General features: G+C 48.7%; 2 non-coding genes across 2 annotated transcripts; both read right to left on the bottom strand.

Annotated features, from left to right (window-relative positions):
- Positions 1 to 142,439: 142,439 nt before the first annotated feature.
- TRNAE-UUC lies at positions 142,440 to 142,511 on the bottom strand. Its single transcript has one exon. It is a non-coding gene; the product is annotated as a tRNA-Glu (tRNA).
- A 1,384-nt stretch (positions 142,512 to 143,895) lies between these two features.
- On the bottom strand, positions 143,896 to 143,967 carry TRNAQ-CUG. Its single transcript has one exon. It is a non-coding gene; the product is annotated as a tRNA-Gln (tRNA).
- Between the last annotated feature and the right edge of the window lie 212 nt (positions 143,968 to 144,179).

Here is a 144,179-nt window from a genome sequence, read left to right on the forward strand (position 1 = left end):
AGTCTCATTAACTTTTAATGGGACTGGCATTTCTAAGTCATGCAGTTTTCAATGTCTCACCCATCATGTAAAATAGGGCTTGAATTTTCTATGATTTAGTTGACCACTGGCATGTACTTTCAGTATTTTCAAAAAGCATATAACAAATGGTAAATTAGAACATGCTGTAGCATGGCTAGTGCTGAATTATCAGAGAAGTAGTTTCAAAACTTCCAATTTTTTATGCAGTATGTAGCTATTTATTTGTTCTAAAATCCATACTCTTACTGGCAGACTATTCTCAGACCTTGTAACCTTGTATGGCTCTTACATAAACAAAGTTGTAGCTTCTAGTAGAGACTTAACTGATTTGCTCCGCTCTTTGTGTTATAGAGGAAAATCTTGTTCTCAGATGCCGATTCTTGAAATGATGAGGGTTTGTCGATCCCATAAATCACCTTCTTTCAAGGCCGGATCAGATATTCAAACAAGGTTATGAACCTCCTTACTTGTACAGTCATAATTCCAAAACAGGTCGATCAAGAGGAGTTAAGTCCCTGCCCTGTATAATTTATAAACATGAAGCTGAGTAACCTTGGATGACTAAATTAAACTCTAAAATAATAATGAAAAGCTTAGCTTTATTTTAGCAAACTGGTATTACAAGTTTCATGACATAAATGTTAATTATCAATATCTTTGGCACTAGAAAATGGATTTTTCTCTGCACAAAGTCCATTTCTTGGCAGAGGATACATTGGGAACTATCAATATAAAAAGGATTAATGTGGAGACATGAAGAATAATAAAACATTAAGGATGTTATCTAACTATTTCAAATAGAGAGAAAGAGGTACATGTCTACCTATAATATGAGTTTTAGGATCAGCGGGCTCAGTTGTTTACAGATTCTGAATGATGCTTTGTTTTGATTCTTGTGAAAGCTTCCTTATTTATTTTCGTGGCCCAGGTTGTCTCCTGGTTTCCTGTTTATATATTATATAATAAGCATGTTAATCAAGGGTGATCATGTTAGGTTCTTTTCATCCGTGGTTTAAAACAATTAGAGAAACTCTTTCTTTTCCCCCCCTTAGCTTAGTCTGCAGAAAAATTCACAAGATGAAATAAGCTCTGTGTGGGTTTTTCCCATGTAGAGCAGTGAAATTGTCCTATTTGTTTTTCTATTTCATATTTCTGTACATGTTAATTTATTTTTATTCCTAAACCATTCCATAAGTTCCTATGTTTAAATATAATTTGAAAGTCAGAGTCACTCTAGGCAAAAAATAGAATTAAATTCTTTATTAGAAGTACATCATTAAGCATAAAGAATGAGGAGTACTTGTGGCACCTTAGAGACTAACAAATTTAATAGCTCTGTAAAGGCAAAAAGGGAAAGGGCATGGGTGGAAATGAAAAAGTGCAGGCATTTGAAGAGGGATTTCACTGGAGAGAGGATGAGGCTTGGAGATGGTAGCACACATTTAAAAAAAATTTCATATTGCTTGTGTTTCAGGCAAAGATTAGGCATTTATTTACCTTTAAAATACATTTTAACTGGATTTTCAAAACAGTTGCTCTCAGAAACCACTGTGTAACTTAACCCTTAATTTAATTGTCTAGTAATTGATAGAATTAGAAACCACAGATATTAAGAAAGATTACACCAGAGGTTATCAAGGTAATTCACTGACTGCATTTCTGGCATCTTTTGCATGATGCTGCAGAATATTTGGGGCACGGGACCATTGTTTTGTTAGACAGTGCCTAGAACAATGAGGCCCCGAACCCTGAATGGTACAAATCATAATAGAAAGAACTGGGTGGAAATTGCTGAAGGGCCCGATCTTGCTCTAATTGAAGTCAATGGAAAAATTCCATTGATTTCAATGGTGTAGAACTGAACCACAAAGGAGGCAGTTGGGGGAGGGATACCGCTGGGATAGGTTTACAGAAGGACAAGTGGCATTTGGGACTTCAGACACCTTTCAGAGCCACAATGAAGTGACATACACAGAAGCAAAGACAGAGGGGTGGTTGGTGAAGCTGTTAACAGCTGGGAGGTCCAGATATGTGAGCCACACTCAACAAAGTGAACATGTACAAGCACTGGGGCCAGAGTTTATTGTTTCCTGGATACTTTAAACAGGATCATTACATGCTGAAATAGATGAGTATTGCTAGAGTTATGAAGGCAAAATTGTCCTGTTACATTGCACCTGGGGAAATCTGGGTTTTGTTTTATCTGTTGGTTTTATGGTTACTGTATATTTTGTTCCTGTCCTCTTTATAAAGTGCTGCTGATTTTTTTATATTGTTCCTTATTCATTTGATGCCAGGGCCTTATTATATCCCGCTGTTGTTTTTAGGCTACTCTTGTGGAGTATGAAATATAATTAAAAGGCCACATTTTCAAAGGATCCTCCTCTATTCAGGCGTGTAGAAGTTTTCATGCAAATAGCAGCATGTGCATGTTTCAGGTAACAGCAGATGCATGCACAGGTGATAGATTCAGACTTGCAGTGCTCAGAAAGTGTGCATACAGATATTTGCATGGATTTAAATAGAGGCCACTTTTGAAAACGTGTCAAAAATATCAGTAAGTTAGGCCACCTTATAACTAGGTTACATTTAAATAGCTACATAAGTGGGATCAGGGAGATCTACTTTGTCCTGAGCTGTTACAATTGAAAAGTGCTGGGTCACTTTAATAATTTCAAACCCCTATAAAGAACCCCTTGTTATGGCAGGAGTCTTGTAGGTGATGTATGTGATGATGAATATGCCAGAAAATTCCAAGATATCGTGTGTAATTGAGCAAAACCCCAGGTTTAATGGAATTGAAAAGTACTTGTGTCACAGATGTAGGCAATTACTGTTCATAAAGGCACCCACAACTTGAAAATCATTTCAATCAGAAAATGCTGCATCTACTATTGTTACAATTAGCCACGGAGGTTGCTGTCACTGAAAGGGATTAATGAAAAAATAACATTTTCATCTCTTGTTTTCATTTGTTTGCTGTGTTCATTTGGCAGGTCTCTGTGTAATAGTCCTTGTGTGATGGTGCCTGCCCTTCCCTATGCTACTGAAGAATGTGCTGATCAGTACTGTGGTAGCAGAACTGAAACTGAAAAGGAGCAGGCAGGACTATGCACAAAGAGAAAAGGGATGTAGACCTGCCCTTTGTACTCCTGCAGGACCTGTGGTCACAGGCCCTTCCTAATTTGGGGGGAACCAAGGAATATAAAAAGTAATCTCTTGTAAATTGAACCAATGTTGTCTGACTGCTAGAGTTGGAATCTTGATACTAATTTTTCCTAATGATTGTAAGTTATTTACAGTCACCTGGCTGGCCTTTGAGGACTGACAAATCACAGCCAGAAGCCCTCGAGGTTTGAAACCTGTTCAGTCTCAGTCATCTGGTGAGAGTTGAATTCTAGGCATGGAAAAACGAGCTTAAGGAGGCAGAATTTTATTGTGTACCTGGGATTTTGTCCATTAGATTCACTGGGGACATTGGGGTTTGTCCTTTGTTTCACCTTTTCATCCATCCCTCCTCCCTCCTTTCTCTTCGTCTCTTGCTTCTTTTATCCTTTCTTCTGTTCCCTCCCAAAACCAGGAGAGGGTTGTGTGTGTGTGTGTGTGTTGCGGGGCAGTGATCCCCACCAGTGACCTGGGCCATCCTTTGGGCTCTCTGGTGAGAACTCTCAGCCTCCCATCCTCAGTTTCTACCCTGATTGGCAGAGCAGGGGGTTATTGCCAGAGAGGAGACTCAGGTCTTGTTGTTCTTTTTTAAGACCAAGTAAATAAGTCATAAGCAGTTGTATGTTTGATGAATTTTGCTGCTTCTCTGCACTAATTGTCTCTGAGCAGTTCATGATTCTCTCTAACATTGCAGTTCTCCTAAAATACCAGCTGAATACTTACTGTGCACTGTTGCTGGTCTGGAGCTCACCTGAGAGCACTTTACTCAGATCATTCAATGTCGGAAATTTAAGATCCGATGCTTAGTTTGAAAATCAGAGCTCTTGGGTCTTATTCCCAACTCTGCCACTGATTATGCGACCTGAGACAAGTTAATTATCCTTTCTCAGCCTTATCTTCTCCCTCTTTCAAGTAGGGATAATAATGATCCGCTCCTACCTATCTCACGGTGGGTGGAGATAGGGCCAACTCTAGGTGTTTTGCTGTCCCAAGCAAAAAAAAAATTGCCTGCCCCCACCCCAGCCCTGGGCTCCTCCCTGAATCTCCCTGCTGCCCCAGTCCTGGGCTCTGCCCCCTCCACCCACACCCCCTGCTGCCCCAGTTCTGGGCCTCCCCAACCTGTACCCCTGCTGCCAGCCCTGGGCTCTCCCCACACACCCGCACCCCATGCCATCCCAGCCCTGGGCTCTCCCCACACACCAGCACCTCTGCCACCCCAGCCTTGGGATCTTCCCACACAGGCACCCCATGCTGCCCCAGCTCTGGGCTCCCCCCACCCACTTGCACCCTCCTTCCACCCCAGCCCTGGGTCACTGGTAACTTGCTCCCAGAGTGGGTCATTCAGCAGGAATTTTGGATGTGCACAGAACACAGACAGGATTGTTTCCCATATGCTTACAGAACTGCAGTAACATGGAACAATTTCCAGCTTGTCTGATTAAAGGATATCTGGATGCATATTTTAAGACTGTCCTACAGAAATGAGGAAACGTTGAGGTGCCTTTATTATTCTTATGTTCCATTCTTTGTTTCTATGGGCAATTTGCCAATGCAATATCACTGTCTTCCTTTTAAACAAATAAAACTATAAAACAAACAAACAAAGGCAATGGCTGTTGAAAATAGCAATTCCAGTCCTAAAAACCACTGGGAAGCATTTCTAGCTCAAGTTTATCCTACTTTTTCTACAGCAAATTACAGTGAATCAGTACATTTGATTTGGGAGAAATGAAGTAACAGCTGCCCAAATTGAGCTTCAGCACTCCTGAATTTTGAGGGTGTTCAAATCTGGAAGGCAGGTGCTAGATTCCCTTTCTGAATATTAGCTAAATCTGGAAAGGAAAAGTGAATTTCTGCTTCGATGGCTCAGAAGTGGAAATCCTCTACGTGCCTGGTACTGTATCTAAAGCTGCCCAGGTCCAGTAGAGCCTCTCCTCCCTTACTCTTAAATTCTAGTGGGATCCACGTACCTCCCTTGCTAGGATTCAGATAAAGAGGGGAACTGTCCATTTAGTCCACCCAATTCCTTCCTTGGGGGCTGCAAGGTGAGGTCACACCACTATCTCTAATCCAGTCTGGGGATGTCTTCTGAAGGGGATATCTAGGGCAAAGCCTTCTACAACTTGGGCACACTCGTTCCCCATTCACAGTGCCACCCCGCTCTAGCAGTGAGCTCTCCATTGACAGCAAGCTGCGGCTTGAGGTTTCAGCTACCGTACTCCCTCCCCCTGCCTTTCCTGTTGATAGCGGCCAAGGGAATGCTGAGAAATGTAGTTTTTTTCCTGCTCCAGAGCTGGCTCTATAGGCAGGGAGCTAACCAAGGAACTACAGCCCCAGGGCCCCCTGTTGGTTCTCAGCTCCCAGGCTGGATCCCTGCTGGCTGCCACCCCTGCAAATGGGCTGCTCCAAGCACCTGCTTGCTTTGCTGGTGCCTAGAGTCGACCCTGCCTCCAACCATCCTGCACCCCCACCCTGTGCCCCAGCCTGGAGCCTGCACCCAGCACCCAAACTCCATTCCAGAGCCCAACCTCTCAACCATCCCACACCCCAAACCCCTGCCCCAACCCAGGGCCTACACCCCAGACCTCCTCGCCCAACCCAAACTCCTTGCAGAGCCTGAGGCAGGTGAGGGGCAGAGTTCGTCGGGGGGGGAGGGCTCTGTGCAGTAATATAGTGACTCCTTGGGTCTTTGAATGAGGCTTTATACTTGGGGTGGGGGGGGGGGTGAGGAGGCAAGCAGCGAGTCGGTGGATGGAGAGGGGCAAATTTCCCAGATTCAAAATCTGTGACTGTGTCTGTTGGTCCTTCTAGCTGCTTTTCTCTGGGCTGGGGGTTGTTCCCACAGGAAGGTGTTTGCTTCTTATCCCCAAGGCCATCAGTATGTCTGCTCTTCTCTAGTCAGCCCACTTGCCAAGCTTGATTGTCCTTGGTTGGGCTGCCAGCCCCTCTCCAAGGATTGCAGCTGTCTGGAGGTACTGCCCTCCACGCCTTCCTCAGTCACACCTCATTCATGCAACAGGACAGTTGATTACCGAGTAGGGGGGAGATCTTATTCTACTTCTAGCAAAAAGACACTTTTCTTTTACCTTAATTACACTACCTTAGGGGCCCGCTATAACATATTACCAAGGTTCAATACAAAGTCATATACAAGTTATACAAAAATGCATAATGCAGAGATTTATCTACAACTGCATTGATTGACTGTGGAGTAATATAGTGACTCCTGGTCTTTGAATGAGGCTTAATACTTGCCTCATTAATGCAGAGAAGCAGCAAAATCCATCAAACATATAAGTGGTTATGACTTATTTACTTGGTCTTAAAAGAGAACAAAAGGCCTTGAGTCTCCTCCTGTCATTAACCCCCTGCACTGTACAAAGACTGAATGGCCCATCCCAGTTGTGGATGTACTCCAGAGACTTGATTTGAACCTGCAGTTTATTCCATCACTGCTACAAGCCTGAACCAAGAATTTGCCAAAGTATAAGTTTTGCCAAGGGCACCATTTCCCCTAACACTGATTTTCATATTAACCATCAGATCTTGAATTTCATACATTGAATGACCTCAATAAAGTGCTCTCAGATGAGCTCCAGACCAACAAGTATGCACAGTAATTATTCAGCCAGTGTTTTAGGAGAACTGCAATGTTAGAGAGAATCATGAACTGCTCAGAGACAATTAATGCAGAGAGGCAGCAAAATCCATCAAACATATAAGTGGTTATGACTTATTTACTTGGACTTAAAAGAGAACAAAAAGGCCTTGAGTCTCCTCCCTGTCATTAACCCCCTGCTCAGACAATCAGGATATAAACTGAGGATGGGAGGCTGAGGGGTCTCACCAGAGAGCTCAAAGGATGGCCCAGGTCACTGGCAGGGATCAATGCCCCAGCACTACTGCAGCTCCACAGTTTGGGGTGGACCTCCCACAGTGAGAGCTGCCGAGCACTCCCACGAAACACACACACACACACACACACACACACACACACACACATCCTCTCCTGGTGTTAGGAGGGGAACTGGAGAAAGGACAAAAGAAGCAAGAGAGGAAGAGAAAGGAGGGATGGATGGATGGAGGAAAAGGTGAAACAAAAAGGACAAACCCTAATGTCCTCAGTGATTCCAAGGGACAAGATGCCAGGTTTGGAATAAAATTCTGCCTCCTTAAGATCATGTTTTCCATGAATTCAACTGTCACCAGATGGATCGGACTGAACAGTTTCAAACCTCGAGGAGGCTCTTACCTTCTAAACAGGGTCGGCTGTTTTCAAGTAAAATCACTAAAAGGGAAGGAGAAAACTCGAAAGAGGTTCCTCCTGGCGCTCAGGTACGTGAACCCCAATACTCCCCCAGTCCTCAAAGAGAGACCTGGAGAAGGAGACTTGCTGAAGCAAATCCACAGGGTCTCTGAGGTTTCCCTGGCCCCTCGCCCCTGTCCTGCCTGGCTGATGTCAGCATCTCTCTGTGAGGTCACCACCTCCCCACCACCTTTGGCCAATAGTCTGAGGTCCTGCAAAAGGCCTTTGTGATGTCACTGCCACACCCCTCCCTTGCTGGGCTAATGTCCTGCCCCTGGCCAGGCACTTTGGAGGTTTGAGCTACTCCCTGTGGATCACCCCACTCAAGGAGCATTCGTTCTAGGAAGCAAGCCAGCTAGACAGGAAAACATCAGACGCTGCTGCTCCCAATGCTACATTCAGTTCTAAAGAAATTAGTCGACTTTATTGCCAGAAGAGACCATTAGAGCATCTAATCTGACACCTGCATATCACAGGCCTCCTGTATGACACACTAGCTACTTTCGGGTAAACACATTCAAGAAAGGCCTCTAGTCTTCATGAAATGACGTCACGAGACGGAGAATCCACCACTTTCCTTGGTAGCTTGTTCCTGTGGTGAATCATCCTCGCTGTTGAATATTTGTGCCTTAATTGTAATATGAATTTGTCTCTTTTCACCTTCCAGCCATTGGGGTTTTTTAATGTCTTTCTCTGCTACATTAAAGAGCCCTTTAATAGTCAATCTTTTCTCTCCAGTAAGGCACTTCAACATTTCAGTTAAGTCACCTTTCAATCTTCTTTGGATAAGCGAAACAGATTGAGCTCTTTCAATAGCTCACTAGAAGGCATTTTTCTCCAGCCCTCAGAATATTTGGTGAATCTTTTATGCCTCAACTCCAGTTTCACACCAGCTTTTCCAAATGAGGACACCAAAACTGGAGGCAGTATTCCAGTATCAGTCTCACTGATACCATGTCACCTCCTGTGACGTTCTTGACATAATCTGTAACTGTATAGATCACCGTTGCGACCACTGTTCTATATTTGCAGCCAATATTGCATAAAGGTGGTCACATAAAGGGTCTAGGGAGAGGTTATGATTGGCTGATTATAATTATGCTATCTCTAGATATGTATCATTTTTGTAGTTGACATTATGAATATTGGCTCTATTCTGCCTGTATTTCCAACTTGTGCTATGCTTCTGGGGAACACCCCAGCCAGACAAATTGGTGTCAGTTCTGCCTTGCCAGCTTGATGGCCCATTAAGGACCATCAGCTATACAACTGACCCATTGAGAGAAGGCAGATATGCCTTGTGGCTCAGCAAGGTGTGCAGGGACCTGCCTATGGACAGAACTCTAAGGTTTTTCGATGTCACGTGCTGGATAGAGTGTCCTTGGGACAAAGAAAGCAAAGACCACATGGCAAGAGACTATAAAAGACTGACGCCTCATCTCCATCTTGTCTTCAGTCCTGCTTCCTACCTCTGGAGGGACTTTGCTACAAACTGAAGCTCTGTACAAAGGACTGAATGGCCCATCCCAGTTGTGGATGTACTCCAGAGACTTGATTTGAACCTGCAGTTTATTCCATCACTGCTACAAGCCTGAACCAAGAACAAATTACAGCATGGTTTTACGAAAGGTAGATCGTGCCAAACCAACCTGATCTCCTTCTTTGAGAAAGTAACAGATTTTTTAGACAAGGAAAATGCGGTTGTATCTAATATATCTTGATTTCAGTAAGGCGTTTGATACGGTACCGCATGGGGAATTACTGGTTAAATTGGAAAAGATGGGTATCGAAATGAAAATCCAGAGGTGGATAAGGAGCTGGTTAAAGGGGAGACTTCAGAGGGTCGTATTGAAGGGTGAACTGTCGGGTTGGAGGGGGGTTACCAGTGGAGTTCCTCAAGGTTCGGTTTTGGGTCCGATTTTATTCAATCTATTTATCGCTGACCTCGGAACCAAAAGTAGGAGTGGGCTGATAAAGTTTGCGGATGACACAAAGTTGGGAGGTATTGCCAATTCGGAAAAGGATCGGGATATCCTCCAGGGAGATTTGGATCACCTTGTAAACTGGAGTATTAGTAACAGGATGAAATTCAATAGTGAGAAGTGTAAGGTTATGCATTTAGGGATGACTAACAAGAACTTTAGTTATAAGCTGGGGACGCATCAGTTGGAAGTAACGGAGGAGGAGAAGGACCTAGGAGTCCTGGTTGATCGTAGGATGACTATGAGTAGGCAATGTGATGTGGTCTAAAAAGCTAATGCGGTCTTGGGATGCATTAGGCGAGGTATTTCTAGTAGAGATAAGGAGGTGCTAGTCCCATTATATAAGGCGTTGGTGAGACCTCATTTGGAGTATTGTGTGCAGTTTTGGTCTCCCATGTTTAAGAAGGATGAATTCAAACTGGAACGGGTACAAAGAAGGGCCACTAGAATGATCCGAGGAATGGAAAGCCTGTCGTACAAAAGGAGACTTGAGGAGCTCGGTTGATTTTCCTTAACCAAAAGAAGGATAAGAGGAGATATGATTGCACTCTTTAAATATATCAGAGGGATAAATACCAGGGAAGGAGAGGAATTAATTCAACTCAGTGCTAATGTGGACATGAGGACAAACGGATATAAATTGTCAGTCAGGAAATTTAGGCTTGAAATTAGATGAAGGTTTCTAACCATCAGAGGAGTGCAATTCTGGAACAGGCTGCCGAAGGAAACAGTGGGGGCGAAGGACCTCCATGACTTTAAGATTAAGCTAGATAAGTTTATGGAGGAGATGGTATGATAGGATAACGGGCTTAGTCAATAGGTCAATTAAGTGACACACTGGTAATTAGTACAATGGGTCAATGATAGGATATTGTTAGCCTTTTTCCAGAGGGTATGGCTGGAGAGTCTTGCCCGCATGATCGGGGTTGAGCTGACCGCCATTTTGGGGTTGGGAAGGAATTTTCCTCCAGGGTAGATTGGCAGTGGCCCTGGAGGTTTTTCGCCTTCCTCCAAGCATGGGGCAAGCGCTCCTTTGTATTTTGATCGTCAAGGCCCCACTGGTTGTTTAGCAGGCTTCCTGCTTCTGATGTACTTAAAAAACATTTTGTTATTACCTTTGGAGTTTTTGGCTAGCAGTTCTTCAATCTCCTCTTTGGCTTTTCTTATTACACTCTTGCACTTAAGTTGGCAGTGTTTATGCTCCTTTCTATTTGCCTCACTAGGATTTGACGTCCACTTTTAAAGGAAGTCTTTTTATCTCTCACTGCTTCTTTTACATGGTTGTTAAGCCACGATGGCTCTTTTTTAGTTCTTTTACTGTGTTTCTTCATTTGGGGTATACATTGAAGTTGGGCCTCTATTATGGTGTCTTTAAAAAGGGCCCATACAACTTGCAGGGATTTCATTTTAGTCACTCTACCTTTTAACTTTTGTTTAACTTTTGTTTAACAAACCATCTGCTTCCTCACCATGGGGAATAGGCAGAAAATGCTTTTAAAAGCCTTTGAAAAGTAAAAGTAAAACAAGCCAAGCAACCCCTCCCTTGCTTTGTGCTGGGTGCCCAGCTGTGGGCTTGTGGGGAGGCTGGCGGGAGAGGTGTTCTGAGCACACCCGGTCAGGAAGGGGCAGAGTTGGCCAAAGGGGCAAGTTGAATCTTTAGCAGAGAATTCCTTTCTCCATTGTGTTAGCTAAGCGTTGCTGTTAAATGTCAGCCGACAAATGCAACTTTTGAAACAATCCGACTCTAAATCCCCACCCTCTCAGTTGCTGTAGTTCTCACATCCTCTGCTCTTGTGATGTCACTACATGACATAGTGTCTTATTCCCATAGTGTCCTGTAGGTTAGACAGGAATAAGTTTATGAGGTAAATACTGAAGCATAACTATATCCCTTCCTCCTTTGACTTCGGAAAATAAATCCTGTCGCCTCCTCAGTCCCAAGCCAGCACCACCGGCGCTGCTGCGGCTTGGAGACAGGTGCCCTCTCAGCTGGCCCTGAGCTGCTGTGGGAGAGAGGGCTGGAGGGGCAGTTCTTTCTCCTGGGGCAACCTGCTCCCCAATCTCCTCATTCCCAGCCCCACCCCAGAGCCCTCACCCCTGCCCCTACCCTCTGCTCCAATGCTGAGACCTCATCGCTAGCCCCACTCCAGAGCCTGCACCCCAGCCGGAGCCCTCACATCACTGCGCCCCAACCCCGAGCCTCCCACACTCCAAACCTTTCAGCCTCACCCCTGCCACACACCATCCATGTGCAGAATGAATTTTGTAAGGAGAGCAATATGCAGGTGTTGTGTCACACCTCACCTCCATATTTGTGCCCAAAACAAAATTCATTCCACACATGGACATAACAAATTAGAGGAAACACTGCTCCTGACTTTCAGCCTCTCTCTCACATCTTGAATTTCACACATTGAGTGATCAGAATAAAGTGCCCTCAAGTGAGCTAGAGACCAACAGTGGTTCATAGTAATTATTCAGCAAGTATTTTAGAAGACCTAGGACATTATTGAAAATCAAGACCTGCCAAGAGACAATTAATGGAGAGAAGCAGCAAGATTAATTCCATACATTGGATTGGTTGTGACTTATTTGCCTGATTTGAAAAGAGACCAAACTGACCTGAGTCTCCTTGGTGTCGATAGCCCCTGCTCAGCCAATCAGCACTGAGACTCTGAGGGGCAGGAGGCTGAGGGGTCTCACCAGATGTCCCAAAGGATGGCCCAGGACACCATCAGAGGGGATCACTCAAACCCAGACACACCTTTTGGTGAGGACCTCCCGCAATCCATGGTAGGAAAGGAGAAAACTCCACAGAGGTTCCTCCTCATGCTCACATGCTCACAACTCTGAATCCTAATTCTCTCTCAGCCCTCGAGGAGAGACCTCGCGAAGGTGACTTGCGGCAGCAAAGCCGGTAGGTCTCAGAGACTGGCCTGGCCCTGCACCTCTGTCCTGCCCGGCTGATGTCGGGATCTCTTTGTGAGGTCACCCCCTCCCCACCACCTTTGCCCAATAGGCCGAGTTCCTGCAAAAGGCCTTTGTGATGTCACTGCCACACCCACCCCTCCTCAAAGCTGATGTCCTGCCCTGGCCAGACTCCTTGGGTGTTTGAGTTGTTTCCTGGATCTGGGGTTGCCAACTTTCTGACCCCACAAAACCGAACACCCTCATCCTGCCCCTTCACCGAGGTCCCGGCCCACTCAATCCATCTCCTCCGTCGCTCGCTCCCCACGCTCACTCACTCGCTGTTTTCACCGGGCTGAGGAGGGCTGGGAGGGTCCTTTTCAACTGGGTGTTGTCGGTTCAGACCTGGGAAGGAGGCTGCCTGCCAAACACCTTTGAGAGGCGCCGTCCCTCCTGTCAGAATATCATCTCCTCCTTCAGTTCAATTACGGCCTGAATTGTTCTCATCCTGGCAGAGCTGGAGGATTGAAAGCAGCAACGTCAAACCCCTGTGCAGCTAACAGGAATGGACACAGACACTCCCTTGTATCTGAACAGATATTTAGTTTTACTCTTGGTAAACTACAAGGCTAAAGGGACAGGCAGTGGCACCAGATCTAAGGAATGAAACACAACACAATCATCATCATTATGCCCATCGCTGCCCCTTTATTCTTCCACTGTCTCTCTCCCACCACCGTCGCCCTCTCCCAGTTCAGTGACAGTGCCACACTCATGCTTCCGACACACAAAGACTCACACACACACCTTGCACGCAAAACCTCACCAAGGAGTCAGATGCACCTGTTGGTTCCCTGCACCCTGCTGTACAGAATCCAATCACAAGGAGAGCTGGCGGGAGCCTGGGGCTGGAGTATTTAACCTACAGTGACGGCACTCACAGGAAAGATGCTGAACGAGTGCAAGTTAAACATTGGTAGCTCTGGTTCCAGCCCCTCACAGGTCAGTCCATCCCTCCAGGAAAGGGGCACATCTGAATTCCCAGCTGGCTCAGTCTAGCTGCGTAGTTCTTCTTTACACCCAGTCAGGTCTGAGGCCTGTTCCGCACCCTGTGTTTGAGGAGACCGTCAGAACCGACTCTCTGCAATAGCAAAAGCAGGAGGCCGTGTTATTGCTCCTGCCCCAGCACAGACAGACAACAAGGGAAATGGTCTGTGTTGGAGGGTGGGGCTCCCTGCCCTTGGCCAAAGACCAGCACCTCCCTTTGCCTTTTGTCACTCATGAAGCTTTTCTTTCAGCAGCGAGCCCTAGAGCTCAGTTGCTGGAGCGCTGTTTGTGTCACTGACGGTCGGGGAGCTGCAACATCACTGGGCTCTTCTACCAGAAAGTCCAACGAAAGGATTGATTTCCTCATGTGACACTCCTGGGCTTATCTGAAGGAGTGTCCACACTGCACACTGAGCCTGTCTTTGCATGGCCTGGGCTTGGTGACTTGTGTTGCCAAGCTGGTGTTTGAGCATCCAGACTGCAGTGGAAACTCAGGCCTCAGGCTGTGTCCATCCTTCTGCAGTAAGTCGTCCTAAGTGACGCTGCTCCAGCTACGGACTAACACAGCTGGATTCGACATAGCTTAGGTCGACTTACTGCTGTGTCTACACTGTGCTGGGCCGACGGGAGACTTACCTTACTCCTGTCATTCCCGGTGTAGTCCCAGAGTCGCCCGGAGAGCACTCTGCTGTCAATTTAGTGGGTCTTCACTAGACCCCACTAAACCGACTTGGGTGCATCGATCGCATCAAACAGCCTCACAGCTGTGCTGTGCATCCACCCTGCACTGCTCAGCCCTGAGTCAGAAATTCAGCTCCTGTGGGGTGTGTCACCCTCCACAGCTGAAGATGCTCCCGAGTCCCCAGTGATTTCTGCGATAACTTGTCTCCAGCCTGTTTGGGTCCATACGCCCGCGGGAGGCTGGGAGTGGTCTAGGGACAAGCTCTGGTTGCTCAGGCCTGTCAGGGAAGGCGAGCCCGGGAACATTGACACTCTGGAGATCCTCAGTGGAAGCACAGGCGGTTGGTAACAGGTGGGGCCCCTGGCACAGCTGCCGCCAACCAGGCCCTGGATGCCTGGGCCCTGGTGCCCAGCCTGTGCTCCATCTCCTCCTGTATCTGCTTCCCCTTCTCCCATCCCCATCGCCCACTGCTGCCTGGCTGAGTCCCCTCTCCTCCACTGCACCCCTCTCTGGGGTCCTCACCACTCACCGTGGCCTCCTCCTCCACCCTCCCCCACGGACTCATGGGTCAGCCCTGGGGCTGGTCAACGAGAGCTGAGGATTACAGTGGGCGAGAAGCCGGCTATGAGTCAGCAGTGTGCCCTTCTTGCCAAGAAGCCTAGCGGCATATTGGGCTGCGTTAGTAGGAGCATTGCCAGCAGATCGAGGGAGGTGATTATTCCGCTCTATTGGGCACTGGTGAGGCCATATCTGGACATCTGGAGTATTGTGTCCGGTTTGGGGCCAACCCACTACAGAAAGGGTGTGGACAAATTGGAGAGGGTCCAGCTGACGACAAGGAAAATGACCAGGGGGCTGGAGCTTATTTAGTCTGCAGAAGAGGACAGCGAGGGGGGATTTAATAGCAGCCTTCAATAGGGTGACCAGACAGCAAATGTGAAAAATCGGGACGGGGTGGGGGGTAATAGGAGCCTATACAAGAAAAGGACCCAAAATCGGGACTATCCCTATAAAATCGGGATATCTGGTAACCCTAGCCTTCAGCTACCTGAAAGGGGGCGGGGTCCGAAGAGGATGGAGCTCAGCTGTTCTCAGTGGCGGCAGATGACAGAACAAGGATCAATGATATCAAGTTGCAGTGTGGGAAGTCTAGGTTGGATATTAGGAAACACTATTTCACTAGGAGGGTGGTGAAGCACTGGGATGGGTTCCTAGGGAGGTGGTGGAATCTCCTTCCTTAGAGGTTTTGAAGGCCCGGATTGACAAAACCCTGGCCGGGATGATTTAGTTGGTGTTGGTCCTGCCATGGGCAGGGGTTGGACTGATGACCTCCTGAGGCCCCTTCCAACCCTCATCTTCTATGAGTCTATCAGTCCTTTGTCCATCCCCTCAGTAGGCACCAACTTCCCTCTGGCCAGTGGGTGCTCAACTCCTGCTCTGCCTCAGGCCCTCCCCACTCCACCTCTTCACCAAAGCACCACCCCACCTTTTCCCTGGTCTGCCCCGCCGCACTCCCAAATCAACCGCTTCAGGAAGAAATAGTAGAGGAAGCAATAGTGGATGGGAACCTGAAGGCAGTGACCATGAGATGGTCGAGTTCAGGATCCTGACACAAGGAAGAAAGGAGAGCAGTAGAACAGAGATCCTGGACTTCAGAAAAGCAGACTTTGACTCCTCGGGAAGCTGATGGGCAGGATCCCTGGGAGAATAACATGACGGGGAAAGGAGTCGAGGAAATACTTTAAAAAGTATTTTAAAGAATCCTTATTGAGGTTGCAGGAACAAACCATCCTGATGTGTAGGAAGAAAAGTAAATATGGCAGGCGACCAGCTTGGCTTAACAGTGAAAACACAAAAACAGCTTACAAGAAGTGGAAGATTGGACACATACAAATACCCTACAAAGACCTTGTGAGCTCTCCAAGTTCAGGATTGTTCTCTGCAGATGTGGAACCATTATGGCAGATGTCACTCAAGGCTTCCCATCTATTCTGACTGACAACTGGAAACAGGTCCCTCCCCAATCTCACTTTCTCCTGAATGATCTACAGACCAAAACTGATCCCTTCCTCTCTCCTCTGGGGAAGGATTTGGGAAAATCAGATCCTGATAGGTTTGATCTCTCCTGCACATATTTTGGTTTGTTCATCCCTTTTCCATTCCTCTCTCTGAGATTCCTTTCTCTCCAGCATAGGGAGTGACCTATGTCTGGATTGTTCTATCTGCCATCAGGTGATGGGATGGTGAGTGAGAATGAGGAGGAGAAACCCCAGCAGGAAGATGCTGAACAAGTAGAACCACGTGGAACATTATCAGGAAGATCCAAAGGAATGTTTACGGAGTTGTGCACTCCCAGAAAAAGCAAAAGACTGTGAGACTCAGCACAGGCCAGAGGAAAACTTCAGTAGCCACTCAGACCTTATTACATGCAAGAGAATCAACCTGGAAGAGACACGCTACAGATGCCATAAGTGTGGGAAAAGCTTCAATCGGAGCTCAACTCTTCTCACACATTGGAGAACCCACACTGGAGAGAAACCCTACATGTGCTCTGAGTGCGGGAAAAGCTTCATTCGGAGCTCTGCCCTGATCACACATCGGAGAATCCACACAGGTGAGAAACCTTATGGATGCTCTGAGTGTGGGAAACACTTCAGTCAGAGGCCACACCTTACCACACATCAGACAATCCACACGGGCAAGAAACCTTATGAATGCTCTGAGTGTGGGAAACGCTTCATTGATAGTTCAACCTCATCTCACATCATAGAATCCACACAGGAGAGACGCCTTACACATGCGCTGAATGCGGGAAAAGCTTCAATCAGAGCTCAAACCTTATCAAACATAGGAGAATCCACACAGGTGAGAAACCTCATGGATGCTCTGAGTGTGGGAAACACTTCATTCATCGTTCAGCCCTCATCTCACATAAGAGAATCCACACAGGAGAGAAGCCCCACATATGCTCAGAGTGCGGGAAAGCTTCAATCAGAACTCTACCCTGATTGCACATCAGAAAATCCACACAGGAGAGAGACCCTACACATGCTCTGAGTGTGGGAAAAGTTTCAATCAGAGCTCAAACCTTATTAAACATCAGAAAATCCACATGGGGTATGTCTACACTACTGGATTATTCCGATTTTACAGAGACCGATTTTTGGAAACATTGTATAAAGTCGAGTGCACGTGGCCACACTAAGCACATTAATTCAGCGGTGTGCATCCATGTACCGAAGCTAGCGTCGAATTCTGGAGCGTTGCAATGTGCGTAGCTATCCCATAGTTCCCATAGTCTCCTCTGCCCATTGGAATTCTGGGTTGAGATACCAATGAATGATGGGGCAAAAACAGTGTCGCAGGTGATTCTGGGTAAATGTCATCAGACAATCCTCCTCCGTGAAAGCAATGGCAGACAATTATTTCACACCCTTTTCCCTGGATTGCCCAGGCAGATGCCATAGCACGGCAACCATGGAGCCCATTCAGCCTTTTTTCACTGTCACCGTATGTCTACTGGATGTTGCTAACAGATGCGGTACTGCAGCGCTACACAGCATCATCCCCTTGCCTTTTGCAAATTAGCCAAGAGGGTGACCAGCTCTACTGTACCGTCTGCTGCATTGCAAGTTGACAATGACTGTTACCAGTCATACTGTACCGTCTGCTGCTGTCATGGTGCTCCTGGCCGGCCTCGGTGAGGTCAGCCGGGGTGCATGGACAAAAATGGGAATGACTCCTGAGGTCATTCTCTTCTTCAAGTTTTGTCTAAAGGGAGTCAGTCCTGCCTAGAATATCAGGCAAGCCTACTAAAAAACCAGAGAGGCAAATGGCCGCTCCAGATCAGAGCCCCAGATATCCCACAGAAATGATGAGCTGCATGCCATTCTAGGGGGTGCCCCTGCAACAACGCCACCCAATGCTTCCATCCTCCCCACCCTCCTGGGCTACCGTGGTAGTTATCCCCATTTGTGTGATGAAGTAATAAAGAATGCATGAATTTGAAACAACACTGACTTTATTGCCTCTGCAAGCAGAGATCAAAGGAGGGAGGAGGGCAGCCTCCAGCTGCTATGATATTCCAGGCAGGAGTGAATCTCCAGGAGACAAAACTTAAAGAAGAGAATGACCTGGGGAATCATTCTCATTTTCGCCCAGGCGCCCCCGGCCGACCTCACCGAGGCCGGCCAGGAGCAATCAGGGGACGACGATGACGGAGATCAGTCATGCTGCACCATCTGCAAGGGAAGGGAAGGAAGGGAAGGGGATGCTGCTGTGTAGCGCTGCAGCACCGCATCTGCCAGCAAGTTGAGGAACCAGGTACTGGCATAGCTGGCCCAGCACTTCGGGCTAGCAGGCTTTTCAGGTACAGGAGACTAGTGCAGGCTGCACAGCCTGTCACTGTTGTGCTTCATTCCCCAGAGGGGATCAGTCCTGGGATCCTGGAAGTCAGTCTCCTTAGATGACTTACATAAGAACACAAGACAGGTCATACTAGGTCAAACCAATGGGCCATCTAGCCCAGTGTGCTGCCTGAGAGTGACCAGTGCCAGATGCTTCAGAGAGAATGAACAGAACACGCTTGTTGAGCTGAAAGCTGAAGGACTCCCACCCTTACCTTTTACTTTATCGTTGTAGATTCCAGCTTACCCCATCTTACCACACCTCCTGCGAGGTGTCTGGGCAAATCAGGTGTGAACCAATCCTTCGATACAGACATGTCCCACTCTAGATGAAGTGAGGCAGAGTTTGGGCCAACGTCAGTTTGGAACAGCCCGACTGAGCCCGGCAGTTTTCAAAGTATCTGCTGCCGTAAACCGCATGCAGAGTGGACGTGTGAACCCCAAAGGTATCAAACGTGAAAGAAACAAAGGCCAGTTACGGGGAGTTTCCATGGCCAGGCCTGAGGGGTAAGCAGCTGGGCTCTAACAGCTGCCTCCTCAAAAGGAAAACGGTCTCAGCACCCATAAAAATAACTGGTTGCAAAAATCAATCATCCTGCATCCATCACCATTTTAAATTCTGACCTCTTCCGCCCGATGTCTCTTTGTTTAGCAAACAAGCAAATTGGGGACTCTGTGGCTGTTACCCTCTAACTCGGTAGAAGGTTACACATCTTGACTCAAGCAATTTTCCTCTTCACAGAATATTTATTTTAAAGTTTATCAAAATAAATTCCATTTGAAAGAGAAATAATTACAGTCTACACTGGGGCTCTATTTTCATACATGCTATTTCTCCCACATGTTCCCCCGCTCTAATTCCTTTGGAGTGAGGTTTTACTTTTCAGGATTAGCCACCATTTCCAATATAGTAGGAGGGGCGGGGAGAGAACTAGAAGAAAACCTGAATTATATAGTAACACTGAAAGTTATCACATAATCAGCCTCTTACTTTACACTAATTAACTTCATGTTTAATTTCATTGTCACTGGTAACAACTTATTCAAAGATTACAAAATATAAACCTATAGGGCAGTTTTCTCTTAATTCCCATTTCCACCATTGAGTTTTGTGTGAAGTCACATTCTACAATAACCTAGGAGCCTTCCATTTATGTGAGTTCATTTCGCCCTGGGTCTTCTTCCTTAAGTGTAGGTGGAAGGGCTCTCACGCTACGTGGGAAGGCTGCATCATGAGAAAAAACACCTGTGTTCTATTATCACATTTTCTAATCTTTCAGAGTAGCAACAGGTGGAGAAGTGATACAAATGCATAAGACTTAATAGCAAAACTAAGAGACCAAACCACAGAGTCAGGACTCAGCATTCATGTATCCTGCAGTCTGAACTTGGAATCTGATACATTCCTCATTAACTACCATAATTTGCCCAGCATGGAACTGCTTCTTGTCCAAAAAGGCAGCCAGATTGGGACCCATAGGCATGGATTGGCTCTGAAGCAATCAGATGTTTCTCTCTGTGCTTCATGAAACTTTGGATCCAAATGGTAAAAGACAGTTGTTCCCAATTTAATAATGGCATCCTTTAGGAGTGAGACCAATGCCACTTAACTAGGGAGCAGCATTCTCAAAATAGTTTACCTGGGCCACAGGTCACCATAGCTTCCATCACTGGGGCAAAAAATCAACCACTAGTACATGCGATTTCTACCTGAGTCCTTGTCAAATCTTTGACTTTTCTTGGAGTAATTTTATACTTCTCTGGTGTAGAATTCTTCACCAAGCACATAAAAGATCAGTAGCAATAGTGAAGTATAACTCCTCCTCCCCATATATGCCCTTTATTTCTTTAATCTGGTGGCACAGATTTAAATTAGGGACTAAATTCAGGTGTGGCTTAGAATCCTTGTAAAACACCAAATGTCAGGTATCTATGGAAAATAGGTCTCTTTCTGCAGCTATATCACATTCAACACGGATTTCATTTTCTACATATTTGCAGCATCCCCCAGGGGTGACTGAACAGAAACATCACTTCCATTTTCCTCTTCCCTACCTAGATGGGAATTGCATTTCCCAAATAACAGGCAACCCGCACCTGATTAGGAAGGAGATCTCTTCACGAGCAACCTCCTGCAGAGCCTGGGCCACAACTGCTTTGGGGCCAAATGCATGGGTATCTTATAGTCTCATAGAGTTTAAGGTCAGAAGGGACCATTATGATCATCTAGTCTGACCTCCTGCACAATGCAGGCCACAGAATCTCACCCACCCACTCCTGTAACAACCCCTAACCTTAGTTCCAAGTCATTTACCAGGAATCTTCTTCACAGCCCTTTAGAAAATATATTGACCTTCCCAACTGAATGGTTTGATGGTGATAGGAAGCCCTCTGACTTACCCTAGCTTCTTCTGTTGTTAGAGAGGGTGAAGTGACATTTTCCCTATCCCTGCCCTGTTCATAGAATATCAGGGTTAGAAGGACCTCAAGAGGTCATTGAATTCAACCCCCCTGCTCAAAGCAGGACCAATCCCCAGATTTTTGCCCCAAATCGTCCCTTCAAAGGCTGAACTCGCAACCCTAGGTTTAGCAGGCCAATGCTCAAACCACTGAGCTCTCTCTCCCAGTTCCATCTCTTTGTTATAGTTCAATATATTTTAAGTGAGAAAAGTGGTAGTAACAATTTGTTCTCCAGCACAACCTGAAGCAACATCAGAGCAACTGGGAACGAAACAATTTGTTGATGACTAACAATTGCTTTGAAATGGGGAACAGTATAACCGTGATGCTCAGGGTTTGTTTAGACTAGGAAAAGTGATGGAGTTTAGGTCAGGTCAAAGGGAAAGCTAATGCCAACCACTGCACCTGGGCTGCAGCTGCACTACAACTATAACTGTCTTTTTACACCAAGGTCACTAACTTGAGCAGCCAATGCCATGTGCAGCCCTAGTGGATGGAAGGCCCAGGTAGTTTTTGCCTCAGTGTAGCTTGTTGGGATCAAACCTCTCTCTCCCCCCACCTGGAGCTGATGAACATTCCTAGCTGGAGGGACACACACTCCTACGACTCAAAAGGAAAAAAGTTGATAGAAAAGAATGCAGGATTGACCCCAAAGAAGGGTCAGCTGCAAAAGGCAGAAGCAGGCAACCCATCTGCAGGAGCTGAGAGACCACGGTGAAGATGATGTGAAGATCACTTTGTGGGGAATTAACAAATGTGATTTTAAAAAAAAAATCTTTGGCCAACCCTAGTCAAGGCATTTATTACAGTTCTCTCTCATGTGAATTTTCTGATGTCTAATAAGGCTTGAGCTCTGATTGAAGGTTTTCCTTCCTTCCTGGTCTACACTACGAGTTTATTTCGAATATAGCAGCGTTTTAAACCAAATTAACGCTGCACCCGTCCACACAATGAAATCCTTTATTTTGATATAAAGGGCTCTTAATATCGATAGCTGCACTCCTCCCTGATGAGGGGAGTAGCGCTGAAATCGGTTTTGCCATTTCGAATTAGAGTTAGTGAGGCTGCAATCTAACGGTATTGGCCTCCGGGAGCTATCCCACAGTGCACCATTGTGACCGCTCTGGACAGCAATCTGAACTCGGATGCACTGGCCAAGTAGATAGGAAAAGCCCCAGGAACTTTTGAATTTAATTTCCTATTTGCCCAGCGTGGAGCACTGATCAGCACAGGTGACCATTCAGTCCCAGAATCAAAAAAGAGCTCCATCATGGACCGTACGGGAGATACTGAATCTGATCTCTGTATGGGGAGATGAATCTATTCTACGAGAACTCCGTTCCAAAAGACAAAATGCCAAAACATTTGAAAAAATCTCCAAGGCCATGATGGACAGAGGCCACAACAGGAACTCGGCCCAGTGCTGCGTGAAACTTAAGGAGCTGAGACAAGCGTAACAGAAAGCCAAAGAATGAAATGGACGCTCACGGAGGGAGGAGCGACTGACGACTGTAGCTATCCCACAGTTCCCGCACTGTCCGAAAACCATTTGAATTCTTGGCTGAGCTTCCAAAGCCTGAAGGGTCAAACACATTGTTGCAGGTGGTTCAGGGTATATGTCATCAGCCCCCCAACTCTCCCTCTGTGAAACCAAGGGAAAAAAATTATTTCCCGCCTTTTTTCAATGTCACCGTATGTCTACTGGATGCTGCTGGCAGATGCGGTGCTGCAGCGCTACACAGCAGCATCCCCTTCCCTTCCCTTCCCTTCCCTTGCAGATGGTGCAGCATGACTGATCTCCGTCATCGTCGTCCCCTGATTGCTCCTGGCCGGCCTCGTGAGGTCGGCCGGGGGCCCCTGGGCGAAAATGAGAATGATTCCCCAGGTCATTCTCTTCTTTAAGTTTTGTCTCCTGGAGATTCACTCCTGCCTGGAATATCATAGCAGCTGGAGGCTGCCCTCCCCTCCCTCCTTTGATCTCTGCTTGCAGAGGCAATAAAGTCAGTGTTGTTTCAAATTCATGCATTCTTTATTACTTCATCACACAAATGGGGGATAACTACCACGGTAGCCCAGGAGGGTGGGGAGGAGGGAAGCAATGGGTGGCGTTGTTGCAGGGGCACCCCCTAGAATGGCATGCAGCTCATCATTTCTGTGGGATATCTGGGGCTCTGATCTGGAGCGGCCATTTGCCTCTCTGGTTTTTTAGTAGGCTTGCCTGATATTCTAGGCAGGACTGACTCTCCCTTTAGACAAAACTTGAAGAAGAGAATGACCTCGGGAGTCATTCCCATTTTTGTCCATGCACCCCCGGCTGACCTCACCGAGGCCGGCCAGGAGCACCCATGACAGCAGCAGACGGTACAGTATGACTGGTAACAGTCATTGTCAACTTGCAATGCAGCAGACGGTACAGTAGAGCTGGTCACCCTCTTGGCTAATTTGCAAAGGCAAGGGATGATGCTGTGTAGCGCTGCAGTACCGCATCTGTTAGCAACATCCAGTAGACATACGGTGACAGTGAAAAAGGCTGAATGGGCTCCATGGTTGCCGTGCTATGGCATCTGCCTGGGCAATCCAGGGAAAAGGGTGTGAAATAATTGTCTGCCATTGCTTTCACGGAGGGAGGATTGTCTGATGACATTTACCCAGAATCACCTGCGACACTGTTTTTGCCCCATCATTCATTGGTATCTCAACCCAGAATTCCAATGGGCAGAGGAGACTATGGGAACTATGGGATAGCTACGCACATTGCAACGCTCCAGAATTCGACGCTAGCTTCGGTACATGGATGCACACCGCTGAATTAATGTGCTTAGTGTGGCCACGTGCACTGACTTTATACAATGTTTCCAAAAATCGGTCTCTGTAAAATCGGAATAATCCAGTAGTGTAGACATACCCCATGTGGATTTTCTGATGTTTAATAAGGTTTGAGCTCTGATTGAAACTTTTCCCACACTCAGAGCATGTGTAGGGTCTCTCTCCTGTGTGGATTTTCTGATGTGCAATCAGGGTAGAGTTCTGATTGAAGCTTTCCCCGCACTCTGAGCATATGTGGGGCTTCTCTCCTGTGTGGATTCTCTTATGTGAGATGAGGGCTGAACGATGAATGAAGTGTTTCCCACACTCAGAGCATCCATGAGGTTTCTCACCTGTGTGGATTCTCCTATGTTTGATAAGGTTTGAGCTCTGATTGAAGCTTTTCCCGCATTCAGCGCATGTGTAAGGCGTCTCTCCTGTGTGGATTCTATGATGTGAGATGAGGGTTGAACTATCAATGAAGCGTTTCCCACACTCAGAGCATTCATAAGGTTTCTTGCCCGTGTGGATTGTCTGATGTGTGGTAAGGTGTGGCCTCTGACTGAAGTGTTTCCCACACTCAGAGCATCCATAAGGTTTCTCACCTGTGTGGATTCTCCGATGTGTGATCAGGCAGAGCTCCGAATGAAGCTTTTCCCGCACTCAGAGCACATGTAGGGTTTCTCTCCAGTGTGGGTTCTCCAATGTGTGAGAAGAGTTGAGCTCCGATTGAAGCTTTTCCCACACTTATGGCATCTGTAGCGTGTCTCTTCCAGGTTGATTCTCTTGCATGTAATAAGGTCTGAGTGGCTACTGAAGTTTTCCTCTGGCCTGTGCTGAGTCTCACAGTCTTTTGCTTTTTCTGGGAGTGCACAACTCCTGCAAACATTCCCTTTGGATCTTCCTGATAATGTTCCACGTGGTTCTACTTGTTCAGCATCTTCCTGCTGGGGTTTCTCCTCCTCATTCTCACTCACCATCCCATCACCTGATGGCAGATAGAGACAATCCAGACATAGGTCACTCCCTATGCTGGAGAGAAAGGAATCTCAGAGAGAGGAATGGAAAAGGGATGAACAAACCAAAATATGTGCAGGAGAGATCAAACCTATCAGGATCTGATTTTTCCCAAATCCTTCCCCAGAGGAGAGAGGAAGGGATCAGTTTTGGTCTGTAGATCATTCAGGAGAAAGTGAGATTGGGGAGGGACCTGTTTCCAGTTGTCAGTCAGAATAGATGGGAAGCCTTGAGTGACATCTGCCATAATGGTTCCACATCTGCAGAGAACAATCCTGAACTTGGAGAGCTCACAAGGTCTTTGTAGGGTATTTGTATTTGTCCAATCTTCCACTTCTTGTAAGCTGTTTTTTTGTGTTTTCACTGTTAAGCCAAGCTGGTCGCCTGCCATATTTACTTTTCTTCCTACACATCGGGATGGTTTGTTCCTGCAACCTCAATAAGGATTCTTTAAAATACTTTTTAAAGTATTTCCTCGACTCCTTTCCCCGTCATGTTATTCTCCCAGGGGATCCTGCCCATCAGCTTCCCGAGGGAGTCAAAGTCTGCTTTTCTGAAGTCCAGGATCTCTGTTCTACTGCTCTCCTTTCTTCCTTGTGTCAGGATCCTGAACTCGACCATCTCATGGTCACTGCCTTCCAGGTTCCCATCCACTATTGCTTCCTCTACTATTTCTTCCTGAAGCGGTTGATTGGGGGGTGCGGCGGGGCAGACCAGGGAAAAGGTGGGGTGGTGCTTTGGTGAAGAGGTGGAGTGGGGGAGGGGCCTGAGGCAGAGCAGGAGTTGAGCACCCACTGGCCAGAGGGGAAGTTGGTGCCTACTGAGGGGATGGACAAAGGACTGATAGACTCATAGAAGATGAGGGTTGGAAGGGGCCTCAGGAGGTCATCCAGTCCAACCCCCTGCCCATGGCAGGACCAACACCAACTAAATCATCCCGGCCAGGGTTTTGTCAATCCGGGCCTTCAAAACCTCTAAGGAAGGAGATTCCACCACCTCCTAGGGAACCCATCCCAGTGCTTCACCACCCTCCTAGTGAAATAGTGTTTCCTAATATCCAACCTAGACTTCCCACACTGCAACTTGATATCATTGCTCCTTGTTCTGTCATCTGCCGCCACTGAGAACAGCTGAGCTCCATCCTCTTCGGACCCCCGCCCCCCTTTCAGGTAGCTGAAGGCTAGGGTTACCAGATATCCTGATTTTATAGGGATAGTCCTGATTTTTGGGTCCTTTTCTTGTATAGGCTCCTATTACCCCCACCCCGTCCCGATTTTTCACATTTGCTGTCTGGTCACCCTATTGAAGGCTGCTATTAAATCCCCTCGCTGTCCTCTTCTGCAGACTAAATAAGCTCCAGCCCCTGGTCATTTTCCTTGTCGTCAGCTGGACCTCTCCAATTTGTCCACACCCTTTCTGTAGTGGGTTGGCCCCAAACCGGACGCAATACTCCAGATGTCCAGATATGGCCTCACCAGTGCCCAATAGAGCGGAATAATCACCTCCTCGATCTGCTGGCAATGCTCCTACTAACGCAGCCCAATATGCCGCTAGGCTTCTTGGCAAGAAGGGCACACTGCTGACTCATAGCCGGCTTCGCCCACTGTAATCCTCAGCTCGCTGACCAGCCCCAGGGCTGACCCATGAGTCCGTGGGGGAGGGGTGGAGGAGAGGAGGCCACGGTGAGTGGTGAGGACCCCAGAGAGGGGGGTGCAGTGGAGGAGAGGGGGGACTCAGCCAGGCAGCAGTGGGCGATGGGGGATGGGAGAAGGGGGGAAGCAGATACAGGAGGAGATGGAGCACAGGCTGGGCACCAGGGCCCAGGCATCCAGGGCCTGGTTGGCGGCAGCTGTGCCAGGGGCCCCACCTATTTACCAACCGCCTGTGCTTCCACTGAGGGATCTCCAGAGTGTCAATGTTCCCCGGAGCTCGCCTTCCCTGACAGGCCTGAGCAACCAGAGCTTGTCCCTAGACCACTCCCAGCCTCGCTGGGAGCGTATGGACCCAAACAGGCTGGAGACAAGTTATCGCAGAAATCACTGGGGACTCGGGGAGCATCTTCAGCTGTGGAGGGTGACACACCCCACAGGAGCTGAATTTCTGACTCAGGGCTGAGCAGTGCAGGGTGGATGCACAGCACAGCTGTGAGGCTGTTTGATGCGATCGATGCACCCAAGTCGGTTTAGTGGGGGTCTAGTGAAGACCCACTAAATTGACAGCAGAGTGCTCTCCGGGCGACTCTGGGACTACACCGGGAATGACAGGAGTAAGGTAAGTCTCCCGTCGGCCCAGCACAGTGTAGACACAGCAGTAAGTCGACCTAAGCTATGTCGAATCCAGCTGTGTTAGTCCCGTAGCTGGAGCAGCGTCACTTAGGACGACTTACTGCAGAAGGATGGACACAGCCTGAGGCCTGAGTTTCCACTGCAGTCTGGATGCTCAAACACCAGCTTGGCAACACAAGTCACCAAGCCCAGGCCATGCAAAGACAGGCTCAGTGTGCAGTGTGGACACTCCTTCAGATAAGCCCAGGAGTGTCACATGAGGAAATCAACTTTCGTTGGACTTTCTGGTAGAAGAGCCCAGTGATGTTGCAGCTCCCCGACCGTCAGTGACACAACAGCGCTCCAGCAACTGAGCTCTAGGGCTCGCTGCTGAAAGAAAAGCTTCATGAGTGACAAAAGGCAAAGGGAGGTGCTGGTCTTTGGCCAAGGGCAGGAGCTCCCACCCTCCAACACAGACCATTTCCTCGTTGTCTGTCTGTGCTGGGGCAGGAGCAATAACACGGCCTCCTGCTTTTGCTATTGCAGAGAGTCGGTTCTGACGGTCTCCTCAAACACAGGGTGCGGAACAGGCCTCAGACCTGACTGGGTGTAAAGAAGAACTACGCAGCTAGACTGAGCCAGCTGGGAATTCAGATGTGCCCCTTTCCTGGAGGGATGGACTGACCTGTGAGGGGCTGGAACCAGAGCTACCAATGTTTAACTTGCACTCGTTCGCATCTTTCCTGTGAGTGCCGTCACTGTAGGTTAAATACTCCAGCCCCAGGCTCCCGCCAGCTCTCCTTGTGATTGGATTCTGTACAGCAGGGGTGCAGGGAACCAACAGGTGCATCTGACTCCTTGGTGAGGTTTTGCGTGCAAGGTGTGTGTGTGAGTCTTTGTGTGTCGGAAGCATGAGTGTGGCACTGTCACTGAACTGGGAGAGGGCGACGGTGGTGGGAGAGAGACAGTGGAAGAATAAAGGGGCAGCGATGGGCATAATGATGATGATTGTGTTGTGTTTCATTCCTTAGATCTGGTGCCACTGCCTGTCCCTTTAGCCTTGTAGTTTACCAAGAGTAAAACTAAATATCTGTTCAGATACAAGGGAGTGTCTGTGTCCATTCCTGTTAGCTGCACAGGGGTTTGACGTTGCTGCTTTCAATCCTCCGGCTCTGCCAGGATAAGGAACAATTCAGGCCGTAATTGAACTGAAGGAGGGAGATGATATTCTGACAGGAGGGACGGCGCCTCTCAAAGGTGTTTGGCAGGCAGCCTCCTTCCCAGGTCTGAACCGACAACACCCAGTTGAAAAGGGACCCTCCCCAGCCCTCCTCAGCCCGGTGAAAACGAGCGAGTGAGTGAGCGTGGGGGAGAGCGAGCGACGGAGGGAGATGGATTGAGTGGGCCGGGACCTCGGTGAAGGGGCAGGATGAGGGTGTCTGGTTTTGTGGGGTCAGAAAGTTGGCAACCCCAGATCCAGGGGAAACAACTCAAACACCCAAGGAGTCTGGCCAGGGCAGGACATCAGCTTTGAGGGGAGGGGTGGGTGTGGCAGTGAAATCACAAAGGCCTTTTGCAGGAACTCGGCCTATTGGGCAAAGGTGGTGGGGAGGGGGTGACCTCACAAAGAGATCCCGACATCAGCCGGGCAGGACAGAGGTGCAGGGCCAGGCCAGTCTCTGAGACCTACCGGCTTTGCTGCCGCAAGTCACCTTCGCGAGGTCTCTCCTCGAGGGCTGAGAGAGAATTAGGATTCAGAGTTGTGAGCATGTGAGCATGAGGAGGAACCTCTGTGGAGTTTTCTCCTTTCCTACCATGGATTGCGGGAGGTCCTCACCAAAAGGTGTGTCTGGGTTTGAGAGTGATCCTCTGATGGTGTCCTGGGCCATCCTTTGGGACATCTGGTGAGACCCTCAGCCTCCTGCCCTCAGAGTCTCAGTGCTGATTGGCTGAGCAGGAGCTATCGACACCAAGGAGACTCAGGTCAGTTTGGTCTCTTTTCAAATCAGGCAATAAGTCACAACCAATCCAATGTATGGAATTAATCTTGCTGCTTCTCCAGTAATTGTCTGTTGGCAGGTCTTGATTTTCAATAATGTCCTAGGTCTTCTAAAATACTTGCTGAATAATTACTATGAACCACTGTTGGTCTCTAGCTCACTTGAGGGCACTTTATTCTGATCACTCAATGTGTGAAATTCAAGATGTGAGAGAGAGGCTGAAAGTCAGGAGCAGTGTTTCCTCTAATTTGTTATGTCCATGTGTGGAATGAATTTTGTTTTGGGCACAAATATGGAGGTGAGGTGTGACACAACACCTGCATATTGCTCTCCTTACAAAATTCATTCTGCACATGGATGGTGTGTGGCAGGGGTGAGGCTGAAAGGTTTGGAGTGTGGGAGAGGCTCGGGGGGGGGGTTGGGGCGCAGTGATGTGAGGGCTCCGGCTGGGGGTGCAGGCTCTGGAGTGGGGCTAGCGATGAGGGTCTCAGCATTGGCGCAGAGGGTCGGGGCGCCGGGGGGGCGGGCTCGGGGGTGGGGCTGGGAATGAGGAGATTGGGGAGCAGGTTGCCCCAGGGAGAAAGAACTGCCCCCTCCAGCCCTCTCTCCCCACAGCAGCTCAGGGCCAGCTGAGAGGGCACCTGTCTCCATGCAGCAGCGCCGGTGGTGCTGGCTTGGGACTGAGGGAGGCGACAGGATTTATTTTTCCGAAGTCAAAAGGAGGAAGGGATATAGTTATGCTTCAGTATTTACCTCATAAACTTATTCCTGTCTAACCTACAGGACACTATGGGAATAAGACACTATGTCATGTAGTGACATCACAAGAGCAGAGGATGTGAGAACTACAGCAACTGAGAGGGTGGGGGATTTAGAGTCGGATTGTTTCAAAAGTTGCATTTGTCGGCTGACATTTAACAGCAACGCTTAGCTAACACAATGGAGAAAGGAATTCTCTGCTAAAGATTCAACTTGCCCCTTTGGCCAACTCTGCCCCTTCCCTGACCGGAGTGTGCTCAGAACACCTCTCCCGCCAGCCTCCCCCCCCCCCCACAAGCCCACAGCTGGGCACCCAGCACAAAGCAAGGGAGGGGGTTGCTTGGCTTGTTTTACTTTTTACTTTTCAAAAGGCTTTTTAAAAAGCATTTTCTGCCCCTGTTCCCCATGGTGAGGAAGCAGATGGTTTGTTAAACAAAAGTTAAACAAAAGTTAAAAGGTAGAGTGACTAAAATGAAATCCCTGCAAGTTGTATGGGCCCTTTTTAAAGACACCATAATAGAGGCCCAACTTCAATGTATACCCCAAATGAAGAAACACAGTAAAAGAACTAAAAAAGAGCCATCGTGGCTTAACAACCATGTAAAAGAAGCAGTGAGAGATAAAAAGACTTCCTTTAAAAAGTGGACGTCAAATCCTAGTGAGGCAAATAGAAAGGAGCATAAACACTGCCAACTTAAGTGCAAGAGTGTAATAAGAAAAGCCAAAGAGGAGATTGAAGAACGGCTAGCCAAAAACTCCAAAGGTAATAACAAAATGTTTTTTAAGTACATCAGAAGCAGGAAGCCTGCTAAACAACCAGTGGGGCCCCTTGACGATCAAAATACAAAAGGAGCGCTTGCCCCATGCTTCGGAGGAAGGCGAAAAACCTCCAGGGCCACTGCCAATCTACCCTGGAGGAAAATTCCTTCCCAACCCCAAAATGGCGGTCAGCTCAACCCCGATCATGCGGGCAAGACTCTCCAGCCATACCCTCTGGAAAAAGGCTAACAATATCCTATCATTGACCCATTGTACTAATTACCAGTGTGTCACTTAATTGACCTATTGACTAAGCCCGTTATCCTATCATACCATCTCCTCCATAAACTTATCTAGCTTAATCTTAAAGTCATGGAGGTCCTTCGCCCCCACTGTTTCCTTCGGCAGCCTGTTCCAGAATTGCACTCCTCTGATGGTTAGAAACCTTCATCTAATTTCAAGCCTAAATTTCCTGACTGACAATTTATATCCGTTTGTCCTCATGTCCACATTAGCACTGAGTTGAATTAATTCCTCTCCTTCCCTGGTATTTATCCCTCTGATATATTTAAAGAGTGCAATCATATCTCCTCTTATCCTTCTTTTGGTTAAGGAAAATCAACCGAGCTCCTCAAGTCTCCTTTGTACGACAGGCTTTCCATTCCTCGGATCATTCTAGTGGCCCTTCTTTGTACCAGTTCCAGTTTGAATTCATCCTTCTTAAACATGGGAGACCAAAACTGCACACAATACTCCAAATGAGGTCTCACCAACGCCTTATATAATGGGACTAGCACCTCCTTATCTCTACTAGAAATACCTCGCCTAATGCATCCCAAGACCGCATTAGCTTTTTAACGGCCACATCACATTGCCTACTCATAGTCATCCTACGATCAACCAGGACTCCTAGGTCCTTCTCCTCCTCCGTTACTTCCAACTGATGCGTCCCCAGCTTATAACTAAAGTTCTTGTTAGTCATCCCTAAATGCATAACCTTACACTTCTCACTATTGAATTTCATCCTGTTACTAATACTCCAGTTTACAAGGTCATCCAAATCTCCCTGGAGGATATCCTGATCCTTTTCCGAATTGGCAATACCTCCCAACTTTGTGTCATCCGCAAACTTTATCAGCCCACTCCTACTTTTGGTTCCGAGGTCAGCGATAAATAGATTGAATAAAATCGGACCCAAAACCGAACCTTGAGGAACTCCACTGGTAACCCTCCAACCCGACAGTTCACCCTTCAATACGACCCTCTGAAGTCTCCCTTTAACCAGCTCCTTATCCACCTCTGGATTTTCATTTCGATACCCATCTTTTCCAATTTAACCAGTAATTCCCATGCGGTACCGTATCAAACGCCTTACTGAAATCAAGATATATTAGATACAACCGCATTTTCCTTGTCTAAAAAATCTGTTACTTTCTCAAAGAAGGAGATCAGGTTGGTTTGGCACGATCTACCTTTCGTAAAACCATGCTGTAATTTGTTCTTGGTTCAGGCTTGTAGCAGTGATGGAATAAACTGCAGGTTCAAATCAAGTCTCTGGAGTACATCCACAACTGGGATGGGCCATTCAGTCCTTTGTACAGAGCTTCAGTTTGTAGCAAAGTCCCTCCAGAGGTAGGAAGCAGGACTGAAGACAAGATGGAGATGAGGCGTCAGTCAATTATAGTCTCTTGCCATGTGGTCTTTGCTTTCTTTGTCCCAAGGACACTCTATCCAGCACGTGACATCGAAAACCTTAGAGTTCTGTCCATAGGCAGGTCCCTTCACATCTTGATGAGCCACAAGGCATATCTGCCTTCTCTCAATGGGTCAGTTGTATAGCTGATGGTCCTTAATGGGCCATCAAGCCGGCTAGGCAGAGCTGACACCAATTTGTCTGGCTGGGGTGTTCCCCAGAAGCATAGCACAAGTTGGAAATACAGGCAGCATAGAGCCAATATTCATAATGTCAACTACAAAAATGATACATATCTAGAGATAGCATAATTATAATCAGCCAATCATAACCTCTCCATAGACCCTTTATGTGACCACCTTTATACAATATTGGCTGCAAATATAGAACAGTGGTTGGAACGGTGATCTATACAGTTACAGATTATGTCAAGAACGTCACAGGAGGTGACATGGTATCAGTGAGACTGATACTGGAATACTGCCTCCAGTTTTGGTGTCCTCATTTGAAAACGATGGTGGGAAATTGGAGTTGAGGCAGCAAAGAGCCACCAAATGTTCTGAGGGCTGGAGAAAATGCCTTCTAGTGAGCTATTGAAAGAGCTCAACCTGTTTAGCTTCTCAAAAGAAGATTGAAAGGTGACTTCATTGAAATGTTGAAGTGCCTTACTGGAGAGAAAAGATTGGCTATTAAAGGGCTCTTTAATGTAGCAGAGAAAGACATAAAAAAACCAAATGGCTGGAAGGTGAAAAGAGACAAATTCATATTACAATTAATGCACAAATATTCAACAGCGAGGATGATTCTCCACAGGAACAAGCTACCAAGGAAAGTGGTGGATTCTCCGTCTCGTGACGTCATTTCATGAAGACTAGAGGCCTTTCTTGAATGTGTTTACCCCGAAAGTAGCTAGTGTGTCATACAGGAAGCCTGTGATATGCAGGTGTCAGATTAGATGCTCTAATGGTCTCTTCTGGCCATAAAGTCGACTTATTTCTTTAGAACTGAATGTAGCATTGGGAGCAGCAGCGTCTGATGTTTTCCTGTCTAGCCGTCTTGCTTCCTAGAACGAATGCTCCTTGAGTGGGGTGATCCACAGGGAGTAGCTCAAACCTCCAAAGTGCCTGGCCGGGGCAGGACATTAGCCCAGCAAGGGAGGGGTGTGGCAGTGACATCACAAAGGCCTTTGCAGGACCTCAGACTATTGGCCAAAGGTGGTTGGGAGGTGGTGACCTCACAGAGAGATGCTGACATCAGCCAGGCAGGACAGGGGCGAGGGGCCAGGGAAACCTCAGAGACCCTGTGGCTTTGCTTCAGCAAGTCTCCTTCTCCAGGTCTCTCTTGAGGTCTGGGGAATATTGGGGTTCACTTACCTGAGCGCCAGGAGGAACCTCTTTCGAGTTTTCTCCTTCCCTTTTAGTGATTTTACTTGAAAACAGCCGACCCTGTTTAGAAGGTAAGAGCCTCCTCGAGGTTTGAAACTGTTCAGTCTGATCCATCTGGTGACAGTTGAATTCATGGGAAACATGATCTTAAGGAGGCAGAATTTTATTCCAAACCTGGGATCTTGTCCCTTAGAATCACTGAGGACATTAGGGTTTGTCCTTTTGTTTCACCTTTCCTCCATCCATCCATCCCTCCTTTCTCTTCCTCTCTTGCTTCTTTTGTCCTTTCTCCTGTTCCTCCTAACACCAGGAGAGGTGTGTGTGTGTGTGTGTGTGTGTGTGTGTGTGTGTGTGTTATGGGGAGTGATCGGCAGCTCTCACTGTGGGAGGTCCACCCCAAACTGTGGAGCTGCAGTAGTGCTGGGGCAGTGATCCCCGCCAGTGACCTGGGCCATCCTTTGAGCTCTCTGGTGAGACCTCAGCCGCCCATCCTCAGTCTCTACCCTGATTGGCTGAGCAGGGGGTTAATGACAGGGAGGAGACTCAAGGCCTTTTTGTTCTCTTTTAAGACCAAGTAAATAAGTCATAACCACTTATATGTTTGATGGATTTTGCTGCTTCTCTGCATTAATTTTCTCTGAGCAGTTCATGATTCTCTCTAACATTGCAGTTCTCCTAAAATACTGGCTGAATAATTACTGTGCATACTTGTTCCTCTGGAGCTCATCTGAGAGCACTTTATTGAGGTCATTCAATGTATGTAATTCAAAATCCGATGGTTAATTTGACAATCAGGGCTCTGGGTCCTATTCCCAATTCAGACATTGACTGGCTGTGTGACCTAAGACAAGTCAATTTTCCTTTCTCAGCCTGAGCGTCTCCCTCTTTCAAGTAGGGGTAATAATGATCCGCTCCTACCTACCTCAACACACTCACTCTTCCCCAGCACACACACACACTGTCTCTCCCCACACACAAACAGTTCCACACTGCAGCTGAAAAGCAGCTGGCAATGTAGTAGGATGACCCTGGAACAATGGGATAGAGAAACCTGCATCACTGAAAGTGCAGCCACTATGGTATTATAGGCCAGCTTCCTAAAGCTTCAGCCTCAACCACTTAACACTGGGGCCTGTCTACACTCTGGTTCTGTTCTCACTGAAGGATCATTACCAATTATTCGCTCAGACCAGCTTACCCAGCACCCTCACTGCTGTGCAGCTCTGGATGTGTGGCCATGGCTGAACAGCAAGAATTCCTGCCCATTTCTCTTCTGGCTGGAGCATGGTTTGTGGTTAATGATGTTGCTGTAGATTGTTTGCTTCCTGCCTTGGCAATGCAGACAGTCCCTTTTCCCAACATATCTCCAGAACATCAGTCCCTGGCTGGGTCTCCTGGGCAGAGGAAAACATTCCTTGTTTGGTGTTGCAAAGGGGATCGTGCATAGCTGAGATGTCTCTCGGTTTGGATCAAAGGGGAATGTTGGATGGAATATATCACACAACCCTCCCTGCTCCCCAGAGCCCCATGGGGAGAATGTAGAGAAGGGGGAGTCATTCCTCCCTGCACTCCCAGAAGAGTTGCTAGGACTCCTTCCTGCCAGCTACTCACCCCTGGATTCATGCTTAGCTCCTAGGATCTTTCTGCTCCAAAGGCTCCATAGTCCTGGGGTGGGAGGGTGTCACTGCACAGTCTGAAAAACAAGGGAGGTTTCTGGAATTGAAGGAAGGAGCAGAAAACGGAGAGGAAAGAAACAGAGAGAAAACGCCTGTCTCTCGCCCTCCCCTGCCTCCCCATCAAGAAATGTTACCAAGGACCAGCGTTAGGGAAATAGTGTCCTGGGCAAAACTTGTACTTTGGCAAAGTTCTTGGTTCAGGCTTGTAGCAGTGATGGAATAAACTGCAGGTTCAAATCAAGTCTCTGGAGTACATCCACAACTGGGATGGGCCATCCAGTCCTTTGTACAGAGCTTCAGTTTGTAGCAAAGTCCCTCCAGAGGTAGGAAGCAGGACTGAAGACAAGATGGAGATGAGGCATCAGTCTTTTATAGTCTCTGCCATGTGGTCTTTACTTTCTTTGTCCCAAGGACACTCTATCCAGCACGTGACATCGAAAACCTTAGAGTTCTGTCCATAGGCAGGTCCCTGCACACCTTGTTGAGCCACAAGGCATATCTGCCTTCTCTCAATGGGTCAGTTGTGTAGCTGATGGTCCTTAATGGGCCATCAAGCTGGCAAGGCAGAACTGACACCAATTTGTCTGGCTGGGGTGTTCCCAGAAGCATAGCACAAGTTGGAAATACAGGCAGCATAGAGCCAATATTCATAATGTCAACTACAAAATGATACATATCTAGAGATAGCATAATTATAATCAGCCAATCATAACCTCTCCTATACCCTTGATGTGACCACCTTTATGCAATATTGGCTGCAAATATAGAACAGTGGTCGCAACGGTGATCTATACAGTTACAGATTATGTCAAGAAGGTCACAGGAGGTGACATGGTATCAGTGAGACTGATACTGGAATACTGCCTCCAGTTTTGGTGTCCTCATTTGGAAAAGCTGGTGTGAAACTGGAGTTGAGGCATAAAAGAGTCACCAAATATTCTGAGGGCTGGAGAAAATGCCTTCTAGTGAGCTATTGAAAGAGCTCAATCTGTTTCGCTTATCCAAAGAAGATTGAAAGGTGACTTAACTGAAATGTTGAAGTGCCTTACTGGAGAGAAAAGATTGACTATTAAAGGGCTCTTTAATGTAGCAGAGAAAGACATAAAAAACCCCAATGGCTGGAAGGTGAAAAGAGACAAATTCATATTACAATTAAGGCACAAATATTCAACAGCGAGGATGATTCACCACAGGAACAAGCTACCAAGGAAAGTGGTGGATTCTCCGTCTCGTGACGTCATTTCATGAAGACTAGAGGCCTTTCTTGAATGTGTTTACCCGAAAGTAGCTAGTGTGTCATACAGGAGGCCTGTGATATGCAGGTGTCAGATTAGATGCTCTAATGGTCTCTTCTGGCAATAAAGTCGACTAATTTCTTTAGAACTGAATGTAGCATTGGGAGCAGCAGCGTCTGATGTTTTCCTGTCTAGCTGGCTTGCTTCCTAGAACGAATGCTCCTTGAGTGGGGTGATCCACAGGGAGTAGCTCAAACCTCCAAAGTGCCTGGCCAGGGGCAGGACATTAGCCCAGCAAGGGAGGGGTGTGGCAGTGACATCACAAAGGCCTTTTGCAGGACCTCAGGCTATTGGTCAAAGGTGGTGGGGAGGTGGTGACCTCACAGAGAGATGCTGACATCAGCCAGGCAGGACAGGGGCGAGGGGCCAGGGAAACCTCAGAGACCCTGTGGCTTTGCTTCAGCAAGTCTCCTTCTCCAGGTCTCTCTTTGAGGACGGGGGAGTATTGGGGTTCCCGTACCTGAGCGCCAGGAGGAACCTCTTTCGAGTTTTCTCCTTCCCTTTTAGTGATTTTACTTGAAAACAGCCGACCCTGTTTAGAAGGTAAGAGCCTCCTCGAGGTTTGAAACTGTTCAGTCTGATCCATCTGGTGACAGTTGAATTCATGGAAAACATGATCTTAAGGAGGCAGAATTTTATTCCAAACCTGGGATCTTGTCCCTTAGAATCACTGAGGACATTAGGGTTTGTCCTTTTTGTTTCACCTTTTCCTCCATCCATCCATCCCTCCTTTCTCTTCCTCTCTTGCTTCTTTTGTCCTTTCTCCAGTTCCCCTCCTAACACCAGGAGAGGGTGTGTGTGTGTGTGTGTGTGTGTGTGTGTGTGTTGCGGGGGAGTGCTCGGCAGTTCTCACTGTGGGAGGTCCACCCCAAACTGTGGAGCTGCAGTAGTGCTGGGGCAGTGATCCCCGCCAGTGACCTGGGCCATCCTTTGAGCTCTCTGGTGAGACCCCTCAGCCTCCCATCCTCAGTTTATATCCTGATTGTCTGAGCAGGGGGTTAATGACAGGGAGGAGACTCAAGGCCTTTTTGTTCTCTTTTAAGTCCAAGTAAATAAGTCATAACCACTTATATGTTTGATGGATTTTGCTGCCTCTCTGCATTAATTGTCTCTGAGCAGTTCATGATTCTCTCTAACATTGCAGTTCTCCTAAAACACTGGCTGAATAATTACTGTGCATACTTGTTGGTCTGGAGCTCATCTGAGAGCACTTTATTGAGGTCATTCAATGTATGAAATTCAAGATCTGATGGTTAATATGAAAATCAGTGTTAGGGGAAATGGTGCCCTTGGCAAAACTTGTACTTTGGCAAAGTTCTTGGTTCAGGCTTGTAGCAGTGATGGAATAAACTGCAGGTTCAAATCAAGTCTCTGGAGTACATCCACAACTGGGATGGGCCATTCAGTCTTTGTACAGTGCAGGGGGTTAATGACAGGGAGGAGACTCAAGGCCTTTTTGTTCTTTTAAGACCAAGTAAATAAGTCATAACCACTTATATGTTTGATGGATTTTGCTGCTTCTCTGCATTAATGAGGCAAGTATTAAGCCTCATTCAAAGACCAGGGGTCACTATATTACTCCACAGTCAATCAATGCAGTTGTAGATAAATCTCTGCATTATGCATTTTTGTATAACTTGTATATGACTTTGTATTGAACCTTGGTAATATGTTATAGCGGGCCCCTAAGGTAGTGTAATTAAGGTAAAAGAAAAGTGTCTTTTTGCTAGAAGTAGAATAAGATCTCCCCCCTACTCGGTAATCAACTGTCCTGTTGCATGAATGAGGTGTGACTGAGGAAGGCGTGGAGGGCAGTACCTCCAGACAGCTGCAATCCTTGGAGAGGGGCTGGCAGCCCAACCAAGGACAATCAAGCTTGGCAAGTGGGCTGACTAGAGAAGAGCAGACATACTGATGGCCTCGGGGATAAGAAGCAAACACCTTCCTGTGGGAACAACCCCCAGCCCAGAGAAAAGCAGCTAGAAGGACCAACAGACACAGTCACAGATTTTGAATCTGGGAAATTTGCCCTCTCCATCCACCGACTCGCTGCTTGCCTCCTCACCCCCACCCCAAGTATAAAGCCTCATTCAAAGACCCAAGGAGTCACTATATTACTGCACAGAGCCCTCCCCGACGAACTCTGCCCCTCACCTGCCTCAGGCTCTGCAAGGGAGTTTGGGTTGGGCGAGGAGGTCTGGGGTGTAGGCCCTGGGTTGGGGCAGGGGTTTGGGGTGTGGGATGGTTGAGAGGTTGGGCTCTGGAATGGAGTTTGGGTGCTGGGTGCAGGCTCCAGGCTGGGGCACAGGGTGGGGGTGCAGGATGGGTGGAGGCAGGGGCGACTCTAGGCACCAGCAAAGCAAGCAGGTGCTTGGAGCAGCCCATTTGCAGGGGTGGCAGCCAGCAGGGATCCAGCCTGGGAGCTGAGAACCAACAGGGGGCCCTGGGAGCTGTAGTTCCTTGGTTAGCTCCCTGCCTATAGAGCCAGCTCTGGAGCAGGAAAAAAACTACATTTCTCAGCATTCCCTTGGCCGCTATCAACAGGAAAGGCAGGGGGAGGGAGTACGGTAGCTGAAACCTCAAGCCGCAGCTTGCTGTCAATGGAGAGCTCACTGCTAGAGCGGGGTGGCACTGTGAATGGGGAACGAGTGTGCCCAAGTTGTAGAAGGCTTTGCCCTAGATATCCCCTTCAGAAGACATCCCCAGACTGGATTAGAGATAGTGGTGTGACCTCACCTTGCAGCCCCCAAGGAAGGAATTGGGTGGACTAAATGGACAGTTTCCCTCTTTATCTGAATCCTAGCAAGGGAGGTACGTGGATCCCACTAGAATTTAAGAGTAAGGGAGGAGAGGCTCTACTGGACCTGGGCAGCTTTAGATACAGTACCAGGCACGTAGAGGATTTCCACTTCTGAGCCATCGAAGCAGAAATTCACTTTTCCTTTCCAGATTTAGCTAATATTCAGAAAGGGAATCTAGCACCTGCCTTCCAGATTTGAACACCCTCAAAATTCAGGAGTGCTGAAGCTCAATTTGGGCAGCTGTTACTTCATTTCTCCCAAATCAAATGTACTGATTCACTGTAATTTGCTGTAGAAAAAGTAGGATAAACTTGAGCAAGAAATGCTTCCCAGTGGTTTTTAGGACTGGAATTGCTATTTTCAACAGCCATTGCCTTTGTTTGTTTGTTTTATAGTTTTATTTGTTTAAAAGGAAGACAGTGATATTGCATTGGCAAATTGCCCATAGAAACAAAGAATGGAACATAAGAATAATAAAGGCACCTCAACGTTTCCTCATTTCTGTAGGACAGTCTTAAAATATGCATCCAGATATCCTTTAATCAGACAAGCTGGAAATTGTTCCATGTTACTGCAGTTCTGTAAGCATATGGGAACCAATCCTGTCTGTGTTCTGTGCACATCCAAAATTCCTGCTGAATGACCCACTCTGGGAGCAAGTTACCAGTGACCCAGGGCTGGGGTGGAAGGAGGGTGCAAGTGGGTGGGGGGAGCCCAGAGCTGGGGCAGCACGGGGTGCCTGTGTGGGGAAGATCCCAAGGCTGGGGTGGCAGAGGGTGCTGGTGTGTGTGGGGGAGAGCCCAGGGCTGGCAGCAGGGGGGTACAGGTTGGGGGGGGGGAGGCCCAGAACTGGGGCAGCAGGGGGTGTGGGTGGAGGGGGCAGAGCCCAGGACTGGGGCAGCAGGGAGATTCAGGAGGAGCCCAGGGCTGGGGTGGGGCAGTCAATTTTTTTTTGCTTGGGACAGCAAACACCTAGAGTTGGCCCTATCTCCACCCACCGTGAGATAGGTAGGAGCGGATCATTATTATCCCTACTTGAAATAGGGAGAAGATAAGGCTGAGAAAGGATAATTAACTTGTCTTAGGTCGCATAATCAGTGGCAGAGTTGGGAATAAGACCCAAGAGCCCTGATTTTCAAACTAAGCATCGGATCTTAAATTTCCTACATTGAATGATCTGAGTAAAGTGCTCTCAGATGAGCTCCAGACCAGCAACAGTGCACAGTAAGTATTCAGCTGGTATTTTAGGAGAACTGCAATGTTAGAGAGAATCATGAACTGCTCAGAGACAATTAGTGCAGAGAAGCAGCAAAATTCATCAAACATACAACTGCTTATGACTTATTTACTTGGTCTTAAAAAAGAACAACAAGACCTGAGTCTCCTCTCTGGCAATAACCCCCTGCTCAGCCAATCAGGGTAGAAACTGAGGATGGGAGGCTGAGAGTTCTCACCAGAGAGCCCAAAGGATGGCCCAGGTCACTGGTGGGGATCACTGCCCCGCAACACACACACACACACACAACCCTCTCCTGGTTTTGGGAGGGGAACAGAAGAAAGGATAAAAGAAGCAAGAGACGAAGAGAAAGGAGGGAGGGATGGATGAAAAGGTGAAACAAAGGACAAACCCCAATGTCCCCAGTGAATCTAATGGACAAAATCCCAGGTACACAATAAAATTCTGCCTCCTTAAGCTCGTTTTTTTCCATGCCTAGAATTCAACTCTCACCAGATGACTGAGACTGAACAGGTTTCAAACCTCGAGGGGGCTTCTGGCTGTGATTTGTCAGTCCTCAAAGGCCAGCCAGGTGACTGTAAATAACTTACAATCATTAGGAAAAATTAGTATCAAGATTCCAACTCTAGCAGTCAGACAACATTGGTTCAATTTACAAGAGATTACTTTTTATATTCCTTGGTTCTCCCAAAATTAGGAAGGGCCTGTGACCACAGGTCCTGCAGGGTACAAAGGGTAGGTCTACATCCCTTTTCTCTTTGTGCATAGTCCTGCCTGCTCCCTTTTCAGTTTCAGTTCTGCTACCAGAGTACTGATCAGCACATTCTTCAGTAGCATAGGGAAGGGCAGGCACCATCACACAAGGACTATTACACAGAGACCTGCCAAATGCACACAGCAAACAAATGAAAACAAGAGATGAAAATGTTATTTTTTCATTAATCCCTTTCAGTGACAGCAACCTCCGTGGCTAATTGTAACAATAGTAGATGCAGCATTTTCTGATTGAAATGATTTTCAAGTTGTGGGTGCCCCTTTATGAACAGTAATTGCCTACATCTGTGACACAAGTACTTTTCAATTCCATTAAACCTGGGGTTTTGCTCAATTACACACGATATCTTGGAATTTTTCTGGCATATTCATCATCACATACATCACCTACAAGACTCCTGCCAAAACAAGGGGTTCTTTATAGGGGTTTGAAATTATTAAAGTGACCCAGCACTTTTCAATTGTAACAGCTCAGGACAAAGTAGATCTCCCTGATCCCACTTATGTAGCTATTTAAATGTAACCTAATTATAAGGTGGCCTAACTTACTGATATTTTTTGACACATTTTCAAAAAGTGGCCTCTATTTAAATCCATGCAAATATCTGTATGCACACTTTCTGAGCACTGCAAGTCTGAATCTATCACCTGTGCATGCATCTGCTGTTACCTGAAACATGCACATGCTGCTATTTGCATGAAAACTTCTACACGCCTGAATAGAGGAGGATCCTTTGAAAATGTGGCCTTTTAATTATATTTCATACTCCACAAGAGTAGCCTAAAAACAACAACGGGATATAATAAGGCCCTGGCATCAAATGAATAAGGAACAATATAAAAAAATCAGCAGCACTTTATAAAGAGGACAGGAACAAAATATACAGTAACCATAAAACCAACAGATAAAACAAAACCCAGATTTCCCAGGTGCAATCTAACAGGACAATTTTGCCTTCATAACTCTAGCAATACTCATCTATTTCAGCATGTAATGATCCTGTTTAAAGTATCCAGGAAACAATAAACTCTGGCCCCAGTGCTTGCACATGTTCACTTTGTTGAGTGTGGCTCACATATCTGGACCTCCCAGCTGTTAATAGCTTCACCAACCACCCCTCTGTCTTTGCTTCTGTGTATGTCACTTCATTCTGGCTCTGCAAGGTGTCTGAAGTCCCAAATGCCACTTGTCCTTCTGTAAACCTATCCCAGCGGTATCCTCCCCAACTGCCTCCTTTGTGGTTCAATTCTACACCATTGAAATCAATGGAATTTTTCCATTGACTTCAATTAGAGCAAGATCGGGCCCTTCAGCAATTTCCACCCAGTTCTTTCTATTATGATTTGTACCAAGCAGGGTTCGGGGCCTCATTGTTCTAGGCACTGTCTAACAAAACAATGGTCCTGTGCCCCAAATATTCTGCAGCATCATGCAAAAGATGCCAGAAATGCAGTCCAGCGAATTTCCTTGATAACCTCTGGTGTAATCTTTCTTAATATCTGTGGTTTCTAATTCTATCAATTACTAGACAATTAAATTAAGGGGGTTAAGTTACACAGTGGTTTCTGAGAGCAACTGTTTTGAAAATCCAGTTAAAAATGTATTTTAAAGGTAAATAAATGCCTAATCTTTGCCTGAAACACAAGCAATATGAATTTTTTTTAAATGTGTGCTACCATCTCCAAGCCTCATCCTCCCTCCAGTGAAATACCTCTTCAAATGCCTGCACTTTTTCATTTCCACCCATGCCCTTTCCTTTTGCCTTTACAGAGCTATTAAATTTGTTAGTCTCTAAGGTGCCACAAGTACTCCTCATTCTTTATGCTTAATGCTGTTCTTCGAATAAAGAATTTAATTCTTATTTTTGCCTAGAGTGACTCTGACTTTCAAATTATATTTAAACATAGGAACTTATGGAATGGTTTAGGAATAAAAATAAATTAACATGTACAGAAATATGAAATAGAAAAACAAATAGGACAATTTCACTGCTCTACATGGGAAATCCCACACAGAGCTTATTTCATCTTGTGAATTTTTCTGCAGACTAAGCTAAGGGGGGGAAAAGAAAGAGTTTCTCTAATTGTTTTAAACCACGGATGAAAAGAACCTAACATGATCACCCTTGATTAACATGCTTATTATATAATATATAAACAGGGAAACCAGGGAGACAACCCTGGGCCACGAAAATAAATAAGGAAGCTTTCACAAGAATCAAAACAAAGCATCATTCAGAATCTGTAAACAACTGAGCCCGCTGATCCTAAAACTCATAGTATAGGTAGACATGTACCTCTTTCTCTCTATTTGAAATATTTAGATAACATCCTTAATGTTTTATTATTCTTCATGTCTCCACATTAATCCTTTTATATTGATAGTTCCCAATGTATCCTCTGCCAAGAAATGGACTTTGTGCAGAGAAAAATCCATTTTCTAGTGCCAAAGATATTGATAATTAACATTTATGTCATGAAACTTGTAATACCAGTTTGCTAAAATAAAGCTAAGCTTTTCATTATTATTTTAGAGTTTAATTTAGTCATCCAAGGTTACTCAGCTTCATGTTTATAAATTATACAGGGCAGGGACTTAACTCCTCTTGATCGACCTGTTTTGGAATTATGACTGTACAAGTAAGGAGGTTCACAACCTTGTTTGAATATCTGATCCGGCCTTGAAAGAAGGTGATTTATGGGATCGACAAACCCTCGTCATTTCAAGAATCGGCATCTGAAAACAAGATTTTCCTCTATAACACAAAGAGCGGAGCAAATCAGTTAAGTCTCTACTAGAAGCTACAACTTTGTTTATGTAAGAGTCATACAAGGTTACAAGGTCTGAGAATAGTCTGCCAGTAAGAGTATGGATTTTAGAACAAATAAATAGCTACATACTGCATAAAAATTGGAAGTTTTGAAACTACTTGTCTGATAATTCAGCACTAGCCATGCTACAGCATGTTCTAATTTACCATTTGGTATATGCTTTTTGAAAATACTGAAAGTACATGCCAGTGGTCAACTAAATCATAGAAAATTCAAGCCCTATTTTACATGATGGGTGAGACATTGAAAACTGCATGACTTAGAAATGCCAGTCCCATTAAAAGTTAATGAGACTTATGTTCCTAAATCACTTACTCTCTTTTGAAAATCTCACCCATTTTCGTTTCCAGGGCTACTGCTGCCAATCACCAGTATTTTTAAGATAGTACATTTTTTGTAATTATCTGGCATAATAAAAGCACCAAAATTGTTTCCTGGAGAAAAACAAATCCAGAAACCCTAAAATACTGCAGCACTTCTGTTTCACTTTCTGTACCAATGATGAGAGGATTCTGCGAAGACAGACTTTTTTTTACAGGATCTGAAAAATTTCTATAGTAATCAAACATATATGCCCATATTAAGCACCATAGACTGCCAAATTCCAGAGAAACAGAAAACACTCTAGACTTGTGCATGGAATTGCTTTTATGTGTTATTTCAAATGCCCTTCCTGAAGTTCTTATGGTGATCTGCGGAGGGAGGGGGGAAGAATTCTGAAGATAAAAGTAAATTCCAGTGCCATTTCTATGATTGTGGAACCATGGGAATAGGGCACTGAATTTATCACAGTATTTACATTACTGTTACAAATCCAAATGTTTCAACTATTTTCTAGGAATACTTCACCTTGGTTAAAAGAACCAAGCAAAATCAAGGTGCAACGGTAATACAATTAGGGCATTACCGATGCACCCAAACTTGTAGATTGTGCAAGGAATATCAGGTTGCAACCTGTATAAGTGCAGGTAACTGTGCAAAAAGGGGCTAAAACTGTTTTTCTTTAATAATTGTATTCTCTGCCATGCATTGTCAGGGATTGAAGAAAGCACATGCCCAGCTTTCATTATCTGAAGATAACCTTCCAAATGTAAACCAGTGCAGACCTGTCTTCCTGCGTCTGCAAACTGGCAGTTCCAGAGCTTCTATTCCGCCTCACAATGCTGCCAAGCACTAGCAGCTTTGGTCAGTTTCACTGCTGTTATTCAGAACCCAGGGCGGCTCTAGAAATCGGGCTGCCCCAAGCAGCGGGTGCGCTGCGCCGCCTTCCCGGTCCCGCGCGGGTCCCCTTCCCGCTGCCCGGTTGAGCTCCTGCCGGCATGCCGGCGGCAGGTCCACCGGAGCCCGGGACGAGCGGACCTGCCGCAGGCATGCCGGCGGGAGCTCCACCGGAGCCAAATGCCACCCCCCCGGGAAACGGCCACCCCAAGCGCCTGCTTGGCGCGCTGGTGTCTAGAGCCGCCCCTGTCAGAACCCCAGGGGTGACGGTAAAACTGAGAAAAATGGAGCCTCTTACAGGAAAAGTAAGTTCAAGCAGAATCAGGCACTGGAGCTAGTCATAGAGAAGCTCAATCTCGCTTCCCTCCTCCCATGGAGTAGGAGGAGGGAGGGGATTTCTCCCTTTGGGTCTTGAAAAAACAAGAGTGAAAAACAGGGTGCTGGGCTATGGGGGAGATCTGTGTGTGTCAGGGCACTGCGGGTCTGTGTGGGGCATTGTGCAGTTATGGTGTGGGGCTGTGGGGAAGGGCACTGGGAGGGAGGAAGGAAGGGAGGGGAAATCTGTGTGCATTGGGAAACTAGAGAGTGGGGGTTTCTGTGTGGGGTGCTGGGCAGCTGTGGTGGGGCTGTGGGCAGGGGTGTGCTGGGCGAGGTGTGTGTGCACAGCACTGTGCATTTGTGGTGGAAGAGTTGTAGGGGGGTGCTGGGCAGGGGAGCTCTGTGGCACAGCATGGGCGCACCCCAATAGGAAAGGGCACGCTGGTAACACACGGCCAGGCGGACCAGTGTGCCTCTGGCTCCCAACGGGGCTGCGCACCTGTGTCTGTCTGTCTCCCAGCTCCACCAACGTGGCCTGATAGTTCACGCTATGATCTGGTCACCTCCCGTCTCCATCCTTCACTCCTTCGTGCCCTCAGTCCTGTCCCTCGTCCCCCAGCCCTGTCCTCTGTCCCGTCCTGTCTCCATCAGTCCCTGCCCCCTTCGTCCCCTCCGTCACATCCCTGCGTCCCCCAGCCCTGTCCTCCGTCCCGTCCCCTGTCTCCATCCGTCCCCTCCCGTTCATTTGCAGCCCAGCTCAGCCCCGGTCACTCTCGCCAGCTGGGGCCGGGCAGCTCCCCTGCGCTGCGATCCAGCACCGGGCACCGCGGAGCACCGGGCAGGCTGTGCAGGGTGGGGAGGGATACTCGCATTGCTGACACCTGCCTGCCTCAGGGCTTTCTCCCTGCCCGCCGCGAGGATCGCGAGGGAGGGCAGCAGCGTGCCGCTGAGAGCCGTGTCCAATTGGCCGGGTGGCTGCCTGCAGACAGCACGGGGGAGAGAACCAGACAGCCCTGTAACGCAGCCGCTGCTCGGGACCCGGATCCACGCTGCTGTGCCACCGAGACCCATCAAGTGCCACGGGAGCGGGGGACACCCCCCCCACCCCATGGAAGTGTCAGGGGCTGCTCGGGCTGGGAGCCCGGCGGAGAGTCCAGCTGGGGAGAGGCTCAAAGGGGGGGGGGGGTAAAAACGTTGCACCAAAAATATGAAAAAGTTGCCAGACAAAAACCCTTTAATTACAGCTCGGACGGGCCCCTCCGGAGCAGGGGGGCGGGGCCAGCCGCGGTCCCGCCGCCGGGCAGCAGCAGCAGCAGCAGCAGGAGGGGGCGGCGCGAGACGGCTCCCGGGATTCCTGCTCGCGCCGCTGCCGGGGAGCCGCCGCTGCTGCGAGCTGGTGCGCGGGGGTGGAGGGGGTGTCCGCGCGGGCGGGGCTCGCGCCCAGAGCGCTGACACGGTCCATTGGGAACTGTCACGCCGCGCGACCGGGCCGCCTCATTTGTGACGTCACCGCCCTCTGCCCCCGCCCACCCAGCGTGGTCACCCGGGCTCCGCCCACTGTCGCCGCGGCAACCACCAAAACAGACGTTCTCGGAACACGTGGGGCAGGGAGGGGGGAAAAATGGGCGGTGACACAAACAAAGCAGCTGGCTGGTAGCGCGCGGCAATGACGTCACCGAGGAGGAGTCCGCCCCCCCGCTCAGCGGCGGATGCAGGGACGGGACGGGACAGAGGACAGGGCTGGGGGGATGCAGGGACGGGACGGAGGGGACGAAGGGGGCAGGGACGGATGCAGACAGGGGACGGGACGGAGGACAGGGCTGGGGGGATGCAGGGACGGGACGGAGGGGACGATGGGGGCTGGGACGGATGGAGACTCGGGGCCGGGACGGAGGACAGGACTGGGGGGATGCAGGGACGGGACGGAGGGGACGAAGGGGGCAGGGACGGATGGAGACAGGGGACGGGACAGAGGACAGGGCTGGGGGATGCAGGGACGGACGGAGGGGACGAAGGGGCAGGGACGGATGGAGACAGGGACGGACGGAGGACAGGACTGGGGGATGCAGGGACGGACGGAGGGGACGGAGGGGGCAGGGACGGATGGGACGGAGGACAGGACTGGGGGATGCAGGACGGCAGGGACGGATGGAGACGGACGGGACGGAGGACAGGACTGGGGGATGCAGGGACGGACGGAGGGGACGAAGGGGCAGGGACGGATGGGACGGAGGACAGGGCTGGGGGATGCAGGGACGGACGGAGGGGACGGAGGGGCAGGGACGGATGGAGACGGACGGGACGGAGGACAGGGCTGGGGTATGCAGGGACGGGACGGAGGGGACGAAGGGGCAGGGACGGATGCAGACAGGGGACGGGACAGAGGACAGGGCTGGGGGTGCAGGGACGGGACTGAGGGGACGGAGAGGGCAGGGACGGATCGGGACGGGACGGAGGACAGGGCTGGGGGATGCAGGGACGGACCGAGGGGACGTAGGGGGCAGGGACGGATGGAGACGGGACGGGACGGAGGACAGGGCTGGGCGGATGCAGGGACGGATGCAGACAGGACGGGACAGAGGACAGGGCTGGGGGGCTGCAGGGACGGGACGGAGGGGACGAAGGGGCAGGGACGGATGCAGACAGGGGACGGGACAGAGGACAGGGCTGGGGGGTGCAGGGACGGGACGGAGGGGACGAAGGTGGCAGGGACGGATGGACAGAGGGGACGGGACGGAGGACAAGGATGGAGAGACGCAGGGAAGGGAGTGAAGGATGGACGGAGCGGGAGGGTGACCAGATCGCAAGCGTGAACTATCAGGCCACGTTGGTGGAGCTGGGGGGGAGACAGACAGACACAGGTGCGCAGCCCGTTGGGAGGCAGAGGCACACTGGTCCGCCTGGCCGTGTGCTACCAGCGTGCCCTTTCCTATGTGCCCTAAGGCATTCCTATGTTATTCCATAACATTCCTATGTGCCATAACATTCTTATGTGCTGAATAAGAGCACATAACATTCCTGTGTTCCTCCCAACACCAGGAGGGGAGTGTGTGTGTGCCCTTTCCTATAACTTATGTGCTGATCAGTACTGTGGTAGCAGAACTGAAACTGAAAAGGTAGCAGGCAGGACTATGCACAAAGAGAAAAGGGATGTAGACCTGCCCTTTGTACCCTGCAGGACCTGTGGTCACAGGCCCTTCCTAATTTGTGGGGAACCAAGGAATATAAAAAGTAATCTCTTGTAAATTGAACCAATGTTGTCTGACTGCTAGAGTTGGAATCTTGATACTAATTTTTCCTAATGATTGTAAGTTATTTACAGTCACCTGGCTGGCCTTTGAGGACTGACAAATCACAGCCAGAAGCTCTTTGATTTTTGGGAAGGCCCCAGATCATTTTGCAGCTGGAGTGAGCAGCACCACTCAGGCTACCGTTGATACATTAGGACCATCACAAGTTCTTCTGCTGAGCATCCAGCATGACGTTTGACCACAAAAAGGGGCAGACAAATAGAAGAGGCAATATAGTATGTAGTGGGCTCAGGGATGAGAACAAAGGACTAATCCTAGCGTTGACACTGGCTCCCACTGTGTCCCTGGTCAAGTCACATAGGCCAAAATTTCCATACTTGAGTGCCTATAGTTATGTAACTAAATCATTGACTTTAATAGGGTATTAGAGCAGTGGAAGCTACTCCAGCCATTGATCTTTTCCCATTTTGCATACTGAGGAGGGGGAGTGCTTCCTTGTGTCCCCCCTTGCAAGGATTCCCAGCACCCACGAGTTACTCATGTGGGTATTGAACATAAAATTTTCCCCATGCAAAAATACATTTTGTTTTCAAACAATCCAAGGACTTAGTTGACACGGAGAATTTTTTTAGAAAAAGGGCAAAATAGCTTGACATTTCAAAAGAAATCACTGTTTAATTTTCTTTATAGTTCAAACATTATTTTAAAGGAGTTGAACTCAGATGTTCCTGAGGTTTAACAATGAATTGTATACATAGCTCCCAGAATGGAACCTGTGCAAACATAAAAATAAACAATAATAGTGTCTTTTAAATTCACTGTATTTTTAAAGACACACAGGAGAATCAGCCAGGCTGATTCATTGTATTTTCCTGTGCTGATGAAGGAATTAGAGACAATAACAGAGCTTGACAAAACCAGCTAAAGCCACCAAACCAACTGGAGGGTTAAATCTATCAATCAGCAGTAAATATGAAATATAGGGGTGGGATCAGGCGATGCCCTGGGAGAAGCCCAGAGAACTTCTCTTCCTCAAATGTCAGAAGAGGGAAGGTGCTGGGATTTTTATCCGAATGCCCTCCTGAGTCCTGTTTAGAGATTCAGGTTCTTTAACATTATAGCTGTCCCAAGTTTGCATAGTGCAATGCTTGAATTTACATGAAGAGAAAGTAGAGAGTAAGTAGTAAAGTTCTTCCAATTTTAAACTAGATGTATATTAAATTAAATCTGTGCTAATTAATCAGATGCATAAAGAGTATTTAAGACAACAGCTCAGCCCCTCTCACCCACCCTCTCCATCTCCATTTTACACTTTCTCTGGATGTGTTTTTATGGATAAACTGAACTGATCTGACTGGCTGAATCAAACAATAAGTTGTTCTAAACGAATCACGATGCTTCAGGTCAATAACTGTTTGGGAAACATCTGTTACGTTACTGCTTCAACATTCAGCTGAGAAAATTATTAGATATATATTCTGATAATTTGAACAGAAACAAAGTCATCGTAACAGAACATTGAGAGAGGATCAAAGCCTTAGGTTTTGAAAATAAATATCACACGTCAACATTTTTTCCATAAATGCTTCGCAGCGGAGACCATTATCCTAAGATAACATTCTCCAGCAGAGAGATGATCTCTTAATTAGAGCAATATGTAAACTACTTTAGGATGCTTGATATAAATCCTGCAAACTGATTTATTGATACTTTTACTAAGATGAATTTTGATATCATGGGATGAAATCCTGGCCCTATTGTAGTTTATAGAACGAGGAGTACTCGTGTCACCTTAGAGACTAACACATTTATTTGGGCATAAGCTTTCATGGGCTAAAACCCACTTCATCAGATGCATGCAGTGGAAAATACAGTAAGAAGATACATATACAGAGAACATGAAAAAATGGGGGTTGCCATACCAACTCTAACAAGATTAATCAATTAAGGTGGGATATTATCAGCAGGAGAAAAAAAAACTTTTTGTAGTGATAATCAGGATAGCAAACAGTTGACAAGAAGGTGTGAGTAACACTAGGGGAAAAATTAGCATGGGGAAATTTTTTGGAAAAGTTATTTTGTTGAAGAATTGCGACTTTTGGGTCTGTAATCAAGCGTCTAGGGAGGTTGAAGTGTTCTCCGACTGGTTTTTGAATGTTATAATTCTTGACGTCTGATTTGTGTCCTTTTATTCTTTTATGTAGAGACTGTCTGGGTTGGCCAATGTATATGGCAGAGTGGCATTGCTGGCACATGATGGCATATATCACGTTGGTAGATGTGCAGGTGAAGGAGCTCCTGATGGTGGGGCTGATGTGATTAGGTCCTATGATGGTGTCCCCTGAATAGATATGTGGACTGAGTTGGCAACTGGCTTTGTTGCAAGGATAGGTTCCTTGGTTATTATTGTTGTTGTGTGGTGTGTGCTTGCTTCAGGTTGGGGGGCTGTCTGTAAGCGAGGACTGTCCTGTCTCCCAAGGTCTGCGAGAGTGAGGGATCATCCTTCAGGATAGGTTGTAGATCCTTGATGATGCGCTGGAGAGGTTTTAGTTGGGGGCTGAAGGTGACGGCTAGTGGCGTTCTGTTATTTTCTTTGTTGGGCCTGTCCTGTGGTAGGTCACTTCAGGGTACTCTTCTGGCTCTGGAACACCTGGCATTGGCCACTGTCGGTAGACAGATACTGGGCTAGATGGACCTTTGGTCTGAGCCGCACGGCCGTTCTTATGTTCTTATACTTGGGGAAAATGACTAGCAACCTGGCTACCATGGCATGAGCTACCTTTGACAACTGATTGCCTCCTTATTACCAGAACATCATTACAGAAAGGAAGCTTGTAATGAAACAGGGCCAGATGTGGATAGCCGGGATAGCCTCCTGCTGTGCTCATTTGTGTTTGTACTGTAGTATGGTGCAGTGTTTCTTTACAAAGGGCAATTGTTTGCTACTTTCCTTAGTAGGGACTAGGTGAAAATAAGATGAAAAATTCCAGCTTTTTGTTGGATATTGTTTATCTGCTCCTTGCACATTCAGGGTAATAGCTTAGAACTTTCACTGAAACTGAAGTTGCATAAAATGAGTTTTGTTTTAATACAGTTTAATTTAATTACTTTCAATGCTCTGATAAACACAGCATTGAGTGGTGAAAAAGGGACTGTCACAAAGATAAGAATGGCAATAAAATATATACTGAAAACAACAGATGAGTAAGAGCTTCATTGTTTAAATAGTACATAGAAAGAAAAAAGTATTATATATTAAGAAAAAAATAGAGAAATTAACAAACCAAAAAAACCTTCATTTAACGTTACTTACATTTGCTTTCATCAATAAAATAAACCATAAAATAATTAGGAAATACAAAGTCAAAATTTTCAAAAACGATTAAAAGGTTACGAAATTTTACGTTCTCTTGTTAGCAAATGTCCAAATAAGTGTTGCCCTGGGCACCCTTAATTCAGTCCTCTTGTGCATTTCCATGATGATGCAGACTTTCATTACCTGATCCCAGGAAGAAGATCAGCAGGAAGAAATGGAATAAGAGGAAAGAGAAGATGAGAAAAGAGGAAAGGAGGAAGAGGGAAGCCCAAAAGGACAAATTTCAAACACCCGCAGCGAGTCACAGATTCATAAATTCCAAGGCCAAAAGGAACCACTCTGGTCTGACTTTCTATTTAACATCGGCCATTGAATTTCCTGAAAATAATTCCCACAGAAATTAAAGCAGATTGTTTAGAAAATCACACAATCTTGATTTTTTTTAAAAAAGGCCAGTTGTGGAGGATCCAGCACAACCCTCGGTGAATGGCTCCAAACCCTGAGGTTAAAAATGCGCGCTTTCTCTCTAGTGTGAATTGGTCTAGGCTTCAACTTTCAGCCATTGTCTGCTCTTAACCTTTATCTGCTAAAGTGAAGAGCTCATTAGTAAATATTTCTTCCCTTAGGCTCACCGCTTAACCTTCTCTTTGAATGAGCTCCTGTACTCTGTCAGCACAAGGAGTGTTTGCTAATCCTTTCATCATTCATGTGGCTCTTCTGTGAACCCTGTCCAATGTGAGAGCATCTGTCTCAAACTGTGGACACCAGAAGTGGACACAATTTTCCAGGAGTGGTTGCACCAGTGCTCAGTACACAAATATGGAACCTCTCTATTTCTACTTGAGATTCTGCTCTTTGTATGGCTCCAAGAGTCACATTTGCCCTTTGGCCACTGGGAACTCATGGGGAGCTGATTATCCCCATGACCCCAAGTCTTTTTCAGAGCTGGTGGTTCCCAGGTTTGAATCCTCTATCTTGTACACAGAGCCTATATTTTGTCTTACTTTCTACACAGGTGATGACTTCTTTCGACAAAATCTAAACACAGAAATGAAAAAAACTCACAAAGTATCTCCTCCCCACCAATCCCCTTGGTCCTCACAGAGAGACAGCAAAGATAGAGGCTTGCTGCAACCAGGCTACAGGGGTCTCCGAGCTTCCCCCTGCCCCATCCCTGTCCTGCCTGGCTGTTGTCAAGGGAGCTCTGTGAGGTCACATCCGCCTCATCGTCTTTGCCCAATAGGCTGAATTCCTGCCAAAGGCCTTTGTGAAGTCACTGCCACACTCACCTTTCCCTTGCAGGCCTGATGTCTGCCCCTGGCCAGCCCGGTTCGATGTTTGAGTTGCACCCCAAGATCTCCCCACTTGGTCATTATTGATTCTGGGGAGCAAGCAGGCTACCCAGTAAAACAGCAGAGTCTGTTCCTCACCCCACAATGAGTTTTTCACAGAGGTGTCAGTTGAGAAACAATGTGATGGCCTAATCCGGCCTCTATTTCTCAGGCTATGAAATTTCACACACTTAGCACCATATTAAGCCCAATAGCTTGTAGGAATTCACTAAAAGGCACCTTCCAGAATGATAACAAGTTGTGATGTGAGGATAGCTGGAAACAGAGAATCCACCTTTCCCCTAGGTAATTTGTTCCAGTGGCTAGTGTCTCTCACTGTCAAAAATGTGTGCCTTACATTTCATTTGAATTTCTCAGGCTTCAGCTGACAGCCATTGGTTCTTGTTGTGCCTTTCTTGGCTAGATTGAATTAGCCTTGCCCCATGAAATCCAATCTCCCTGTCCTGCTGGGAGCCCTCAGGCAGGAGCACCCCAGTAGGTGCCTCCTAGCTGTTTGTCTTCTGGATTTGGGACAGGACTTCCCTGTATGGATGCTCTCCGTAGGGATATCAGATGCACCTCCAGAGGCAGTGCAGAAGCAAGTGCACTGCATCAGCCTGTCATTGGGATCAGGGCTTTGGCCTTGGCAGCTTCTGCTTCAGCCACATCTCTGGGTGCCCAGGCTCAGGGCTTCTGACCCCTGTGGCCACCTCCACATTTGGGAATGTCTTGTAGTTTCAGAACGGTTGGTGGCTCCTTCCCTCCAAGCCCAGGTCTGAAGGCAGGACGGCAGTGAGGGTGGCAAGGCTGTGACTCTCCTACAACAACCTTTGAACTCTTCCACTCTTCCATTTTGGTGGGGAAGCCCACCAAACAACATCTCATTGAGATGGACGTGTTCCCAGGGAATGTCTCAATTACAAGGAATCAACATTTCCCAGCTGAAATAAATGTTGTGCTGGAAAACTTTCTTTTTTTTTTTCTTTCGAAAGGACTTTTGGCTTCAGATTTTTTTTTTTTTTTTTTTAGACTGTGGCTTTTCTGTTTTGTGGCACACAAGCAGACAAGTTAGAGAAAACATAAAATATTCTTGCTGAAAGTTTGCAATATCTTGTCAATTTGTTTATTAAGACCAGAACAATAGCACATAAGAACCCCAAAATCAGAGGGAGAGAACATAGGCTACTGCCTATAACAGAGAGGCACAACTCACTGGGTACCTGCTGACTGACTGGTGCTAAGTCCCAAGTTTGTTCTGCCTTACTGAGCTGCCTAGCATGCAATCACGTACAGAAACGCTGCCCAACATGTAACGTCACAGTATTCAATTTTAACACAACTGCAAATACATCAGAGCATCAACATTTTCTGTTTTACAAGGTCTCTCCTTTTTTGGAACCCTTGTTTCTAAAAAAGCCATGCGAGACTTGAATCAAATTTCAGAGACTAATTATCATGTGTGTGGCATCATCATTAATGCGTTTTCTATGTAGTTAGGTTATTGTCTTCTTTAGTCTTCTTCCACTCTTCCATTTTGTCTTCCCCACCAAAATGGAAGAGTGGAAGAGTTCAAAGGTTGTTGTAGGAGAGTCACAGCCTTGCCACCCTCACTGCCGTCCTGCCTTCAGACCTGGGCTTGGAGGGAAGGAGCCACCAACCGTTCTGAAATTACAAGACATTCCCAAATGTGGAGGTGGCCACAGGGTCAGAAGCCCTGAGCCTGGGCACCCAGAGATGTGGCTGAAGCAGAAGCTGCCAAGGCCAAAGCCCTGATCCCAATGACAGGCTGATGCAGTGCACTTGCTTCTGCACTGCCTCTGGAGGTGCACCTGATATCCCTACGGAGAGCATCCATACAGGAAGTCCTGTCCCAAATCCAGAAGACAAACAGCTAGGAGGCACCTACTGGGGTGCTCCTGCCTGAGGGGCTCCCAGCAGGACGGGGAGATCGGATTTCATGGGGCAGGGCTAATTCAATCTAGCCAAGAAAGGCACAACAAGAACCAATGGCTGTCAGCTGAAGCCTGAGAAATTCAAATGAAATGTAAGGCACACATTTTTGACAGTGAGAGACACTAGCCACTGGAACAAATTACCTAGGGGAAAGGTGGATTCTCTGTTTCCAGCTATCCTCACATCACAACTTGTTGTCATTCTGGAAGGTGCCTTTTAGTGAATTCCTACAAGCGATTGGGCTTAATATGGTGCTAAGTGTGTGAAATTTCATAGCCTGAGAAATAGAGGCCGGATTAGGCCATCAAATTGTTTCTCAACTGACACCTCTGTGAAAAACTCATTGTGGGGTGAGGAACAGACTCTGCTGTTTTACTGGGTAGCCTGCTTGCTCCCCAGAATCAATAATGACCAAGTGGGGAGATCTTGGGGTGCAACTCAAACATCGAAGCGGGCTCATTTGTGTTTGTACTGTAGTATGGTGCAGTGTTTCTTTACAAAGGGCAATTGTTTGCTACTTTCCTTAGTAGGGACTAGGTGAAAATAAGATGAAAAATTCCAGCTTTTTGTTGGATATTGTTTATCTGCTCCTTGCACATTCAGGGTAATAGCTTAGAACTTTCACTGAAACTGAAGTTGCATAAAATGAGTTTTGTTTTAATACAGTTTAATTTAATTACTTTCAATGCTCTGATAAACACAGCATTGAGTGGTGAAAAAGGGACTGTCACAAAGATAAGAATGGCAATAAAATATATACTGAAAACAACAGATGAGTAAGAGCTTCATTGTTTAAATAGTACATAGAAAGAAAAAAGTATTATATATTAAGAAAAAAATAGAGAAATTAACAAACCAAAAAAACCTTCATTTAACGTTACTTACATTTGCTTTCATCAATAAAATAAACCATAAAATAATTAGGAAATACAAAGTCAAAATTTTCAAAAACGATTAAAAGGTTACGAAATTTTACGTTCTCTTGTTAGCAAATGTCCAAATAAGTGTTGCCCTGGGCACCCTTAATTCAGTCCTCTTGTGCATTTCCATGATGATGCAGACTTTCATTACCTGATCCCAGGAAGAAGATCAGCAGGAAGAAATGGAATAAGAGGAAAGAGAAGATGAGAAAAGAGGAAAGGAGGAAGAGGGAAGCCCAAAAGGACAAATTTCAAACACCCGCAGCGAGTCACAGATTCATAAATTCCAAGGCCAAAAGGAACCACTCTGGTCTGACTTTCTATTTAACATCGGCCATTGAATTTCCTGAAAATAATTCCACAGAAATTAAAGCAGATTGTTTAGAAAATCACACAATCTTGATTTTTTTTAAAAAAGGCCAGTTGTGGAGGATCCAGCACAACCCTCGGTGAATGGCTCCAAACCCTGAGGTTAAAAATGCGCGCTTTCTCTCTAGTGTGAATTGGTCTAGGCTTCAACTTTCAGCCATTGTCTGCTCTTAACCTTTATCTGCTAAAGTGAAGAGCTCATTAGTAAATATTTCTTCCCTTAGGCTCACCGCTTAACCTTCTCTTTGAATGAGCTCCTGTACTCTGTCAGCACAAGGAGTGTTTGCTAATCCTTTCATCATTCATGTGGCTCTTCTGTGAACCCTGTCCAATGTGAGAGCATCTGTCTCAAACTGTGGACACCAGAAGTGGACACAATTTTCCAGGAGTGGTTGCACCAGTGCTCAGTACACAAATATGGAACCTCTCTATTTCTACTTGAGATTCTGCTCTTTGTATGGCTCCAAGAGTCACATTTGCCCTTTGGCCACTGGGAACTCATGGGGAGCTGATTATCCCCCATGACCCCAAGTCTTTTTCAGAGCTGGTGGTTCCCAGGTTTGAATCCTCTATCTTGTACACAGAGCCTATATTTTGTCTTACTTTCTACACAGGTGATGACTTCTTTCGACAAAATCTAAACACAGAAATGAAAAAACTCACAAAGTATCTCCTCCCACCAATCCCTTGGTCCTCACAGAGAGACAGCAAAGATAGAGGCTTGCTGCAACCAGGCTACAGGGGTCTCCGAGCTTCCCCCTGCCCCATCCCTGTCCTGCCTGGCTGTTGTCAAGGGAGCTCTGTGAGGTCACATCCGCCTCATCGTCTTTGCCCAATAGGCTGAATTCCTGCCAAAGGCCTTTGTGAAGTCACTGCCACACTCACCTTTCCCTTGCAGGCCTGATGTCTGCCCCTGGCCAGCCCGGTTCGATGTTTGAGTTGCACCCCAAGATCTCCCCACTTGGTCATTATTGATTCTGGGGAGCAAGCAGGCTACCCAGTAAAACAGCAGAGTCTGTTCCTCACCCCACAATGAGTTTTTCACAGAGGTGTCAGTTGAGAAACAATGTGATGGCCTAATCCGGCCTCTATTTCTCAGGCTATGAAATTTCACACACTTAGCACCATATTAAGCCCAATAGCTTGTAGGAATTCACTAAAAGGCACCTTCCAGAATGATAACAAGTTGTGATGTGAGGATAGCTGGAAACAGAGAATCCACCTTTCCCCTAGGTAATTTGTTCCAGTGGCTAGTGTCTCTCACTGTCAAAAATGTGTGCCTTACATTTCATTTGAATTTCTCAGGCTTCAGCTGACAGCCATTGGTTCTTGTTGTGCCTTTCTTGGCTAGATTGAATTAGCCTTGCCCCATGAAATCCAATCTCCCTGTCCTGCTGGGAGCCCCTCAGGCAGGAGCACCCCAGTAGGTGCCTCCTAGCTGTTTGTCTTCTGGATTTGGGACAGGACTTCCCCTGTATGGATGCTCTCCGTAGGGATATCAGATGCACCTCCAGAGGCAGTGCAGAAGCAAGTGCACTGCATCAGCCTGTCATTGGGATCAGGGCTTTGGCCTTGGCAGCTTCTGCTTCAGCCACATCTCTGGGTGCCCAGGCTCAGGGCTTCTGACCCTGTGGCCACCTCCACATTTGGGAATGTCTTGTAGTTTCAGAACGGTTGGTGGCTCCTTCCCTCCAAGCCCAGGTCTGAAGGCAGGACGGCAGTGAGGGTGGCAAGGCTGTGACTCTCCTACAACAACCTTTGAACTCTTCCACTCTTCCATTTTGGTGGGGAAGCCCACCAAACAACATCTCATTGAGATGGACGTGTTCCCAGGGAATGTCTCAATTACCAGGCATCCACATTGCCCACCTCAAACAAATGTTGTGCTGGAAAACTTTCTTTTTTTTTTCTTTCGAAAGGACTTTTGGCTTCAGATTTTTTTTTTTTTTTTTTTTAGACTGTGGCTTTTCTGTTTTGTGGCACACAAGCAGACAAGTTAGAGAAAACATAAAATATTCTTGCTGAAAGTTTGCAATATCTTGTCAATTTGTTTATTAAGACCAGAACAATAGCACATAAGAACCCCAAAATCAGAGGGAGAGAACATAGGCTACTGCCTATAACAGAGAGGCACAACTCACTGGGTACCTGCTGACTGACTGGTGCTAAGTCCCAAGTTTGTTCTGCCTTACTGAGCTGCCTAGCATGCAATCACGTACAGAAACGCTGCCCAACATGTAACGTCACAGTATTCAATTTTAACACAACTGCAAATACATCAGAGCATCAACATTTTCTGTTTTACAAGGTCTCTCCTTTTTTGGAACCCTTGTTTCTAAAAAAGCCATGCGAGACTTGAATCAAATTTCAGAGACTAATTATCATGTGTGTGGCATCATCATTAATGCGTTTTCTATGTAGTTAGGTTATTGTCTTCTTTAGTCTTCTTCCACTCTTCCATTTTGTCTTCCCCACCACAATGGAAGAGTGGAAGAGTTCAAAGGTTGTTGTAGGAGAGTCACAGCCTTGCCACCCTCACTGCCGTCCTGCCTTCAGACCTGGGCTTGGAGGAAGGAGCCACCAACCGTTCTGAAATTACAAGACATTCCCAAATGTGGAGGTGGCCACAGGGTCAGAAGCCCTGAGCCTGGGCACCCAGAGATGTGGCTGAAGCAGAAGCTGCCAAGGCCAAAGCCCTGATCCCAATGACAGGCTGATGCAGTGCACTTGCTTCTGCACTGCCTCTGGAGGTGCACCTGATATCCCTACGGAGAGCATCCATACAGGGAAGTCCTGTCCCAAATCCAGAAGACAAACAGCTAGGAGGCACCTACTGGGGTGCTCCTGCCTGAGGGGCTCCCAGCAGGACGGGGAGATCGGATTTCATGGGGCAGGGCTAATTCAATCTAGCCAAGAAAGGCACAACAAGAACCAATGGCTGTCAGCTGAAGCCTGAGAAATTCAAATGAAATGTAAGGCACACATTTTTGACAGTGAGAGACACTAGCCACTGGAACAAATTACCTAGGGGAAAGGTGGATTCTCTGTTTCCAGCTATCCTCACATCACAACTTGTTGTCATTCTGGAAGGTGCCTTTTAGTGAATTCCTACAAGCGATTGGGCTTAATATGGTGCTAAGTGTGTGAAATTTCATAGCCTGAGAAATAGAGGCCGGATTAGGCCATCAAATTGTTTCTCAACTGACACCTCTGTGAAAAACTCATTGTGGGGTGAGGAACAGACTCTGCTGTTTTACTGGGTAGCCTGCTTGCTCCCCGGAATCAATAATGACCAAGTGGGGAGATCTTGGGGTGCAACTCAAACATCGAAGCGGGCTGGCCAGGGGCAGACATCAGGCCTGCAAGGGAAAGGTGAGTGTGGCAGTGACTTCACAAAGGCCTTTGGCAGGAATTCAGCCTATTGGGCAAAGACGATGAGGCGGATGTGACCTCACAGAGCTCCCTTGACAACAGCCAGGCAGGACAGGGATGGGGCAGGGGGAAGCTCGGAGACCCCTGTAGCCTGGTTGCAGCAAGCCTCCATCTTTACTGTCTCTCTGTGGGGACCAAGGGGATTGGTGGGGAGGAGATTCTTTGTGAGTTTTTTTCATTTCTGTGTTTAGATTTTGTCGAAAGAAGTCATCACCTGTGTAGAAAGTAAGACAAAATATAGGCTCTGTGTACAAGATAGAGGATTCAAACCTGGGAACCACCAACTCTGAAAAAGACTTGGGGTCATGGGGGATAACCAGCTCCCCATGAGTTCCCAGTGGCCAAAGGGGCAAATGTGACTCTTGGAGCCATACAAAGAGCAGAATCTCAAGTAGAAATAGAGAGGTTCCATATTTGTGTACTGAGCACTGGTGCAACCACTCCTGGAAAATTGTGTCCACTTCTGGTGTCCACAGTTTGAGACAGATGCTCTCACATTGGACAGGGTTCACAGAAGAGCCACATGAATGATGTTCTATGTAGTTAGGTTATTGTCTTCTTTAGGAAATTTGGGGAAACAGGAGCCCTGGGAAACCCTGTTCCCCTCCTCATACACACTGCACATTAGCTGCTACCTGGTGCTGGCTGAGCAGTAGCATTGTGACATCAGAGAGGATCCACCACTCAGCACCCGTCCCTCCAGTTCATTTGCATACTTGCGGAGAATGAATAACAACCTGGCTACCATGGCAAGAGCTACCTTTGATGACTGATTGCCCCCTTATTACCAGAGCATCATTACAGAAAGGAAGTTTGTAAAGAAACAGGGCCAGATGTGGATAGCCGCGATAGCCTCCTGCTGTGCTCATTTGAGTTTGTACTGTAGTAGGGTGCAGTGTTTCTTTACAAAGGGCAATTGTTTGCTACTTTCCTTAGTAAGGACTAGGTGAAAATAAGATGAAAAATTCCAGCTCTTTTTCTTGGATATTGTTTATCTGCTCCTTGCACATTCAGGGTTATAGCTTAGAACTTTAGCGGAAACTGAAGTTGCATAAAATGAGTTTTGTTTTAATACAGTTTAATTTAATTACTTTCAATTCTCTGATAAACACAGGATTGAGTGGTGAAAAAGGGACCTTCACAAAGATAAGAATGGCAATAAAATATATATTGAAAAGAACAGATGAGTAAGAGCTTCATTGTTTAAACAGTACATAGAAAGAAAAACTATTATATATTAAGAAAAAATAAGGAAAGTAACAAACCAAAACCCCTTCATTTAACATTACTTAAGTTTGCTTTCATTAATAAAATAAACCAAAAAATAATTAGGAAAAGAAAGTCAGGATTTTCAAAAATGATTAAAAGGTTACGAAATTTTTACTCTTCAGCTGACAGCCATTGGTTCTTGTTGTGCCATTTTTGGCTAGATCGAATTAGCCCTGCCCCGTGAAATCCGATCTCCTGTCCTGTTGGACCCAGCCAGGAGAACCCAGTAGGGGCCTCCTAGCTGTTTCTCTGCCCGGCTGGGGACAGGACTTCCTCTCCGTGGGGATATCAGACGCACTTGCAGAGGCAATGCAGAAGTGAGTGTGCTGCATCAGCCCGGTGTTGGGCTCAGGGCTTTGGCCTTGGCAGCTTCTGCTCCAGTCACATCTCTGGGTGCCCGGACTCAGAGCTTCTGGCCCCCTGTGGCTGCAGCCAGGGCTGGGGCACTGGGCTCAGGACTTTCATGCCCTTCCCAACTCCTGACGGCACTCTGGGTACCTGGGCTCAGGGCTTCTGCCTGGCATCTGAAGTGAGAGCTCCGGGCTTCCCTTGCAGTTCCTTCTGGGGCTCAGGGGTCCATTTCTCTGAATGCCCTGAAAATGGTAGGAGCCGAGCTGTTCCCAAGTAATAGGTAGGAGCTGAGGTGCTACAACATGAAACCTCTCTGAGGCTCTTATCTGCTCCACAGGGACGTCTGTCTTCTCACCAATTAGCCGTGGGAAAGGGAAAACCCCAAGGAGGCTCCTCCTCGCGCTCACAGGCTGTCGGGGGCAGAGAATTCACCCCAAGGCCACGCTTATGAGTCTGTATCATAACACGCATGCACAACAGCACTGCACAAAGTTTATAAACGTCACCTTAACTCTGATGGTTCCTAACGTTTAAAGGCCCCCCGGGGTGCAACTTGGAGCTGGGGTACCGCTGAGCTCTCTGTCTCCCAGCCTGGGCTCCTCTCACACTGCTGCTGGGAGAAGATGCAGCTCGCTCCCGTCCCTGCACTCACACAAACCTTTGCACAGGCAGGGACACACCCAGCTGCAGGGACCAGGAAGCTTCTCCCCAGCTCCCCAGCCTAGGTCCCCAGTGCTGCAGCGTCTTGCCCTGGCCAAAAGCCTGACGGGATCACTTTATTACCCAGTCTGCTCCTCCCTCCAAGTGGAGAGGATCATGCACCAGTCTCTGGTCCTGAGCAGGTGCCCCAACCACATCTAGCAAAACGAAGAGTTTTAGGGGGAAATAGAACACACATTGATTAACTATGCAAAGATAGGCTTGAAGGGATTGTAAGCAATGAGCGCACAGCTCAATGCAGGTTACCCAAGACCTGAACCAAAAGAACCTCTGCTTTGGCCTCAGCGGCAGATCTGGGGCGGTGAGAGCTGAATTCCAGACTCACTTTCCTGCTCAGCCGCAGCTCTTTCCCCCAGGTCTCTCCCCTTGCCGGCAGGCTCCGGCTCAGCGGCTGGCTCCAGCCACCGCAAAGAGTCCGAACCCTCCCTGCCCCCCAGAGCTGGGCACAAAGGGGGCTAATGCAGATCTCTCCCCCATACAGACCCGGCTGGGGCAGCAGAAGCATCCCAGGCACCCACCGGCCCCCCAGCAGCCCCCACACTCCAAATGCCCTGCACCGCACACACCCGCCGGCCTCACAGCTCCTCCCCACCCTCCCATGGTCTCATGGGCTCATAGACTCGAAGGTCAGAAGGGACCATAATGATCATCTAGTCCCACCTCCTTCACAACGCAGGCCACACAATCTCACCCATCCACTTCTATAGCAAACCCCTAACCTATGTCTGACTTACTGAACTCCTCAAATTGTGCTTTGAAGACCTCAAGCTGCAGAGAATCCTCTAGCAAGTGACCAGTGCCCCATGCTGCAGAGGAAGGCGAGAAACCTCCAGGGCCTCTGCCAATCTGCCCTGGAGGAAAATTCCTTCCCGACCCCAAAGATGCTGATCACTTAAACCCTTAGCATGTGGGCAAGACTCACCAGCCAGCACCCACGAGAGAATTCTCTGCAGTAACTCACATCCCAACCCATCTAACATCCCATCCAGACCACTGGGCATACTTACCTGCTGAGAATCAAAGATCAATTGCCAAATTCATTGCCAAAATTAGGCTAGCCCATCATACCATCCCCTCCATAAACGTATTAAGCGTAGTCTTGAAGCCAGATATGTCTTTTGCCCCCAATACTCCCCTTGGAAGGCAAGTCTAAACTCCCTAGTGTCCACTTGATAGCCACTGGTTCTTCTTCTTCTGCACAGCATCGCTCGTGGAGAACAAGGACCTGCACATCTACAGTCGTACTCTATCTTTGTTTCAAGAATGAAAACAAACTACCACCTCAGAGGACCGGAATGGATTTCAGCTGATGGACAGCTTTGCTCAGTGTTTGTACATTTTAACAGGAATATACTGAATGATTAAATTCATTTCACGTCCCCGTTCAGCAGAACTCCTGAACATACAGGAGATGGATATGAAAATATAGATCACTTAAAAAAGAGGACATGTAAGAGAGCAGCTGGACTTGAACCAGAAACCTCTCGATCCACCCTCAAATGCACCACCACTGAGTTCCCTGAGGCAGCTGAGTGTTGGAGCCAGTGATCTTGAAGAGTATGAAGGGGACACTTATTTCAAAGAGCTTCTCTTCCATTCCCAGACATGAGTGGTTTTAAAATGGAGTTTCATTACATTTTCTATGTGCATGTAAACACCACAGCTTGCACAATCCCCACAACTGCTCAGTCTCACCAGAGCACAATAACTTTGGAGGCCCCACACCCAGCTACCCAGCTCTGCGGCCTTTAACCTCTTCAGCAGTTCTCCAATGCCTTAAAGCCACAGGGCACAGCATGGAATTTGACCCCATTAATCCTAAATCAATTTGGATGAAAAATCTTTGCAAAAATATTTTGTTTTCCAAACCAAAAGCATCTCCTGTTTGTGGCGTCCTTAAACTGTCTCTTCGCACACAAAGAGGAGACACTTCAATTTGGAAACGAGATAAGATGCTTCAGTCAGGGTAAGCAGTTGCTCCCTTCATGATTGAAAGATCATAAAATGCCAGTAAAATTGACTTTCAGCCCTTACACAGCAGACCCCACTGACGGCATCTCCCCGGGGCCGGGTGGAGCCAGCTCACCTTCTCAAACCTTCCCATACCCGGGGGAACGGGAAAGTGCGAGGCTGCAGCGCCACCTAGCGGCCACAGGACAAATCGCCGGCTGCTGCACCTGTGGGCACTGGGAGTTCGCTTAACATGGAAAGCTGCCTAATGCACGGTTGGCAAAACGGGGGTCTGCTGCACTACATCATCATCTGCAATGACTCAACCCGATAGGACACCTCCTGTGCTACGCTGCTACTAGTGACCCTCTCAAACAGGTCCCCATAGCTCCCCAGCCTCCCCCCACCAGGAGGCAGCTAGGAGAGGCTTGTTACACTGCTCTACAGCCAAAATGCTTCTGAAATAAATGGAGTCCAACTTTACTAATTCTGGGTCACTGAGAACGAAAATGATGCTTAAAATTCTTGATTGGCTCTAGTTTTCAAGATATGCTATTGAGTCAGTATTTATGACCCTTGACTTGTGAATGGGGGAGGATAAGTGAGTTATAAAGGGACGGGATCTCAATTTAAACCAGTAATGACTATAATACATCTTTGACTGGATCTATGAATAAATCTATGAATGGCTCTGGACAGTACTTGCTTTTTAGGCAAAACAATGAAGGATACAATCTGAAGCTGGTATTGCCTCATACATGATATGAATTGCATCATGTTATTCCTAGAAGTCATGGATGATGCAATCATAATGAAGCTGAACCAATTGCCCTATATCAGCTCTAGAAATCATACAGTGTCTTGCTCTCTTATTTGTCAGTGTTTGATTTTGCAAAGGGACCCATTTCTCTTTAGCCAAAGTGAGCAGAGATGCCTCATACTTGTGTGAACAGTGCAGATAACTTGTGCTATGTTTGTGGTGAGGTGACTTTTACATCACAAAAGTGCAGTATAAACACTATGGTTAAGAAAGCCTATCACTTTTCTTTTGGCTGCAAAATTGGAGATCAGGTGTGTGTTGGAAGCAATGAGTGTGGCAATCTCAGTGAGCTGACGGAGGGTGACGGTGGTCAGAGAGAGACAACGGAAGGTTAAAGCGGCAATGATGGGCATAACGATGATGATTGTGTTGTATTTCATTCCTTAGATCTGGTGCCACGGCCGGCCCTTTAGCCTTGTAGTTTACCAAGAGTAAAACTAAATATCTGTTGAGATACAAGGGAGAGTCTGTGTCCATTCCTGCTAGCTGCACAGGGGTTTGACGTTGCTGCTTTCAATCCTCCGGCTCTGCCGAGACAAGGAACAATTCAGGCGGTCACTGAACTGAAGGAGGGAGACGATCTTCTGACAGGGAGGGACGGCTCCTCTTAAAGGTGTTTGGCAGGCAGCCTCCTTCCCAGGTCTGTCCCGACAACACCCAGTTGAAAGGGGACTCTCCTCAGCCCTCCTCAGCCCGGTGAAAAGGAGTGAGTGAGCGTGGGGGAGAGCGAGCGACGGAGGGAGATGGATTGAGCGGGCCGGGACCTCTGTGAAGGGGCAGGATGAGGGTGTTCAGTTTTGTTGGGTCAGAAAGTTGGCAACCTCAGATCCAGGGGAAACAACTCAAACACTCAACGAGTCTGGCCAGGGGCAGGACATCAGCTTTGAGGGGAGGGGTGGGTGTGGCAGTGACATCACAAAGGGCTTTTGCAGGAACTCGGCCTATTGGGCAAAGGTGTTGGGAGGGGGTGACCTCACAGAGAGACCCCGACATCAGCCGGGCAGGACAGAGGTGCAGGGCCAGGCCAGTCTCTGAGACCTCCCAGGTTTGCTGCCGCAAGTCTCCTTCGCGAGGTCTCTCCTCGAGGGCTGAGAGAGAATTAGGATTCAGAGTTGTGAGCATGAGGAGGAACCTCTGTGGAGTTTTCTCCTTTCCTACCACTGATTGTGCCGAAAACAAACTTCCCTTTGAGAAGGTAAGAGGCTCAGAGAGGTTTGGAACCTGTTCCGTCTGATCCACCTGGCACAGGCAGCATTCTAGGCACAGACAGCGCTGGCTTCAGGTGGCAGAATTTGATTTCCTCCCTAGGTTTTGATGATTGGAATCCCTGGGGACATTGGGGTGTATCCTTTTTGGTTTTTCTTTTCCTCTTTCCTCCTTCCTTTCTCCTCTTCTCTTGCTTCTTTTTTCCCTTTTCCAGCTTCCCTCCCTCTACCTAGGAGGGACGGGTCTGGAGTGCGGGCAGGGGAGGGGTATTGCTCTCATTGCGGGAGGTCCTCACCAAGAGGTGGGTCTGGGTCTGAGAGTGATCCTCTGATGGTGTCCTGGGCCGTCCTTTGGGACATCTGGTGAGACCCTCAGCCTCCTGCCACTCAGAGTCTCAGTGCTGATTGGCTGAGCAGGGGCTATCGACACCAAGGAGACTCAGGTCAATTTGGTCTCTTTTCAAATCAGGCAAATAAGTCACAACCAATCCAATGTATGGAATTAATCTTGCTGCTTCTCTCCATTAATTGTCTCTTGGCAGGTCATGATTTTCAGTAATGTCCTAGGTCTTCTAAAATACTTGCTGAATAATTACTATGAACCACTGTTGGTCTCTAGCTCACTTGAGGGCACTTTATTCTGATCACTCAATGTGTGAAATTCAAGATGTGAGAGAGAGGCTGAAAGTCAGGAGCAGTGTTTCCTCTAATTTGTTATGTCCATGTGTGGAATGAATTTTGTTTTGGGCACAAATATGGAGGTGAGGTGTGACACATCACCTGCATATTGCGCTCTTACAAAATTCATTTTGCACATGGATGGTGTGTGGCAGGGGTGAGGCTGAAAGTTTTGGAGTGTGGGAGAGGCTCGGGGGGGGGGGGGGTTGGGGCGCAGTGATGTGAGTTCTCCGGCTGGGGGTGCAGGCTCTGGAGTGGGGCTGGGAATGAGGGTCTCAGCATTGGAGCAGAGGGTAGGGGCGCAGGGGGTGAGGGCTCTGGGGTGGGGCTGGGAATGAGGAGATTGGGGAGCAGGTTGCCCCAGGGAGAAAGAACTGCCCCCTCCAGCCCTCTCTCCCACAGCAGCTCAGGGCCAGATGAGAGGGCACCTGTCTCCAAGCCGCAGCAGCGCCGGTGGGGCTGGGTTGGGACTGAGGGAGGCGACAGGATTTATTTTTCCGAAGTCAAAAGGAGGAAGGGATGGAGTTATGCTTCAGTTTTTACCTCATAAACTTATTCCTGTCTAACCTACAGGACACTATGGGAATAAGACACTATGTCATGTGGTGACATCACAAGAGCAGAGGATGTGAGAACTACAGCAACTGAGAGGGTGGGGGATTTAGAGTCGGATTGTTTCAAATGCCGCATTTGTGGGCTGACATTTAACAGCAACGCTTAGCTAACACAATGGAGAAAGGAATTCTCTGCTAAAGATTCAACCTGCCCTTTGGCCAACTCCACCCCTTCCCTGACCGGAGTGTGCTCAGAACACCTCTCCCGCCAGCCTCCCACACACACACACACACAAGCCCACAGCTGGGCACCCAGCACAAAGCAAGGGAGGGGGTTGCTTGGCTTGTTTTACTTTTTACTTTTCAAAAGGCTTTTTAAAAAGCATTTTCTGCCCCTGTTCCCCATGGTGAGGAAGCAGATGGTTAGTTAAACAAAAGTTAAACAAAAGTTAAAAGGTAGAGTGACTAAAATGAAATCCCTGCAAGTTGCATGGGCCCTTTTAAAGACACCATAATAGAGGCCCAACTTCAATGTATACCCCAAATTAAGAAACACAGTAAAAGAACTAAAAAAGAGCCATCGTGGCTTAACAACCATGTAAAAGAAGCAGTGAGAGATAAAAAGACTTCCTTTAAAGTGGAAGTCAAATCCTAGTGAGGCAAATAGAAAGGAGCATAAACACTGCCAACTTAAGTGCAAGAGTGTAATAAGAAAAGCCAAAGAGGAGTTTGAAGAACGGCTAGCCAAAAACTCCACAGGTAATAACAAAATGTTTTTTAAGTACATCAGAAGCAGGAAGCCTGCTAAACAACCAGTGGGGCCCCTTGACGATCAAAATACAAAAGGAGCGCTTAAAGACGATAAAGTCATTGCGGAGAAACTAAATGAATTCTTTGCTTCAGTCTTCACGGCTGAGGATGTCAGGGAGATTCCCAAACCTGAGCTGGCTTTTGTAGGTGACAAATCTGAGGAACTGTCACAGATTGAAGTGTCACTAGAGGAGGTTTTGGAATTAATTGATAAACTCAACATTAACAAGTCACCGGGACCAGATGGCATTCACCCAAGAGTTCTGAAAGAACTCAAATGTGAAGTTATGAACTATTAACTAAGGTTTGTAACCTGTCCTTTAAATCGGCTTCGTACCCAATGATTGGAAGTTAGCTAATGTAACGCCAATATTTAAAAAGGGCTCTAGAGGTGATCCTGGCAATTACAGACCGGTAAGTCTAACGTCGGTACGGGCAAATTAGTTGAAACAATAGTTAAGAATAAAATTGTCAGACACATAGAAAAACATAAATTATTGAGCAGTAGTCAACATGGTTTCTGTAAAGGGAAATCGTGTCTTACTAATCTATTAGAGTTCTTTGAAGGGGTCAACAAACATGTGGACAAGGGGGATCCGTGGACATAATGTACTTGATTTCCTGAAAGCCTTTGACAAGGTCCTCACCAAAGGCTCTTACGTAAATTGTTGTCATGGGATAAAAGGGAAGGTCCTTTCATGGATTGAGAACTGGTTAAAAGACAGGGAACAAAGGGTAGGAATTAATGGTAAATTATCAGAATGGAGAGGGGTAACTAGTGGTGTTCCCAAAGGTCAGTCCTAGGACCAATCCTATTCAATTTATTCATAAATGATCTGGAGAAAGGGGTAAACAGTGAGGTGGCAAAGTTTACAGATGATACTAAACTACTCAAGATAGTTAAGGAGATTGTGAAGAACTTCAAAAGCTTTCACAAAACTAAGTGATTGGGCAACAAAATGGCAAATGAAATTTAATGTGGATAAATAATGCACATTGGGAAAAATAACCCCAAATGTACATACAATATGATGGGGGCTAATTTAGCTACAACGCGTCAGGAAAAAGATCTTGGAGTCATTGTGGATAGTTCTCTGAAGATGTCCACGCAGTGTGCAAAGGCGATCAAAAAGGCAAACAGGATGTTAGGAATCGTTAAAAAGGGGATAGAGAACAAGACAGAGAATATAGTATTGCCCTTATATAAATCCATGGTACGCCCACATCTCGAATACTGTGTACAGATGTGGTCTCCTCACCTCAAAAAAGGTATTCTAGCACTAGAAAAAGTTAAAAAAAGGGCAACTAATATGATTAGGGGTTTGGAGAGGGTCCCATACGAGAAAAGATTAAAGAGGCTAGGACTCTTCAGCTTGGAAAAGAGGAGACTAGGGGGGGATATGACAGAGGTATATAAAGTCATGAGTGACATTGAGAAAGTGGATAAGGAAAAGTTATTTACTTATTCCCATAATACAAGAACTAGAGGTCACCAAATGAAATTAATAGGCAGCAGGTTTAAAACAAATAAAAGGAAGTTCTTCTTCATGCAGCGCACAGTCAACTTGTGGAACTTCTAACCTGAGGAGGTTGTGAAGGCTAGGACTATAACAATGTTTAAAAGGGAACTGGATAAATTCATGGTGGCTAAGTCCATAAATGGCTATTAGCGAGGATGGGTAAGAATGGTGTCCCTAGCCTCTGTTTGTCAGAGGATGGAGATGGATGGCAGGAGGAAGATCACTTGATCATTGCCTGTTAGGTTCACTCCTCTGGGGCACCTGGCATTGGCCACTGTCGGTAGACAGATACTGGGCTAGATGGACCTTTGGTCTGACCTGCACGGCCTTTCTTATGTTCTTATGTTTTCCATTGCCCAGGAGACCCAGCCAGGGACTGCTGTACTGGAGATATGTTGGGAAAAGGAACTGTCTGAATTGCCAAGGCAGGAAGCCAACAATCTACAGCAACATCATTAACCACAAACTCACTCTAAGCATGCTCCAGCCAGAAGGGAAATGGGCAGGAATTCTTGCTGTTCAGCCATGGCCACACATACAGAGATGCACAGCAGTGAGGGTGCTGGGCAAGCTGGTCTGAGCGAACAATTGGAAATGATCCTTCCGTTAGAACAGAACCAGAGTGTAGAAAGGCCCAGTGTTATGGTTGAGGCTGAAGCCTTAGGAAGCTGGCCTACGATACCATAGGGATCTTTCTGTGGAGGTTTGATTCTTGCCAGCTAGGGGAAGCTGGTGTGTGGTGTCTTTGTGGCTGCACTTTCAGTGATGCAGGTTTCTCTATCCCATTGTTCCTGGGTCATCCTACTAGATTGCCAGCTGCTTTTCAGCTGCAGTATGGAGACTGTTTTTGTGTGTGGAGAGACAGTGTGTGTGTGTGTTGGGGAAGAGTGAGTGTGTTGAGGTAGGTAGGAGCGGATCATTATTATCCCTACTTGAAAGAGGGAGACGCTCAGGCTGAGAAAGGAGAATTGACTTGTCTTAGGTCACAAAGCCAGTCAATGGCTGAATTGGGAATAGGACCCCCAGAGCCCTGATTTTCAAATTAACCGTCGGATCTTGAATTTCATACATTGAATGACCTCAATAAAGTGCTCTTAGATGAGCTCCAGTCCAACAAGTGTGCACAGTAATTATTCAGCCAGTATTTGAGGAGAACTGAAATGTTAGAGAGAATCATGAACTGCTCAGAGACCACTAATGCAGAGAAGCAGCAAAATTTGTCAAACATATAACTGGTTATGACTTATTTACTTGGTCTTAAAAGAGAACAACAAGGACCTGAGTCTCCTCCCTGTCAATAACCCCCTGTTCAGGCAATCAGGGTAGAGACTGAGGAGGGGAGGCTGAGGGGTCTCACCAGAGAGCTAAAAGGATGGCCCAGGTCACTGGCGGGAATCACTGCCCCAGCACTACTGCAGCTCCACAGTTTTGGGTGGACCTCCCACAGTGAGAGCTGCCGAGCACTCTCCGCAACACACACACACACACACAGACACACACACACACCCTCCTGGTATTGGGAGGGGAACAGGAGAAAGGACAAAAGAAGCAAGAGAGGAAGAGAAAGGGGGAATGGAGGAAAAGTTGAAACAAAAGGACAAACCCTAATGTCCCCAGTGATTCTAAGGACAAAATCCCTGGTGTGGAATAAAATTCTGCATCCTTAAGATCATGTTTTCCATGAATTCAACTGTCACCAGAATGATCAGACCGAACAGTTTCAAACCTCGAGGAGGCTCTAACCTCTAAACAGGGACATCTGTTTTCTAGTAAAATCACTAAAAGGAAGGAGAAAACTCAAAAGAGGTTCCTCCTGGCGCTCACGTCCATGAACCCGAATACTCTCAGTCCTCAAAGAGAGACCTGGAGAAGGAGACTTGCTGAAGCAAAGCCACAGGGTCTCTGAGGTTTCCCTGGCCCTCGCCCCTGTCCTGCTTGGCTGATGTCAGCATCTCTCTGTGAGGTCACCACCTCCCCACCACCTTGGCCAATAGTCTGAGGTCCTGCAAAGGACTTTGTGATGTCACTGCCACACCCTCCCTTGCTGAGCTAATGTCCTGCCTCTGGCCAGGCACTTTGGAGGTTTGAGCTACTCCCTGTGGATCACCCCACTCAAGGAGCATTCGTTCTAGGAAGCAAGCCGGCTAGACAGGAAAACATCAGACGCTGCTCCCAATGCTACACTTAGTTTTTCAAAAATTAGTTGACTTTATGGCCAGAAGAGACCATTAGAGCATCTAATCTGACCCCTGCATATCACAGGCCTCCTGTATGACACACTAGCTACTTTGGGGGTAAACACATTCCAGAAAGGCATCTAGTCTTCATGAAATGACGTCACGAGATGGAGAATGCACCAATTTCCTTGGTAGCCTGTTCCTGTGGTGAATCATCCTCACTGTTGAATATTTGTGCCTTAATTGTAATATGAATTTGTCTCTTTCACCTTCCCACCATTGGGTTTTTAATGCCTTTCTCTGCTACATTAAAGAGCCCTTTAATAGCCAATCTTTCCTCTCCAGTAAGGCACTTCAACATTTCAATGAAGTCACCTTTCAATCTTCTTTTGATAAGCTAAACTGGTTGAGCTCTTTCAATAGCTCACTAGAAGGCATTTTTCTCCAGCCCTCAGAACATTTGGTGGCTCTTTGCTGCCTCAACTCCAATTTCACACCATCTTTTTCAAATGAGGACACCAAAACTGGAGGCAGTATTCCAGTATCAGTCTCACTGATACCATGTCACCTCCTGTGACGTTCTTGACATAATCTGTAACTGTATAGATCACCGTTGCCACCACTGTTCTATATTTGCAGCCAATATTGTATAAAGGTGGTCACATAAAGGGTCTATGGAGAGGTGATGATTGGCTGATTATAATTATGCTATCTCTAGATATGTATCATTTTTTAGTTGACATTATGAATATTGGCTCTATGCTGCCTGTATTTCCAACTTGTGCTATGCTTCTGGGGAACACCCCAGCCAGACAAATTGGTGTCAGCTCTGCCTAGCCTGCTTGATGGCCCATTAAGGACCATCAGCTATACAATTGACCCATTGAGAGAAGGCAGATATGCCTTGTGGCTCAGCAAGGTGTGCAGGGACCTGCCTATGGACAGAACTCTAAGGTTTTTCTATGTGACGTGCTGGATAGAGTGTCCTTGGGACAAAGAAAGCAAAGACCACATGGCAAGAGACTATAAAAGACTGATGCCTCATTTCTTGTTGGGTGGGGGGGTGAGTAGCTGGCAGGAAGGAGTCCTAGCAACTCTTCTGGGAGTGCAGGGAAGAATGACTCCCCTGCTCTACATTCTCCCTCCTGCCAGCTACTCACCCCTGGATTCATCCTTAGCTCCTAGGATCTTTCTGCTCCAAAGGCTCCATAGTCCTGGGGTGGGGAGGGTGTCACTGCACAGTCTGAAACACAAGGGAGGTTTCTGGAATTGAAGGAAGGAGCAGAAAATGGAGAGGAAAGAAACAGAGAGAAAACGCCTCATCTCTCTCCCCTTCCCCCCCCCCATCAAGAAATGTTACCAAGGACCAGCGTTAGGGACACGGTGCCCTGGGCAAAACTTGTACTTTGGCAAAGTTCTTGGTTCAGGCTTGTAGCAGTGATGGAATAAACTGCAGGTTCAAATCAAGTCTCTGGAGTACATCCACAACTGGGATGGGCCATTCAGTCCTTTGTACAGAGCTTCAGTATGTAGCCAAGTCCCTCCAGAGGTATGAAGCAGGACTGAAGACCAGATGGAGATGAGGCATCAGTCTTTATAGTCTCTGCCATGTGGTCTTTGCTTTCTTTGTCCCAAGGACACTCTATCCAGCACACGACATAGAAAACCTTAGAGTTCTGTCCATAGGCAGGTCCCTGCACACCTTGTTGAGCCACAAGGCATATCTGCCTTCTCTCAATGGGTCAGTTGTATAGCTGATGGTCCTTAATGGGCCATCAAGCAGGCTAGGCAGAGCTGACACCAATTTGTCTGGCTGGGGTGTTCCCCAGAAGCATAGCACAAGTTTGAAATACAGGCAGCATAGAGCCAATATTCATAATGTCAACTACAAAAATGATACTAATCTAGAGATAGCATAATTATAATCAGCCAATCATCACCTCTCCATAGACCCTTTATGTGACCACCTTTATACAATATTGGCTGCAAATATAGAACAGTGGTGGCAACGGTGATCTATACAGTTACAGATTATGTCAAGAACGTCACAGGAGGTGACATGGTATCAGTGAGACTGATACTGGAATACTGCCTCCAGTTTTGGTGTCCTCATTTGAAAAAGATGGTGTGAAATTGGAGTTGAGGCAGCAAAGAGCCACCAAATGTTCTGAGGGCTGGAGAAATGTGCCTTCTAGTGAGCTATTGAAAGAGCTCAACCTGTTTAGCTTCTCAAAAGAAGATTGAAAGGTGACTTCATTGAAACGTTGAAGTGCCTTAATGGAGAGAAAAGATTGGCTATTAAAGGGCTCTTTAATGTAGCAGAGAAAGGCATTAAAAAACCCAATGGCTGGAAGGTGAAAAGAGACAAATTCATATTACAATTAAGGCACAAATATTCAACAGTGAGGATCATTCACCACAGGAACAAGCTACCAAGGAAATTGGTGCATTCTCCATGTCGTGACGTCATTTCATGAAGACTAGATGCCTTTCTGGAATGTGTTTACCCCTAAGTAGCTCTTGTGTCATACAGGAGGCCTGTGATATGCAGGGTCAGATTAGATGCTCTAATGGTCTCTTCTGGCCATAAAGTCAACTAATTTCTGAAAAACTACGTGTAGCATTGGGAGCAGCGTCTGATGTTTTCCTGTCTAGCCGGCTTGCTTCCTAGAACGAATGCTCCTTGAGTGGGGTGATCCACAGGGAGTAGCTCAAACCTCCAAAGTGCCTGGCCAGGGGCAGGACATTAGCACAGCAAGGGAGGGGTGTGGCAGTGACATCACAAAGGCCTTTGCAGGACCTCAGACTATTGGCCAAAGGTGGTGGGGAGGTGGTGACCTCACAGAGAGATGCTGACATCAGCCAGGCAGGACAGGGGCGAGGGGCCAGGGAAACCTCAGAGACCCTGTGGCTTTGCTTCAGCAAGTCTCCTTCTCCAGGTCTCTCTTGAGGACTGAGAGTATTCAGGTTCACGGACGTGAGCGCCAGGAGGAACCTCTTTGAGTTTTCTCCTTCCTTTTAGTGATTTTACTAGAAAACAGATGTCCCTGTTTAGAGGGTTAGAGCCTCCTCGAGGTTTGAAACTGTTCGGTCTGATCATTCTGGTGACAGTTGAATTCATGGAAAACATGATCTTAAGGAGGCAGAATTTTATTCCACACCTGGGATTTTGTCCCTTAGAATCACTGGGGACATTAGGGTTTGTCCTTTTAGTTTCAACTTTTCCTCCATCCATCCCTTCCTCCTTTCTCTTCCTCTCTTGCTTCTTTTGTCCTTTCTCCTGTTCCCCTCCCAACACCAGGAGAGGTGTGTGTGTGTGTGTGTGTGGGTGTGTGTGTGTGTTATGGGGAGTGCTCGGCAGCTCTCACTGTGGGAGGTCCACCCAAAACTGTGGAGCTGCAGTAGTGCTGGGGCAGTGATCCCCGCCAGTGACCTGGGCCATCCTTTTAGCTCTCTGGTGAGACCCTCAGCCTCCCATCCTCAGTCTCTATCCTGATTGTCTGAGCAGGGGTTATTGACAGGAGGAGACTCAGGTCCTTGTTGTTCTTTTTTAAGACCAAGTAAATAAGTCATAACCAGTTATATGTTTGACAAATTTTGCTGATTCTCTGCATTAGTGGTCTCTGAGCAGTTCATGATTCTCTCTAACATTGCAGTTCTCCTCAAATACTGGCTGAATAATTACTGTGCACACTTCTTGGACTGGAGCTCATCTAAGAGCACTTTATTGATGTCATTCAATGTATGACATTCAAGATCCGATGGTTAATTTGAAAATCAGGGCTCTGGGGGTCCTATTCCCAATTCAGCCATTGACTGGCTTTGTGACCTAAGACAAGTCTGTGGAAGCAAGGAAAGAATTAATAAGGATTTGAAGGGGATTTTAATGCATGTTAGTCAGTTAGCAAGAGTCAGGCCATACTGTGACCCTTATGACGTGAGATTTGTAGAAGCAAGACAAGGTAAGACAGAGTGAACTGTGTGAAAGTATTACGACCTTGCAATGTGCAGTCTTGCTTTTTCTAGTAAGATAGCAGAAAAGCTTATGTATAAACAAAATGTATTTGTTGCTTTTTACTGTCTCCATGATTGTCTAAGCTTGTCTGTAACAAATGTATAAAGGCTTGATGTAATTGTTTACCAGTTGAGAGACCTGTCCAGGACCCTGTGTCCTATGGCACTCTCTCCCTCCATTGTAATTACTGGAGAAATAATATAGTATTTGATTTTGCTGCATCCAAACAAAAAGCGAGAATTGAGTTTTTCTTCGACAATTCAATTCTCCTTTCTCAGCCTGAGCGTCTCCCTCTTTCAAGTAGGGATAATAATGATCCGCTCCTACCTACCTCAACACACTCACTCTTCCCCAACACACACACACACACTGTCTCTCCACACACACAAACAGTCTCCACACTGCAGCTGAAAAGCAGCTGGCAATCTAGTAGGATGACCCTGGAACAACGGGATAGAGAAACCTGCATCACTGAAAGTGCAGCCACAAAGACACCACACACCAGCTTCCCCTAGCTGGCAAGAATCAAACCTCCACAGAAAGATCCCTATGGTATCGTAGGCCAGCTTCCTAAGGCCTCAGCCTCAACCACTTAACACAGGGGCCTTTCTACACTCTGGTTCTGTTCTAACGGAAGGATCATTTCCAATTGTTCGCTCAGACCAGCTTGCCCAGCACCCTCACTGCTGTGCATCTCTGTATGTGTGGCCATGGCTGAACAGCAAGAATTCCTGCCCATTTCCCTTCTGGCTGGAGCATGCTCAGAGTGAGTTTGTGGTTAATGATGTTGCTGTAGATTGTTGGCTTCCTGCCTTGGCAATTCAGACAGTTCCTTTCCCAACATATCTCCAGCACATCAGTCCCTGGCTGGGTCTCCTGGGCAGTGGAAAACATAAGAACATAAGAAAGGCCGTACCGGGTCAGACCAAAGGTCCATCTAGCCCAGTATCTGTCTACCGATAGTGGCCAATGCCAGGTGCCCCAGAGGGAGTGAACCTAACAGGCAATGATCAAGTGATCTTCCTCCTGCCATCCATCTCCATCCTCTGACAAACAGAGGCTAGGGACACCATTCTTACCCATCCTGGCTAATAGCCATTTTTGGACTTAGCCACCATGAATTTATCCAGTTCCCTGTTAAACATTGTTATAGTCCTCGCCTTCACAACCTCCTCAGGCAAGGAGTTCCACAAGTTGACTGTGCGCTGCATGAAGAAGAACTTCCTTTTATTTGTTTTAAACCTACTAATTTCATTTGGTGAACCCTAGTTCTTGTATTATGGGAACAAGTAAATAACTTTTCCTTATCCACTTTCTCAACATCACTCATGATTTTATAGACCTCTATCATATCCCCCCTTAGTCTCCTCTTTTCCACCTAGAGGAGAAGGTGCCATTGTTAGAGGGCTTTCCCTTCCCCTGCCCACTTCCCTGGTTCTTGTCACGCAGGCAGCAAAAGACCAGAAGTCGGAAGCACAGGCAAAGTGAAGTTTACTGGGGTTAATTTCCAAGCAAGCAGATTCCGAAGCCCTTCACACCAGTCAGGCTTATCTCTATACACTGATAGAGTCTGTTCCACATTGTTCCTTCCCAGCTCTGACACTGCAGAGCGTTTCCCCACATCCCTACAGACAATTCGTCCCTGGGTGCTGGCTGGTGAGTCTTGCCCACATGCTCAGGGTTTAGCTGATCACCACATTTGGGGTCAGGAAGGAATTTTCCTCCAGGGCAGATTGGCAGAGACCCTGGGGGGGTTTCGCCTTCCTCTGCAGCGTGGGGCACGGGTCACTTGCTCGAGGATTTTCTGCACCCTGAAGTCTTTAAACGTCGAGTTGAGGACTTCAGTAGCTCAGACATAGGTCAGGGGTTTGTTACAGGAGTGGGTGGGTGACAGTCTGTGGCCTGCGTTGTATAGGAGGTCAGACTAGACGATTATAATGGTCCCTTCTGACCTTAAAGTCTATGAGTCTATGAACTCTGACACTGCAGAGTGTTCACCCCACGTCCCACTTCCCAGCTCTGACACCACAGAGCCTTGCCTGTGTCCCTGTTCCCTGTTCCTAGTCCCATCCCCCCCGTTAGCACCCCCGTCCCCCAGCCCGAGCTGACAGAGTGGAGCAGGCTGGGGCCAGGTCACTCCACTTCCCGCCGCCCGGGAATTGCAGGGCAGGCCCGACCCCACACTCACAGGGCGGCGGGACGTGGAGTGATCCGGCCCCAGCCCGCTGCACTCTGCTCCCAGCCTTGGAACTTGGGGGGTGGGGTGGGGAAACACCCCCCAACAATCACCAGCGGTGCAGCTGGGAGCTGGTGGAGCAGAGCGGGCTGGGGCCAGGTCGTTCCACTTCCCACCGCCCGGTGAGTGCAGGGTGCACCTGATCCCTCCTGCAGTCCACCGGGATGTAGCTCAGGGGAAGGGGCGGAGTGGGGGGGGAGATGGGATGGAGCAGGGGTGGGAAGAGGCAGGGTAGGGGCTTTGGGGAAGAGGCAGAGCAGGGGCAGCTTTCCTGGCCGGCTCAGCCAGTCGGGGGATCGGGCTGGCCGCTGGAGCAGTACGGAGCTGCATAGGGCACCAGGAAAAATTTGGTGCCTCCACATCCCTTCACCAGGCAGTGTCCCTGTTGTGTGGGCTGTCTTCATAGGTCCTTTCTCGATCTTTCTCACCCTCTTGTCTTGAGTCTCCTGTGTCTCTCTGTTCAAGCACAGACTAACTCTGGTTGTTCAGAGGAGGGGAGGACCATGCCTATGCATGGCCAGCAGACAGCGACAAAGACCCCTGGCCAGCCTGCTCCCTGCCATGCCAAACCCCCACTGAAGGCCACCCACAGATCAGCATGCGCAGCGGCTGCTGATGGTCTGTGGCCAACATCAGAAGACGGTAGGAAAGCAGGGCCAGCCACCCCCGGTGGGGCCTCTAACTGCTCCCACTCTCCATGCTCACTTTTGCAGTGGGGCAGGAGATTTTATCCAAAGAGGCTTTTCCCAGCTGGCGAGAAGCAGAGAAACCCCAAGCTCCCACGGTGCTATTTAGCAAACCCTCAAGCACAGGGACAGATGCACATTTGGAAGAGGGAAACTGCTCTACATGCTAGCCTGGGCAGATGCCCATTTTCTTTGGCAAGTCAGGAATGGCAAAGGCGAGACTGGAAGCACCTGGGGCTCATGCCCCAGCCTTTGTGACGCCCACCCCCCAACTCCTTCCCGGGCTCTTGCTTGCCAGAGCATTGGCCTGAGTGGCCAAGAAGAGGTTCCAGCCCTGAAGGGAGCAGGACTTTCAGCATGAAGGTAAAACTGCACAAGCACAACGGGACTTGACCCTCAATCACCTGATCCAAAGTCAGCTACTTTATCCATTAGGCCACATGGTCACATAAGAAAATCCTCTCCAAGTACTTCTTTGGAGAAGACAGACACTATGTTTCTCAGACTAAGATCATCTACTGAGGGGCTGAGACTCTCTGGGCACAAGAAGTTGAGATCCCAAAGACATATGAGACTTAATTCTATGGGGTCAGGTGCAGGACTTTGGCAGGGAGGCTTAGGTAAGGGGGACTGGGGTGCAGCGGATGGACCGGCTGTCTAGGTGCGGAGATTTAGTCGCACTGAAGCACAGGAGGGAGGAGGAGGAGGAGGAATCCTGCTGATGGTCAGTGGCTGTGCAGAAAAAAGGGTGTTGATTTCCATCCTAAATGGGCTGGTTGGCTTGACCCTTCTCGGCTATGCGGACCGTGGTGGGGACTGTAGCTTGCCAGGCGTGGGGCAGGAGGGCACAGGTGCAGGGCACTGGGCGCCGATGCCCCTGGACGGCAGCTCCGGTGGGGTCGGGCAGGGCAGCGTCTGTGGTTTACATTCTGCATTGCCTGGTGCTGAGCCATTGCACAATCCCCAGTCACGCCGCACAGCACACCTCAAGAGGCGGTGGGGGGCCAAGCAGATGATCCAGCACGAGGGGGGAGAGGAAATGTGGCTGGGGGGAGGAAAGGTCTTGGGCTGCACTGGGGGAGTGCAGAGCAGGGGTGACCCCAGAAACCTGCAGCAAAGGGATGGACAGGTGGGCTGGGTGGATAGACGAGGCAGTGAGCCTAAAAGGGGAGTGGGGTCTAATGGTCAGAGCAGGGTGGGGGTTGTGTTCTATCCCTAGCTCTGGGAGCTGAGTGGGGTCTAGAGGTGAGAGCGGGGGACTGGGAGCCAGGACTCCTGGGTTCCATAGTGGCAACTGTTTTTTCCTGTGTCTCCCTCCCTAGAGATCCCTGCCCAGCCCCCTAGCAGAATCTGACTGGGGGAGGGGGTTGCCCTGCCACTCCAGACTCGTGATTAGAACCCCTCCTCCCACGGGCTCTGCCATCACGGAATCTCCCTCCCACGTCAGAAAGTAGGAGCCCTTCCCCACATGAGGAGGAAGCTAGTGAGTTTCTTGGGGGTCTCTGGCAGAGGTGACAGCACCCACCAGACACCCACTGAGGGCTGCAAGGAGACCCCCCTACACAGCCCCCTGCTACGAGGGGCTGCGGGGTGCCCAGCCAGGGTCAGGAGGTGAGATGGGGTCGCAGTGGCAGGAAGGGGGCAGAGCTGGGGGTGGTGCCAGGTCGTTGCTGGCTACACAAGGAAAAACCACACCGCTCCATTACGTATTTCCCAAGGTTATAGCTGAATACAGGATTTGGAATGACTTCAGGGAAATATTTTGTTTCCAAACAGACTCCATATACCAAATGATGGTGCTAATATGCTCCCCCTGAACCCTCCCCCATGACTCCAGGATCCCAGCATCTTCCTAATTTGTAGGGTAGTTCTCCTCCCAGGCTCGTGCGAAGGCGGGAAGCACCACCAGCCCCATTTCCCGCACGGGAGAACTGAGGCCCAGAGAGGCTGAGTGATGTGCCCAAGGACACTCAGAGGTCTGTGGCAGAGCAAAGCATGTTTATGCCTCCCTGTCCTGGTCTGGCGTGCTCGTGGGTCAGGGGGTGGTGCTGGGGGGGGTGTTGGGGGTATGGGGAATTGTGTGGGCTGTGGTGGGGTGTTTTGGGGTGGGGCTGTGGGGGTGTGGGGATTCGGGGGAAGGGGCAGAGTGAGGGTGGGGCATTGGAGGAAGGGACAGGTGATGTGAGGCAGGGACCTCGGGGGCAGGGGCAGCGTGAGGGCAGGACCTCAGGGGCAGGGGCAGGGCTTTGGGGGAACGGGCGGAGCGAGGGGGGGCGCGGGGAGGAGGCGGGTGCGTTCAGTTCGGAGGCTGCTTTGTCTGTGGTTGACACTGTTACTGCAGGGGTGTTCAAAGCCGGGCTCGCCTGAGGGAGGAGGAAGGGGGTGGCTGGGGAGGGACAGCGGGAGTGAGGGGCGCTGACCAGTAGCCGGGTACAAGGCTCCTCAGACACGCACAGAAACCAGCTCACCCCGGGGGGGGGGTTAAAGCCCCAGCAAACAAGGGGCGCTGGGACCATCCCCGCGGTGCAGACACAGGTGTAAAGTCACCGGACGGAGACAGACCCGCACTCACCTGCCTCAAGACAGACCTGCCCCCGCCAGGTTTGGGGGCGGAGCTTCGCCGCCTCGTCCGCTCCCCCGCCCCGCTCAGCTGCTCTGTGCAGGGGCGAAGCAGCGCGGCACGCTCCTACGGGGCAGGTCAATACACTGCACGGGGTGGGGGAGAGGTGTCAGGTGGACCCAGGGACCCGCCCCTTCCTGGGCTCGAGGACGGGGCGCCCGGGCAGGCTGGGAGTTGTAGTTCCTGGCTCTTCTCAGAGCGGCAGGGACGGCCTGGTTGCTCAGACAACGCGCCTCCCAGTGCACACTGGGTAGTGTAGTTCTCCTCTGGCAGGCGGCCTCTAGTGGAGGAGGGGCCCTATCCCGTCACTTCGCCGCACCCTCCCCGCCTCCCTGATTGGCGGAGAGAGCGGGACAGAGACTCGGCGCGAGGGGTAATGCCCCGCCTCGCCCCGAGGCTTCGCCGCCCCGCCCCGCCCGGCGCGCGCTGCGGCCGCTGGGATTCGGAATCCCGCCGCGCCAGGGGCGGCCCCAGCCCTGGGGAGCCGCGGGGTTGCGCGGCTCAGTCTCGCGGGCGGCACCAGTGGGACTCCGCCCGGCGCTGCTGGGGGCTCGGCGGGGCGCGGGCAGCCGGCGGCCGGGCGGGCCGGTCCGAGGAGCGCTGAGGCGGGACGGTGAGTGGCGGCTCGCACGGGCTGGGGGCTCAGACCCCAGTGCCAGGCGCCAGGCCCAGCCTGCCGCGCCCTGCCCCGGGAGCCGGGCTGGGGCGGGGGCATAGGGCAGAGGCAGCGCGGAGTGAAAGGGCTTCACCTCCGCGGGGCCTGGGGGCAGCAGCAGGTGGGGCAGGGGCTGAGCTGCCGGGAGCAGCCCCACGAGCGGCGGCCTGGGGCCGCGGGCCGGGCGAGGTCCCGCCCCGCAGCGCAGGGACCGAGGGGCAGAGTCAAGCTGTGCGTTGTCCGGCAGTTCCGGGCTGCAGCCTCTTCGCGCCCACGGGCACTTTGTGACCTCAGAGCAGCCCCAGATCTGCCGTGGCCCTCCCCGAGGCCCTGCCCTGCTCACGCCGGCCTCTCCTCCCCACCCTCACCACTGTCACCAGGCGGGGGCAGGCTCTGGGCTGGGTTAACATGGGGGCAAATAAAATCAGGACATGTCCCTATGGGGAGGGGGTTTCAGTTGTTGCTAAAGGTGGGGAAGCCTCAGTCTCTGTCTGATTGTGTGTGTCTCTCTCTCCTCAGGAGATTGGCGTTGAGTTTCCTGGGTGAGACGCTGCTGATTCAGAAAAGGATTAGACATTTATATGGACCATATCATCCAAACTTCGCTGGTATACAAAATGTAGAAGGGATATAAATATAAATATTAATCCATAATTGTTTGATATTGTGTTTCTCAGACTTTCCTCTGAGGCAGCTGGGCCTGTGACTTGCCCTGAAAACTAGATCATTGGTGGGCCTTTATTTTATGGGGCTGATCATTTTTGTTTTATGGTAGTGTTTAGATGTGCCAACCAAAATTCAGGTTCCCATTACAAAAACATAGTAATAGATTGTCAAGTGCCTCAAATACAATCTAAACAAATAGACAAATAGGCAAACAGTAGGATAAAGTATTATTAACCTCCATTTATAGATGGGGAACTGAGGCAGAGATGAAGGACCAGTGTTTCAAAGATATTTAGGTGCTTAAGATGCAAACAGATGCTTAAAGGTGCTTTTGAAAATTGCACCAGCAGATTAGGTGCATAACACCCACTGATTTCAATAGGAGTTAGGCGCCAAACCTAACTTAAGCACGACTGGTCTATTTCCCATTCCAATTTTCACCAAAACCAATACGGTTCTGCTCACTGATGCCTAGAATATTCCTGGAATTTTGGAATTGCTTGGATGTGGTGTTCACAAGTTCATGTTACAAGCAGAGAAATGCTATCAAGTAGAGTGAAGAACTCACATTACCCAGTAAACAAGTTTTCAAATGTTTTCCTCATACAGATCACTTCTTCAGATAAAGACTATTTCTTCTCCCAACCTGCCCTGCCTCACACCTACAGTACCCCACAGCAACAAGAGAGCTTAGTGACATGAAAAGGTAATTTTAGGACAGGATTAAGGGCATGGGTGCAAACCAAGTGGTTTAAAAGTGGTGGGTGCAGTCAGTCATTACATGATGATGTACACAGTCTGTGACATCACACTCCATTGCCAATGAAACAATAGTGACATCTCGTGCAGAGAAGTGTAAACAAGAAGCAGGCAGCATTATCTTCTGCAGATATAAACAACTTCTTTGTCTGAGTGATTGGCTGAATAAGATATTATATTACGCCCATAACATCACAGGCCATAGGTGGTCAAAACACCTGACTTTATGGTCACCGCTGTGGTGATGGCACTTCCATATCACTGGTACCTGATGGCCATAGATGGTCAGACCTTTGGGATTTTTCCTTATATGCATATTCAGAGCCACAAGTAACAGGTGACCCATCTCAGGCGAGTAATATAGAGATTGTGTGACACACCAGCCAGCCTCTGCCTATAAAAAGGCTGGAGCTGCCAGCAGGGCCAGCTTTAGGCCAATTCAACCAATTCCCCTGAATCGGGCCCTGCCCCTAGAGGGCCCTGTGCCCAAGCCCCAGTACAGTGTACTGGCAAGAGCCGGTGCGCTGTACCGGGGTGGCCCGGCTGTAGGGATATTAAAGAAGGTTTATATTAAACATGGTTTATAAAAGAAATGATTTATTAATTTATTGTTAAATAATACTTTATAATGTAAGGTTTATGTTAGAAGTAAATTTGTGATTCCCAACATTTAGCCTCTAACCTGCAAGCCACCAGCTGTATCTGTGTGAAGCCTGCTCAAAGAGATACTTGGTATAAAACTTGTTAAGCTCAAAGAAATACTTTGTATAAAACTTGTTAAACATTAATTATCTCTAAGTAAGCCAAAACAGTAGCTGTTATAGTGTATAAATAGAGATCCCCACCCTCTGTAAGTTTTCATCTCACTTTATCTTTGCTTGTTAAAAGACAGGGAGGGTCACATAAATTGGTAACACCCCTAAAGGTAAAAAGACAGTGAACTAGATGTAATTAAGATAGAGAATGTATGTGAATGCATGCCTAGTTTAAACAATGAATGAATGGTTAGGAAGTTACCAGCCTGAAGAATTCAGTGTCGGCTGAAGAAGGTGTCAAGTGGGATCAACCAGATGACCCCACTACCTCAAAGGAAGGAAAACAAGCATCTGACAGAATGGAGCCAGCCACCTGCTGATTGATTTAGCAACAGCAAAATGAAGCAACTCATGGACTGACATAGGAATAAATTCCTATCAAACTGGACTCTAAAGACTGAGGACTTTGAGGGCTTGGCTACACTTACAAATTTGCAGCGCTGCAGCAGGGTGTGAAAACACACCCTCTCCAGCGCTGCAAATTGCGGCGCTGCAAAGCGCCATGTGGTCAAAGCCCCAGCGCTGGGAGCGGCCCCAGCGCTGTCCGTTATTCCCCACAGGGAGGTGGAGTATGGACAGCGCAGGGAGAGCTTTCTCCCAGCGCTGGTGCTTTGACTACACTTAGCGCTTCAAGCAGCAAAGAATCCTGTGGCACCTTATAGACTAACAGATGTTTTGCAGCATGAGCTTTCGTGGGTGAATACCCACTTCTTCGGATGCAAGCAGTGGAAATTTCCAGGGGCAGGTATATATCTATGTTATATACCTGCCCCTGGAAATTTCCACTGCTTGCATCCGAAGAAGTGGGTATTCACCCACGAAAGCTCATGCTGCAAAACATCTGTTAGTCTATAAGGTGCCACAGGATTCTTTGCTGCTTCTACAGAACCAGACTAACACGGCTACCCCTCTGATACTTAGCGCTTCAAAGCGCTGCCGCGGCAGCACTACCACAGCAGCGCTTTGAAGCGCTAAGTGTAGCCACAGCCTGAGTCTATGGTTCTGCTGCCAGCCTCCAGGAGCATCAAATGCATCTGACACAGACTTGGCTCCATCCTCATGACCAAGATACCTGGCCAGTAACTTGGCATGAGCAATGTCTAGGCTGGTAACTATAACATCTGTACAGAACCTGAATGAATGATTGTGTGAATGAATATATATGTGTGTGTGTGTGTGTGTGTGTGTGTGTGTGTGTGTGTGTGTGTGTGTATAAGGAATAAGTAGTGATAGAAATAAGTAGTAAAACAATGTTGTTTACTGTTGTCTTTTGTTTTGTTATGGTATTTACAATAAATGTGGCATCTTTGCCTTATCCCTCTTAATTAGATCCTGTTGGTTTTTATTATATTGGTATAACACGGCTTCCCCCGGGCGGGGGGTATTTAAAGGGCCTGGGGAGCTCTGGGGAAGTGGTGCAGCTTTGGCGGCTATTTAAAGGGCTGGGGCGGTAGAAGCAGGGGAGCCCTGGGCCCTTTAAATAGCCCCTGAGCCCGGGCTGCTGCTGCTACCCTGGTGGGGGAGGGAGGAAGAGGGGGCAACCACCGTACAGGGTGTGCTGCACCCCCTGTCCGCAGCCAGCCCCTGTCCGCAGCCAGCCCCTGCCTGCACCAGCCCTGCCTGACCGGCCCGTCTCCAGCCAGCCCCGCATTCCCTGCCCTGCCTCCAGCCCCGGTCTCCAGCCAGCCCCGCACTCCCTGCCCTCAGCCAGCCTGTCTCCTGCCCGCCCCTGCCGCACACCCTGTCCTGCCCGCACCAGCCCTGCACCCGTTGCCCTGCCTGCAGCCAGACCCTACTTCCAGTCAGCCCCTGCCCTGCCTCCAGCCAGCCCCATGTCCACTGATGCCCTGCAGTTCCCAGGGCAGTAACCCTGCACACCTGCTTCAGTGAGGGGAGCAGGGAGCAGCTGGGACCCACACATGTGGGTGACCAGACGGCAAGTGTGAAAAATCAGGACAGGGCGTGGGGCGTAATAGGAGCCTATATAAGAAAAAGCCCCAAATATCGGGACTGTCCCTATAAAATGGGGACATCTGGTCACCTTAGCTGGAACATTTTTACAGTTCTTGGTAATAACAACACAATAGTTACAAAAATTACCATTAGCAATAACAACAAATTCATTGCAAGGGTCCACCTACAATCATTTTTGTCATCATGCCACACCTTTGTCTCAATACCATTGGGGTTTGCGCTTTTAGGTTAACCTGCATAGGCGGCAGGTTATATACACCAGGTGCCCGGGCTCCAGGAATATTCAGGGGCCGGGTGCTCTGCTCCAGCAATATTTGGAGCTGGGTCTCTCCCCCGGCCCTGCCTGGATCGGGCCCCGGCCCTTACCCTGAGCCTCTCCAAAGCCCCAAACCCTCCGCCCCAGCCAGATTTCCAAACAGTCACTAAATTGGTATGTAACTAGCTCACAAAACTAGGGAGGGGGGGTTGGGAAAATTCAGGGGGGTGTAGGGAAATCACTGACGGAACCACTGGATTCCCTGACATCTCCAGTTCGCTACCAGGCAGTTCTTGCCATTGGACATCTGAGGTAGGCTATTTTCTGCCATATTTCCTGGCACTGTGATGCCTTCTTATTTGTTAATTCATGAAAGTCAGGTTGGGAGCAGTCTAATGCCTGCAGGGTTTGGCTCACCAGAGCCGCCCGGGGGGAGCAAATGGGGCAATTTGCCCCAGGTCCCGGGCCCTGCAGGGGCCCCCACGAGAGTTTTTTCAGGGCCCCTGGAGTGGGGTCCTTCACCCAGGGGCCCTGGAAAACTCTCACGGGGTCCAGTCTTCGGCAGCACCGGCGGCGGGGGAACTTTCGCCCGGGACCCACCGCGAAGTGCTGGGCCTTCGCGGCAATTCCTCGTGCCGAAGACCCCAGGCCCCTGAATCCTCTGGGTGGCCCTGTGGCTCACATGCTGCTCACCAGCAGGACTTCAGTTCTTAAGGATTTGAATGTGTCCATTTGGGGTTTGTGCTCGAAAGACACAAGATTGGAGGTTGTGGAGCATGCAGTACAATGGAGCAGAGTTCAGATGGGGAGGGAGGTGTCTGGCTAGCTGGCAGGGGAGAAAGCTTGTGGGTTTCTAAAAGGAGATTTGAAGTTTTAGCTTTACTTCTAGAGGAGCCAATACTTAATAGAGGTGCAAAGTGAAGGGTTGTTTGCACTTGGGGTTCTAGATTGGGACAATCTCTAGTCATTGGACCCATTTCTTTTACTTGGAGGTGGTACTGAGTCTAATACATGACTTTTCTCTCTATCTTTCTTCTGCCAGCAAGCTCAAACCATCTCTGACCGTGGAGGAAAACTGTGAGCTCCTTGGTCAGTGCTTCAAAAGTTTATTTCCCTTCCTCCTTGGAGAAGATGAAAGAGGAAGACGGGACAGCAAAGGATGCTCTGCATATACAAGTACGTGACAACAGTTCTCCTCCGGCACCATCCACTGTATTTCTGCCCAGCAGGCACTGGGTGATGGCAGTCACACATGGCCTCTCTGGCAAGGTTATGGTTAGCTTTCCCCAGCCCACACACACAAATGATCTGTGCTGAGCCTCACTCCTTCTTTTCTGGTTTCAGTCACTCTACATGAGGTCCTTGGAAGCCCTTGGCAAGCTAGTGGTTGTTATATCCTTGGGGCAGCCGGTTTAGGAAGCAATCACTTGAGGCCAGAGAGCAGACAGCTTACAAAACTGCCATTTTATTTACAGATATAGAGAGCTCACTCAGCCGGCTGAAACTGGCTGAGCTATCCCTATTATTCTAACTCAGTTGCCATAGTAACAAAACCATGACAACCAAAAACACAACAGTAGAGACTTTGCTGGAGGAAGAACCAACCGCAGACTGGTTCCAGGAAATGTCTGATGTGAGAGACCATTGAACCGTGGTGGAGATTGTTTCTTGTGTTACAGCAGGGAAGAGTCAGAGATTTAGGGGTCAAGCTTCAGTTGTGGAGGAATTTTCAACAATGGAGTGAATTTTAGGAGAAAGCACCCAATTCTTCCTGGGATAAGCGGGCATGTGCCCCACTGAAATCCACGGAAGCTATGCCATTTTATGCCAGGGCTGGATTGGGACCAAGTTCTTACAATGTCGTTGACACTACTTGGAGCGGCAAGAAAATCACCACTGCAGTAGCCAAATCGAAGAAAACCAGTTGAAACTAATCACTTCTTCTAAGAGAAATTCATGAATATTGAGTTAAGCCCTGTGTATGGAAACTCATTCAGAGGAAACTTCCTGTTCCTCAGACATGAACAGAATATTGTGCAGGTATTAGGGTTGGTTATTTTGATGCACGTTCAGTATAAAAATGAAGTTATAAAAGGAGCTGGGCTGGGGGGACTTCTCTGCTCTTATTCAAATTAATAAAAAGAAATGCTCCTCTCTGTCATTTTGCCAATCAATGTGGGAGAAGTTGCCCAGGAAATAGACCACAGCAGCAGACATCAAACAGCATGCAATGTGCTAGACAGCTCCCATCAGACAGTCTACAGCAGACATCACATACACGGGCCCAGATTCATCTCTCATGTAACTCCTTTGGCTTCAATCACCAGAGGTGAATCTGGCCCCTGGGACTTGTATATCTAAGGGGCTCTTCCATTAGACATGTAATTCCTTTGCTACATGGAGGTCAGATGCTTTGGAGAGGGATTTTAGTGACAATTAAACCTGTTTAAGAGGAACTTTTGGGAGGGATTTTCTGGTACTAACTCTGTCCATTCCCCTGCTCTACCAACAGCTCCTCAGGACATGGTTCAGTTCGGGGAAGGAGTGGGAGAGAGAACGGGCCTTGCAGGCCAGCACCCAGCTGCAGACTGCCTATCAAGAGGTAGTTCATAGCACAGTGAGTATAGCCTTACTCTTCCTTGAGCTGACTTCACTGCTTACATCAGATCTGACACTCAACGCAAATGCATGAAAAACTCTTCCAGGACAGCAGCTGGGATCTCAAGGTGACTAACATCCCTCTGCTTCCGTGAGTGAGAGGTTTACACAACAATGCTGTGACCACACTGCGGGCAGACTGCAAGAAGTAGAGGAGACAACCACCAAACTGATGGCTTATTCTATCATTAGATTCACCAAGTCGACAACAAAAGAGCTTCCACCGTAGTTAACAAGATGCCAAACATGGTCCCCTTTTTGGCATTCCAGACCTTGGCTCCCATCTAAACATCTCTGTCTTGGAAGAGGGGGGAGGGATAGCTCAGTGGTTTGAGCAGTGGCCTGCTAAACCCCAGGTTGTGAGTTCAGTATTTGAGGGGCCATTTAGGGAACTGGGGTAAAAATCTGTCTGGGGATTGGTCCTGCTTTGAGCCGGGGGTTGGACTCGATACCGCCTGAGGTCCGTTCTAACCCTGATATTCTATGTCTAATATAGTGAGGGTTACTGGAAACCTGATTCACCATATGTGGGGTTCACTGATCATAAAGGCCCAGATGCTTATCCCCAGGTCAATGTGAATCTCAGGTCTTCCCCAAATATCACGCTGTCAGCCAATCCTTAACTAAATCTAAGATTTATTGTTAAAAGAAAGAAGAGTTACAAATGGTTAAAAGATCAATATCCAGACAAGTGACTTTCCATGTTCATAGTTCAGGATCACAACAGTGATGGAATAAACTGCTGGTTTGTAAAAGTCTCTCTGGAATCATCCCAACAGATCAGAATCCAAAGGCAGCTTAGATGTAAAGTCTGTTAGTTTTTCCAGGCATTTTCCAGGTTCTTCCAAATGATTATTTGGAAGATCTCTGTCCTATGGCTTACACTGTCCCTGTTCAACATTTAAGCAGTCTAGAGATGATAGGATCAGGCCCGAGCCTTCTCTTTTATAGCTATTCTACCAGGCTGACAAGCCTACCTCACAGAAATTGTCACAGAAGGCCCTTCCCCCAATGCGGATGGCCTGTTGTACTTTGCTTTGAAGATAATCTTCTATTTCCTGTGCATACCCAGTAAACTAGTTACATTCATTCACATAAGGTAATTAGCCGTTCTTCCATTATAACACAGATAGTTAAGCTGAAGATAATGTAGAAATGATTGGTTTCCTGAAGTGTCTTACATCTTTGATTTTAAGGCTAACTGAACACCTTGCACACATAATTAAGGCAATTAAGCCACAAAGGGAATTAGCATCTACAAGCTAATTTAGTTACATTGTGAAACTTCTAACCCGGTATAGATAACCACAGACAAATACACTTAGCATCTATTGTTCATTTTTGAATGAGTTGATGATTGCTAGTCTAATACATCTCTTTGAAATTCACATGCACGTGAACTGTCTTGACACAGTAGAAGTGCCTCTTGTTAAGTTATTATGGGTCATACACAGGTTGACTGGTCTGCCAGTGTCACAAATGCATTCTTGGTTCTTATGCTCCCAGGATGCTAAAGCTGAATTTCTATGTAATCAGCTAAGAACATAAACCATAAGAGTGGCTATCCTGGATCCCCAGAAGAATGGTTCATCTACCCAGTATCCTGTCTTCTGACAGTGGTGGGTGCCAGATGCATCAGAGGAATGAACAGAACAAGGCAATTGTCAAGTGAACCATCCCCTGCTGGACAGTCCCAGCCCCGGCATCTGGCAGTCAGAGGTTTAGAGACATCCAGATCATAGGGTTGCATCCCTGACCATGTTAGCTAGTAGCCAGAGATGGACCCATCCTCCGTGAACTCATCTCATTCTTTTTGAACCCAGTTATACTTTTGGCCTTCACAATCTCTCCGTGGCAATGAGTACCACAGGTTGACTGCATTGTGTGAAGAAATGCTTCCTTGTTTTTGTTTTAAACCTGCTGCCTATTAATTTCATTGGGTGACCCCTTGTTCCTGTGATATGTGAAGGGCTAAATAACACTTCCTTATTGACTTTCTCTACACCAATCAAGATTTGATAGATCTCTATCATAGTCCCTCTTAGTCGTCTCTTTTCCTAGCTGAAAAGTCCCTGTCTTTTAATCTCTCCTTATATGAGAAGTTGTCCCATATGCCTAATAATTTTTGTTACTCTTCTCTGTATTTCTTCCAGTTCTAACATATTTTTTTTGAGGTGAGATGAGCAAAACTGCATGCAGTATTCAAGGTGTGGAGGTACTGTAGATTTCTATAGTGGCATAATGATATTTACTGCCCAAGGCCGGCTCTACAGTTTTTGCCGCCCCAAGCAGCCGGCTGAAATAAAATAACTACTTGGTGTGAATTCATTTCCTGAGCTCTAGTGAAGTGACATTAATGTATTCTCCATGTTCATCTTTAAAAATCTGGCTTGCTAATGCTCAGGAAAATTTGGAGTCTGAAAAATAAATACTAGTCCAAGGTACTGATCAGAAATGGTTAGATCATTTGCATTTATTAATTTGTTGCTGCTGGATGGATTCAGGCTGCTAAGGGTTACATTTTCACATTGCATCAGCTGAGAGCAGGGCGGCTCTAGAAAGTAGGCTGCCCCAAGCAGCGCGAGCGCTGCGCCGCCCTTCCCGGTCCCGGCGGGTCCCCTCTTCCCGCGGCTCGGTTGAGCTCCTGCCGGCATGCCTGCGGCAGGTCCACCTGAGCCGGGACAAGCGGACCTGCCGCAGTCATGCCTGCGGGAGCTCAACCGGAGCCGCGGGAAGACGGGACCCGCCGCAGTCATGCCAGCGACAGGTCCGCGCCTCCCGGGCACCCGTGGACCTGCCGCAGGCATGCGGTGGGAGCTCAACCGAGCCAAATGCCGCCCCGAAACGGCTGCTGCCCCAAGCGCCTGCTTGGCGCCCTGGTGTCTAGAGCCGCCCCTGGCTGAGAGAGTTGGTGCCATTTGGTATATTTTGAGAAGGTGCCCTTTATCCAAAAGGTAACAGCAGATTTCCTCGTTGCTTTTTAACTTTATGCAGAACCTGGTGACTTTTCATTTAGGCTTATGATGGAACTAATAGAGCATCAAGCTTATCTTAGCAGTGTATTTGCTTTGATGGACCTTGTAGTTTGCACTAATGCATTTTATGCCAATGTTGGCAGTTGAACACAGTGACAGCAAAGGTTAGAGTTTTTGTTATAGCACTTGATGTTAGCTCTAGGAACAGCCCAATCCTGGCACTAAAAGATTAAGAGATGATAGTACAATAACTTGTGAATTTTAAATGAGATCAAAACCAGTTGCTGTCACCATTTCTTCCCGGTGTGTTCTTGCATGGAGGTCTATCCAGTGTGGAAACCTCCCCTGGACATTCCCTTCATGTTGTTTTCATTTGTGCTGTGGTAACAGTGAATGAGAAGAAGCAGACATGGAAGAGTGGCACTGGTCAGAGGTCTAACCAAGCCGCACACCTACTTTCTCATTTATTGTTCTGGTTGGATCACTACCCATGCTGGGTTTGAACATACAGTCCATATGTTCAAAGCCTCCTACGTGGATCTGTGCATTATTGTGTGAAAAATTGTTCTCAGTCTTTTGACTTTATCCAACCAGAATCTCATATTCAGCTCGAATTGTTTGCTGAATGTTGAGTCTCTAAAGTGCAGTTCCAGTCAGGAAAGTGACTCTGTAAAAATAGAGAATGTCAGCGTCTTTTACTGATTCTATTTCTCTTTCAGTGGCTTCTATGTCACACTTGCTCAAAACCATTTTTTTAACTTTCAGCACTGTAAGTTCATCTAGGGATCTCAGAATCAAGCCCAAGTGTGTTCTCCTTCATGTATCCTCACCAGGCAATTTTGTCAGTGAGGCATGAAGCAGACTAGAATATAGCTCACTGTCGCACAGCTGTGTTGGCTCTACAGTAAAAATGTCAGTACATGAAGCAAATGATGACTCTGAAGACCCAAGGAGAGTACCGGTGGGCCATTTTACAGAGCCATTTTTCTGAGCACAGTCCTGTTGCAAGCCTTAACTATGAACATTTGTTAGACTTTGTAGCAATGTGCAGTGCTGCAGACATAGCAGAGTGAACACAGGGATAGTTACAATGACCAAGAAAGCTCTTAGGAAAGATTGGATTTGCAGGGCAGTGTACAGACCTTTCCTCTCTTCCCTTGTGCTCAGTTAGATTTACTAGATTAATTTGCAAATAATCCAGTTAACTTTGTTTAAAAATGTGAACTGCATCTTGAACGACAGTCAAATTACATTGCATACATTGAGAGATTCAGTCTCAAGACATCCCTAGGTTTACCACGCTGTGAGCAGCATTGCATTGAGACCTTTGAAAAGGAATTAAGAAATCAATCTCTTTCTCCACATCAGTATGATCCCGAGCTTTCGTCACGGCAGTTTGGGGTTGAGCTCTCCTGACTGACCAATGAGGAGCGGTGCCACTGGTGGTGGAGAAGCTCATAAACTACATTGAAATGCGTGGATTGTACACGAGGGCATTTACAGGAAGGCAGGCTCAACCAATAAGATAAAGGAGCTCCGACAGGGTCTTGATACAGGTAAGATGAAAAAGAGAGAGTCTCAGAGGGGGAGCAAAGGGACAGCCGAGAACCTCTGTGAACAGGGAATTCATGTCATCTAAAGGGGCCAGAGCAAAGGAACCGTTTTCCCTTCCCCACCGTAGACTCTGGCTTTTGGTACCATGAAACTACAGACATTTCTCTAATACCAGCCTTCACCAAAAGTCTGCACTGTGTTAGAGCCCTCCTGTCTTGTGGAACTGTTTAATTCTTCCTTGTTTTATTCCTCCTCTTGTGCACAAGTGTGCAAAAAAGAAATTGGGAGAAAAAGCTTCATTAGCCAGGCTTCATATTTATCAACATCACCTAGACTTCCAAAGTGCTTTACAAACTCTCTCTAAAGACTTTCACCCTGGAAAACTGGCTCCTTTCACGACAAGAATTTTAACATGGTCATATTAAAAAAGTAGGTGCCAAGGTTGTGCACTGTGTGATCTGAGGTTGCTACAGTATTGATACCTGTTTTTCTATGCAGTGTTGTTGTAGCTCTGCTCACTGTAGAAGAGCCTGAGACATAAGCCCTTGTATCAGAGGCCTGAGGGCTGGGCTAAAGTAGCGGTCAAAACTTTGCTGATATAAAACAAAATCCGGCTGTGAGCTAGAGGCAGGCCCTTCTCACAGAATCTGGCAAGAACAGGGCTGATATTGCAGAAACACACGTTGCTGAGTGCTAAGCACAAAACACACACACACAGACACATTCCAGAAGGGTGGTACCAGAACACCCCATACCAAGAATGGTACAAACACATTCCCCAAAGACAACAGGAACCTATTGACCCTGCCTAAAGATATGGTCAGGATGACAATATGATGGATAGAAATGTACAAGGTGGTGGGTTGTGATATCAGAGGATGTCAACTATCAGAGGAGCAATATGTAACTTGTTTGTATCTCTGTATAAAAATGTATCTTGGGGCAGTGTCTTTATCTAGCCTAGGGAGGAACGGAAAGTCCCGCCATTTGCTGAGCTGGTCCATTGTTATGGGTATACATGTATTAGTGCAGGATACTAGTACTGTGCTTCATCAAAATAAGCCTGGCTGGGTGCCTTCATGCCTTAATGGATCTTGTGGTCATTGGGCGGTTCGCTCGAGGTGTGCCATGTCAGTTGTCTGTGCCAGGCTGGGGTGGCACACAGAGGGAACACACACAGGCAGCCGAACATCTGACCACACCCATGATAGTGGAGAGACGGTGAGTGAGGTAATAGCTTCTGTAGGACTGACGTCTGTTGGCAAGAGACAAGCTTTCGAGCTACACAGAGCTCTTCCTCAGGACCTCTCTCACCCACAGAAGTTGGTCCAACAGCAGTGGTTAGGTCATCGCCAGTGCTAGGACTGACAGGAAAACACTGGCTTGTTTACTGGATCAAAACTGATCATTTGCTTTTTCTTTGGTTTCTTTTCCACTCCCTCCACTCACTTGCCTCGGTGAACAGATATTGACAATGTGAATCTAGATGACTACAATATTCATGTCATTGCCAGTGTGTTCAAACGGTGGCTGAGAGATTTGCCCAATCCTCATGACCTTCGAACTCTACGAGGAATTTCTGCGAGCTATGGGTAAGGAAGGTCCATACAAATCCTATACAATCACACACAAAACCCAAGACAGGGAAGGTACAATTAGCTGCAGGTACCAAACCCAGTTTCTGCTTGCCCAGAACAAGCAGTCTTTTTTTACTTTAGTTTTATCATCACCATTGTCATGACAAGCAGCAAGCAAGTAGATTGTGTGCTTGTACGATTGTACAAGCGCCAATTGTATGGAGTGTTTGAATCCAAAAGTCATTTTGGTGATCTGTCATCTTTTATGACGTAACTGGCAAGACAGTGCTGGAGCCTCTCCCATCTGCCTCCCTCTTAGAGCCTTTTCCCACTGCCGGGGTCTTTCCTGCAACAGGGAAAGACGCCATCGAGTGATGACACTGCTAAAAATAGGCAGTGTAGGTGGGAGCCACGTAGGTGATGCTTAATTTGTGCCAAGGCTTGCCAGGGCTGAGCTCCGGCACATCTGCTCCAGCAGCTCTCTGCTGTTGAAGTCTTTCCTTGCAGCCTCCTTCTGCCAGAGCCTTTCACTGACGTGTAGGTAGGCACTGCAATGTGGACACAGCCTGCTTTTCACTGTGCCATGTAGCCACAGACAGCACTGTGACACAAACTAATCCCTTACACTGTTATAGTAGTCAAAGCCTTTGCCGTTCAGAGCCCTGGTACCACTGGGCTTGCTGTGTGAAAGTTTAAAAAAAAAAAAAGCTTGAGCCCGGCACCTCTTTTGTTACAAATTAAGCAGTGTGTGTAGGGTATATCCCCACAGCCTTCATGCATGTCTTTACTCACCTAAGCAGTGCCTCGCCATCTACATTGCTATTTCTGCCCGTGCTAGAGTGGTATGTAGCATATGATTTTGATGGTGAGCAGAGCAGAGTGTGCAGCATAGACGTGCCCCAGGAGACATAGTTATTATTCAGCTCCCAACTCTTTTGGAATCTGTTTAAAAGAAATCAGTGTCTTATGCTCATGTTTTTGCATAGGATACTGCTACCCGAGGACCTGCAAAGGGGCCTGCTTGTATAGGCAGGAGAGGAGGGAGTTGTCATCCCTGTCTCTGTGCACTAGCCTCCTGCACAGCTCCCTGTACTGGGCCATTCACACCACCTTCACAAGTAAAGATGGCAGAAGACAGCATGGGGAAGTTGCCTGTAATATGTGTAACTGTGTGTGCTCTCTCCAGGCCTGCAGGAGAGGAAGGAGACCATCCGAGGCGTGTACTCTGTCATTGATCAGCTCTCTCGCACCCACCTCAGTACCCTGGAACGCCTCATCTTTCACCTTGTGAGGTAATGACAGACCACAGCGTGGGATCGTCATACTGCAGCCACTCTTTCTCTTCTCCTTCCTCACTAGGGGCCTGATTCTGATACACTTACTCCCCATGAGTACCACCGTACTCCATGAGTAGTTCCACTGGAACAAGGTACTGTTCTCCGTGAGTAAGAGTACCTGAACACGGGCCTATGTGATCCAAGTACTTTTGTCGGGAAAAGGAGTGAAACTTTGCAAGGGAGTCCTTTAAATTCTGAAATGGCTTTAACGCTCTGGACCCAAGGGCTCTTTTTCCAGACAATGCTCTCATTGACAGCTAATGCCAATAATGTTCTTCTTTCGTAATAGCAACAAATGTTTCAGACTTGCTGAGAAGACAACCACTGTAGGTCTCAGCTGATTACAAACACATGGTTCCATGCCATAGACAGGGTGAGCTGCAGCCGGTTCGCACCGGATCGCGCGAACGGTTGTTAAATTTAGAAGCCCTTTTAGAACCGGTCGTTCCCAGTGGGACAAACTGGTTCTAAAGGGCATTTATTAACAAGTGCTCCCTGCTGCCCGGCCCGGCTCACCTCAGCTCTGCCTCCACCTCCTGCCATGAATGTTCCTTCTTGCTTCTCCTCCCACCCTGCGTCCCGTGAATAAGCTGTTAGCGCGGGAAGCCTGGGAGGCTGAGAAGCAAGCAGGCTCCGGTCCAGGAAGACGACGCTGAGGTAGGAAACCAGGAGGGCCGTGTGCCCCCGCCGGTCTCAGCCCCGTCCTGACCACGGCCCCCCCTGTCCCAGGGTCCCCGCCCGGCCCCGACCCTCCACGGCCAGCAGATCCCGGCCGCGGCACCCCCCCCCCTCCGGCCCCGCGTTCCTCCCCAGCTGCCTGTCTCAGGCTCGGGCTCGAGCGCCCTGCCCGGCCCCACGTTCCTCCCCGGCCGCCCGGCTCGGGCTCCGGCTCCGGCTCCCGCTCCCGCCGCGGCACCCTGGCCGGCCCCACGTGCCTCCCCGGCCGCCCGGCTCGGGCTCGGGCACCCTGCCCCGCGTTCTCCCGGCCGCCCGGCTCGGGCTCGGGCTCGGGCTCGGGCTCGGGCTCCCGCTGCTGCGCCCTGGCTGGCCCCGCGTCCCTCCCCGGGTCGGGGGCTGGGGAGTTCGGGGGTGGGGGGGAGTGGATAGGGTTTGGGAGGTGTTAGAGGGTAGGGAACAGGGAGGGGGTGGACGGGGCAGGGGTCCCTGGGTCGGGAGGCATGATTCCTCCTGGGGTGAGGAGGGAACCGGTTGTTATGATTTTGCCAGCTCATCACTAGCCATAGACCTAACCCACTGAGGAGTGCAGTAAGATTGCAGTGGATCACAGTACTGCCATGTATTGCACCCTTTAGTTTGAACATTGAGGGTCTAGGGATCATGTGTGATGCTTTTGCATGAGCTTAGACAATATCTAGTTCAGGCTATAGTCACTGTGTTACAATCTGCGAAGTTTCCTGCCATCTACATGCATTTAGACACATCTGTGCTCTGTTTCTAAGGCATAGCTTAATGATGGCTAAGTGAGTTGCTTGCTACTGTAATAAATATGCACTGTATCTATTCCTTTTTGGAAAATAGGTTAAGTAGGTCAAAACAAAAGATTTCCTAAAGAGTGTCATGGCATGTTGTGTGGTTCACTCAGTATCCATTGTCTTACCTTTTGCCCTTGTCTGGTATAATATTTACATCCTGTTGGTCTAGTTCTTTACCAGATACAACAAATTGAAGCTCTTCACTTCAAAGCTATATAATATTGTGGAAAATCTTCCCTGGCAATGACCTCCAGATCTCATGTGCATGTACAGCCCTCCTCTCCCTGCCCTGCTCTGAATTTGTATTTTGTCCTCTTTCTGTTTCTCTACAGGGTATTTCCTGCCAGTGTTATGTGAATTGGAGCTACCTTTAACCCTTGCTGCTTTGTTGTTTATTGTTTAGGATTGCCCTGCAGGAAGAGACCAATCGAATGTCAGCTAATGCCCTGGCCATTGTGTTTGCTCCTGTATTCTCCGCTGTCCTGACACAACTGACCCACTGCAGAGCGTTCAGGACATCAGTAAAACAACCACGTAAGAATATAGCATTACAACTTCCAGGGTAAATCCTGTAATGAGGTCATGTCAGGACAGTCAAATGATCACTGAGTAATGCACTTTAATGTGCTGTAGAATGACAGCTACAAACACATCACTGGTTTGCAAATGAATTGCCTTAATGAAATACTGTCTATTCTATCAGTAACTAGCAGCTGCTAAAGTTAAACCTTTTAAAAACTGCAGGATTGGATAACCTGCACCCAGGAGTTTTAAAGAACGGGACAGTGAGCTCTCTCCGCCATTGATGTTGATATTTAACAAATCCTGGAGTAATGGGGAAGTTCCAGAGGACTGTACAAAAGCTAATGTGCCAGTATCTAAAAGGATTAACAGGATGATCTGGGTAACTACAGGCCAGTTAGCTCAATATCAGTCTCAGGCAAAATCATGGGAAAGCTGACGTGGAAGGTAATCAGTAAAGAATTGAAGGATGGCAGTGTAATTAGTGCCAGTCAACACAGTTTTTTATGGAAAATAGGTCTTGTCAAAATTGATTGGATGCCAGGTTTGGTTGGCAGAGGTAACCACGTTGACATCGTTGACTTAGATTCCAGTTGGGTCATCCTGATTAAAAATTAACACTATACAGATTCAGTGCAGCAAATATTAAATGGATTGAAAATTGGCTAATTGATATCTCCAAAGTAATTGTAAATAGGGAATCATCATCCAGTGGGTGGGAAGGGTTTGTAATGGAGCCCCTCGGGGATGTTTTTGACTTCAACTGGAATTTTAAGAATAAACATGTTAGATTGTGAGAAGCTCAGATAATAGGGCACTGGGGGTTAGATAAGTACCTAGGATGGATAGTGGATGCAGGAATCATTTGATGAAATTCTATGCAGGAGACCAGACTACATGAACCTGCCTGGCCTTCAAATCTCTCCTAGAAGTAATTCTTCTGCCTACAGATGTGAAAATTACTTTGAATCACTCTTCTAAAGGTTCCTTGTAAGAAGAAGTCTCTTTGTAACTTGACTTATATACGCCGCCTTGTATCATTACTGCTCTAAAAGGATTTCTTCCAGAAAACAATACTGATGGTATTAAACAAAATATCTGCCCCAGACACTTAATCACTGTCATTGCCCTGCAACTGCCTGTCCAGCTTGGATGCAAACAAGCACAAGTGTGTGTGTCTACAAATAGATATAGCTAGATAGCGCAGCATATCCGAAATGGCCATTCTTTCAGCCTTTCATTTGAACATGCTGTGCTTTCCTAACCTTGGTGGGTATTTGCCTTTCCAGGGGAAGGACCTGTTTCCCTGATGGAGCCCTTGGGAGCCCTCCCTTTAGTCCTCTAGTTTAGCTCCTGCCTAGTACCATTTTGGGCATTTCAACCACACTGTTCGTTTCCAGCCCACGAAGCAAGAGAATTGGCGCAGCACTTAGGCGACATGGCCAGCTCAAACACAGCCAGAGTTTTATCCTCCCGTTTTACCACTTTCTTTTTTCCTTTTTGCAGCTGTGTGGAGTTGATTGTCGTAGAGCAGATGAATAAATACAGGGCTCGTCTCACGGACATCAACAGCCTGGAGTTTGCTGAGAACAAAGCAAAAAGCAGGCTGTCTTTGATCCGCAGATCAGTGGTAAGATTCGGGTGGAGGGTGGGAGGGGGCTGAGCTGGTAGTATGTTCTGTTCCTGTGTCAGGAAAAAATGGAGCAGACCTTTCCTTTGTTTTAGGAGGACAAGTTTCTCCAGCCATGTCATTGATCGTAACTTCCTTTTATACATAAAATTCAAAGGAGAACCTCGTGTCCATGCAGCTATTGTGTATTTGCATAGTTTATTCAGTGTGTCTGTTGTAACTGAGAAGAATGTGCATGGTACTAAATTGAAAATCAGAGAATAATTTGGTACTGATAAGCCAGCCCCGTCCTTTCCTCTCCTTTTCACTCAGACTAATCTCCCCTAAACTTCTCCTGCCTATTACAGTCTCCCTAGCCTCTTACACCTCCCAAAGCATCATATCCAGGGCCAACAGAGAGACTGAACCTCAGTCCTGCACTTGGCTCCTTGCGTTTCCTGAGCCACACATTTATACCAAAAAAAAGCCCAAAGGAGATGGGAATGGTGTCTGTCAAGAGTTCTAAAGGAGAGTGCCACAGAAACGTGGTCTCTGGATTTCACAGGCTCATTTGTACATTTTGGGGATATATTTCGCAAATTTGGACTAATTTATCCTGTGTTAATCAACTCTTTGCTGGCTCTGTTTATGACCTCCTCACTCCTGCACTCACGTCCCCTAATCCCACAGTGGCCTGCTGTCTGGTACTGCCCACTGTGTTAAAACCCTTCACTTGTTTCCCTCCTACATAACTTCAGGGGGAATCTGGGGTGAAGCTGCCCTTAACAAGCCCTTGCTTTGACTCTCTGTGTGCAAGTCACTTCATTAGTACTGCCTTCAGCAGCGAGGACTGAACTGAGCTGCCTATAAAGGGTCACTTTCTTTTCCTCCACTGCCTTTCTGGGAGTTTGGAATACCAGCTCATTTAGCTTTCACACACCCAACTGGGTAGATGAATGAGAGGCAGAGTCTGGGAATTGAAGCGACCTGTGTCCCCCTTTGCTGTAAGCTGAATAAGCAACAGGCTGTCATCTGCTGTGTTCTGCTCATAGAATGAGAAAGAATGGCTGATTTATCACAGGACAATCAACCCAGGTCTGTGCTGCTGAAAGGAAGAGCAGGCTCTCCATTTATAAGGATCCAGTATCCTCCCACCACCTCCAACACTGCCAGAGCCCGGGCGGGCCGGGCCGGGCAGCCAAGGCCGCCACTGCGCCGGACCCCAGCATCTGGGTAAGTATCGGTCGCGATTCCTGCCCCGTGCCCGGGCCGGGCTGCGGCGGTCGGGAGGGCTGCGGGGCCGGGCAGGCGCGCGGCTGGAGCCCGAGCCCGAGCCAGGTGGCCGGGAGGGACGCGGGGCCAGCCAGGGCGCCGCAGCGGAGCCCGAGCCTGAGCCAGGCGGCCGGGGAGGAACGGGGCCGGCCAGGGCGCGGGCCCGACCCCGAGCCGGGCGGCCGGGAGGAACGGGCCGGGCAGGGTGCCCGAGCCCGAGCCCGCCGGGCGGCCGGGAGGAACGGGGCCGGGCAGGGTGTTACCAAGGACCAGCGTTAGGGAAAGCGGAGCCCTGGGCAAAACTTGTACTTTGGCAAAGTTCTTGGTTCAGGCTTGTAGCAGTGATGGAATACATTGCAGGTTCAAATCAAGTCTCTGGAGTACATCCACAACTAGGATGGGCCATTCAGTCCTTTGTACAGAGCTTCAGTTTGTAGCCAAGTCCCTCCAGAGGTATGAAGCAGGACTGAAGACCAGATGGAGATGAGGCATCAGTCTTTTATAGTCTCTTGCCATGTGGTCTTTGCTTTCTTTGTCCCAAGGACACTCTATCCAGCACGCGACATAGAAAAACCTTAGAGTTCTGTCCATAGGCAGGTCCCTGCACACCTTGCTGAGCCACAAGGCATATCTGCCTTCTCTCAATGGGTCAGTTGTATAGCTGATGGTCCTTAATGGGCCATCAAGCAGGCTAGGCAGAGCTGACACCAATTTGTCTGGCTGGGGTGTTCCCCAGAAGCATAGCACAAGTTTGAAATACAGGCAGCATAGAGCCAATATTTATAATGTCAACTACAAAAATGATACATATCTAGAGATAGTATAATTATAATCAGCCAATCATAACCTCTCCATAGACCCTTTATGTGACCACCTTTATACAATATTGGCTGCAAATATAGAACAGTGGTGGCAACGGTGATCTATACAGTTACAGATTATGTCAAGAACGTCACAGGAGGTGACATGGTATCAGTGAGACTGATACTGGAATACTGCCTCCAGTTTTGGTGTCCTCATTTGAAAAAGATGGTGTGAAATTGGAGTTGAGGCAGCAAAGAGCCACCAAATGTTCTGAGGGCTGGAGAAAAATGCCTTCTAGTGAGCTATTGAAAGATCTCAACCTGTTTAGCTTCTCAAAAGAAGATTGAAAGGTGACTTCATTGAAACGTTGAAGTGCCTTAATGGAGAGAAAAGATTGGCTATTAAAGGGCTCTTTAATGTAGCAGAGAAAGGCATTAAAAAACCCAATGGCTGGAAGGTGGAAAGAGACAAATTCATATTACAATTAAGGCACAAATATTCAACAGTGAGGATGATTCACCACAGGAACAAGCTACCAAGGAAATTGGTGCATTCTCCATCTCGTGACGTCATTTCATGAAGACTAGATGCCTTTCTGGAATGTGTTTACCCCAAAAGTAGCTAGTGTGTCATACAGGAGGCCTGTGATATGCAGGGGTCAGATTAGATGCTCTAATGGTCTCTTCTGGCCATAAAGTCAACTAATTTCTGAAAAACTAAGTGTAGCATTGGGAGCAGCGTCTGATGTTTTCCTGTCTATCCGGCTTGCTTCCTAGAATGAGCGCTCCTTGAGTGGGGTGATCCACAGGGAGTAGCTCAAACCTCCAAAGTGCCTGGCCAGAGGTAGGACATTAGCCCAGCAAGGGAGGGGTGTGGCAGTGACATCACAAAGGCCTTTTGCAGGACCTCAGACTATTGGCCAAAGGTGGTGGGGAGGTGGTGACCTCACAGAGTGATGCTGACATCAGCCAGGCAGGACAGGGCGAGGGCCAGGGAAACCTCAGAGACCCTGTGGCTTTGCTTCAGCAAGTCTCCTTCTCCAGGTCTCTCTTTGAGGACTGAGAGTATTCGGGTTCATGGACGTGAGCGCCAGGAGGAACCTCTCTTGAGTTTTCTCCTTCCCTTTTAGTGATTTTACTAGAAAACAGATGTCCCTGTTTAGAGGGTTAGAGCCTCCTCGAGGTTTGAAACTGTTCGGTCTGATCATTCTGGTGACAGTTGAATTCATGGAAAGCATGATCTTAAGGAGGCAGAATTTTATTCCACACCTGGGATTTTGTCCCTTAGAATCACTGGGGACATTAGGGTTTGTCCTTTTTGTTTCAACTTTTCCTCCATCCCCCCCCTTTCTCTTCCTCTCTTGCTTTTTTTGTCCTTTCTCCTGTTCCCCTCCCAACACCAGGAGGGGTGTGTGTGTGTGTGTCTGTGTGTGTGTGTGTGTGTGTTGCGGGGGAGTGCTCGGCAGCTCTCACTGTGGGAGGTCCACCCAAAACTGTGGAGCTGCAGTAGTGCTGGGGCAGTGATCCCCGCCAGTGACCTGGGCCATCCTTTGAGGTCTCTGGTGAGACCCCTCAGCCTCTCCTCCTCAGTCTCTACCCTGATTGGCTGAGCAGGGGGTTATTGACAGGGAGGAGACTCATGTCCTTGTTGTTCTCTTTTAAGACCAAGTAAATAAGTCATAACCACTTATATGTTTGATGGATTTTGCTGCTTCTCTGCATTAATTGTCTCTGAGCAGTTCATGATTCTCTCTAACATTGCAGTTCTCCTAAAATACTGGCTGAATAATTACTGTGCATACTTGTTCCTCTGGAGCTCATCTGAGAGCACTTTCTTGAGGTCATTCAATGTATGTAATTCAAAATCCGATGGTTAATTTGACAATCAGGGCTCTGGGTCCTATTCCCAATTCTGCCATTGACTGGCTGTGTGACCTAAGACAAGTCAGTTCTCCTTTCTCAGCCTGAGCATCTCCCTCTTTCAAGTAGGGGTAATAATGATCCGCTCCTACCTACCTCAACACACACACTCTTCCCCAACACACACACACACTGTCTCTCCCACACACAAATAGTCTCCACACTGCAGCTGAAAAGCAGCTGGCAATCTAGTAGGATGACCCTGGAACAATGGGATAGAGAAACCTGCATCACTGAAAGTGCAGCCACAAAGACACCACACACCAGCTTCCCTAGCTGGCAAGTATCACACCTCCACAGAAAGATCCCTGTGGTATCGTAGGCCAGCTTCCTAAGGCCTCAGCCTCAACCACTTAACACAGGGGCCTTTCTACACTCTGGTTCTGTTCTAACGGAAGGATCATTTCCAATTGTTCGCTCAGACCAGCTTGCCCAGCACCCTCACTGCTGTGCATCTCTGGTTGTGTGGCCATGGCTGAACAGCAAGAATTCCTGCCCATTTCCCTTCTGGCTGGAGCATGCTTAGAGTGAGTTTGTGGTTAATGATGTTGCCGTAGATTGTTGGCTTCCTGCCTTGGCAATTCAGACAGTTCCTTTTCCCAACGTATCTCCAGCACATCAGTCCCTGGCTGGGTCTCCTGGGCAGTGGAAAACATAAGAACATAAGAAAGGCCGTGCGGGTCAGACCAAAGGTCCATCTAGCCCAGTATCTGTCTACCGACAGTGTTAATGCCAGGTGCCCCAGAGGAGTGAACCTAACAGGCAATGATCAAGTGATCTTCCTCCTGCCATCCATCTCCATCCTCTGACAAACAGAGGCTAGGGACACCATTCTTACCCATCCTGGCTAATAGCCATTTATGGACTTAGCCACCATGAATTTATCCAGTTCCCTTTTAAACATTGTTATAGTCCTAGCCTTCACAACCTCCTCAGGTAAGGAGTTCCACAAGTTGACTGTGCACTGCATGAAGAAGAACTTCCTTTTATTTGTTTTAAACCTGCTGCCTATTAATTTCATTTGGTGACCTCTAGTTCTTGTATTATGGGAATAAGTAAATAACTTTTCCTTATCCACTTTCTCAATGTCACTCATGACTTTATATACCTCTGTCATATCCCCCCCTAGTCTCCTCTTTTCCAAGCTGAAGAGTCCTAGCCTCTTTAATCTTTCCTCGTATGAGACCCTCTCCAAACCCCTAATCATAGAATCATAGAATCATAGAATCATAGATCAGAAGGGACCAATATGATCATCTAGTCTGACCTCCTGCAAGATGCAGGCCACATTAGCCGATCTCCCCACTCCATTAGCAAGCGACCCCTGCCCCATGCTTCGGAGGAAGGCGAAAAACCTCCAGGGCCACAGCCAATCTACCCTGGAGGAAAATTCCTTCCCGACCCCAAATATGGCGGTCAGCTGAACCCCGAGCATGCGGGCAAGACTCTCCAGCCATACCCTCTGGAAAAAGGTTAAGAATAACATATCATTGACCCATTGTACTATTTACCAGTGTGGCACTTTATTAACCCATTGACTAAGCCCGGTATCCTATCATACCATCTCCTCCATAAACTTATCTAGCTTAGTCTTAAAGTCATGGAGGTCCTTCGCCCCCACTGTTTCCCTCGGTAGGCTGTTCCAGTATTGCACTCCCCTGATAGTTAGAAACCTTCGTCTAATTTCTAGCCTAAATTTCCTAACTGACAATTTATATCCGTTTGTCCTCGTGTCCACATTAGCACTGAGCTGAAATAATTCCTCTCCTTCCCTGGTATTTATCCCTCTGATATATTTAAAGAGTGTAATCATATCTCCTCTTATCCTTCTTTTGGTTAAGGAAAACAAACCGAGCTCCTCAAGTCTCCTTTCATATGACAGGCCTTCCATTCCTCGGACCATTCTAGTGGCCCTTCTTTGTACCCGTTCCAGTTTGAATTCATCCTTCTTAAACATGGGAGACCAAAACTGCACACAATACTCCAAATGAGGTCTCACCAACGCCTTATATAACGGGACTAGCACTTCCTTATCCCTACTAGAAATACCTCGTCTAATGCATCCCAATACCGCATTTGCTTTCTTAACGGCCACATCACATTGCCTGCTCATGGTCATCCTACGATCAACCAGGACTCCTAGGTCCTTCTCCTCCTCCGATACTTGCTACTGGTGCGTCCCTAGCTTATAACTAAAATTCTTGTTAGTCATCCCTAAATGCATAACCTTACACTTCTCACTATTGAATTTCATCCTGTTACTAATACTCCAGCTTACAAGGTCATCCAAATCTCCCTGGAGGATATCCCGATCCTTTTCCGAATTGGCAATACCTCCCAACTTGGTGTCGTCCGCAAACTTTATCAGCCCACTCCTACTCTTGGTTCCCAGGTCAGCAATAAATAGATTGAATAAAATTGGACCCAAAACCGAACCTTGAGGAACTCCACTAGTGGGCCCCCTCCAACCTGACAGTTCCCCCTTCAATACTACCCTCTGCAGTCTCCCCTTTAACCAGCTCCTTATCCACCTCTGGATTTTCATTTCAATCCCCATCCTTTCCAATTTAACCAGTAATTCCTCATGCGGTACCGTATCAAACGCCTTACTGAAATCTAGATATATTAGATCCACTGCATTTCCCTTGTCTAAAAAATCTGTTACTTTCTCAATCCATGCTGTAAACTATCCCAGTTGCCATCGGCCTCCTGCTCCGTAACCACTCTCTCTTTTAAAATTTTTTCCATGACTTTGCATACTACAGATGTTAAACTAACAGGCCTGTAGTTACCCGGGTCACTTTTTTTCCCCTTCTTGAATATAGGAACTACATTAGCTAATCTCCAGTCCAACGGTACAATCCCCGAATTTAGAGATTTATTAAAAATCATCGCTAACGGGCTAGCAATATCACTCGCTAGTTCCCTTAATATTCTAGGATGAAGATTATCCGGGCCCCCCGATTTACTTCCGTTAAGCTGTTCAAGTTTGGCTTTCACCTCCGATACCATAATGTCTACCCCCATATCCTCATTCCCATCGGTCCCTGTATCACTATTCCTTAGCCCTTCATTAGCCTCATTGAAGACCGAGGCAAAATATTCGTTCAGATATTGTGCCATTCCAAGATTATCCCTAATCTCCACTCCGTTCAAAGTTTTAAGCGGTCCCACTTCTTCTTTCTTGGTTTTCTTCCTATTTATATGGCTAAAAAACCTTTTGCTATTGGTTTTAATCCCCTTCGCTAAGTCCATCTCCACCCGTCGTTTTGCCTTTCTCACTGCTTCCCTACACCCTCTGACCTCAATAAGGTAGGTTTCTTTGCTGATCCCTCCCATTTTCCAGTCCTTGTACGCTTTCTGTTTTTTCTTAATGACCCCTCTGAGATGCTTGCTCATCCAGCTCGGTCTAAAACTGCTACCTACGAGCCGTTTTCCCTTTCTTGGGATACATGCCTCTGACATCTCCTGCAACTTCAACCTGAAGTAACCCCAGGCGTCATCTGCCCTTAGATCCCTAAATATGTTAGGCCAGTCTACTTCCTAACTAGTCGCCTTAGTTTAGTAAAGTTAGCCCTTTTGAAATCATAAACCCTAGTCTCAGATGCACTATTGATTATCCTCTCATTTATTTTGAAACGAATTAGCTCATGATCACTCGAGCCAAGGTTGTCCCCTACAACTATTTCCTCAACAAGGTCCTCGTTGCTCACCAAAACCAGATCTAAAATGGCATCCCCCCTCGTCGGTTCAGCAATCACTTGATGAAGGAATTCATCAGCTATCACGTCTAGGAAAAGCTGAGCCCTATTATTGTTACTAGCATTTGTTTCCCAATCTATATCCGGGAAGTTAAAATCCCCCATGATCAAGCAGTTCCTATTAGTGTTTACCTCCTTAAAAACATTAAAGAGCTCTCTATCCGTCTCTAGGGTAGATCCCGGCGGTCTATAGCACACCCCAATCACTATCCCGGGTGAGGCTCTAGTAGTTTTCTTCCCCAATGTGACCATTGTCCAGACAGACTCCGTATTATCCATTGCATTGCTAGTTATTTCATTACATTTCACCTCATTATTGATATACAATGCTACTCCCCCCCCTTTACCTTTGCATCGGTCTTTCCTAAACAGCACATACCCTTCCATACCTGTACTCCAGTCATGGCTACCGTTCCACCATGTTTCGGTTATTCCTCGATATCCGGCTTCAATTCTCGGACCAAGAGCTCCAGTTCCTCCATTTTATTACCTAAGCTTCTTGCATTGGTGAACAAACATCCTAATTTTTGCTGTTGGGCTCCTCTCACTCTTTTCACCCAACTCGGTAGGGACACAGTACTACCAGCATGACCTGTAGATCTAGTATCCGTCCCCCCCCTCTTCCTTACACCTGCCTGCCCCCCTCTGGCTATATCTGTTGTTATCTTGTTGTTCTCGCTCCCAATGTATAAATTTGGCGTGGAGAGCACCAGGACCTCTCCCAACCGTCTCCCCTCAGTGTCTAGTTTAAAGCTCTTTTAATCAGGTGAGCCAGCCTCCCTCCTAGAAGTCTACTTCCTTCCCTACTTAGGTGGAGCCCATCCCGTGAGAACAGTTGTCTGTCCCCAAAAGCCTCCCAGTGCCCATACATCCCAAAGCCCTCCTTGTAACACCACTCCCTCAGCCAACTGTTAATCGTCACTATCTTCTCACCCCTTTGGCGCCCTTCCTAGGAACAGGTAGGATCCACTGAAGATCACCTGAGCCTCAATTTCCTTGAGCGTCTTACCCAACCTGGCATAGTCTCCCTTGATCCTGTCTAGCGAGAATCTAGCAGTATCATTCGTTCCCACATGAAGGATGATCAAAGGGTTCTTACCTGCTCCTCTTAGGATCCTTTTCAACCTCAGGTCCACATCCCGTATTTTAGCGCCCGGTAGACAGCACACCCTTCTGTTTTCCGGATCGGCCCTGGTCACAGGCCTATCCACCCTTCTCAGTATGGAATCCCCAATCACGTAGACCTGCCTTTGCCTGGGGACAGTGCGGTCTGCTAACCTATCCCCTGTCCCACCTCGTCGCACGCTCCTTCCATTCCTATCGTCCCTTATGGTTCCCCTTAAACCATCCTGTAACCTCCCTGGGCCCAAACTTGGTGCTGTCTCCATAGACTCCTCCCCTCTTTCTATGGGACTGGCCGCTCGTCTCTTTTTCCTTGGCCTCCCACCATCAGCTACCACCTGCTGTACCCCTTCCTCATTCTCCAAACCTTCATACCTGTTCCTTAGCTCTATTTCCCCCTCACTGGCTCTCCTTTTCCTCTGCCTGCTTCTCACGGTCACATGCTTCCACCGCCCATCTTCCTTGTCTGGTGGTCCCCCCTCGTTGGCCTTAGCCCCTGCTTCCCCCTTTGCCACTGGGCGTTCCCCTTCAGTTACTGCTTGCCATTGCTCCATCAGCTGCTCGAACCCCCTTCTATTCTCTATCAGGGTTTCTACCTGCAGCTCTAGGCCCTGGATCTTTTCCTCCAGCAGCTCTATTAGGCGGCACTTCATGCATACATAGTACTGCTCTGGGTCCCCCGCTAGGACCAGGTACATACCACAGCTGCTGCATGCTCTCATCCTCAGTGTGTCCTCCAGGGCTTGGCTCATGCTGTCCCGGCCTCGCTTGGTGCTTGTACCTGGGGGGACACTGGGGACACTGCGCCGCCCCCTTCCACCTCCCCCTGCGAACTCCCACTCAAAACTCCCCTGTTAGCCGCCCTGTTGGCCGGCTCCTGGGCCGCTGCGATCAGCTGTGCCGCTGCCTGGCTGGGCGGCCGCTTTTATAGGCCCCCTCCTCCGCCTAGCTCCGCCCCCTAATCAGGGCTCAGCAGTCTGCCCCGACAGAGAGAGACACCATATTAGTTGCCCTTTTTTGAACCTTTTCTAGTGCTAGAATATCTTTTTTGAGGTGAGGAAACCACATCTGTACACAGTATTCGAGATGTGGGCGTACCATGGATTTATATAAGGGCAATACTATATTCTCCGTCTTGTTCTCTATCCCCTTTTTAACGATTCCTAACATTCTGTTTGCTTTTTTGATCGCCTCTGCACACTGCGTGGACATCTTCAGAAAACTATCCACAATGACTCCAAGATCTTTTTCTGGACGTTGTAGCTAAATTAGCCCCCATCATATTGTATGTATATTTGGGGTTATTTTTCCTAATGTGCATTACTTTACATTTATCCACATTAAATTTCATTTGCCATTTTGTTGCCCAATCACTTAGTTTTGTGAGAGCTTTTTGAAGTTCTTCACAATCTGCTTAACTATCTTGAGTAGTTTAGTATCATCTGTAAACTTTGCCACCTCACTGTTTACCCCTTTCTCCAGATCATTTATGAATAAATTGAATAGGATTGGTCCTAGGACTAACCCTTGGGGAACACCACTAGTTACCCCTCTCCATTCTGAGAATTTACCATTAATTCCTACCCTTTGTTCCCTGTCTTTTAACCAGTTCTCAATCCATGAAAGGACCTTCCCTTTTATCCCATGACAACTTAATTTACGTAAGAGCCTTTGGTGAGGACCTTGTCAAAGGCTTTCAGGAAATCAAGTACACTATGTCCACGGATCCCCCTTGTCCACATGTTTGTTGACCCCTTCAAAGAATTCTAATAGATTAGTAAGACACGATTTCCCTTTACAGAAACCATGTTGACTACTGCTCAATAATTTATGTTTTTCTATGTGTCTGACAATTTTATTCTTAACTATTGTTTCAACTAACTTGCCCCGTACCGACGTTAGACTTACCGGTCTGTAATTGCAGGGATCACCTCTAGAGCCCTTTTTAAATATTGGCGTTACATTAGCTAACTTCCAATCATTGGGTACGAAGCGATTTAAAGGACAGGTTACAAACCTTAGTTAATAGTTCCATAACTTCACATTTGAGTTCTTTCAGAACTCTTGGGTGAATGCCATCTGGTCCCGGTGACTTGTTAATGTTGAGTTTATCAATTAATTCCAAAACCTCCTCTAGTGACACTTCAATCTGTGACAGTTCCTCAGATTTGTCACCTACAAAAGCCAGCTCATGTTTGGGAATCTTCCTAACATCCTCAGCCGTGAAGACTGAAGCAAAGAATTCATTTAGTTTCTCCGCAATGACTTTATCGTCATTAAGCGCACCTTTTGTATTTTGATCGTCAAGGGGCCCCACTGGTTGTTTAGCAGGCTTCCTGCTTCTGATGTACTTAAAAAACATTTTGTTATTACCTGTGGAGTTTTTGGCTAGCCGTTCTTCAAACTCCTCTTTGGCTTTTCTTATTACACTCTTGCACTTAAGTTGGCAGTGTTTATGCTCCTTTCTATTTGCCTCACTAGGATTTGACTTCCACTTTTTAAAGGAAGTCTTTTTATCTCTCACTACTTCTTTTACATGGTTGTTAAGCCACGATGGCTCTTTTTTAGTTCTTTTACTGTGTTTCTTAATTTGGGGTATACATTGAAGTTGGGCCTATATTATGGTGTCTTTAAAAAGGGCCCATGCAACTTGCAGGGATTTCATTTTAGTCACTCTACCTTTTAACTTTTGTTTAAGTTTTGTTTAACTAACCATCTGCTTCCTCACCATGGGGAACAGGGGCAGAAAATGCTTTTTAAAAAGCCTTTTGAAAAGTAAAAAGTAAAACAAGCCAAGCAACCCCCTCCCTTGCTTTGTGCTGGGTGCCCAGCTGTGGGCTTGTGTGTGTGTATGGGGGGGAGGCTGGCGGGAGAGGTGTTCTGAGCACACTCCGGTCAGGGAAGGGGTGACATTGTGTCTTATTCCCATAGTGTACTGTAGGTTAGACAGGAATAAGTTTATGAGGTAAAAACTGAAGCATAACTCCATCCCTTCCTCCTTTTGACTTCGGAAAAATAAATCCTGTTGCCTCCCTCAGTCCCAACCCAGCCCCACCGGCGCTGCTGCGGCTTGGAGACAGGTGCCCTCTCATCTGGCCCTGAGCTGCTGTGGGGAGAGAGGGCTGGAGGGGGCAGTTCTTTCTCCCTGGGGCAACCTGCTCCCCAATCTCCTCATTCTCAGCCCCACCCCAGAGCCCTCACCCCCTGCGCCCCTACCCTCTGCTCCAATGCTGAGACCCTCATCGCTAGCCCCACTCCAGAGCCTGCACCGCCAGCCGGAGCCCTCACATCACTGTGCCCCAAGCCCCCCCCCCCCGAGCCTCTCCCACACTCCAAACCTTTCAGCCTCACCCCTGCCACACACCATCCATGTGCAGAATGAATTTTGTAAGGAGCGCAATATGCAGGTGATGTGTCACACCTCACCTCCATATTTGTGCCCAAAACAAAATTCATTCCACACATGGACATAACAAATTAGAGGAAACACTGCTCCTGACTTTCAGCCTCTCTCTCACATCTTGAATTTCACACATTGAGTGATCAGAATAAAGTGCCCTCAAGTGAGCTAGAGACCAACAGTGGTTCATAGTAATTATTCAGCAAGTATTTTAGAAGACCTAGGACATAAATGAAAATCATGACCTGCCAAGAGACAATTAATGGAGAGAAGCAGCAAGATTAATTCCATACATTGGATTGGTTGTGACTTATTTGCCTGATTTGAAAAGAGACCAAACTGACCTGAGTCTCCTTGGTGTCGATAGCCCCCTGCTCAGCCAATCAGCACTGAGACTCTGAGTGGCAGGAGGCTGAGGGTCTCACCAGATGTCCCAAAGGATGGCCCAGGACAGCATCAGAGGATCACTCTCAGACCCAGACCCACCTCTTGGTGAGGACCTCCCGCAATGAGAGCAATACCCCTCCCCTGCCGCACTCCAGACCCATCCCTCCTAGGTAGAGGAGGAATCTGGAAAAGGGAAAAGAAGCAAGAGAAGAGGAGAAAGGAGGGAGGAAAGAGGAAAGATAAACCAAAAAGGATACACCCCAATGTCCCCAGGGATTCCAATCATCAAAACCTAGGGAGGAAATCAAATTCTGCCACCTGAAGCCAGCGCTGTCTGTGCCTAGAATGCTGCCTGCGCCAGGTGGATCAGACGGAACAGGTTCCAAAGCTCTCTGAGCCTCTTACCTTCTCAAATGGAAGTTTGTTTTCGGCACAATCAGTGGTAGGAAAGGAGAAAACTCCACAGAGGTTCCTCCTCATGCTCACAACTCTGAATCCTAATTCTCTCTCAGCCCTCGAGGAGAGACCTCGCGAAGGAGACTTGCGGCAGCAAAGCCGGGAGGTCTCAGAGACTGGCCTGGCCCTGCACCTCTGTCCTGCCCGGCTGATGTCAGGGTCTCTCTGTGAGGTCACCCCCTCCCCACCACCTTTGCCCAATAGGCCGAGTTCCTGCAAAAGGCCTTTGTGATGTCACTGCCACACCCACCCCTCCCCTCAAAGCTGATGTCCTGCCCCTGGCCAGACTCATTATGCCCATCGTTGCCCCTTTAACCTTCCGTTGTCTCTCTCTGACCACCGTCACTCTCCATCGGTTCACTGAGATTGCCACACTCATTGCTTCCAACACACCTGCTTTTCAGCTGCACTGTGGAGACTGTTTGTGTGTGGGGAGAGACAGTGTGTGTGTGTGTTGGGGAAGAGTGAGTGTGTTGAGGTAGGTAGGAGCGGATCATTATTATCCCTACTTGAAAGAGGGAGACTCTCAGGCTGAAAAAGGAGAATTGACTTGTCTTAGGTCACAAAGCCAGTCAATGGCTGAATTGGGAATAGGACCCCCAGAGCCCTGATTTTCAAATTAACCGTCGGATCTTGAATTTCATACATTGAATGACCTCAATAAAGTGCTCTCAGATGAGCTCCAGACCAACAAGTATGCACAGTAATTATTCAGCCAGTATTTTAGGAGAACTGCAATGTTAGAGAGAATCATGAACTGCTCAGAGACAATTAATGCAGAGAAGCAGCAAAATCCATCAAACATATGACTGGTTATGACTTATTTACTTGGTCTTAAAAAAGAACAAAAAGACCTGAGTCTCCTCCCTGTCATTAACCCCCTGCTCAGACAATCAGGGTAGAGACTGAGGATGGAAGGCTGAGGGGTCTCACCAGAGAGCTCAAAGGATGGCCCAGGTCACTGGCAGGGATCACTGCCCCAGCACTACTGCAGCTCCACAGTTTTGGGTGGACCTCACACAGTGAGAGCTGCCGAGCACTCACCCACAACACACACACACACACACACACACACACACACACACACACACACACACCAACCCACCCTCTCCTGGTGTTAGGAGGGGAACAGGAGAAAGGAGAAAAGAAGCAAGAGAGGAAGAGAAAGGAGGGATGGATGGAGGAAAAGGTGAATCAAAAAGGACAAACCCTAATGTCCTCAGTGATTCTAAGGGACAAGATCCCAGGTTTGGAACAAAATTCTGCCTCCTTAAGATCATGTTTTCCATGAATTCAACTGTCACCAGATGGATCAGACTGAACAGTTTCAAACCTCGAGGAGGCTCTTACCTTCTAAACAGGGTCGGCTGTTTTCAAGTAAAATCACTAAAAGGGAAGGAGAAAACTCGAAAGAGGTTCCTCCTGGCGCTCAGGTACGTGAACCCCAATATTCCCCCAGTCCTCAAAGAGAGACCTGGAGAAGGAGACTTGCTGAAGCAAAGCCACAGGGTCTCTGAGGTTTCCCTGGCCCCTCGCCCCTGTCCTGCCTGGCTGATGTCAGCATCTCTCTGTGAGGTCACCACCTCCCCACCACCTTTGGCCAATAGTCTGAGGTCCTGCACAAGGCCTTTGTGATGTCACTGCCACACCCCTCCCTTGCTGGGCTAATGTCCTGCCCCTGGCCAGGCACTTTGGAGGTTTGAGCTACTCCCTGTGGATCACCCCACTCAAGGAGCATTCGTTCTAGGAAGAAAGCCAGCTAGACAGTAAAACATCAGACACTGCTCCCAATGCTACACTCAGTTTTTTAGGAATTAGTCGACTTTATGGCTAGAAGAGACCATTAGAGCATCTAATCTGACCCCTGCATATCACAGGCCTCCTGTATGACACACTAGCTACTTTTGGGGTAAACACATTCCAGAAAGGCATCTAGTCTTCATGAAATGACGTCACGAGACAGAGAATCCACCACTTTCCTTGGTAACTTGTTCCTGTGGTGAATCATCCTCGCTGTTGAATATTTGTGCCTTAATTGTAATATGAATTTGTCTCTTTTCACCTTCGGACCCTGCGAGGTGGGAGTGTGCCAGACCTTGGGCTGCAGCCCAAGCCGGAACTTCTACATGACAATTAAACAGCCCCACAGCCTGAGTCGTGTGAGCCCAAGTCAGTGGTACGGGCCAGCCACCGGTGTGTAACAAGTTTGCGTGGAGAATTTGTGGCAAAACTGGGAACTGAACCCAGATTGTTTCAATTCTTGCCTCCCCCCTTAACCGCAAGCCCAGCGTGTGTGTGTACAGCATTGTTTTGGTCTGTGTTTGCCTTGTATTGGCTTCCAAGGGAGGCTGTGGAATTTCCTTCATTGGGGGTTTTTAAGACCAGGTTAGAGATACGCCAGTCTGCAAATGTCTAGGGATACTTGGTCCTGCCTCAACACAGCGGGCTGGAGTAGATGACTTCTCAAGATCCCTTCCAGACCTACATTGAAATAATTCTCTTTTGTGCTGCGTCATGTTCTACGCTGAGCTGTTTTGCATGGTGCCATTTGGAACTGTGATCGCACCATTTTGTGTAGCAGTTTTATGGTGAATTGTTTTGCCTCAGCTTGTTTTCCATTGTGTACTTTTGTCCTAGGATGTCATAGTTCGCATCGTGTTGCTTTCTTTTCCTTTGTATTGTCATTTTATGCTGTGGAGTGTAGGTTGTGTTTTTCCCCCTGAATTTTCCTGACACTATGTTGTGGTGAGTTTTATTCTGTATGTTGTGTTTTTATATGTATATATTGCATAGCATCCTAGAAATGTAGGGCTAGATAGGACCTCAAGATGTCATCAAGTCCAGCTTTCTCTGCTGAGGCAGGAACAAGTATATGTAGATTATCTATGACAGAGCTTTGTCCTATTTGTTCTTAAAAACTACCAGGAAAGAGACTCCCCAGCCCCTTGTAAGACTGTTCCAGAGCTGAACTGCCTTAGCTCTGGGGACACCCACACAGATTTTAGTGGTGAGCAGCTCTGGAGAGAGAGAGACCCCAGTGAGTGGGCAGTTGGATAAAGAGACTAAAGTTGGGAGGAGAAACATTGACGTGTCCAAGGTCACCCAGGCTGTCTGTGACCGAGCTAGAAATAGGTTCTAGTGCCACCGTACTGCTGTTTCTGAAGGTCTCTGCCACACTGCTGTTTTAGGCACTGGTGCAAACCCTTAGTGTAGACAGAATTTACACTAGTGCACTCTGGCACTGCTGCACCATGTCCCAGTTTGAAGGTTTGGGGTGGGGAGAGGGGCTGTGACCTCCCTGAGGACTGAGGCTGACTGAACGGTGCAGCTGGTAACGGAGGGGCAGCACTGAGTGCTGGAGGTATGAGCCAGGAGCACAGCCCCACAGGACTGGACACTGACTTCTCCTGACCCAGGGGACACACCCCCAGCGAGGTGGTTTGTCCATGGATGTGCAGGCTGTCTTGGCAGAGCAGCTCATTTGCAATCCCTGCACACCTCTTCCTACAGTGTGCACTGGGGACCTTTCCAAGCTGCGAGTGACAGGGCTCGGGAGTTAACAGGATCTGTTCCTGGCTCTGTCATGGACCTGTTTGGTGACCTTGGGGAAGTCACAGCTCCTCTCTCTGTAACACTGTCTTCAGTGACTTGAGAGCACTAGCACCAGCCTCAGGCAGACTGGTGAGAAGCAGGGCACAAACCCCAAATTGGGTGTGAGGTCTGTATGGAGATTTCACCAACCAAGTATCCAGTGTAAACGCTTCAGGCATTGTAACAGCATTAACATGGTGATCCCATATATCTCACCACGCAGGTGAGCTCACCTTTGTGACAGGTGGTCCCTTACTCCAGGGGTTCCCAACCTTTTTCTTTCTGAGCCCCCCACCCCCACACACGCTATAAAACTCCACTGCCCATGTGGGCCACAATAACTGGTTTTCTGCATATAAAATCCAGGGCTGGCGTTAGGGGTAGCAAGCAGGGCAACTGCCTGCGGCCCCATGCCACAGGGGCCCCATAAGCTACATTGCTTAGGCTTTGGCTTCAGCCCTGGTGATGGGGCTCAGGGCCTGGACTTCAGCCCCCTGCGCTGGGACTTCAGCTTTCTGCCCTGGGACTCAGTGAGTCTAATGCCGGCTTTGCTTGGCAGCCCCCTGAAAGCTGCTCACGGCCCCCCAGGGGGGCCCTGGTTGAGAACCACTGCCTTACAGCACGAATCACTGCAATGTTCAAGTTACTGCCAGTCCCAAAGGACCCGTCACTTCCTTAGGTCAATTAAATCTTAGATCTTCCAACAAAGACACTTGTAGCCAGTCCTGTCATAACCTGTATTAAGACTTATTTAAAAGGAAACGAGAGTTGTTAACAAAGTTAAAGCAGGTAACCCTATAGATGCAGATGAGTTGCAGTCTTAAATTTCAAAGGTAATAGAAGCTTCTGTAATAAGCAAGCTCTACATATTCTTTAGGACTAACTCAGGCTAAGCAGCTGGGGATCTCTTGCTTATGCCTAGAAACTTTGCCCCAGTGTCCAGGCAGCATACAGACAATCAGTTCCTTCTCTATGGGGTTTTCATCCCCTTCCTACCATGTGGTCTGAGCAGGAAACTTAGCTACTGGGAAGTGAAGAGCACAACAACAGTCTTGTGTCTTTGTTAACATCCCATAATAGTCTCTCTGGTGTTGATGGACCTTTCCTGCCAGGCAGGGTGTAATGCATTCTGTTGCCAATCAGCACTTCACATTGGTAAAGTCTCTCTCCTGTTCGGTGACAGGGGGTGGGTCACTGGATGATTCCTGTCCTGTTCGGATCTTGAAATTTATACATTGAATGACCTCAATAAAGTGCTCTTAGATGAGCTCCAGTCCAACAAGTGTGCACAGTAATTATTCAGCCAGTATTTTAGGAGAACTGCAATGTTAGAGAGAATCATGAACTGCTCAGAGACAATTAATGCAGAGAAGCAGCACAATCCATGAAACATATAACTGGTTATGACTTATTTACTTGGTCTTAAAGAGAACAAAAAGGCCTTGAGTCTCCTCCCTGTCATTAACGCCCTGCTCAGGCAATCAGGGTAGAGACTGAGGATGTTAGGCTGAGGGGTCTCACCAGAGAGCTCAAAGGATGGCCCAGGTCACTGGTGGGAATCACTGCCCCAGCACTACTGCAGCTCCACAGTTTTGGGCGAGCAATTTCACCAGGACATTGCAACATCATTCACAATCCACATGAGTGGAGACTGTTCATTGATTCATCGAAGACGAAGTCTTAAAGATGTTTTACTGCATAATGGCCATGGTTTGCCATGAATTCCACTTGGTGATGCAGTCCATAGGAAGGAAACCTAGGACAACATGAAACAACAACATGAAACCTCTCTGAGGCTCTTATCTGCTTCTCAGGGACGTCTGTCTTCTCATTCAATTAGCAGTGGGAAAGGGGATGCAATGTCTGCCCCAGCCAGACCACCAACCCCATCAGACACCCTCCCCCGCTGGTGCACCAGGGTCTCCCCCAGACCGACAACAGCTATGAATTAAAACCCCACAGTGTTTGTTGGGGCTACTGGAGATGCTGAAATCTCACTCTTGTCTCTCTCCTCCTGCCTCCACCTCCAAGCCAGGCACTGGGCAGTTCAGTGTGGAAGGGATGAACTGATGACAGTGGAGGAAAAAAATGAAAAACCAAAAGTGAAGCCAAAAGCGCAAGCCGGGCAGGCAAGGCAAATCGCAGGCTGCTGCCATGGACTAGTCCTCCCCGCTCTTCCAATAACCCACCCAAACCACGACACCACAGACCCCACGTTCCTGGTGTAGCTCCACCTTCCAGTGGGGAAGTGGGGAACCAATTACTAACACACACAGCATATTCCTGAGGCGCAGTGCTGGGAGCTGGGGGGATCTGGCGGGCACCTCACTGTGGGATTCACGAGTGGCTCCGGCAGCATCCATGCAATCAAGCCGCTCCACATGCCGTTGTGCCGAGGGATAACAGCGCCTGGAGGATGCTGCTGGTCACTAGCAGGGCATTGTGGGAGACAGCCCAGGCTGGAGAGGGTTCAGGGCACAGCGGATCCCATCACAGCGTGTCCCCAGCACCCACAGGGAATATCGTGCCCCTAGGAGGAGCGTTTGGGCTTTGCTGTGATGTGTCACTTTCCAGCCTGTGCTCTGTCTCTTCTCCTGTGCACACCCATGTCAATCAGGCATTGCTCAGCTGGGCTCTGCAGAGACCGGACTGGCTACACCCCGTGACGGGACTGAGGGGGGGCAGTGCTGAGCGTCACAGGACCTGGTTTCAGCAGCGAGAAAATCCAGGAACAACCGAATTGTTCTTTCACCCACAGCTCATGCTGCAAAAACGTCTGTTAGTCTATAAGGTGCCACAGGATTCTTTGCTGCTTTTACAGGAACAACCCAGTGATCCACTAAGCGGAGTTAGGGGCCTGAACTCCCTGTACGATGCACGGGCGACACAGGCACCTTACAACACAACTCACAACCACCAGCTCCCCAGGCAGGGAGCCAGCCAAGCCCGCCCAGGGAGACACTGACAACGGGGAGGTGTCCTAGCCCTGCCCCTCTCTCACAGATAGGTCCTGTGCTCCCAGCACCCACCTGCCATGTGGGAGAGCCAGGTTCAATTCCCTCTGTCCAGCTGCAGAGAGTAGCTCAGGGACGTGAGTAGCAAGCTCAGGGCAGACTGTTACACACCAGGGCACCCCCCATGGGGACTGGGAGCTTCCACCCCCCGAGAGTGAACTCCCCAGGCACACGAACAGCCTGAGCAGGGAGTCACAGACAGTCCCCTTGGGCACTCGGGGCTATCCTGCCACCTAAGCAAGTCTGCCTTTGGGCTAGATCTGTGCCTCAGGGAGGCCTGAGGCCACCGGCATGAGCTTGGGCTGCCAGCATCACCCCCGCCCCCCGCCACTGTCCACAAGGGAGAAAGGATTTGAACCAGGGTCCCCCATGTTTCAGGTCAGTGCACGAAGCAGTGTGCCGTGGTGGGGCTCTGTCCAGCTCTCCCTTTGAAGGGGGTTCATTGGGGCTAACTAATGAGAGCGAGTGGGGCAGGGGGATCAGCTCCCCGGTGTGTCCTAATTCCTGCCTCTCAGCTGGGTGCCTGAACTACTGGACACTGTCATCCAAATACCATTGCTAGAAATAAACAATGAAAAGGTGCAGAACTCCAGGGAGCTCAGGACAGGGAGACTAACTCAGGCAATCAGAGCAGCAGATAAGACAAATCTTGAGCTACTCTGAGGCTCCAAGCAGACATGTTACCGAGACGGAAACTGGCCAGGAATTCTTTGAAACAGCGTAAACACGTCTAAAAGTATCAGTTTGCTTTATGATGAGGGGATGGGGAGGGAGGTTTAAACTATTTCCTGAATCACATCTCCCTTGGCAGCTCAGTCACCATTTCAGCTAGAGCAGAGCGGTGGAGCCTGGGCACTGGGCCACTCGGGGCCTTTAACACCACAGCCCTGGGGAGGGGGGGCTGAGATGGACCATCCTGCGAGGAACACGAGTCCTTCTACCATCCACCACACCCTAGTGTGGAACTGCTGCTGCCGGCTCACCCCATCTGTGGGGACTTCTATCCCCTCTGCCTCCCTCTAGCTGGGGGTTTTCCCTTCTGCACCTACCTGGCAGGGCAGCCCCCGTCTGAACCCTGATCCTGTCCCATTTTTGTCCCTCTGCCCATCCTGCCCTCCGATTTCCCCCTTCAGGGGATTTTCCGGCCTTTGATTGCAGGAGCAGATTCTGATGGCGCGTGAGGGCAGCAGCTTGCAGCTGTTACTGAGCATGTGAGAAGAGCATTAGAAGAGAAGACCGGCCAGACTGGGTCACACCAAAGCTCCATCTAGCCCAGTGTCCTGTCGGCCGATAGCGGCCGGTGCCAGGTGCCCCAGAGGGAATGAACAGACAGGAATCATCCAGTGACCCACCCCCTGTCGCCCAATTCCCAGCTTGTGACAGACAGAGGTTAGGGGCACCATCCCTGCCCACTCTGGCCAATAGCCATTGATGGACCTGTCCTCCACAGAAACACAGAATCGTAGACAATGAAGGTTGGAAGAGACCCCAGGAGGTCATCTAGCCTAAGCCCCTGCTGAAAGCAGGACCACGAATCTCTCTAGTTTCCTTTTCATCACAGGACCCTGCTCAGGAACAGTGAAGTTGCAAGATCTAACAGGAAACAGCTTCAGAAAGAAGGGCAGCTCCTCTTCCTCCTCCCCTCCCGTGGGGACGAGCAGCCCCCCAGCAGCCTCTCTGCCCCGGGCTCCTGCATCCCATTGCCCCTTCAGCCTCCCCAACTGCCCCCATCACCCCTTTATCCTCCTCAACTTCCCCATTGCCCCCTTCAGCCTCCCTCAACTGCCCCAATTGCCCCCTTCTGCCTCCCACAACTGCCCCGGTCCCTTCCCCTCATTGTCCCCCTCAGCTTTCCCCTGCCCCCCAGGCTCCTCCCCAGCTGCCCTTTCAGTCTCCCCCCTACATCCAACTGCCTCCTTCAGCCTCCCCCCAAACCCCGCACCCAGCTGCCTGACCTGACCCCTTTAGCCTCCCTTCACCCCGACTGCCCCTTCCTCACACACTCCTCCCACTGCCTCGCCCCAAGTTCCCGACTCCACCACTCGCAGATCCCTTCTCCACAACCATCTGCTTCTCCATCATGGGAACAGGAGCAGAAAATGCTTTTAAAAACCTTTTGCAAAGTAAAAAGTAAAATAAGCCAAGCAACTCCCTCCCTTGCTTTGTGCTGGGTTCCCAGCTGTGGGCTTGTGTGGGGGGTGATGGTGTGAGTGTGGGGGGGAGGGGTGTTCTGAGCACACTCCGGTCAGGGAAGGGGTGGAGTTGGCCAAAGGGGCAGGTTGAATCTTTAGCAGAGAATTCCTTTCTCCATTGTGTTAGCTAAGCGTTGCTGTTAAATGTCAGCCGACGAATGCAGCATTTGAAACAATCTGATTCTAACCCCCCACCCTCTCAGTTGCTGTAGTTCTCACATACTCTGCTCTTGTGATGTCACCACATGACATGGTGTCTTATTCCCATAGTGTCCTGTAGGTTAGACAGGACTTAAGTTTATAAGGTAAAAACTGAAGCATAACTCCATCCCTTCCTCCTTTTGACTTAGGAAAAATAAATCCTGTTCCCTCCCCCTGCCCCAGCCCGACCCAGCCAAGCCCCACCAGCGCTGCTGTGGCCAGGAGACAGGTGCCCTCTCACCTGACCCTGATCTGCTGTGGTGAGAGAGCTGTGGGGGAGTCCTCTCTCCCTGGGGCAACCTGCACTCCAAGCCCCTTATTCTCAGCCCCACCCCAGAGGCCGCATCCCTAGCCGGAGCCCTCACACCCCTGCACCCCAACCCTTTGCTCCAGCTCTCAGCCTCTCATCCCCAACCCCACCCCACACACTGCTCCCCCAGACAGAGCCCTTTCACCCCACCCTCTGCTCTACCTCAGACCCCTCCACACTCCCAACCCTTCAGCCTCACCCCGCCACACACGATCCATCTGCAGAATGAAGTTTGGAATGAGCACCAATAGACAGGTGATGTGTCACACCTCACCTCCGTATTGGTGCACTCAGCAAAATTCATTCCGCACACGGACATAACAAATTAGAGGAAACACTGCTCCTGACTTTCAACCTCTCTCTCAGATCTTCAATTTCATACGCTGACTGATCAGAATAAAGTGCTCTCAAGTGAGCTACAGACCAACAGGGGTTCATAGTAATTATTCAGCAAGGATTTTAGAAGACCTAGAACATTAGAGGAAATCATCACCTGCTAAGAGACAATTAATGGAGAGAAGCAGCAAGATTAATCCCGTACATTGGATCGGCTGTGACTTCTTTGCCTGATTTGAAAAAAGACCAAAAGGACCTGAGTCTCCTCGCTCACGATAGCCCCCTGCTCGGCCAATCACCACTGAGACTCTGAGGGCCGGGAGGCCGAGAGGTCTCACCAGATGTCCCAAAGGACAGCCCAGGTCACCATCACAGGGGATCACTCTCAGATCCAGCCCCACCTCTTGGTGAGGACCTCTGCAATGAGAGCAACCCCTCCCTGCCCACACTCCAGACACTTCCCTCCTTGATAGAAGGAGGAAGCTGGGAAAAGGGAAAAAGAAGCAAGAGGCGAAAGGAGGGAGGAAAGAGGAAAAGGGAAACCAAAAGGATACACCCCAATGTCCCCAGGGATTCCAATCATCAAAACCTAGGAGGAAATCAAATTCTGCCACCTGAAGCCAGTGCTGTCTGTGCCTAGAATGCTGCCTGCGCCAGGTGGATCAGACTGAACAGGTTCCAAACCTCTCTGAGCCTCTTACCTTCTCAAAGGGAAGTTTCTTTTCGGCACAGTCAGTGGGAGGAAAGGAGAAAACTCCACAGAGGTTCCTCCTCATGCTCACATCCGTGAATCCTAATTCTCTCTCAGCCCTCGAGGAGAGACCTCGCGAAGGAGACTTGCGGCAGCAAAGCCGGGAGGTCTCAGAGACTGGCCTGGCCCTTCACCTCTGTCCTGCCCGGCTGATGTCGGGGGGCTCTCTGTGAGGTCACCCGCTCCCCACCACCTTTGCCCAATAGGCCGAGTTCCTGCAAAAGGCCTTTGTGATGTCACTGCCACACCCACCCCGCCCCACAAAGCGGATGTCCTGCCCCGGGCCAGACTCGGTGGGTGTTTGAGTTGTTTCCCCTGGATCTGGGGTTGCCAACTTTCTGACCCAACAAAACTGAACACCCTCATCCTGCCCCTTCACCGAGGTCCCGGCCCGCTCAATCCATCTCTCTCCGTCGCTCGCTCTCCCCCACGCTCACTCACTCGCTCGTTTTCACCGGGCTGAGAAGGGCTGAGGAGAGTCCCTTTTCAACTGGGTGTTGTCGGGACAGACCTGGGAAGGAGGCTGCCTGCCAAACACCTTTAAGAGGAGCCGTCCCTCCCTGTCAGAAAATCATCTCCCTCCTTCAGTTCAGTGACCGCCTGAATTGTTCCTTGTCTCGGCAGGGCCGGAGGATTGAAAGCAGCAATGTCAAACCCCTGTGCAGCTAGCAGGAATGGACACAGACTCTCCCTTGTATCTCAACAGATATTTAGTTTTACTCTTGGTAAACTACAAGGCTAAAGGGACAGCCGTGGCACCAGCTCTAAGGAATGAAATACAACACAATCATCATCACTATGCCCATCGTTGCCCCTTTAATCTTCCGTTGTCTCTCTCTGACCACCATCACCCTCCGTCGGTTCACTGAGATTGCCACACTCATTGCTTCCAACACACACCTGATCTCCAATTTTGCAGCCAAAAGAAAAGTGATAGGCTTTCTTAACCATAGTGTTTATACTGCACTTTTGTGATGCAAAAGTCACTTCACCACAAACATAGCACAAGTTATCTGCACTGTTCACACAAGTACGAGGCATCTCTGCTCACTTTGGCTAAAGAGAAATGGGTCCCTTTGCAAAATCAAACACTGACAAATAAGAGAGCAAGACGCTGTATGATTTCTAGACCTGATATAGGGCAATTGGTTCAGCTTCATTATGATTGCATCATCCATGACTTCTAGGAATAACATGATGCAATTCATATCATGTATGAGGCAATACCAGCTTCAGATTGTATCCTTCATTGTTTTGCCTAAAAAGCAAGTACTGTCCAAAGCCATTCATAGATTTATTCATAGATCCAGTCAAAGATGGATTTTAGTCATTACTGGTTTAAATTGAGATCCTGTCCCTTTATAACTCACTTATCCTCCGCCATTCCCAAGTCAAGGGTCATAAATACTGACCCAATAGCATATCTTGAAAACTAGAGCCAATCAAGAATTTTAAGCATCATTTTCGTTCTCAGTGACCCAGAATTAGTAAAGTTGGACTCCATTTATTTCAGAAGCATTTTGGCTGTAGAGCAGTGTAACAAGCCTCTCCTAGCTGCCTCCTGGTGGGGGGAGGCTGGGGAGCTGTGGGGACCTGTTTGAGAGGGTCACTAGTAGCAGCGTATCACAGGAGGTGTCCTATCGGGTTGAGTCATTGCAGATGATGATGTAGTGCAGCAGACCCCCGTTTTGCCAACCTTGCATTAGGCAGCTTTCCATGTTAAGCGAACTCCCAGTGCCCACAGGTGCAGCAGCCGGCGATTTGTCCTGTGGCCGCTAGGTGGCGCTGCAGCCTCGCACTTTCCCGTTCCCCCGGGTATGGGAAGGTTTGATAAGGTGAGCTGGCTCCACCCGGCCCCGGTTAGTTGCCGTCAGTGGGGTCTGCTGTGTAAGGGCTGAAAGAGTCAATTTGACTGGCATTTTATGATCTTTCAATCATGAAGGGAGCAACTGCTTACCCTGACTGAAGCATCTTATCTCGTTTCCAAATTAAAGTGTCTCCTCTTGTGTGCAAAGAGACACTTTAAGGACGCCACAAACAGGAGATGCTTTTGGTTTGGAAAACGAACTATTTTTGCAAAGATTTTTCATCCAAATTGATTTAGGATTAATGGGGTCAAATTCCATGCTGTGCCCTGTGGCTTTAAGGCATTGGAGAACTGCTGAAGAGGTTAAAGGCTGCAGAGCTGGGTAGCTGGGTGTGGGGCCTCCAAAGTTATTGTGCTCTGGTGAGACTGAGCAGTTGTGGGATTGTGCTAGCTGTGGTGTTTACATGCACATAGAAAATGTAATGAAACTCCATTTTTAAAACCACTTATGTCTGGGAATGGAAGAGAAGCTCTTTGAAATAAGTGTCCCCTTCATACTCTTCAAGATCACTGGCTCCAACACTGCCTCAGGGAACTCAGTGGTGGTGCATTTGAGGGCGGATTGAGAGGTCTTTGGTTCAAGTCCAGCTGCTCTCTTACATGTCCTCTTTTTTAAGTGATCTATATTTTCATATCCATCTCCTGTATGTTCAGGAGTTCCGCTGAACGGGACGTGAAATGAATTTAATCATTCAATATATTCCTGTTAAAATGTACAAACACTGAGGAAAGCTGTCCATCAGCTGAAATCCGTTCAGTCCTCTGAGGCGCTAGTTTGTTTTCATTCTTGAAACAAAGATAGAGTACGACTGTAGATTTGCAGGTCCTTGTTCTCCACGAGCGATGCCGTGGAGAAGAAGAAGAACCAGTGGCTATCAAGTGGACACTAGGGAGTTTAGTCTTGCCTTCCAAGGGGAGTATTGGGGGCAAAAGACATATCTGGCTTCAAGACTACGCTTAATACTTTTATGGAGGATTTTTAACAGCAGCCTGGCTCAAGAGCATTGGCCAATATGGACTATATTGTCTTCTTTGCTTCTCTGTCCTAATCTAAAGCCTTTCTAATGCTGTGTTTCAGTTGTCTAATAAACCCTGCTATATTTTAACAGTCTGCCCAGTGTCACAGCAAAAACTTGAAGCATGAATGAGGAGCAGTCTCTGAACAGGAGTGTCGTTCAGCTGGACCTGCTGGCAGAGCTCACAGGTTGAAATAGGAGTGTTGAATCCAGAGGCTCAGTCTCAAGTGTTGAAGCTACATGGTCTCTCCTTGTGGAAGAGTGGGACCCCTTGGGGTCCAGCGCACTCAAGGGCACCTCCCAAGGACTGTTTAAAAGCCAGGGCATGGCACAGATCCTGTGCATCCATGACACTGCGCCAGATGTTAAGCCTTATGGGAAAAAGAGATAAAACAAGAAAAGGATCTAAATGTGTATTTACCATTGCACCCTCATCAGTCCTCGTGGGAATCCCTCATCAGTTACAAAGTGTATTAAAACCTTCCCCTAAGGCTCACCTCTTGGTTATCAGGTCGTGTCAGTTTTGTTAGAGGGCTTTGCGTGCCCCCGCCCACTTCCCTGGTTCTTGTCACGCAGACAGCAAGCAGCAAAAGACCAGAAGTCCGAAGGGCAGATAGTGCGATGTTTATTGGGGTTATTTCCAAGCAAGCAGATTCCGAAGCCCTTCACACCAGTCGGGCTCATCGCTGTACGCCCAGAGAGTCTGTTCCCCAGTGTGCCGTTCCCAGCTCTGAGGCCGCAGAGCGTTTAGCCTGCATCCCCCTTCTCAGCTCTGAGGCCACAGAGCCTTGTCTGTGTCCCTGTTCCCATTTCCCCCATTAATAAACCTGATTCCAATTTCCCTTCCCCCTCCTGTTTGACCCCAGTTTATATAGTCATATTCCCAGCTACACCTTAACCAATCATTTTACTGAAATGTAACTAACCAGTCCTAACGTATTGCAACATAATTACCTAACCAATTATATCCTACTATCCTAATTAACTTACACCCAGCAAAATTAATTATACCGCTGGCAGAAAAATTACAGAACCAGAAAAGTGGTGGACATAAAGATAAAACAATACAGAAATGAGGGTACCACAACTGTTGATAAGTGATTTCTTGCCAGACAGGATGCTATCAAACTAAATTTTCTTTAAGCATCTTAATATCTATTTCGTTATCGGGTGGTTCTACCCCTTCCCCCATTCTGTGGTTGTCTTGTCTAGTTAGATTGTAAATCGTTTAGGGCATGGGCCATCTACTATTCTGTGTTTGTACTTTGCCTAGCACAATGGGGACCCACTGTTAGCTGGTCCTTAGGCACTAAGGTAATACATATGATTTATAATAATAATAACTCTCCTGCCACTTTGAGCCAAGGAAGCTGGCCTTGGGACGTTACTGCTTAAAATGAGCTGCGGTTAAAACCGTGGACTATTCTTTGTGACAAGTATCCCACAAATTCCACTGACCTCCTTGTTTTCTTTGCCTGGCGTAGGGTTTCTAAATTCCAAACCTGATGTGATCTCGCAGCTGGAACGAGGGGAAGAGCCGTGGGTCCCAGACCGCCAGGGCTCTGAGAAAGAAGTGCTCCCGAGAGCTGCCTGCACAGGTGAGGGATTGGTTAAACCAACTCAAAACTCTCCATGAATACAGGAAACATTTGGGATGCCCTACAAAGACCTTGTGAGCTCTGCAAGTTCAGGATTGTTCCCTTCAGATGTGGAATCATTAGGCAGATGTCACTCATGGCTTCCCACCTACCCTAACTGACAACTGGCAGCAGGTCCCTCCCCAATCTCACTTTCCCCTGAGTGTTGTGGTGAGATGCACACCCAGAACTGATCCCTTCCTCTCTCATCTGGGGAAGGGTTTGAGGAAAATGAGCTCCTGATAGGTTTGATCTCTCCCACACGTATTTTGGTTTGTTCATCCCCTTTTCCCTTCTTGTCTCTGAGATTTCCTTTCTCTCCAGCGCAGGGAGTGACCTATGTCTGGATTCTCTCTGTCTCCCATCAGGTGTTGGGATGGTGAGTGAGAATGAGGAGAATCCCCAGTAGGAAGATGCTGAGCAAGTAGAACCACATAGGACATTATCAGGAAGACCCAAAGGGAATGTTTCCGAGAGTTGTGCACTCCCAGAAAAAGCAAAAGCCTGTGAGTCTCAGCAGAGGCCAGAGGAAAACCTGAGTAGCCTCTCAGACCTTATTACACACGAGAGAATCAACTTGGAAGAGACACACTACACATGGCATGAGTGTGGGAAAAGCATCAATGGGAGTTCAGACCTTTTCACACATCAGGGGATCCACAGAGGAGAGAGACCCTACATGTGCTCTGAGTGTGGGAAAAGCTTCAGTCGGAGCTCCTACCTTATCACACATAGGAGAATCCACACGGATGAGAAACCTTATGGATGCTCTGAGTGTGGGAAACGCTTCAGTTGGAGATATGCCCTTGTCGCTCATCAGAGAATCCACACAGGAGAGAAACCCTACACGTGCTCTGAGTGCGGGAAATGCTTCAGTCGGACGTCAGCCCTTATCACACCTCAGATAATCCACACAGGTGAGAAACCTTATGGATGCTCTGAGTGCGGGAAAAGCTTCAAACAGAGCCCTAGCCTGAGCAGACATCGTAGAATCCACACAGGAGAGAGACCCTACACATGCTCTGAGTGTGGGAAAACCTTCATTGACAGCTCAAACCTTGTCAGACATCGTAGAATCCACAGTGGAGAGAGACCCTACACATGCTCTGCATTTGGGAAAAGCTTCAATCAGAGGACGTTCCCTATTAGACATCAGACAAGCCACATGGGAGAGAATGTGAGAAATGCCTTGATTAGGGCTGGCCAAAGCCTGAGCGTCACGGTTTGACTGTTCCCCCATTTCAAAGCAATTGTTAGTCATCAAGTTCCCCCTTCGGGAACAAATTGTTTCATTCCCCGTTGCTTTGATGTTGCTTCAAGTTTTGCTGGAGAGCAGATATTTTTATTATCATTTTCCTCAGTTAAAATATATTGAACTATAACAAAGAGCAGGAACAGGGCAGGGATAGGGGAAAATGTCATTTCATCCACTGTAACAACAAAAGTAGTTAGGGTAAATCAGAGAGATTCCCTTATTCCCTGTATTGTCAGAGTGGGGAATGAACAACAATCTACAGCAATGCCATTAACACAAACACACTCTCAGCCTGCTCCAGCCAGAAGGGAAATGGGCAGGAATTCTCACTGTTCAGCCCAGGACACACTTACACTGATGCGCAGCCGTGAGTGTGCTGGGGAAGCTGGTCTGAGCAAACAATTTGAAGTGACAATTCAGTGAGAACTGAATCATCATGCAGTGGAACAGCTGTACATCAAGTAGTTGTGGCCGAGTGGTTAAGGCGATGGACTAGAAATCCCTTGGGGTCACCTCATGCAGGTTTAAATCCTGCCAACTACGCAAGCACTGTGCTGTTGTTGTTATTATTGTAGTCTTAGTGCCTGAGCATCCACAGTGCAAATTGGAGCCAGATCTAGCTTCACTCTGTCTACACTTAAAATGCTGCTGTGGCATTGCTATAGCACTTTGGAGTAGACAGTGACTGGAGGGGTTTTCCCATCCCTGTAATAGCTGCATTGACAGAACAATTCTTCCTTTTCTTTAGCACTATCTAACCAGGGCTTAGGTCACCTTAACTCTATGGGTTTGGGGGGAGGGGGGATTCACACCCTGAGAGACGTCGCTCTGTCAGTTCAGTGCCCAGCGTACACCAGCCCTTAGATCCCTCTTGGTATTTCAATGCAGGCACTGACCTGTGAGAGGAAAACATCAGCTCACAAACACACAGACTGAATTCCCCACATTTCATCTCGCTGCACTTTCCAGAAAGTCATGAAATTCAATTCATTCTTGCTAGGACAGAGAACAAATAAGTGACACTAAGTTTTTGGCTTGGGTAAATAAAATTAAGTGTTTAATTAATATAGTAAAAACCTGTCCTGATGCCTCTAACTAACACCATTGCGTGAAATAGGAACAGAGACAAAGCTTGTCAGTGACGACTAATTTCACAAATGATCTTCCCAATATTAATTTCTACGCTGCCCCATTGGAGGTCTGGGCATCTCCAGTGTCACTGCTCTGCGTTCACCTTCCCTTAGAATTGTTCTCGGACATTCGCCTTCCTCTGCAGCGTGGGGCACGGGTCACTTGCTGGAGGATTCCTGCACATTGAAGTCTTTAAGCCACGATTTGAGGATTTCAGTAACTCAGACATAGGTTAGGGTTTGTTACAGGAGTGGGTGGGTGAGATTCTGTGGCCTGCATTGTGCAGGAGGTCAGACTAGATGATCATAATGGTCCCTTCTGACCTTAAGTCTATGAATCTATTCCCAAATTTGGAAAATTGTGCAGTTCAGAATGTGAATAGTGACCCCGTCTCCTTCCTGCACCTGCTCTACCTTGCTCCACAGCAGCTTCTCCCCCTGCAGAGTCACTCCAGCACGGCAGTGCAGCCGCCCAGGGTTCAGCAGGGGCCCCGGCAAGGACAGTGGGTGCAGCTAACTGCCCGGTGTGCCTGGCAGTGATTCAGCTGTAAAAAAGCAACCCCCCCTCCACAGAAGTACAAAGACCTGATTTCCCCAACTTTAACATCATGACCCCCTGTAGAAAGCCACACGTGTCAGTTGTATTTTCACAGGGAGATGCAAAAATCAAGTGACATCAATTTTTAAGTTGAGTAAATAAAGTTGAGGAGATAGTTGTTAACCTCACAAAAATATATTAAAGATCCCTCAACATAACACCTGAAGGTGAAATATGAACAGAGACAAACCTTGTCAGCAAAGGCTCATTTCCCAAACGATCTTCAAAATGTTACTAATTCCCACCCCTCCTCCACAGGAGCTCTGTGCACTGTAACTGTTCTGCAGGCAGCTTCCCATTCAATGCTGTTGTGGGACATTCCCAGACTTGGAAATGTACGAACGACAGAATTTGAAGAGCAAACCTGGCTCCCCGCACCAGGCGGGATTTGAGTGTTTTGTCCCTGTCACTTAGAGTTTGTCAATAGTACAGACGCCAGGGGCAGGACTCCAGGCTCTGCTTGAGGGATCCTGGCACAGGGGCTGGGGTGGGGGGGGAGAAAGGATTGTAGATTCTGACCTGTGCTCTAGAGAGGAGGTAATAATTGAAGGGAGCGTGTTTGTCTCCTCTCCTCCGTGTCCCAGGGCTGGAATTCTACATTCCACAGGACCAAATGAGGGGGTGATGCCACTTGGTTAATGGAAACCAGTGCTCCAGGTGCAGCTTGAACTCACAACCTCAGCATAGCTCCTCAGCACTGCTCTATAAGTACTGTGCACTAACTAATTGCACCACTGGAGAACATGCTTGCTATGATTTTCTGAGCCCCCCCCCCCCAGGTTGATAAAGGCAAGGAGTGACCCCAAAACTGAGCTGAGAGCGGATAGCAACAAGTGTTGGTACTTGGTGGGGTGGATTCTTCTTAAGGGTTCCAGGCACCATTTCACCCTTTTGTTCTTCCCTGTGTAATAACAGAGCTGGTTAAGACTCAATGGAGAGTCTTGCTGCAGACCAACAGATCTGAAATCACTGATAACCAGCTCTAAGCATTAGTCCTGCTTTGGGAGAGTGTCTCTCATGCAAGAAACTGCCCAGTCTGCGCTAGCAGTGAGGGTGAAGTGCAGGGCCCCAGGGGGGCCTGAACAGGGGGGAACACCACCCCAGGACTTTTAAAAATGGGAGGGCTCTGCCTTGCCACTTTGTAATGACCGTAAGGGAAGTGAGGGAGGAGAGCAGGAGGAAGGGGCAGCATAGGAGTCTATCCAGCTCTGAATCTTGTTTTCTCACAGTAGCCAATACCAGGTCTCCCAAAGCCACTCCTCAAGGCAGCACTGGGAGTTGAACCCAGGATCTTCTGTTTACAAAACAGGCACTTTAACCAGCTAAGCCATGGTACCTGCTGTTATTTAAAGCATCGTGTCTGCCCACACCTGACTCTCTGCCAATCCCCACTGGGACCTGACAAGTGTTGCTCCTGTTTGGATTGTGTAAAGCAGAGGAGCAGCTGAAGTTTTGCTCCCAAGGTGTGTGTGTGATTCTTTGGACAGGTCTACACTACAAAATTTGGTTGGTGTAATTACATTACTTAGGCTGGCAATGCAGTTATATCAACCTAATCCCAGTGTAGAATCATAGAATATCAGAGTTGGAAAGGACCTCAAGAAATCATCTAGTCCAACCCCCTGCTCAAAGCAGGACCACTCCCCAGACAGTTTTTTGCCCCAATCCCTAAATGGCCCCCTCAAGGATTGAACTCATAACCTGAGGTTTAGCAAGCCAATGTACAAACCATTGAGCTATTCCTCCCTCCAGATGGTGACTCAACTGTCAGAACTTTCTGGAGCTATGAAATGGGAGAGGCCCAGCCTCTGTAGCAGGAATGCAGGGCAGGCAAGTTCACGGCAGGCATGGTGGGATACTGGTGGAGGCCAGTCATGGTGATATAATGACCAGCAGCATTTACACTGACAATTTGTCTTTTTAAGTTTGCTGCAAAAAGCTCTAGACCTCTCGTCAAGGTGTTTTTATTTTGTCACCAAAACAGGGCAGTTTTGTCGCCAGACGTGGTATTGCAGTGTGTGTACCAGCCACAAGCTGCCAACCGAGGGAGCATTGTGTGTTTTTCACACACCTGAGCAATATAATGATGCTGAAATAACTTTGTAGTGCAGACATGGCCAAAGATTCTCACACACACACACACACACACACACACACACACAGCTTGCAAGGAAAAGCTCACCTGCTTCTCTGCTTTGCAGAATCCAAACACATGCAAAGCGTGTCAGGCCCTGGTGGAGCTGTCAGGGAGTCAGCTGTGGGCATCACTGTGCCTTAGCTCTAGGTAGGCACCATGGCTTAGCTGGCTAAAGCACCTACCTTCTAAACAAGAGATCCTGAGTTCAACTCCCAGTGGTGCCTTGTTGAGTAACTCTTTGGGTACCTGATATTAGCTGCTGTCAGAGGACAAAATACAGCATTAGGTGGGCCTTTGGTCCAGCCCAGGGTGGCTGTTTTTATGGTTTAAATTACACTCACAGGCACTGATAACAGAGTTACTGAAAGTTTGGGAGTTAAGAGCTGATAGGTCAGTGTTCCAGCCCATCACAGATGACCCCCTCCTCTGGGACAGGGGCAGGTCTGGGATCTCACACCAAATGCTCATTGTGGCTGCCAGAATCTGTGGGCAGCTCATTTAGTTTCCACCCAGGATTGAGTCCTGCTTCGTGCACCGTGTGTGAGAATGAAAATCCTAAACCGCCCTTTGAAATAACGAAAGCAGCAGGACATGTTATTGTCCCTGTCCCAAAGCAGACAGACCAATGGAGAAATGCCATTGACTCCAGGCAATACTCCACTGCCATTTTAACTTTTCACTTTGCTAAACTCCTCCCAACTTTGAGGGCTCCCAGAACCTGATATTGAGCTTGAGCTGAGATGTCTACAGTGCAAATTAACCACCCCATGGCCCTAGCCTGGGAGCCTGCACTGGCACGGGACAGCCCTGGGTGTTTCATTGCAGTGTGGACATAGCCTAGCATTATGTCTACACTGCCATTAACACACCCAAGTCACTATTCTCAAACCCTGGGTCAGTTGATTCAGGCTTGTGGGGCTTGTGCTGCAGGGTTATAAAATTACAGTGTAGACACTTGGGCTTCAGCCCAGCCTCCAAGACCCCACGAGGGGTGAGGGTCTCCGAGCCTGGGCTCCAGTCTGAGCCCCAGGAGCCCAAATCAGATCATCCAGGCCAGCCGGGCCACAGGGATTTTATCACAGTCTAGATGCCCTCTCAGGGTATGTCTACACTGCAATGTAAGCCCAGGGTTAGCAGAAGTCATGTCAGCAGCCCCAACACATAAACATAAACCATGAGGGAAAGACCCACCCCAAATAAGCTGGGCAGTGTCCTTCTCCCTACGGTTCATAAGTCCAGCAACCAAAAGTCCTTTAACATGAGCCATCCCCTCTCCCACCCCACTCACAGCTGTTGTCCTTAGTCAGTGCAAGCCCAGAGGTGCCTCTGTAGAGTTCACCTGCCTGCCTGGGTGGAAAAGGGGGAAATTAAGAAGGCACTGTACTCACTGTGTTGTCTAGGACTCACTCATCCCTCCACTGCCACCCTGTCCTAACATTGATCTAACCCCTAAATTTTAGTATTGGGACCCAGTCCCCAGCCTCACTCCCAACCAGAGCCTGCTCCTCTTCACCCTTCTCCTCTGTCCCAACCCACAGCCCTCCTATTCCCAGTGCCCTCAATCCCAACCCACAGGCCCCTTCTATTCCCAGTGCCCTCAATCCCAATCCACAGGCCCCTGCCTCACGCTGCTCCTCAATCCCAACCCACAGCTCCTCCTTCCTCCAGCAGCAGGTGCTTCAGACCCTCAGGAAGATTTTCTTGCAAGGTTTCGTGTATGAGTCTGCATGTGGATTTACAGTATGTTGGAAATAGGTTGGGTTGCTTGCCGAAATGATCACTTCATTCCCAGTCTCCATGTTATTGGGGCAGGAGAAACAAAGGGTTGTTATCCTCGATGTGTGAACCAGGGACTCAACCCTGGGTGGAAACTAAATGAGCTGCCCACAGATTCTGGCAGCCACAATGAGCATTTGGTGCGAGAGCGCAAACCTGCCTCTGTCCCAGAGGGAGGGGTTCATCCACGAGGGGCTTGGCCCACTGACCTATCAGCTCTTAAATCCCAAACTTTCAGTAATTCTATTATCAGTGCCTGTGAGTGTAATTTAAACCATAAGAAAAACCACACTGGGCTAGACCAAAGGTCCATCTAGCTCTGTATTTTGTCTTCTGACAGTAGCCAATACCAGGTGCTCTCAAAACATCTCAACAAGGCACCACTGGGAGTTGAACCCAGGATCTCTTGTTTACAAAACAGGTACTTTAACCAGCTAAACCATAGAGCCTGCCTGTGACTAAGGTACAGTGTCTGCTCACACCTGACTCCTGGGCCCCACCTGGCCCCACAAAGCAGAGGAGCAGGTGAGGTTTTCCTTGCAAGCTGTGTGTGTGTGAATCTTTGGCCAGATCTGCACTACAAAGTTATTTCAGCAGAATTATATTGCTCTGGTGTGTGAAAACACACAACGCTCCTCGGTCAGCAGCTTTTGGCTGGTGTACACACTGCAATGCCACGTTTGGCAACAAACTGCCCTGTTTTGGTGGCAAAATAAAACCACTTCAATGAGAACAGTAGAGCTTTTTGCAGCAAACTTAAAGTGACAGAGTGTCAGTGTAGACACTGCTGTTCATTATATCACCATAACTGGCCTCTGCCAGTATCCCACAATACCCTCTGTGAACTCGCCTGCCCTGCAGTCCTGCTACAGAGCCATGGGCCTCTCCCCTTTCATAGCTCCAGGAAGTTCTGACAGCTGAGCCTGCTGCTCTGCTCCAGCAGCCAGGAGCAAATCACTGCTGTGGATGCTGCCTCTCCCACCCTGCGAATACAGATCAGGGTGGCGGAACTTCCTTGAACGGGGAGCACCGGCATCTGAACTGTGACACCCCAGGACACCCCTTCCTCGAGGAGGCTCTACCGCCTAAACAGGGTCGGCTGTTTTCAAGTAAAATCACTAAAAGGGAAGGAGAAAACTCGAAAGAGGTTCCTCCTGGCGCTCAGGTACGTGAACCCCAATATTCCCAGTCCTCAAAGAGAGACCTGGAGAAGGAGACTTGCTGAAGCAAAGCCACAGGGTCTCTGAGGTTTCCTGGCCCTCGCCCTGTCCTGCCTGGCTGATGTCAGCATCTCTCTGTGAGGTCACCACCTCCCACCACCTTTGGCCAATAGTCTGAGGTCCTGCAAAAGGCCTTTGTGATGTCACTGCCTGTCACGGACTCACAGATCGTGCCCACTCTTGGCCCCGTGCGGTCCATGGGGTGCCCTTTCAGTGCGACAGCCCTTCTCGGGGTCCACTCTCTGGGGTCAGGCCCTCCACCTCCTGGAGCTGCCCTCTCTGAGCCTTAGCACGTCTGTCTCTCGCCGTGGCCCTCAGGAGTCCACGCGCCTGGACCCCTGGGCCTCCTCACCCCGAAGGGGATGAGGCCCCTGTTCTCTAGCCCAGAGCGACTCTCAGCCAGCGTAAAACAGGAGGGTTTATTGAGAGTTGAACACAGCACAGGAAACTCTCAGGGCCTCAGGCCTGGCCTCTCACAATAACAGCACATCCCAGTCCCCTGCAGCCAGGTGGGCTCTGCCTGCTTCCTCGCCAGCCCCAAGCCCCCGCTTCCCAGCTAGGCCTCCGATATCTCCGGCCCCAAGCCCCACCGCTGTCCATTGTCTTTTCTCCAGGTAAACAGGGTTGCCTGGGCCTCCTCTCCTCTCCGCCCTCCTCTGGCTGGAACAGGTTGGTCACGGGGTCCTCTCCCGCAGCCCATTGTCCTCCCACTGGCCAGAACTGCCTGTGACTCCTGAGCTGGGTCTCTGGGTCACCAGGTCACCAGTCGCTGGGGTCTCCATCCTCCAGGCCATCAGCCGGGTCCCAAGTCCCTCTCCGGTCTTCTGTAGCAACAAACTCCCTTTCCTCACCTCGTTAAACCAGTAACACCTGGGAACACTGAGTCCCACTCCCTGTGCATGCAAACCACTGGAAAACACAGCAAACCCTAAGAAAATCCCCCACTTTGTCACAGAGCCCAGCACCTCTCCTCCTCTGGGCACCTAGAGCAGAGGCGGCTGGTGCTGATGGCTCCAAGGGAAGGCTTAAAAGCCACAGAACAATTGAGGTCAGGGCTAGAGGAGGGCAGGACCATGCCTAGGTGTGGCCTTCAGACAGGCACAAAAGCACCCAGCCAGGCCAAACACTCCACTGAAGGCCACCCGCAGACAAGCATACGGGCGGCTGCTGATGCTCTGTGGCCATTATCGAAGACGGTAGGAAAGCAGGGCCAGCCCCTGGTGGGGCCTCTACTGCTCCCACTCAAGGTGCTCGCTTGCCGTGGGGCAGGAGATTTTACCCCAAGAGGCTTTTCCCAGCTGGCGAGAAGCAGAGAAACACCCAGGCTCCCAAGGCGCTATGTAGCAACCCCTCAAGCACAGGGACAGATGCACATTTGGAAGAGGGAAACTGCTCTACACTCCTAGCCCGGCAGCCGCCCATTTTCTTTGGCAAGTCAGGAATGGCAAAGGCGAGACTGGAAGCACCTGGGGCTCATGCCCCAGCCTTTGTGACGCCCACCCCCCAACTCCTTCCCGGGGCTCTAGCTGAAGCCAGAGCATTGGCCTGAGTGGCCAAGAAGAGGTTCAGGCCCTGAAGGGAGCAGGACTTTCAGCACAAAGGTAAAACCGACAAGCACAACCACGAAGGGACTCAAACCTCAATTGTCTAATCTAAAGTCAGACGCCTTATCCATTAGGCCACATGGTAAAAGTCCCTCTAGGTACTTCTTTGGAAAAGGCAGACACTGATGCGTCCGACGAAGTGGGGATTCCCCCACGAAAGCTCATGCTCCAGTACGTCTGTTAGTCTATAAGGTGCCACAGGACTCTTTGCTGCTTTTGCAGACACTGTGTTTCTCAGGTCAGCTACTGAGGGGGGCCGAGACTCTCTGGGCACAAGAAGTGGAGTTCCCAGCGACACGTGAGACTTAATTGTCTGGAGCCAGGTGCAGGGCTTTGGCAGGGAGGCTCGGGCATGGGGGCTGGGGTGCAGCGGATGGACCGGCTGTCTAGGTGGGGAGATTTAGTCTCACCGAGGAGGAATCCTGATGATAGGCAGTGGCCAGGGCCGGTGCAACCACTAGGCGAACTAGTCGGCCGTCCAGGGTGCCAAGTGGTTGGGGGCACCAAAAATCGCACTCAGGGGAGGCAGTGGAGTGGAGGTGAGCTGGGGCAGGGGGCTGGGAGGTTTGGGGGGAGGGCTGCCTGCAGCAAGCAATGGGGGGGGGCGTGCAGGGGAACCACTCCCTGTCCCAGCTCACCTCTGCTCCGTCTTCTGCCCTGAGCACGCCGCCCCCGCTCTAATTCTCCTCCCCTTCCAGGCTTGCGGCACTAAACAGCTGATTGGCACCGCAAGCCTGGGAGGCGGGAGAAGTGGAGCGGTGCCGGCGAGCTCAGGGGAGAAGGCGGAGTGGAGGTGAGCTGGGGTGGGGAGCTGCTGCAGGGGGGCTGCCCGGCTCTTCCCCATGGCCCCAGCCCCGCCCCCCTCCCTGCACTCCCTGCATGGTAAGTGGAGTGACCCAGCCCCAGCCTGGTCCACTTCCCTGGCTCCCAGCCACGCCGCCGGCGAGTGCTGTGGGGCGGTTCCCCCCGCCCCTCAAGCTTGAGAGCCAGGGGAGCAGAGCAGGCTGGAGCCCCAGGCCTCCGTGGGGGCAAGCAGAGGGGGGGCTGGTCCCAGGCCTCCGTGGGGGATGGGGGGCTGGCTACCTCCTGCGGGAAGTGGAGGTTACCGGCGCCAGCCTGCTCTGCTCCCTGGCTCTCAGGCTTGTGTTGGTGTTGGCTAGATTTGTGCGGGTGTTTGTGTATATTAGCAATTGTGTGTGTGTGTGTCAGATTCATGCATGTGTCTGTGTATGTTTGCAATTGTGTGTGTGTGTATGCGCTCTGCCGCCCTCTGCCGGCACGACAACTATTTCTCTGTATGTCGCAGCCCCCATACCGTCGACCCCAGTGGAGATTTCCCCATCTTACAAGGGCTGGCTGGCCTGACCCTTCTCCCCTCTGCGGAATGTGGCGGGGGCTGCAGCTCTCCCCCTGTGGGGCAGGAGTGCCACGGTGTGGGGTGCTGGTCTCCAATGCACCAGGAGAGTAGCTCAGTTGAGGCAGGGCAGGGCGTGTGGTGTCCGGTCTGCGTTGCCTGGTGCTGGGCCATTGCACAATCCCCAGCCACGCTGCACAGCGCACCCCAAGAGGGGACAAGGGGTCCAAGCACATGATCCTGCATGAGGGGATCATTCTCATTGGTAGCCATCCAGTGGCAGTGAGTTCCGCAGGCCTTGGCACATGCTGTGTGGGGCAGGAGGTCCTTGTATTGGGAGCTGTGGGAGGAACTGCGTGCAGTTGTATCTCTGAGCACGATTGTGAATATTATGGTGTGTGTGGGGGTGATTGTGAGTGTGGCTGGGGCGGTGATTGTTGCTCTCTTTGGGGTTGGGCTAGCATGTCCCTCTGGGTGTGTGGTGTCTGAGTGTTCTTGCGATTGTGTGAGTCTCTTTGTGCGTCAGAGTGTGTGTATGTATGTGTGTGTGTGTGACTTGCTGCAGAATACAAAATCCTGCAAAGCCATTTCCTAGTGGTTAGCCCAGCAACACACTGATACAAACAGTGTCACAGATGCACACACACACAGAGTAGGGCTCAGCCCCACCAGCAGGGGCAGCAGGGACACACACGTCTCTCCTGGGCCAGCTTGGACAATTTCCCATCACGACCCGGCACAGTGCTGGTGCCCACACGGGGTTGGGCAGTGACTGGGCAGGGGGCAGATGTGCCGGATCTGTAAAAGCAGCAAAGAGTCCTGTGGCTCCTCATAGAATAACAGCCGTGTTGGAGCATGAGCTTTCATGGGTGAATCCCCACTTCGTCGGATGGATTCAGAAGGAAGCACTTTGGGAAAATCAGTCAAGGCCCTTAGCTGAGCTGAGACACAGACCCAGTGACCCCTGCACCACCCTGGGAGGGGAGTGGGGCTGAGTGGTCAGAGCAGGGAGGGGGCTGGGCACCAGGACCCTGGGTTCTATCCCTGGCTCTGGGGTGGAGTGAACTGGGATCCAGGACTCCTGGGTTCCATAGGGGAAACTGTTTTTCCCTGTGCTTCCTCCCTAGTGATCCCAGCCCAGCCCCTAGTGGAGACTGAGCACAAGTGGGGGAGTTGTTCTCCCACTTTGGACTTATGATTCAAACCCTCCCAGGGGCTATGAGAGCATGAAATCTGCCCCCCACCCCCAACACAGAGAAAACTGGTGGGATTCTGTCCACACGCAGAGAATTTTCTCCGCCGGGCTCCTTCGGTTCATCTCGCTGCTCTCCCTACTGCCGCCAGACACTGCTCATCTGCATAGCCCCGCCCATGGACACGTGACACCTTCTGTCCTGCTGGTTTCAAGTGAGTGAGTTGCCCTCGGGGAGTGAGCAGGTCCCAGCACGTCACAGCCCCAGCCAGGGCCGGCTCCAGGCACCAGCTCAGCAAGCAGGTGCTTGGGGCAGCCCAGGGGAAGGGGCGGCATGTCGGGGTCTTTGGCAGCAATTCGGCAGCGGGTCCCTCGGTCCCTCTTGGAGGGAAGGACCTGCCACTGAATTGCTGCTGAAGAAGAAAGTGGTGCAGTGGAGCTGCCGCCGATTGTGATCACAGATTTTTTTTTTCCTGCCGCTTGGGGCGGCAAAAACCCTGGAGCCGGCCCTGGCCCCAGCACACGGCACAGCCCCAGCACACGTCATAGCACGTCACAGCCTGGGGCTGGGAGATTTGGGGGACGGGGTTGAGGGGAGAGACCCAGCCCCATAGACCCATTGGGGCAGCGGGATTTGGGGGGGCTGGAGTGGGGATGGCGGGGGAGAGACCCATCTCCATAGACCCCCAGAGGCAGGAACTGAGGGGAGAAGGGGGGAGGGAGGGATCCAGCCCTATAGACCTGTAGGGGCAGGGAGATATTGGGGGCAGGAGGGGAGAAGGGGGGTTGGCAGAGACCCAGCCCGGGGTGCAGGGGAAATGGGGTGGTTTGGAAGGAACTGGGGAGGAGAAGAGACACATGGCAGGACAGGGAAACCGACTCACTCCGAATACATGCAGAGCAGGGCAGGGCGGAGGCAGATCATGCTGGTCCCAGGGTAATTTCGGGGGTTCTGATTCCCACTCAGCTGGGGGCTCACCTCTGGGCTGAGGAGGATGCAGGGGCTGTGTGTGTGTGTCAGGCTGGGGGAGCTGCCTGGGCAGAGGTGCTGGAACTGGGGGTGCTGAGCCACGTAAATTATCCCGATCTAAACGCCATTGTAGAGAACACTATGCTGGCACACCGCTTCCTGGCAGCCAGAGACTGTGCTTTCTACACCTGCTCCTGTGGATGTGACCTCTCTCCTGATTGCTAAGGAAAGGAGCCTTTCCAGGAAATGGCCACAGCTTTGGGAATCCGCATGTGGCTGTGAACAGAATTTGGCTCCTGGAACACAAGGCAACTTAAAAGCTGAGCACGCAGACAGGGGCTTGAACCCTGGCCCTCAGATTGAAAGCCTGATGCTCTACCACCTGAGCTACCTGGGCTTGTTAAGAGCATCTTCACCGTTCACCACAGGAGTGAGCAGGCAGGCAAAAGAGAGGCAAAAGAAAGTCCCCAGAACTCCTCCTCTTTCTGCACAGCCACTGCCTGTCAGCAGGATTCCTCCTCCTCCTCCCTCCTGTGCCTCAGTGCGACTAAATCTCCACAGCTAGACAGCCGGTCCGTCCGCTGCACCCCAATCCCCCATGCCTGAGCCTCCTGTCAAAGCCCTGCACCTGGCCCTGTATAATTAAGTCTCACATCTCACTGGGAACTCGACTTCTTGTGCCAGAGAGTCTCGCCCCTCAATAGGTGACCCAAGAAACACAGTGTCCACCTTTTCCAAAGAAGCGCATGAAGAAGGCGCCCGCATGGCTTAACGGATAAGGTGCCTGACTTTGAATTAAGAACTTGAGGGGTCAAGTCCCTTTGTGGTTGTGTTGATGCAGTTTTACCTTCGTGCTGAAAGTCCTGCTCCTTTCAAATCTGGAACCTCTTCTTGGCTGCTCAGGCCAATGCTCTGCCTTCACCTAGAGCCCCGGGAAGGAGTTGGGGTTGATGTCACAAAGGCTGGGGCATGAGCCCCAGGTGCTTCCAGTCTAGCCTTTGCTATTCCTGAATTCCCAAAGGAAATGGACGGCTGCCCGGCTAGCGTGTGGAGCAGTTCCCTCTGTCCCTGTGCTTGAGGGGGGTTGCTACATAGCGCCTTGGGAGCCTGGATGTTTCTCTGCTTCTCACCAGCTGGAGAAAAGCCTCTTGGGATAACATCTCCTGCCCCACTGCAAAAGTGAGCATGGGGTATGGGAACGGTAAGAGGCCCCACCAGGGGGGCTGGCCCTGCTTTCCTACCGTCTACTGATGTTGGACACAGAGCATCAGCAGCCACCCCGCATGGTGGTCTGCGGGTGGCCTTCAGTGGGGGTTTGGCATGGCAGGGAGCAGGCTGGCCGGGAGTCTTGTTGCCTGTCTGCTGGCCACACATAGGCATGGTCCTGTCCTCGTCTAGCCCCGCCTCAGTCGCTCTGTGGCTTATAAGCCTTCCTCAGAGCTGTCAGCACCAGCCGCCTCTGCTCCAGGTGCCCAGAGGAGGAGAGGTGTGCTGGCTCCAGCCTGGGACTCTGCCTCCTCCTGCCTATCAAGCCTGGCCCTGGCACTGCTTTCTTCAAGTGCCATGTGAGCAAGAGGAAAAGTGTGGCTACAAGCACCAGACTTGTGGGCATCAGGTGAAGCAGTGAGAATCCCAACCACTAGAGCCACTTCTAAACCCCCACCAAAGACCTGGCTCTGGTGGGGAAAGGAGTTAACCAGCAGGAGGGAAATGACCCACTTTTGTATAGCTGGAGACAGGAAAGCACTTTGAGCACCAGATCTTTACCACCAGCTAACACAAGGTCCCACTGAGATTTGAACTCAGATTGCAGGATTCAGAGTCCTGAGTGCTGCCCTTTACACCATGGGACCAGCTTGTACTGTTCTCTCGGGACATTGGTGACTCTCACAGGGCTGGCTTGTGTAAGGGACTGTTGGCCCTTTACTAAAACTTAGTGGGATTTGGTTGGCTAGTTCCCAGTCCCAATAGAAGGGGGAAGGGCCAATGGGAAATCAGGACCCTGAGACTGACAGGCCCCTGGGGCAATGGTCACCAACGGGTAGGGAACAACCAACGGGTAGGG

The sequence above is a fragment of the Mauremys reevesii genome, linkage group 17 (assembly GCF_016161935.1).
Source record: "Mauremys reevesii isolate NIE-2019 linkage group 17, ASM1616193v1, whole genome shotgun sequence".
Lineage (NCBI taxonomy): Eukaryota > Metazoa > Chordata > Testudines > Geoemydidae > Mauremys > Mauremys reevesii.